The sequence below is a fragment of the Gastrolobium bilobum genome, unplaced genomic scaffold, assembly GCF_033153095.1.
Source record: "Gastrolobium bilobum isolate Gb01-03AN ecotype WA unplaced genomic scaffold, APGP_CSIRO_Gbil_v1 utg966, whole genome shotgun sequence".
In the NCBI taxonomy this organism is placed as follows: domain Eukaryota; kingdom Viridiplantae; phylum Streptophyta; class Magnoliopsida; order Fabales; family Fabaceae; genus Gastrolobium; species Gastrolobium bilobum.
In genome coordinates this window covers 258,630-380,074 of record NW_026899514.1, presented here as the reverse complement: position 1 = coordinate 380,074, position 121,445 = coordinate 258,630, and the positions used below count along the sequence as shown (strand labels likewise).

The 121,445-nt window shown below is 31.9% G+C and overlaps 7 protein-coding genes and 1 pseudogene across 7 annotated transcripts; 5 read left to right on the top strand and 3 right to left on the bottom strand.

Annotated features, from left to right (window-relative positions):
• Positions 1-7,185: 7,185 nt before the first annotated feature.
• On the top strand, positions 7,186-9,593 carry LOC133290826 (uncharacterized). Its single transcript, XM_061488948.1, has 6 exons — positions 7,186-7,325; positions 7,411-7,766; positions 7,868-8,167; positions 8,247-8,675; positions 9,047-9,261; positions 9,345-9,593. Exons 1-6 carry the CDS (start codon positions 7,186-7,188, stop codon positions 9,591-9,593), a joined length of 1,689 nt encoding a protein of 562 aa, XP_061344932.1.
• A 13,004-nt stretch (positions 9,594-22,597) lies between these two features.
• On the top strand, positions 22,598-24,234 carry LOC133290879 (uncharacterized). The gene is made up of 4 exons (XM_061489022.1): positions 22,598-22,732; positions 23,150-23,352; positions 23,462-23,525; positions 23,799-24,234. The coding sequence occupies exons 2-4, from the start codon at positions 23,201-23,203 to the stop codon at positions 24,087-24,089; spliced, it is 507 nt and encodes a 168-aa protein (XP_061345006.1). The 5' UTR covers positions 22,598-22,732; positions 23,150-23,200; the 3' UTR covers positions 24,090-24,234.
• A 1,904-nt stretch (positions 24,235-26,138) lies between these two features.
• On the bottom strand, positions 26,139-31,786 carry LOC133290825 (kinesin-like protein KIN-14K; annotated as a pseudogene).
• A 17,637-nt stretch (positions 31,787-49,423) lies between these two features.
• On the bottom strand, positions 49,424-51,224 carry LOC133290861 (zinc finger protein CONSTANS-LIKE 6-like). Its single transcript, XM_061489003.1, has 2 exons — positions 50,194-51,224; positions 49,424-50,011 (listed from the first exon to the last, which is right to left on the bottom strand). The coding sequence occupies exons 1-2, from the start codon at positions 51,151-51,153 to the stop codon at positions 49,772-49,774; spliced, it is 1,200 nt and encodes a 399-aa protein (XP_061344987.1). The 5' UTR covers positions 51,154-51,224; the 3' UTR covers positions 49,424-49,771.
• A 4,901-nt stretch (positions 51,225-56,125) lies between these two features.
• On the bottom strand, positions 56,126-59,926 carry LOC133290824 (lysM domain-containing GPI-anchored protein 1-like). The gene is made up of 5 exons (XM_061488947.1): positions 59,312-59,926; positions 56,985-57,099; positions 56,695-56,856; positions 56,403-56,434; positions 56,126-56,304 (listed from the first exon to the last, which is right to left on the bottom strand). The coding sequence occupies exons 1-5, from the start codon at positions 59,910-59,912 to the stop codon at positions 56,126-56,128; spliced, it is 1,089 nt and encodes a 362-aa protein (XP_061344931.1). The 5' UTR covers positions 59,913-59,926.
• Positions 59,927-66,499: 6,573 nt separating this feature from the next.
• On the top strand, positions 66,500-67,062 carry LOC133290823 (nudix hydrolase 4-like). Its single transcript, XM_061488946.1, has 3 exons — positions 66,500-66,628; positions 66,726-66,854; positions 66,967-67,062. The coding sequence occupies exons 1-3, from the start codon at positions 66,500-66,502 to the stop codon at positions 67,060-67,062; spliced, it is 354 nt and encodes a 117-aa protein (XP_061344930.1).
• A 15,652-nt stretch (positions 67,063-82,714) lies between these two features.
• Positions 82,715-85,717, top strand: LOC133290870 (uncharacterized). The gene is made up of 2 exons (XM_061489013.1): positions 82,715-83,276; positions 85,560-85,717. Exon 1 carries the CDS (start codon positions 82,809-82,811, stop codon positions 83,232-83,234), a length of 426 nt encoding a protein of 141 aa, XP_061344997.1. The 5' UTR covers positions 82,715-82,808; the 3' UTR covers positions 83,235-83,276; positions 85,560-85,717.
• Positions 85,718-115,154: 29,437 nt separating this feature from the next.
• On the top strand, positions 115,155-116,019 carry LOC133290876 (uncharacterized). Its single transcript, XM_061489018.1, has one exon. The coding sequence runs from the start codon at positions 115,243-115,245 to the stop codon at positions 115,939-115,941; it is 699 nt and encodes a 232-aa protein (XP_061345002.1). The 5' UTR covers positions 115,155-115,242; the 3' UTR covers positions 115,942-116,019.
• The last annotated feature ends 5,426 nt before the right edge of the window (positions 116,020-121,445 follow it).

The following is a 121,445-nucleotide window of genomic DNA, read 5'->3' as shown; positions in this document are numbered from 1 at the left end:
TATACATGAAGAAGGTATCGTTCTTTTTTCTTTTGTTTTAGGAAATGAGAAAAAAAAACTTGTAACAACGACTTTGAGTGGTATCACTATCACCACTAGAATTCTCTGTGAGGACCACAAACATTGCGACAAAAATTACCTTTAGACTTTAGTTCTTTCCAATCAGTTGATTTTTAAATTTTTTTAATCTCAGTCTGACCCTACCGTGTCATTATGTAAACATTCCTACACTAGCACTCACCTTGGGTAAAAAATTAAATAGAGAAAATATTTTTAATATATATGTATATAGGGGTTTACATTTCTGCAGCTGCGATACCGCGTGCAGCAATCAAATACTTCTCATATATATACTTGAAAGGATTAAATGCAAGGAATTATAACCATACAAATGATGAAAGCATTAACGGTAGGGAATCATAACCATACATCTGTCATTGTGTACATAAAGCGGCTGCAGAAATGATTTTACCATATATATATATATAGAGGCTTTAATGTTTCTAAAGTGAATGTAGATAAGTTATCTACATTCACTCTCAAAGCGACGTCGTTTTGGATTGAAAAATTAAAAAATTATAATGAAAAATACTATTATAACCCTGAAATAAATTATAATACAAAAATACCTTGATTTCAGCCTCAAAACGATGTCGTTTTAGGCTCAATGTAGATAAGTTATCTACATTGACTGTAGAAAAAACGAACTTATATATATATATATATATATATATATATATATATATATATATATATATAGGGTTATATTTATAAATTTTTTGTTTATAAATTATACTATGTATACCCGGAAGTACATTAGGTTACACTTTGTACTTTCGCGAGTACATAGTTTAATTTACAAAAAATTGTAAAAAAAAGTTTGTAAATAAATCATTCTCCATATATATATATATATATATATATATATATATATATATATATATATATATATCGTATTATGTAAAAATAAAATTTATGACTGAAATAGTCAACAAATATTACTGATAACTTCACCAAATACTAAGCAAAATGCAACCTGACCGATCCTTAAATTAAGTCTTGAACCTACAACTATTGGAAAAGAAAAAATACACATTATATGAGATAGATACGGTGTATTGTATAATGGTCTTGTTGGGTCTATTTATAGAGATAATGGCAGACCTTAACATTATGTAACCAAGGGCCCAAGATAGACCTTAATTTTAGATGCTACACGTAATTTCCGCCGGAAGACCTAACTTCTGTCAAAATAATATGCCTCAGTTGTCCAGTATATACCCCTCGGCTAGAAGCTTGCCACGATCCTGTGCCCTTTCGCATCATGTCTTTTCGCATCGGTGATTACTTTTCGACCTCATCAGCCTTTAAGATGTTAGATGCCCACCAGCTTTCACCTGGTTCTCGAACCACAACGTACTGGAAGAGAGGCTCTACTCTGATACCATCTGTGACGCTCGACCGCTTCAAGAATCAATGATTATCCCCATATACTAACACGAAACTTTTCAGTGTGCTTTTTCCTCACTCGCACACTTCCTGAAAAAACTTCCCTAGAGGTCACTCATCCCAGAATTACTACTAAGTCAAGCACGCTTAAATATGGAGTTCTTCTTTTTTGGCTACCGAAAAGTAGATGCATCTTGTTATTATAGGTAGTACCAATTAATTCTCATAAGCTATCCTTTCTTATAAGCTATCCCCAAATTGTGCAATCTCATATCTGTACAGTCTTTGAAATTTCTTTTTTTTTCGGATATCGATTCAATTTATTTATGTAACCTTCCACTGAAAATTTGCAAGAGCCACTCCTTATCTATGTCCTTTCGCATCACTTCCCACCCTCATCAGCCTTTGGCATGTTATGTCCACTGTCCAGTACCGAACTCAGTAACTAAATTGTGGAGCTTTAAGCCTTTAATAATTTGGATTCAGTTGGCTTTGCTAGGATAATTCGAACAATTTAAAATTATTAAATTATTACATACTTGTAACCGTCAATTATCCATTTAAAGCACTAGCATTGGTTTAGTGACGAAGGATTTGGGTAGTTTGTGTTAATTATGTATTCAATTTTTACTATATAAAAAAAAAATCAATTATGCCAACAAAGGTGGACACAGTTGGCTAAGTGTTTGGTCCATATCCCTCAAGGACGTGGGTTCAAATCCCGCTGGCCGATGTGAGGACTTTGTTGGTGAATGATCCCTCCCAGAAATACCAGTGTCTAATCCCACTTTAACTTTCTTGTATTAAAAAAAAAAAAAAATCAATTATCGATTTAGATGATAAGGAATTTATTCTCTTGATTAGAGATAAGTGCTCAAATTCAGAATAGTTAAGTTTCCAATAAACTGTTAAAAAAAACTTATATCTTCTTCTTTTTTTAAATTATCAGTAGCCTTTGAAATATGCTAATAATTTTTTTTTTTTTGATAACAATATGCTAATAATTTAACTTCTAAAAATAATTACGAAAAAATTATGAATACAAAATATATTGAATTATAAAACGAAGAAGGTGTAATTTCCGAAAAAAAGAAAACGAAGAAGGTGTGTAGATAACAACGATCATAATCTAAACCCCCAATTCCTGATCAACTAGTTTAATGGTCCATTTTTAGAGAACTGAATTTATTCCTCCCTCGTGAGTGAGATTGATTGAATTTGAACACCATGGTGACCCTTGAGAGATTTGGTCAAATACCTAATTAATCCCTTTTTTTCATTTGAATGACATCAGGTAGTGCAGATCAACAAATAAGTTGGCTAAACTCTAAACTCTAGTAATAATAATAATAATAATATAAAATCACTTATTCTTTGTGACAACATCTGTGCTACAATCTGCAATCTTAGTAACCACGTTAAAGGCAAGGATCAATAAAGAGGATTGCCACAAGAATTCGCGATTGACAAAGCAACAATATCTTTTTAAAATGGCTCTTTATTCCATCAGTAGGTAAAGAATATACATTCAACTCAGAGCTGATCATCAGAAGCAAAACCTTATTTTGGATGCAAGCTGAGTGATTAAAATTATCTTTTTCAATTAAAAAAATTGTAAAAATTCAACTTCTTCTCGAAGAATGTCATGTGATTCTTTTATAAAAGTGAAGTTTATGTTTGTCTACCTATGCGTGTGGCTTGGTTTTGGTCTCTTCTTTTTTGCTTTTTGTTCACATAGAAAAAAAGGACCTGTTATCATATCCAATAATATAGAATAGAATATGACAAAGAATTTATTCTATATAATAATAAATAATAAATAGAATATATATATATATATATTCTATAATAAATAGAATTTATTCTATATTATATGTATATTATATATACATATAATATAGTAATGATAATAAAGAATAAAAAATTAAAAATTATATAGGTATACACATATATGAGTGTATTAAATAGAATTTAATATTAAATATAATCTAAATGTAAAAAAAAAAATTATAATTAATATTAAAAATAGAAAGTTGAATAACGAAAAAATATATATTAATAAAATTCACAATATAGTTAAATAGAATAATATTAATAATAATACAATTAAATGGTTAAATACAAATAGTACTCTATAAAAATAACAATAATTTTCTATTATAACTAGGATTTTATGCGTTAAATACACATTGCAAAGCAAGACTTAAGTACTTTATTCATGAAAAGTATAATAGAAATTATTCCTTTATTTTCTTCTCTTTTCAGATAAAAAAAATACGGTCCTGACCAATTGCATACACATTGTAAAAAATATAGCTTTCACCGGTAACTATATGTTATTTGAGAAGAGATATTTTTACTACTAAAATTTTTCACTTTTAATTTACTATTTATTTAATCACCATTGGATCAATATTTTCTCTCTCTTCAAATTTTTTTTAGCATTTCTCTCTTTGATCCAATGATGATTAGATTGGTAGTAAGTTGGTAGTTGAAAATTTTGGTAGTAAGAATATCCTCTCTCATATTATTTACAAATTATATTTACAAATTTTTTGTTTACAAATTCCTACAAACTATAATATGTATTATGGGTATCAAGTAGTATAGTACTATGGGTAGTACATATTACTTGATACCCATAGTACATATTACTTGATACCCATAGTACATATTATAGTTTGTAAATATAACATGGAATAGGATATTGTGACACCTAAGTTATGTTACACCCATGTGACACCCAGTCAATCTCACCGTTAGATCGTTTATGTTGATCCAACGGTTATATTTATTTCCATCTTTGTATGGTCATGATTTCCCAAATTTAATATTTTATATTTATTTCTACCTTTGTATGGTTATGATTTCCCATATTTAATGCTTTCACTTTAAATTTGGAAAATCATGACCATACAAAGATGGAAATAAATATAACCGTTGGATCAACATAAGCGATCTAACGGTGAGATTGACTTGGTGTCACATTGGTGTAACATAACTTGGGTGTCACAATATCTTATCCCATATAACATACCTCTTATATACACGGGGGCAAGATATACTTACCATTATAAAAGTTTACCACCCTTACAACTAGGGGTGCTAAACGAATAGGAACCTTTCAGGGACCTTAGGCTCGGCTCGTGAAAGCTTGAGCTTTCATGTCAAAATTTGGTTGTTGAAATCAGGTTTGAACTTGTATAAAGACTCGTTTAATAAAAAAGTATCAGGCTCTAATTCAAAAGCTCGATCTCAAAGCCTTTCAGGCTGGCCTAGTATACTAACTTTTTATTTTATTTTATATTTTTATACTATTCATAATAACTCTTTCTCTCTCCTCAACCCATTTCACCTTATCTTATTGGTTAAACAATTTTTTTTGAATGTTTTTGTTCTATATTATGCTTTTTGGATATACATTGAATTTTATGAATCTTTGTGAAGTTATTAGTGTTGTTGATCATATATTTTGTTTGAATAAATTTTTGTTGTCTTATTTTTTTTAAACAAGCTAAATCAGGCTTTTATTTTTTATAAATAAGACAGGCCACAGGCTGATAATTATATTCATAACAGGTAACATGCTAGGTCAGGCTGACACGTTTAAACATAGGCTTAGCCTTTTAAGACCAAAGCCCGGTTCGGCTCGGCCCGTTACACCCCTACTTACAACTAACCTAATTACCGTTGATTTTCGTCAATCTAATGGTTATAATTATTGAAATTAATAATTAATTAATAAAAGCGACCAATAAATTATAATCATTAGATTGATAGAAATCAATGGTGATTAGGTTGGTTGTAAGGGTGATAAACTTTTGTGATGGTAATTATATTCTTCCCTTATATGTATATATATATATATATATATATATATATATATATATATATATATGAAAAAATATTTATCCTTTTAAAGTATCTTGTATGTGTGTGTGGTTTTATTTAAGGGTTTTATAATTCTCATGTTGAAGGAGAATTGAAATCTCATGTTGTAGAGATAAAAAGCATGTGAGACCCATGTGTTAGAAAAAATTATATGTAGGACCCATGTCAGCACGGAAATCGAAGGGTGTGTAGGAAAATTGTAATTCTCATGTTAAATGAGAATTATAAAACCCTTTATTAAAAGGACGAAAATCAACGGTTAAGATCTAAAATGACACAAAGTTATATCATTTAAAAGGACAAACGTTTTTCCCATATATATATATATATATATATATATATATGTATGTGTGTGGCTTTATTAATCTTGTACCACATAAGATAATATTTTTCTCCTATTGACTTAAAAAAATTGTGGGCTCCATTTTATTTTATATTTATATTTACTTTTTTAGTGGGACCCACTACATGTTTGTCTCTGTGGCCGGAGATATCTTCTCTCCATAACATGAGAAAGGGAAAATTTTCTACAAACACTTCAATTTCCGTGTTGGTATGGGTCCCACACATAACTTTTTCTAACATATGTGTCTCACATACTTTTTGTTTCTATAGATAGCTCATCTCATGTAACATGAAAAGTATAAATCCCATATATACATATATGGATATGGATAGGTTATATTAAATTACACTATGTACTGTAGATAGTACATGCTTAAATAATATGTACTACTCAAAACATATATTGTAATTTGTAAAAATTTATAAACCTTGAATTTGTAATATAACCATTCTTATATATATATATATATATATATATATATATATATATATATATATATATATATATATATGGATCAAGATCATTTTATTCCAGTGTAAGCTACACTCTTAATCTTGATCATTGATTCACTTGTATCTAATGGCTCATATTACTAAAAAATTAGAGCCCGTAAATAAAAGTGGGATCAATGGTCAAGATTGAGTGTAAGACTTCCAACTCTTACACTGGTGTAAGAATATTCTGCCCCTATATATATATATATGGGTTAGGATCATTTTACACCAGTGTAAGTTACACTCTTAATCTTGTCCGTTAATCCCACTTATATCTAAGGGCTCAAATTTTTTAGTAATGTGAGCTATTGGATACAAGTGGATCAATGGTCAAGATTGAGTGTAAGACTTCTAACTCTTACACCGGTGTAAGAATATCCTGCCCCTATATATATATATATATATATATATATATATATATATATATATATGGACTTTAAGTTCTCATGTTACCGGAGACACATAGAGAAATCGTTGGGCCCATGAAATTTTTTTTTCATAAAAACTTACAAACTACATTAAGTCTGGCCAATTATACACTTTTGATTGAAGTCTGACTAGTCATACTTAGTGTAATTTGTAAGTTTGTTAATATAACCTCTCTCCCCGTATATATATAAAATGAAAATTCATTTTTTATATATGGAAATGCCATACAACTGGAAATTCATTTCTGAATCATAAAAAATGTTAAAGTAGTTATATATGGGAGTGTCCTTCGCGGATAAAAGTCATATTTGAGATTGCGGGCACCCAAATCGAAGGATCATAGATCTTATTGTAAAAGAGAAGCCACGGTTGTCCAATCTTCTAAAACTTTGGGGACTCCATGACAGTGTCCTTGGTGCTGAAGGCTTATACTTGGGGACATTAGAGATTTTGACATTTTAGACAATTGATGTTGACAGAAGAAAGATTGATATTACGAAAGCAACTGAACCCCACTTTTTTTTAGGAGTTGCTTTGCTTGGTGGTAGAGCTCACTTTGGAGCAACCACAAAGAAAATGCCATGTCCCAAAGTAGAAGCTCTTGTTAGACTCTTCTCCAATGTCTCAAGCTCTTCACAGCTTCTCTTCCTCTTCTCCTCTGTCATTTTTCTTGTCGCATTCTTAACCTTCATTGGCAGATTCCCCTTAATCCAAAGGTCTTGTGGTAGCTCTTCTGTGTTCTTTTGCCACATTTGATTGCCTCTGGCATCTAACTTACAAGTTTATCTTTGTATGTGACAGATATCAACAACATGAATATGTGTTTTCCGAGGATGAAGAAGAAGAAACTGAAGAAGGGTATTCTTGTGTTGAATCCACCGAGAGAGTGAGAGATCAAAGGACTCATTCTTATTCTGAAGAGTTCATAAGCCCTGAGGAGAGCTTGAGTGAAGAGTCAGAGGAAAACCATTCTTCTGAAACAACGTCTGATACTAACTCACCACAAGTTTCTGACTTCGAAAATGAAGAGGCAGAAGCAGTTGAAGAAGACTTTCCAACAAGAGATGCTGATTACGTTCCAAATTATATACAAGTTGAAAGCACGCACACCTCTCCCATCACCCTGAACCTTTACAAAGTTAACAAAAACCGTGACGGTATTTCACATAATAGCTGAACATATCATTCTATATAGTTAGTTAAATTATTCACATGCAACACTTATAGTAGTTCAACTGTCTTATACTAATTTCTGCAGAAGATCATGTTAGTCGTGAAATTATTAAAAGTAAGAAGGTGCAGGAGGCAAACCTCATAAGGGATGAAAGATTCTTTGTGTTTGCTTCTTCCCAGTTGCAGAATAAAAAGTTGATTGTTGAAGAGAAGGATGATGACTCTAATAGCTCCTCTGAATGGAGGGATTCTGAGAACGAAGACGCATTTTCTTCCTCATCTAGAAGGAGTTGCCCCAAGTGGGAATCATATACTTTGTTCCAAAAATATGATGAAGAAATGGAATTCTTAGACAGAATTGGTGCACAGAAACTTCATGAAAATGGTAACGACCATTTGCTAATTCCTTAGTGCATTATTATAAATATCAATTATTGTGACAGCATTTGCAATCCAATTTTCAGAGTCTTTAAGATCCATCCAAGTATCTCCGAGATCAATTTCAGAGCGTATTGTATACAGGTTTCCAACTATAAACAAAAAGCCAGCGGATTTTGGTCACAACCCATATCGTGAACTAGAGGCTGCATATGTTGCACAAATTTGCTTAACATGGGAAGCACTTAGTTGGAACTACAAAAATTTTCATTCCAAACATGCTTCACGCCAAGGTCTTGATACCGGTTGTCCTGCCACCGTTGCACAGCAATTCCAGCAATTTCGGGTTTTGTTAAAGAGATACATAGAGAATGAACCTTACGAGCATGGCAGAAGACCTGAGATCTATGCTAGAATGAGGCTTTTGGCACCAAAATTGCTCCTAGTGCCAGAATATCAAGGTATGGTTATTACTTTTGCTCCTTCTCTTGTAGCAGTAGATTTCATGTCAAAAGGTACAAAGATAATAAGGGAAAACTCAAACCCAAGTAATAATTCAACCATAAATCATGGACTTGGAGTGAATGGCATATAATTAGTATTGTTGGTAAAATAAAACAGAACAAGACATGTAAAAATAACCCTGTATTTGCACGCCATTATTTTAGTTCAAATCTTGCACTATTACAATTTCTATACTTGAGATTGATTCAATTATTGCATAGGGAACCTGGATGGTGTGCTAAAACTAGTAACATATGATGGAAAAAGATGTAACATTGAGGTGTAAAAGAATAAATTAATGTACAAATATTATTACTCACTCTAAGAATGAGTAAACAGCATTGTTTGTTATGAATAATTATTTTTCTTGTTTGTTTTAAAGAATCAGAGGAGGGTCAGAAGGATGGTGATTTTCACCGTAACATATCATCAGCTTCATTTCTTAAGATAATGGAGGATGGGATCAGAACATTCATGAATTTTCTGAAGACTGATAAAGAAAAACCATGTCAGATCCTAGCAGCCTACTTTAGGAGAAACCAAAGAGGCACGGTTGATCCAACATTACTCCAGCTAATGAAGAAAGTTAATCAAAAGGCAAGTTTCAAATTTTACATTAATTTTAATTTTAATTTAATTTCCTAACACATATTTGTGTATTCAACTCTAATTATATGCAGAAGGGAATGAAGGCTAAGGATCTCCGCTATTCAGGAAAATGCATGAGGAAGAGGAAGTTAAATGTGGAAGAAGAGATGGAGATTTTGATGGCTCTAATAGACCTGAAAGTGGTGTCAAGGGTATTAAGAATGAATGACTTAAGTGAACAACAGTTGCACTGGTGTGAAGAGAAGATGAGCAAAGTGAGTATCATGGGAGGGAAACTTCAAAGAGATTATTCCACTCCACTTTTCTTCCCCTCACATTGACCCACAAGACTCTATTATTTGGTGACTGGATGATGAATGGTAATACATGACCGCAGAAAAAGGAATGTGCACTCTTTTGTAATGTATGATTAAAGAAAATAGAGCGACCCCACAAATCAAAATAACAAACATGTGGAAGCATGGATTATATATGGAGCCTGAAATCCATGGAAAAGAGGGACAAAGATGAATGTTTTTGTTATTGATGCATTTTGAAATTGAAAGACCAGAGCCAAAGCAAGTAACATAACATGAAAAAAGAGACACGCATGAACAAGACTGCCACAGATTAAGTTGAATAAGTGGTGTTTCTTTCTCTCTCTATTATACTATCTAGTTTAATTTTTTTTTCTAATATATCATTAATATTCATTTAAAAAATATATAAAAACTATTAAGTTATAATTGCCTAAAAAGTACAAAACTCAATATTTATTTAGTTAAAAAAATAGATTTTATAAACATGTATGCCAACTACATGTATCTGTCAGGGTAAGTAATACAATAAATTGTGTTAATTTTACGTAACTTTTCTTCCAATAACGCATAATATTATCCTTTTTTTTCTTCCTTAAAATCAATGGTTTACATCTATTTCTGTGAGATTATTCGACCAAAAGTTATGTGAAAATATTATCATTCGAGGAGATTTCCTACGATTCATTATATTATTTGTAATTCTTGATTCAATTATATTTAGTAATTTATTAATTATGGTTAATAAATAATAAATATTTAATTACTCATGATAAATTTACGTGTCTTAAAAACAATAGGGTACACCAGAAGATTGTAGAGTGATAACTCTATTTTATTATATAGGAGCGAATGGGTGATGTGATTTCATTTTTTTTTTCTTTTTGAAATTTTAATTTTAAACAAAAGATGAAACATACATAATTGCATGCTACGAAGGACTAACACTTCAAAAATTCTGACGTGTCGTGTCCGACACTCCAACACGCGTTATAGAAATTCAAAAAAAGGTTCAAAAATTGCGTTGCGTTGAGTTTTTAGTTCCAACTATTAGATTCGTTGGATTACGATTACCATTTTATTGAGTTTAATATAAATATTTGGGATATCTTATGTTTCTTTACAAAATTGATGAATATTATAAGTGTAGTTTCATTGTTTTGTTAAATTATTGAATATTAAATATAATATACATTACATAAATTAAAAATATCATTTAATATCAAACGTGTCCTAACGTGTCGAAATCTAACATTTTTTAGAATTAACGTGTCGAAGTGTCATGTCGTATCGTGTCACGTGTCTCGTGTCAGTATCGGTGCTACATAGATTGCATGCAACATCTTTATTAGTCAATTATTTCAGAAAACCTATTCTTGAGGTAAAACATTATATTGCCCTTATATTCTATTTGATTTTGCTAAATTTTTATTTAAAAGATTTTCAGTATTAAAAAATATAATCATGACATTTGTCATTTGGATTATAAGGAAACCCCTTTATCGAAAATGAGACTAGTTTGAAAACCCTCAAGGCCCAAACATTCATAGGATCACAGCGTGCCCGTGGGTTGTTTTGATGGAATGAGAATCAGTCCTGTTCTTCTCCGACTTGTGAATAGCCGTTGGACCAAAAAGCATAGATTTTGGTTCTGGATTGGCTTCCAAAAAAAAATGCTTTGTATGTCTTATTTATTTTAGAAGTGTTTTTTTTATAAAAGTTATAGTTATTTAAATTTTTATGAAAATATTTGACTTTTCACTTCTAATTTTTTTAGAAGCTAAAAATTGTTAGCTTCCAAGAAAAGGAAGTTTTTTATTTTTTTTATGATTTCTGTTTTTTTTATTAAATATACTTTCTCTTAGAAGTGCTTTTTTTTTTTTATGAAAAAAAGTAACTTTTGAAGAGGAATAAAAAAAACTTATCCAAACAAGCCCTTATTATGGTTGTCTTTGGATAATGGACTCGTTGATCAATATGGTGTAGTTTTTTTAAGAAAAAAATTATTTAAATAATTTAATTTAAATATAGGTAAACAAAAAAGAGAGTATTTTTGATTTTTACATTTATTACCAGTAAATATAGTAACGTTTTAGGTATTAATATTGAAATGGAGAATAAACTAATGGCTGCTTAGAACTCAATACATACCACAACATGATACTTTAAAACGACACATATAGTATCACTACTTGTCCACTGACATTATATCAAAGGAATAGTAATAATAAATTTTGAATGATTGAGTTTTGTGTCACAATATGAATTTCCATTAATTATGTTGTCTATGGATCCGATCTGGACCTACTAAAAAATTTCCCAAACCATTAATTATGAGCAAAGTAAAATCCATGCTGATGATTTTACGAGAAAGATAATAGTTTTGATTTTGCGATGATACATTTAACTATGTGTTTGTTTTTTCTGCAGTCATTTTGGGGCGATAATTATGATATTTTTATAATTTTAATTTATTTCAGGATTATTATAGTCTTTATAATTATAATTTTTTAATATTTCAATCTCAAAACGACGTCGTTTTTGAAGTGAATGCAGATAACTTATCAGCATTAACTGCAGAAATATTTTTCTTGTTTAACTATATGCAAATTATAATAACCAATTTTTATATAAATAAAATGTGTCCAGATATCTTTGGGTATTATTATGCATGTATACTATACTTTTCTTTGTTGTCCTTGATCTTTTCTCTTTCGTGGGCATCTTTGGTTTTGTGTGGGGGTGGAGGAACATAATCACAGAGGCATCTTAAAATGAACCCACAGGAGATCCCGAAGCTGGTCCACGCTGCCCCTTGTTCCCCACGCCCATTGAATCACTGATCATGTACCTTTATTTTTAGAGGCATAAAGAAGATGCTTATAGCCTCGTCTCGACATATCAACATAGCATTGATATGGTTAAAAATTATTAAAAGAAAAAGAAAAAAATATGTTGAGATCCAACAGCATGATCCAACCAACATGTAATTATTTTTTTAAGCTGAAGAATTGTTTAAGAATTTAGATTCAATTTCCGTTGTCAATTAGTATATGTAATGTTTGTTTTATGATCGAGTGAATACAGTTATGCGGATCAGTTTTAAAATACTAGGATTGTAATTTGGCCAGTCTCTTCGTTCTCTAGAAAATAAAATTAAATAAATAATATTTCATTAATTTTAAATTATTAAACAACTGAGTCAAAACTCGAATTGCTATTATGATTGAATCACTATTTATGATAATTGCGCAAATTGAGTTGCAATGCTTTCCTCCGTGTTGCATAGTATGATTTGGTTTATAAACATGTTTCTCTGGATAAATTTACATTGTGCTCCATTGAATGGATTTCAGAACAAAAACCATATTGGCATGTCGTGGAAGATTATTCTTTGGATGAAAACCAATCAACCTTCTACGATTTTGAATTGTGTCCAATTAGAAGGTTTAATAAGGAGCGCCAATTGATGTTCTTGAAACGATGTAGGGAAAGCGGCAGCCCAATAATTTTGTACCGCGAAGGGATGATACAATATTTTCGAAAATATTCAAGTTCATTGATGGATGACATGGCTATGGAGAAACTTAAAATTTCTGCGAGGAACGGTCACAATGAAGCCAAGTATGTATATTTCGTCCTTTTGATGAATTCAACCGATCAGGAACGTCGTAATTGTGGATTTGATATGTTTTGTTCTTTGAAAGAGACCACCGAATTAAGTCTATGCAGACACTGGGTCAAGTGTTTCATCCGGTGTATGTGGCTGCGTAAGGAAAGGATACAAATCCAAGAGTTTTCTTGGTGCCGTTCTAAGAAATACACCGTTGAGAAGCTTTCACATCCACCGTCAGCAATGGACTGTAATGGAAACGAGGATGGTAGTAGGAAAACATGTGCAGGTTGTGATGCAGATGCTGAAATCAGACACTTTTCAAACATTTTAACAACAGATATTAGCCAAGAGTGTTCTGTAGTTTTTTGATATTATCCCACTGTTCATTTTCAATGCAGATTAATTTTATGAATATTTCTTTTTGTCTACTCGAACTATGTTTTGTACGTTGGCACACTAAGACACGAAACATGTTTAAAAAAAAATATTTCTGACTGTTTCAGATGATATGGATAATTACTGGTGCTATGATTAACCAACGACAGACAACAACACCTCCCGCCAACATTTTATTTTTTACAATCTAACAAAAACTTCTGGTGTTGCTGGTATTTGGATTTACTGTTGTGATAAATGAAAATAAACAAGCATATAAACTAATCTTATTAAGATTAAATATAATGTATTAAATATATGTATCATGCATATGTAGGCAATTAAACTAATAAACATTTGTTATCACATTAAATGTGGTATCTGAAATGTTTTTCAAATCGTCATCTAATATATGTCACACACACATCAAAAAAAGTGATCTGAAATGAAGTATAAGAACCCATTTTTTGTGTGTATAAATATGAAAATTTATTACACGTAAATAATTGGTTTTTGATTGTGAAAGGATTAATGGCTTGGGCGCCCTCTGATAAACATATTTTTTAGAGTATAATGCTATACAATCGATTCTCGATTTTATTTTATTTTCAACAAACTGGTCAATTTTTTTCTTCGTGCATCGCACGGGTCATATACTAGTTGTAATTTTAAATGAGGTTAGGATATATCCTAACTTTAAAATAAATAGAGTTTATATTAAATTGAACACTTAATTATGCTGCTTGCATATTGATTAATAGCTATAGTTTTTTGACCGAATAATAAATATTAATCTAACAACCTCTTCTCGCCCTAAATTTTATGTAAAATAAGTAAATAAATCTCGGTACTTGTCTTAAACTACTAAATTGGGTACGACCCTCTAAATTGAGTCAAAAGTAAAACTTGCATTTCATATTGTATTAGATTATATAATTATTTTTATATCTTCCTATTAGGGTAGATATTGTGTTTGAATTAAGGGTGAAAGTAAACTAAGATGAGTCAAATTAAGTCTAACTTAAAAACTCAACTTAATAAGATTGACTCATTAAAAATGTGTGTGGATGTGTGTGTTTGTGTTAATAGTATTTGCTAAACATGGGCTATGGGTATTGCTAATTGTATGCTAGCTGATCCATTATATGTTTCTGCATCTGGGACTGTGATAGTGTGCCATTTCTTCTTAGGCCCATCCCCATCTCCATTTTAATGTTTTAGCGACATAACTAAGAAACGACATCGTTTTATGAGCTGTGATGGTTATACCTGAAGTGTGGGGTATTCTCTTGACATATATAACATTATTCACTCGAAGTTTGCGGACTCTCATTCTCTTCTCTTTGATTTTCCAAAAACACCATGTTTAGGGTTTTTGCACCAAAATTTTGTAATACTGTGATACATTGAGAATCTCATCTCATTACTTCAGGGAAAATTATTGTCCTTCTCAAGGCACTTAATTTGATCTGTTTAGTTTCTCAAGATTTATTCAAACACTGGAGTGAAGATCTTGCATGGTGAAGCTCTATTTGAAGTAGAAGAGGTTGTGGGTCCGTGTGAAGAAATCCACTAACTGAGTGATGTCAAGTGCAAAATTGGTGATATCTTTCCTTTTCCTCTATTGTTTTTTTCTATATCTTGTTGCTGATAAGATGTGTATGCACTCTAACTTCAGTTTAGGTGTTGTTTCTATTTCTTCTTATTTCTTCCTTTTATTTTTTGATTTTCTAGGTGTATTTTTCAGTTGTGTCCTATTATAAGATTCTTAAACACTTTGTATATTTTCTTGATATTGAGTAAAATACATACAAAAGGGATATAAATCTCTTTAGGTATGAAATCTTGATTTTAAAACTAAATTCCAAACCAAATAAAAATATTGATTTCATCTATTCTAATGATTTGCTCTGTCTTAATTGATTTTTTTTACCTTTATTGTATAAGAAATTTATTTTTGGAATTATAACAATTTGATTTTAAGATGGAATTCTAATCAAATAATATTATCTTGTTAATGTTGGAAATCGACATACACACACAATTGAAATAGAAAAGATAAAAGGAAAAGAAAAAGAAAAATGACACAGTGATTTACCTTGGTTCACCCAATGTAGGCTACGTCTAGCTTGTCTATACTATATTCGTCTCACCGACACTCGTTACAAGTCATTCAGTTTACAAGAAAATCAAATAGGATTTAGAAAACCCTAACAACAGTTGTTCATGAGCTCAAGCCCAAACTACTAAGAAAAAGAAAATACAATGAGCGAGACCCCAGTTGGCTTTTTGCTGACCCCACCCAACAACAGTTATCATCTAAATGTGAAATATGAGTCATACCTAATATTCTCCTACTTCAGTTCCAATGCAGCTATACATTATTCAAATTTCTTTGAATTCACTGTCTTGATCAGAAAGTCAGCACTGTTCATCTTTGTGTCAACTTTTTCCAGCAACACAACCTTGTGTTCTATCTTCTCTTTGATGAAGTGATATTGTATGCCAATGTACTTGGTCCTTACATGAAAGCCTAGGTTCTTAGCCAAGAAAATGGCATTCTAACTATCACACTTAACGGTCACTTCTCCTTGTGCAAAGCCAAGTTCTTTGAACAAACTACGCAGTCAAATAGCCTCCTTGACAGCATGAGTCAAGGCCATGTACTCTGCCTCTGTAGTAAATAAAATAATTGTTCTCTGCCTCTTACTCATCAAGCTGAAAGCTCCGCCGAATGAGAAAATAACATATCCACTTGTAGACCTTCTATTATCAATGTCGTTTCCCCAATAAGCATCAACCAAGCACCGTAGTTCTAATAGTGTTTGTCCCCTTGAGCTTTTCACGCCGTCGTAGCATAACCCAAGGTTAGATGTACCATAAAGATAACGGAGCACAAGCTTCATCGTCGTCCCAATGCTCCTTTCCTGGCTTGGACATATACCTGCTCAATATTCCCACTGCTTGAGAAATATCAGGATGAGTACAAATCATGGCATACATCAGACTCTCAACTACACTAGCTTAAGGAACAAATATCTTCTCTTCTTTTTCTTCTTTAGTATTGGGACACCAGTCAACCGATAACTTGGAACTGGTAGACATGAGAGTCAACAATAGTTTACAGTCAATCATTTTGAAATTCTTCAGAATATCCTCTATGTACTTCCGTTGATTAAGCTATAACCTTCCTTTGTCACGCTCCTTATTGATTTGTATCCCCAAGATCACGTTTGCAGCGCCTAGATCTTTCATTTCAAACTGTTTCACTAGCAGTCCTTTAACAGTGCTGATCATCTTCAAACTGTTTTCAACAAGTAGCATGTTGTCAACATACAAAGTTAGAATAACAAATTCACGTTATATTTTTTCCACATAGACACAATGATCAACATCACAATGATTAAAGTCAAGCTTCACTACATAGGTGTCAAACTTCAAGTACCACCTCCTGAGGGACTGTTTCAGGCCACACTAAGATTTATTCAGCTTGCAGACTCTGTCCTTTTTGCCTCTTGCTACGAACCCCTCTGGTTACTTCATGAAAATAACCTCATCCAAATCACTATGAAGGAAACCCGTCTTCACATCCAGTTGCTCCACCTCTAAGTCATATGCAGCTACTACAGACAAAACAAGCCTTATGGAGTTTAACTTTGCAACAGGTGAAAACATCTCACCCTAATCAACCCCTTCTGTATGTGAATATCCCTTTGCAACCAACCGGGCCTTGTATTGCTCTACTTCCCTATTAGCACCAACAATTTTCTTGAATACCCACTTGCAACCAATTGCCTTTTGGTCTGCTAGTAGCTTCACCAAACTTCAAGTTTGTTTTTTCATCAGAGACTTCATCTCATCTTTTATGGCTTCCTTCAACTATTTTGCATCCTCTGAGTTCCTAGCTTGTTTTACAGTGCTTGGATTATCACCTGTAATACTCAGGGCACAATTATCATCAATAGCAAAGAGAATATAATTATTAGGTGTATTCCTCTCATATTATCTTCTTTCCTCTATAGATCTCCTTAACACTAGTGCTTCAACTTCAGCCTTGATTTCAGAATCTTCATCTTCTATCCCGTTATATTCAACAACTTCAGAATCTAAATTTTTCACTCCAACCTGTGGGTTTACTGTATCATTTTTCAAACCCACATCTAACTCTACTGTCTATGGCTCTTCAGGAGCTTTCAAAAAAATCTGATTCGGCTTAGATTCCCTGAACACAACTCTATTCTGTAAGTTACACTTTCAGTATCTGGATTCCACAACTTGTAAACTTTGACGCCATCCTTGTACCCAATAAAGATGCACTTTTTTGATTTATAGTCAAGCTTGCTTCTTTTCTCCTTGGGTACATGCACATATGTTTCACAGCCTAACACTCTGACATGTGTTATGTCTGGCCTCTTCCCGACAATGCTTCATATGGAGTCTTCTCTTTCAAGGCCGATGTAGGAGATCTGTTCTTCAAATAGCAAGTAGTAGCCACTGCCTTCACTCAAAACTCAGTTGCCAAGTCTGCACCGCTCAACATACTTTGTGCTTTTTCCATGAAAGACATATCCAATCTCTCTGCTACCCCATTATGTTAAGGTGAGTAAGGCGTAGTCTTCTGCCTTGCAATCTCACTGCTCGCACATAACTGCTCAAATTTTGCTGAACATAACTCTCCTCCTTTGTTAGGTGCTAGCACCTTGATTTTTTTCGTCAAACTGATTTTCCACCAAGGCCTTGAACTCGCAAAATTTCTCAAACACTTCATCCTTGCTGCACAATAAATATAACCATACATATATTGAAAAATCATCAGCAAAACAAACATAATACCTTGACTTTCCATGTGATGCTACTGGTGTGGGGCTAAACACGTCCTTGTGTATCAGGTTTAGGATCCTTTCCTCTTATGGTTTCAAAAAACACCCAATTTTGCTTCTTGTGCAGGCAATGTTTGCAAAATCCAAAACCTATAGAGTAATTCAGAATTCCATCCACCAGCTTCTTTGATGTCAGAGTCTCCAGACATTTTCCACCAATATGCCCCAACCTCATATGTCATAACATTGCAATGTCCTCATCTGCCTGTTCAGATATGTAGCTTTCACCATTAAACACTGTGCTACCCAGCAATTTCCATAATTTGCCATGACATTCTCCTTTTGTAACAACCATAGCTCCCCAAGTCAACTTGCATGAATACTTGTCATTGTTGAAATTGATACCCACATTTACTATACTTCCAATGGAGATCATATTTTTGGTAAGCCCCAGAATATGCATCATGTCTGGCAAATTATTGACTGTTTCGTCATTCATCTTCAGCTTTACCTTTCCACTCCCCATAATAGCATGAGTCGTGTCATCTCCCATACTGATTGTACCGCCAGAATATGGTTTATAAGTGCATAACCACTCCATATGAGGTGTCATATGAAAGGATGCTCTAGTATCAATAATCCATTCATTGTAATCGCTATGAATGTCAAATGCCATGTATAGATCCCATGCGCTATCTCTATCATCCTTCTTTGTACCAGAACCAGAAAATGGTGGATCATCCTGCTTCCCGGTCTCGCTTTTATTTCTTCAATTCCTTTTTAAGTGTCCAACCAATTTGCACCTCCAGCACCTTACTTCATATTTATCACGGGACTTAGACCTTCCCCTCTATTTTCCTTTGTAACCAGATTTAGATCTGTCACCACTCCTCCCTATAACAAACAGAGCCTTATTACTGGTACCTTAAGAACCTACCCTCTCATCTCCTTAGATAATAAGGCAGCAACAACTGTCTCGAACGACAGTTTATTAACACCAATAGCGATTGAAACAATGATGTGCTCCCAAGAGTTAGGTAGTGAACACAACAACGTGCAAGCTTTATCTTCCTCGTCCATGTCGACATCTATTGACGAAAGTTGCGCACAATTAGTATTAAAGTCATTTAAATGAGAAAAGAAAGAATCACATTTGCTCATCCTCAAATTATATAGCTTCCTTGGCAGGAACAACTTGTTCAAGAGTAACTTGCTTTGATAGAGACCTTTCAGTTTCGTTCTAAGATGCTTCACGGTCTTGTCAGAAGTCACGTTCACCAGAACATTATCTGCCAAGTATAACCAGATCAAGCTTCGCGTCTTTTGATCATCTCTGATCCATGCCTTCAACTCCTTTGACTCGCCTACCTCTGATGTTCCGTCACCGACTATTTTCGTTGGTACATATGGCTTCTCATCTTCGATCATGTATCACACCTCCCTATCGGCGAGCAAAGCCTCCATCTTCGGTTCCATAACTCGAACCCCTTTCCTCTGAACTTTTCAACTTTGATCCCTGATTGTGCAGTTGATATCTTTTCAGATCAACTTCGCAGTCTTCTCTACGCCAAGAAAAAATCTCAATCTGTTGTCACAGGAACCCCGATCGGAACCTGACTCTGATACCAAGTGTTGGAAATCGACACACACAACTGAAATAGAAAACAGAAAAGGAAGAGAAAAATGACACAGTGATTTACCTTGGTTCACCCAATGTAGGCTACGTTCAGCTTGCCTATACTATATTCGTCTCACCGACACTCGTTATAAGTAACTCAATTTACAAGAGAATATAAATACGATTTAGAAAATTCTAACAACAACTATTTATGAGCTCAAGCAACAAATTACTAAGAAAAAGGAAATATAATGAGTCAGAGGCCCACAATAGTAATAGATCTCTGCGGACCTAGGGGCGCTGCTGACCTTGCCAATAACAATTATCATTTGAATGCAAAGTATAAATCATACCCATCAGTTACTAAGTAAAAATGTCCCCACCAATTTAATCCGCTATAATGAAGGGACAAAATATCTAGTGTAAGATGATACAAGGAATTCGGACAACACAACGAAAATAGAATAAATTTTTAAATATTTTTTGGATTGATATATGGAAATTAGATTTAAGAAAGAAAATTGGGGTAAAAAAATTAATTTATTACTTTTTTAATAAAAAATTACGAATAAGTTGTCGTTTTGCAGAAAATTACGAATCTATAGCACCCAAACACGCCCACATGGGGCGTGTTCTGATGGAGAGAGACACGCCCATATGGGGCGTGAGCTTTAGAAGGAAACACGCCCTACGTAGGGCGTGTGTGGTCACGCCTAAGATAAGGCGTGTTCAGTGGGTTGACACGCCCAAATATGGGCGTGAGTGACTAAACTGACTGCTATTTAAACACCCACCCCCTACACACTCTTCACAATTCTGTCATTGTTATGCTAAACTCTCTGATAGTTTGCACTTGTTTACTCATATTTTGTTTTATCTTTTAAAGTTGTTTGTTTTTAAAAATGAGTGCGAATTCTGATACTATTCGTGCCGTTCTATATTTTAACGGTAGGAAAGAAGAAGGTCGTCGTGGTGTTATTTTTGTAGGGGAGAAAAGGACATCACGTATTAAACGAAACTCAACGGTTGCTGAGCTGCATCAGAAAATACGTCAAAAATTATGTCTTCAAGACAACCAATTGATCACTCTTGTCACGGCAAGGTTATGGCAACGTGAACAATACATTAGCTTGCAAGTGGTCGATGACGAAGACATCGATATGGTAATGGAAGAGTTCTTGAACCAGTGTAGAAAGGATTTCTTAGAGTTGTATGTGGATACTACAACCGCGGAGGAAGTTGTCATACCAATGAGGTCAGTTAGGTCTACTTCTCCTCTTAATGCATCATCATCTGTTGTTCCTGTTGTTCCTGCTGTTAACATGTCTGAGGAAGATGAACATGACCCTACTTGGGTTATGGATGAGGAGTATGACGAAGATGATGAGGAAAATATTGCAATAGAGGATCGTCTTCTTTTAGAGGATGCGAGTGCATCGGACAATGACGAAGAATGTGGCAGGTCTGGTACTGAACTTCAACCAGTGCATGATTTGGGGGAGTCTCGTATCGTTGTACATCATGGCACAACATCGAGTCAAGTACCAGAACATCCTGAAGGTATGCTATCAATTAATATACTGACAGTTTGGTTGTTGCAATTTTTGATTAAGAAAATAATTCAATTCTATTATTATTATTACGTAGTACATGTAGGCGATGCACCTGTTGATCCTTTTTGGTCAGAAATTCCACATCACACATATATTGATTGGGATTATCCGAGTGAGGCACAATCATGGACGCAGAGTTCGGGTTCAATCCAGGGTCCTTGGCAATTGGGAGAAAAGTTGTTTGTTAACCAACAATTTACATCCAAAAAAGAGGCTCAGATGGCAATCAAGCGCTACCTCATGAAGGAGCATCAAGAAGCAATTGTGGTTGAGAGCACTCCCACAAAATTAAGCATGAAATGTTGTGCACACGTCCAAGGTTGCCCGTGGAGGGTCAGGTAATTAAACCAACGGATTTATATACACCGCGGATAACACGCCCTATCGTGGGCGTGTCTCTCTCCTGGAACACGCCCTTCCTTTGTCGTGTTTGCTTCATAGCTCACGCCCTATCCTAGGCGTGTCTCTCTTGCCACACACGCCCTACCTTGGGCGTGTTTCTTTCACAAGCTCACGCCCCACATGGGCGTGTCTCTCTCCATCAGAACACGCCCCATGTGGGCGTGTTTGGGTGCTATAGATTCGTAATTTTTTGCAAAACGACAACTTATTCGTAATTTTTTATTAAAAAAATAATAAATTAATTTTTTTGCCAGAAAATTGGTGTTTTAAGGCACGATAAATAAATACACACATGCACCTTATGAAGAGTGCAATCAGAAACAGAGGACAGCACAATGTGTTTGACAGAGCTCCATGTTTCTCTCGGCGGAACCAAAGGGCAAAAAAGAGAAAACAATTTTAAGAGGCAGACAGGCACCACGTGTGGATCAGATCACTTCTCTTTCTCCGTGTCACCGAACAAAAAGTCAAAGTCAACACATAACAGAATCAGAGATCTCAATCATCAATCCAACGCTCCACAAGTGCGTTCTTACATCACTGACTGTGCACTTGCCTGTACTGTATCACATTCTTGTTCTTCAGTTCTCTGTCTATGAATACCCAGCCAACACCCCTCTCTATCCTCTCTCCCATCCTCTCTTTCTCTGCTTTGCCCAAATTTTGTGTCTTCTTCGTCTTCTCCTCTTAGGGGAGCCTCTGACTCTGTGGCAGCTCAGGTACCCTCTATCTCTCAATACCTGTTTTGTGTTTTTGGCCCATGAAGATGAAGGTTCCATCTTTGTCTTGTTAGACACTTGAAAACTTAGCTTAGGTGTTTAAATTCACTTTTGTTCTTTTGCGCGTGTGTGTGTGTGTGTAAAGTCTCAAACTTTAAAGCCTCTGTGGATTTGTTCAGCTGCTGAACAAGCTTTCAGACGGTTGGTTTCTAGCATGTTTGATTTCAACTCTCAGTTTTTTTTAAGCCTATGTGGATTTCTTAAAGTGCTAGGAAAATTGTTAAAATGGGTTTCTTTTATTCTTTGTGTAGGTCTATGATTTCATTGGATTTCGTTCAAATTTTTCTCTTACTTTTCAACGACCAAAGGATTTGTATGATTAATTTTTTTATTTTTGTTTTTCATTTGTGGTTGCAGGTGTTCCTTGTCAAGATCTGTGGTTTTAACGAGGTATCAAAGAGAGGAAAGATGAATTGCTACGGGTACCAAAAGAAGAACACCTTGACAAGCTGTGAGGAGATGAGGATGGAATCAGTGGTGTGTCCTAAACCTCGTCGATTGGGTCTGTTAAACCACTCTTCCATTAACAACCACATCAGACCCTTGAGGCGTCCCATCAGGTAGTTCTCTAATTTTTTTATTTTTATTTTTAAGTCAATCTTTTTGATTTTTCAATCAAATCGTTTTATAAAAATTAACACTTTCTCTTTGTTCCCACAAAAAAATCAGCTACCAATCTGAGATCGAAGATTCAGGAATTGGGGCGGAGCTTTTGGATATCATCCTTCCTAAGGTTATTCCCTATGTCAATCTTCATATATATAGAAAAATGTTTTCTTTCTTGCACAATCTTCATATTTTTCATAGTACTAGTATTTTCCTGAGAAACAAACTAACTTTATATGATTAAAAAAAATGTTAATTTCTTGTGATACCTCAAATTGGTGATGGTTTGTGATCAAAGCTTATGTATTAATTTTGATGATAGCATTTTTATCATCATTTTTTGTCATGGGGTTCAAATAATCTAACCAAAGATTTCTTTTTCAATTTGATTTATTTGTAGGAAAGCTGTTATCCAGAAAGATCCGGGGTCCAAGTGGTGGCATCGTCGCCACCATTTTTCTGTGGATCTCCACCTAGCAGGGCTTCAAATCCTGTAATCCAAGATGAGCAATTTGGGGATGGGAATAGGAATTTTAATCCATTTACCGTGACACCCTCTTCGCCATCATCCTCTTCAGCTCGAGGTTGTGCTCCTATGAAATTTGGTCACACACCAGCTGCTGTGAGGATCGAAGGTTTTGACTGCCTTAGAAGAGATAGGAGCAACTGCAGCATCTCTGCGGTAGCATAATCCATTTTTGAAGAATAAAGGAAATAAATAGAAGAAAAAGAGAGAACCCAATACCAGGAAGCAGAGAAAAAAAAGGTAGAGGACTAAAAGTCAGTCAAGTTCAAATAGCAGAGAAGTTGTTTTTTTTTTTTTTTTTCTTATGAAAGCTAATCTTAATTTCATGTTGTTAAGAGCACTATGTGTATATAAATGGTCTGTGCAAGTTGTTCTCATGAGTATGGTGTCATGTACATTTGAGATGGGGAGGTTTTTTTATTTATTTATCAATAAAAGAGGACAAGGCAGGGAAAGAAAAAGGCAAGAAAAGCCTTTTTCTTGTGTCTTTAGGTTATAATCATTCAGTGTGTCACTCAGATCCTCTCTTCAGTAATTGTAATTTGGAGGAAATTGAGTATTAATCTTTGGAATTTTGTATATTATTATTTTTTGTGGGTGTCTCTCTGTTTAAAGTTGTTGCCTATTTGATAATCTCAAAGAGAGTTGTGTATAGATAGCACTGTACCACTAAAAAAAGGTGAGGAGTTTATTTATTAGTGCTACCATGATTGCGCGCTTTATAGAGAAAGACATGGGAAGAAAACTAATGCTTTTTTAGGAAGGGTCTTAGGGAGCAACGGAGCGCGTTTCATGGTCACAGATTTGAGGGGATTTTGTCTTGTATTTTAATCATTGTCTGGTTGAATGATTTGTTGGAAAATGGAGGATTAGTATTTGCTGATGTGAAAGGGTGTCGTTGAGTGGTGTAAAAGGTGACCGAGAGATGAGATGAGATGAGTCAGCTATGTCCGATATGCATGTTAGTGGGAATGTGGCAAACACAAAAAGTGCTTTTTTTTTTTAATTTTTCTAAAATGATTAGTTGTTGATGTTGGGACAGCACAATTCATAAATAAGGCCCATATGAGCTGAATTGTGAAGTCGGATAGGGCTTTCTCCTTCATCCAGAACTCAGGAGGGGGCAAGTTGGAAGGCGAAAATCTTAGGAAAAGGACCTAACAATAAGGATTATTCTAAACGTAAATGATTATCGTGACTTACTGTTCTACGCACATGAACTTGTTGAACGTATATCATTATCTTTTACCATTTAAACTGATGCAATTTAGCTCCTAAAGTATTTATAGTATCCACAAATGAATACAAAATTGGTTACAATATCCACATAAAAATGTCACCAATGTGACCAAAAGTCAAGTATTAGAACTTACTAATGAAATAATTATATTTACATAATGCGCGTCAAACTCTCGAGATTATAAATGAATTATAACTACTGCCTCCTACTTTACTGCCACCGTTTCGGAGCTTTAAGCTGGTGGCCAATACTGGCGCTTTTTTTTATACCTGAAAGTAATTTTGTGAAGAAAGTTGAAAATTCAAAGATAAGAGATTTTAAAAAGGAAATGGTTAATATAGTATTCATACCCTCTCTATTGTTACATTACATACCTGGCGACTTCTTCACGGGACTATCCTTTACTGTACTCGTGGTAGATGATGAGATTCGACCTAATTTCCGTATCGCTTGAACATTTTTGGGTATTGCTTTAGATCTGCATCAAAAAAAAAAATTAAATGCCATGCATATTAATTTTAAGCATTACTACTAAATGATACAGATGTTGATCTTCTCTGACTGTTCCCTGTCCAAGATTTATGAATAAGTGCACACATGCATCTACTCACATAAATGTATATGCAACATTTAACATGCATCAAACTGATTTGCTATATAGTACTGAATGGGTCTATGTGCAATAGCCTGAACAATGTATTAGGAACGAATTTAAAAAAGAAATAAGACTGGTATTAGGAAAGCAATCACAAAGTTGTCATCAGATGGCTCATGGAAAATACATCTATTTAGATAACAAGTGTGTGTGTGTATCTATATATATAACTTGAGATTATGCTTTCAATTAATATCTGTGTTAAAGTTCCTACCTAGTCAATGAAGAATTCCCTTTCTAATAGGAAGCTTTAGTAAAATTGTTTAGCAGGAATTTAAAGGGCAGTAGCCAAAACTGTGTAATTGTATATAAGAACTACTTACTTCTCCATCTTATCTGATGATTTTGAGCCTTCATTGTGAATGGAATTTTCAGAAGAAGCATCAGTTTCTGTGCCCGGAGCAAGATCATTGTCAGAATTATCACTCAATCTTTCTTCAAATTCTGCATCTGAAAGTCCCAGAGTTTCTGCGTTTGAAGCAATATTACCTATATCTCCCCCAGAAGTTTCGGATTGATGGAGAAATTCATCGTGGTGTATATGGTTATCCATTGATTGCTTGGTATCAGCTTCAAGGTACTTATGATCTCCACTTAATGGTTTTTGGTTTCCCTTAAGAGCACCTTTAAGTAATTGTAGCCGCTCAAGCTCCTCATCTTTTTTCAAAATAGTGTTCTTCATTTGAGCCACCTGCAAGGTCAGACAAGGAAGAAGATAATTAGCTCTTTGGTAAACTTCTAATCTCAAAGTGTAAAATGAATATTAGATCGACTGAAAAGCATTTTGATGCATTCACAAAAAGCTGAAAAGTAAGTAACACAAAAAGTTAAGTACCTGTTCCATTAATTCTCTGATATCTCTGCCCTCTTTGCTACTTCGTGCAGCTCCTAGTTCAACTCCAGAAACCCTCTCAGCAAACTTTAAAGTACTGAGTGTTTCAGAGAATGAACTTACATCTGAATTAATTTGGACAAACATGAGTGTCTTTGCTTGACCACCTGTGCAGTAAAATCAAAGACAAGATTCAAATGTAGTCTAGTAGAAGCTTAAAAGAAAACCTAAACCGAAATAGCAAAGCAAGGCATGTTTGCATAAATAAATGATGAACAAAAGATTTTACTAAGAGAAGTTTGCAGAAGTTGAGTAAGCTTGCTGTTTCTGTAGGGTACATGGGAGCTCTTTAGAGAAAGTGCAAAAATAACATCTCCAAGAGCAGATAGTGATTTGTTTATATGTTGTGCTTCCTTAAGCCTATCCCCAGTTACTTCAGAGCGATCTACCCTTTCACTTCCTGCCAAATCTACCAAATGAAGATTACCAAGTAGAATAGAACCAGACTTCAATTCCTTCCCACGAACATGAATTGAGACCACACTGTACACATAAGTTTATGTGATTTCATCATATAACAGAAAGCTTTCATTTCAACGTTTAATGTTTAGGAAAGAAAGAAAGGGTCTAACCTGTGAGAACGGCTACTTCTTTCATTCATAGCAGTTGCTCCCATGGCTCTATTTTTAAGTCCAATATCCATTAGCTTAATGACATCTGAAGGTGATTTGACAGGGTACATGCTAGCATCAGGTACTGCTATACCCTTGGATTGAGTCTGAGTCAATATCCCAAGTGTGTGCAAATCAAGGAAATCAAAGAAGAAGAAACTAGAAGAAGAAAGTTCATGCAAAGTAGAAACTGATCAAAGTTTTTGGAAAAAGGATATCTTTTTGCAGAACCCTCAGTTGATAACAAGTCACGCACTTGTTCATTATATATCTCAACCATTTGAACCCCAACCTCATAGATTATGGTGCTTGCTCTACTTGTGGAAATTTTGAAAAGGTCATTCAGAGCTCGATAATTAACACCAAGATTCTCACTTGTAGCTCCATTTGGACCAGTCTGAGAAAAGTTGGCATCTTATATAATGAGGAATTCCTTTACATGCATGATGTATGAGATGAAATCAATAAGTCCAGAGGTTTCATACCATTGTGTAAGTTTTTCCTGAACCAGTTTGGCCATAAGCAAATATACATACATTATATCCATCGAGTACTGATCTTATAAGGGAGTGGATGTCAGAGTAAACCTCCACTGCATCATTCAGATCAGTATAATGAGTACAACATCAGAATGTAAACTGTAATCTAAACACACAGGAATCATGATGCAAAATTTTTCATCTACAGATATTGGATACCCATCCATAGCCTAATCTTAAAAATGATGAGTATATAGAAATAAACCTTGAGTTGAGGCAGGGCCGAAAACCTTATTAAACTTGAATGATCTAAGAGCATCTTTCCCTTCTTTGGTGGGATTTGCCACGACCAAATCATTTTCACCAATGTGTTCTACAATAGACTGTTTTTCATTTTTCCCTGAAAGAAATGGTCTAATTCGACAATATACTCTGATATTTCCTGTATATAAAAAAAAACTTTATGTGAATTCACAGTACACCTACATCAATAACGTAATAGACAGACACAGATAATGCCACCTTTTAACTCTTGAACTTCATTAAACAATTTTTGATTTTCAGCAAGAACTTCTTGGTAGTTCTCAGCTGCTTGTACCACTGACTTAAGATTTACTCCTGAACAATTTACAATCAAATAATCAGAGACTTTCCCAAAAATAAAGGAAGGTGGAACACTGAAATGACATTCTAATAACAAGGCCTACCTAATCGATTATACTCCTCTGCATAAACCGTTTGCTCTTTCATAACATCATGCTTAATGGATTCCCAAGATAATTTCAATTTCTGGATGTTTGCAAATTCAATACAAAATTGTAATGTTTGACATCACGACGATAACATTGACATTAACACATTTGTAAGTATACCTGTAGGGAACTAAATTGAAAATTTATAGTAGTCTTCAATTGGTTCTTTTCCATGCTCCACTTTTGATATATTGAAGCAGAAGAAGCCTCAAGCTCTTTAACCTTATTTCTTAGTTCTTCCAATCGATGCTCATATTCTTGAGACTTCTGTCTCAATTCTGCTTCAGCATCCTTAGCTTCTGCTTCCAACAGTGAGCATTGTGCTTCATACGCTTTTTTGGTTGTTTCCAGTTCTTGCTTCAATCTTGAAATTTCCATATTTTTGTCGTCCTGCAATTGGTTCTTTTCCATGTTCAGTTTTTGATTTTTTGAATCAGAAGAAGCCTCAAGCTCTTTAAACTTATTTCTTAATTCTTCCAATCGATGCTCATATTCTTGAGACTTCTGTCTCAATTCAGCCTCAGCATCCTTAGCTTCTGATTCCAATTGCGAGCATTGTGCTTCATATGCTTTTTTGGTTGCTTCCAGTTCTTGCTTCAATGTTGAAATTTCCATATTTTTGTCCTCCTGCAATTGGTTCTTTTCCATGTTCAATTTCTGATTTTTTGAATCAGAAGAAGCCTCAAGCTCTTTAACCTTATTTCTTAATTCTTCCAATCGATGCTCATATTCTTGAGACTTTTGTCTCAATTTTGCCTCAGCACCCTTAGCTTCTGATTCCAATTGCAAACATTGTACTTCATATGTTTTCTTGGTTGTTTCCAGTTCTTGCTTCAATGCTGAAATTTCCATATTCTTGTCCTCCTGCAATTGGTTCTCTTCCATGTTCAACTTCTGATATTTTGAATCAGAAGAAGCCTCAAGCTCTTTAACCTTATTTCTTATTTCTTCCAATTGATGCTCATATTCTTGAGACTTCTGTTTCAATTCTGCTTCAGCACTTTTAGCTTCTGCTTTCAACTGCATGCATTCTATTTCGTATGTTTTTTTGGTTGTTTCCAATGCTGAAATTTCCATAATTTTGTCCTCCTGCTCTTTCATCAACCTAGTAACATCTTTTTCATCTGCCATCTTTTCTTCCTCTTTGATCTTCTCAACCTGTATTGAAGGGCCAAAGATCCCATATCAGGAAAACAATTTAATCAAAACCTCTTGTCTTGTACTGTCTCTACAAGTGTATCAATATGTTGCATATTGTGCAAAGGAAACATTTACCTTCCACTGCTGAAGCTGGCTAGCAATAATCTGTTACAAAAGTTCCCTTTGATCAATAGAAAACTCATACCAAAGAGCAAAATATGAAGGAATATAAAATGGATTGGTGTTACCTCGCTCTCTTCTTTAGTTCCAGATGCAATCGCCTCGAGCACTCTTATTCTCGATTGATATTTTTCTTCTCGAGCCTTAAAGAGATTGTTTTGCTGAAGGCAGAGAGAGGGTAAGATAGTTATATGATGAAAACTACTAAGAAAACAAAGTAACTAGCTTTTGAAAATAATGTAATGGACATACAGTTCTTAAATGTTCTGCTTGAGATGACATGCGCCGCTCAATCTCCTGAGTAACCTTTCTCAACAAGCAAGCCACACGCTGGAACAACAAAGATAATAGACAATACTTATGAAACTGTGTGTGTTAGATGTGTATGTGGTGCAAGTCATTTGCATGGATTTATACATGTAGTTTCATGAATGAGTTAATGAACATATGTAACACCAAACCGAAGTCTCCAAAGCCATACATGAGGTATTTCTCCGTTTCTTCTTTCTACACTTTCTTCAAGAATACCATTCACAACACTCAGAAGCGACTGAGTGGGAGCATTCTGCAATAAATCAGTGATGTATCATATATATTTATATCTATATACATAAATAAACTATAAATCTCTCTCTATGTTTTGTGTGTGTGTGGATTGACTTTGAGAACTTACATCTAAACTGTTTGACTTCATCATTTCTGATATTTTTGCAGGAGGAAGATCAGCATAGCTTCCAGGTTTCAGTTGAAACACCTCATGGAACTTATGACCAACCTGGTGTATTAATGAAGCTGATGACACTGCAGAAGATACAAATAAGTAGAATCAATCACTTAAAGACAAAACCATATAACCATGTAAAACACGTTTAGGAAATTGTATCTCATTATCTCCATATGCATACACACATGCACACAGAGAGAGAGAGAGAGAAGGTAGAGGCTGAGTTGAATAGAATTCACCGGACCCTGCATAACTGGGCTACTCAAAACACGTTGAAACTTGGACTGGTCATCGCCAGATCGTGGAGAAAAAAGAAAATTGGAAGGTGCATTCCCACGAGGGCTTGCTGTGTTGGATTTAATTCCAGAAATATTATCTCCAAAAGCATTCTGCAAACTTTTCGCTCTAAGTGTTAGAAGGCAATCCACAACAGCCTTCATAGATCCCTACACAAAGAAAGATACAATGCTCATGAAAAAAAACTCATACATCAACAAAACTAATGCTATGCATAAAACTATGATCCCAAAAATAGATATAAATGCCCCATTACAATTTTGTAACTGTCTCCAAAGAAAATTTTGTTCTGGAACTATAATTTGAATCCATGACACAAAGTCAGGTCTTTTATACCTTCTCTAGGTCTGATATTTCAAACCGGGGCAATCCCAATCCATCCAAAGCTTCCAGAAATGTTTTAAGATTCTCTGATTGTGATGGCAGAGTATGACCATCTTCACTAACCTAACAAAGAGAATCAAGACTGAAAGGTATATCTAAAATAAAGTTGTCAATTAATAGTTTTGGGTTAATTAAAAGGTTAAAAAGTGTTACCACATTCACGAAATCAGGTCGTAGCTTGTTCAGTATCTGGCACAAAACTGTGCCATTGCTCAAGCACGTTCTTAAGTCATCATCCGTGATATTTATTGGAAAGTACAATGAAGGAAGAAGAGTAGTTAACCACTGAACCAAAAGTACTCGATGTTTGGCTGAAAATATTCAAATAGAAAGATATCATTATCACATGAATGAACACATATAACATGCAAAGTACTAAGAGGTCCATACCTTCCACCTCACCTGGAATGGAAACTAAATACCCATTTTTATTAATTCCATTGGAAATGGTATTTGGGCTACCCAATTCTCTGGGTTCTGTATTGTGGTTATTAGATGGGGAATTCATGACTAGGTTCCTGGAGGGACACGTAACTTCAGGTTTTCATGAATACACGTGTCAAATAAATTCCCATTGTATCATATCACCCTAGAAACTCTTGAAAGCTGAAAGCCTGAAATTAATATCCAATCCATACACATGCACCCCAAGAAAAGTAAAAGTTAGATTCATGGGACTCTGAATTAAATTACACAACACAATGCAGTGCAGCCACCACAAACAAAACATTATGATTCCAATTCCATTTACTAGTTAAAGCCATAGGCACGTAAGACCTCGCTATTCAAGAGGTAAGAAGACTAGTAGAAGAAACTAAGAGGGAAATAACAAGGGACCATAGCATGCGTATTCTATAGCACTACACAAAATCAAACAACCCTTCAGAATAGAAAAGGCAAAATCTTTTTACACTTTAAATATGTCGCTGTCTTTCTCACCATCACAAAAAAACAATCCTAAAGAAGAAAACGTCCGAGAAGGTTGGAGTTAAAAAAGACAACTTTTTTTTGTATGCAATGTTTCTCAATTCAACATTGTATTCCAAATTTCAAGATTTTCAAATTAATATTCAAAGAATGTGAAAATTACCTAACATATGCTTATTGGTTTTCAGAATGCATAAATCCAAGCCAAACCTTCCCTTTTGAGTTTAGCTTGTTGACACTTCAAGAATGTGAAAATTATAAAAACAGCAACATGAAGGAGGACAAATAAAAAGAAGGAGAAAGAAGAAGAATTGAAAAGAGAAAAAAAAAAAACACAGATGAGAATGCAGGGAGACTTTCACGTTGAATCAAAGATGGTTGTTGTTGGGTTAGTTAAGATTGAGGAGATATCCATTGGATTCTTTATTTTATTTTATTTTATTTTACGTATATAATGTATTTTTAATTATTTGATTTTTATATGTTATAGTATTGCTACTGGGTCATGGGTGTAACATTGGTGAGATAACTGAAAAAAATGAGAAAGATGAAAGACTGGTCCGAGAAAATAGGAGAGCAACACTCTCTACGTCACGATCCATTAGGCCAGCACCATGAGATAACAGTGGTGCCACGCGTTGAAGAATCAAGTGTGACGGTTTGTGTTCTTTGTGTTGTGAATTGTGATTACTAATTAAGTGAAATCTTTCCCAATCAATCTAGGATTTGCACCGTGTGCTGAAACTATTATTATTTAGTTTCTTTTTTTTGGATATTTTTATTATTTAGTTTCTATAAATTAACAAGACTTTCTCTTTGTTCCAAGAAAAATTAAAATTGAAATAAAAAATCAAAGCATGCACTTGTGAAAAAAAGAAGAAGGTTAATTTCTTGTGATACCTCAAATATCCACTAAACCAATTCGCGGTGATGATATGTGATCAAGGCATGCATATGTGTATTCGCTTTGATGATTGCATGCGTCTTTATCATCATTTTTGTCTTGGGGCTCAAATGATCTAACCAAATACTTCTTCTTCGACTTGATTTGTTTGCAGGAAAGCTAATATCTAGAAAATCCCGGGGTATACAGGACATTGTGTGTGCATGCAGCAAGATGAAGAAGGTCGACAAATTAAAAGAAGGAAAAAAAAAGACGTAAAAAGTGACAAAAAGGGAAAATTCATTAATGTGAAAGGTGACAAAACAGGAAAATTCACACGAACTTGAGACAAAGATTGTAAGCAGACGTTCACGATGAATCAAAGATGGTTGTTGAGAAAGAGGAGATTAATAAAAACATTCATCCATTAAATTTTCTACGTACGGATACCTTTTAATTATTTAATTTTTATATTAATTTTTATATTAATTTTGGTAATGTTTGTTCAGGTCATGGTGTTAGGTCCAAATGAATTTAATTCATGACGGGTGAATTGAGTTATATTTTTTAAAATATGTATTGTTGTTAATTTTTAGAATAGAAGACAATAAACTAAAAAACAATTAATTCAATGTGGGAAAGTTGCAAGGAAAAAAAAATCCACATTCTCAACCTGGATAATTTTATATCTAACTAGTTATTGTATTTAATCTCACTTAGGATTTTAAAGGATTTTAATGAATTATTTTTGGATAAAATAATCCACTGGTATTCAATTAGGATTGAAAAAAAAGTCAAATGTATTCATTAGGATTTTAAAAGATTATTTTAGAGTCCGACCAAAAATCAGTTAGTATTCAATCAGAAATTTTTTTTAGTAGATTTCAATCAATCAGAAATTTTTTAGTAGATTTCAATCAATCAGAATTTTAAAAAAAGGAAACACAATTTTATGGTATTCAAAAATCAGACGATTTTAATGAATTTTCTATTGGTGCGGATTTCGTGAGATTTTTCAGTGAGAAATATAAATAGGATCTCATGATCTAACCTTAACCTCTAAAATTTCTTAAGATTTCTCTATTGCAGTATCTTTTTCCTTTGCTATGGGGCCTTAGTCAAAACTAAAAAATAACATATTTTTGAACGATTTTCATCACAAAATAACCAAGAAACAACAAACCAATAAGATTCTAATATAATCCATCTAAAAAATAACAGATTTTTGAGAGTTTTTAGAAGTTTAAAAAATAATTTTTCAAGCTATTGGTCGCGCTTTTTATTGGCATAAAAATGTATGATTTTTGAATTTAAAATAGGGAAAAGTGTTTGTCATTTTAAATGACATAAGTTAAGAGAGAGACAGTGTAAGAACCTGCACCGTTAATTAAAGAATTTAATTAATAAATTATGATAAATTAGAAAATGATTCCATAATTGACCATAATAATTATTATGAGGCTTTAATAATTATAGTAAGTGAGTAATAATGCTGAAAGTCGCTTTTCGGAAGAAAAGTGCAGATACCGGTTCTGCTAGTCGGTATAAATGCGTACCGAAAAATTATCCTAGAAAATTATTATAAGTGCATGATAATTACTAGAATGATATGTAGGACTTATAAAACGAGTTTCAAGTCCAAATAATGAGAACTGATGCTAGAAATCAGTACTGGCTTTGAAAAGCGCGTACCGGAAAAGTGCTCAGAAAATTATAAGAAAAATATGATAATTCTTGTAAAATTGAGTAGGTTAAGAATCCAGAGTTTGGTATTAAAATGCTAAGCGTAGCAATTAAAGTTAATACTGGATGTTTAATTGTTAAACCGTTATATATAGTCTTATGATTGGCACATAACCCTAGGACCTCAGTTTCTGTGCGTGAGTGGCTGCTGAGTGTGGGTCTCCTTGCTGACTTGGTGTCTCCTTCATTTTCCTTCACCATTTCTTGAGCTTTGAGGTCATTTCCTTCACTTATTCTTCGCCTAAACACTTGTGGTGAGTGAGAGTGATCTTTGGGAGTGTGTTGGTGGCATTTTTCTGAGTTGAGGGTGCTGACCTTGGTGGGTGGAGCTGCTGTTTTGGGTTGTTTGGGTGGTTGGAGTCTTGTTCTTGGCTTGTGAAGCTTCAAGAAGCTTCTTTGTGAAGAAAGGACCAACCTTTGTGTTGCATTTTCGTACACCTTATTTCCAAAACCTGTAGAGGCAGTGTGGTGAGCTCCAAGAGCCATTGATCCTCTGTTTTGAGCTTTGGTGAGTTGTACCTACCTTAAGCTTGTGTTTTAATGGGTTAAAGGTGTGATCTTTGCATGTTTAATGGGTTAATCAAGCAACCAACTAGGGTGTGGACCTTAATCAGTATAAAGATGCATGCTTTAACGTAATTAAAGTGTTAAAAATGAAACCTTGGAAGGATATCTTCACGAAATGCATTTTCTGCATTCTGTCGTGAAATATCCGGATATCTGCCCGAGAAATATCTGGATATGTGATATCCGGATATGGGATTTGAACATCCGGATATTAGATATCCGGGTATGGGATTTGGACATCCGGATATTAGATATCCGGATATGGGATTCTGGATATCCGGATATAGTCCCGAGGAATATCCGGATATTCTGGGATTTCGTGGAACAGTAGCTGTGTTGTGTGTACAATAGGCTATTGGGGGTTTGTGGACCTTAGATTGATGAAGTTGAACTTCTGTAATTAATGAGCTAAGTCAGAATCGTTGTGATTAAGGGCTTATGGCTTGGTATGGAGCCTTAAGACGTAAAACGTAAGGAAAGGCGTTGTCTTTAAGTTATATGCTTGTGTTGCATTTTTATTGATATAGTATTGGTCCATAACAGATTGTGAATCTGCTGTGTTTGGACTTTGAGCTGTGGACTCTTGTCCTTGGGTGTTAGCTTGCAAGGTAAGCTTTCGTGTCTTCGGTTTAGCCATGTTGTGGTTCCACCATGTCCCATGGCGGTGTGGTTGTATGCATGCTGTGTTACATGCTTTGAATATTGGAAATGTTGTTTGAGCTTTATATGTAATGGCTTTTAATATGCATGTGTTGTTCCATCTTGACGGTAAACCTGAGTATGTAGCGTCATACAAGACGGTGATCCGGGGTGGATGCAAGTAGCGTCTTGCAGTAGTGTGGGTATTTGGCGTATGTAAATCCTGCATTTCTCTGGCCAGTAGAATAGAATTGACACACATGACATGATTATCTGCAGCATTGCACTATTTTAGAACCGATGATGATATCTGCTTTTAAACTTATATTGCACATGTAAGTGAGCTTGGGGTGGAAGATCCTTGAGGACCCCTTGTCTTACTGAGATTTCTTGTTTAGAGATCTCACCCCACGTTTGGGGAATGCTTATTTCGGGTTCCGGTAGTTTGGTGACTGATGCCTCTGGCGGCAGGAGGCTAGAGCTTAGTTGATGATATTATGTTGTTTTGCTGCCATGACTGAGTACAGATGCTGTTTATGTTTTCCGTTATTTATGTTTATGTTGTTGTTGAGACTGATGTTGTGCGTGTTGCCTTATTTGAGTGAGCATGGAGATTGTCCATGACACTTTATGTTAGTGCTTTAGTTTGGAGTTGTATAAACTGCTAGATGGTCCGGTCTACGTTGTTGTAGTTCCGTGACTAGAGCCACACTTTTATTATCTATGATTATGAGGTATTTCAGTTAGCTGTTTTATTGCAATTACATACATGCGATGTTTTATTAATTGATTAATAAGTAAGTTGGTAATGATAACGACATCATAATTGAAAAGAAAAAGATATTCCGCATTTTTTTATTAAGCGCTGCTTAATACGATAGTATGATAACATTACCGGATATATACGGAGTGTTACAGACAGAAACATAAAAAAAATTGATTTAAATTTTAAATTAAAAAAATTCACTCATTTTCTCTTTCTCATGATTTCCATTTTTCTGTGTCTATCTCTCTCCTAAAATGACATAACTTATGTCATTTAAAATGATAAACATCAAACCCATAAAAATAACATAAAACAATGGAGAAACAACATGTGAATTAAAACCCTCAAACCAATTTTGTTTTTACATCAATGAAACAAGATCAATTTAAAGAAAGATTAAAAATTTCATAATACAAACCCTATATTTCATTTAATAATTTTGAATATTTGTTAAAAGTTATATTATGTTTTACTGATTGAGAAAATTATATTAGATTTTAGTTTAGGGTTGGCAAAACGGGCCAACCTGGCTCAACCCGACCCAACCCGCGTTCAACCCGAAAAAACAAGCCGAGTTAGGGTTGGCTCGAAAAATAAACGAGCCAGAAAACTCAACCTAACCCGACCCGAGTCGAGTTAGGGTTGGCTCGCGGGTTGACTCAAAAAAATAAAAAATAAAATAAAATTCCATTGATGCTATAACTTCTAATTTTTTTCCCTAAATTATTAATTCATTCAATACAAAGACGTTATACAGATAAACCATGGAAAATTCCTTTTGCTTTTGGACTTGAACTTATTGGCAGTTAGCATCACATTCACACTGTCACACATACTATAAGAAAATGTCATTAATGCTCGATTTTGGACTTATTGGCAGTTGCAGGGTATTTTCGTTTAGGTTTTTGGAATTGGGATTTTAGGTTTTAGCTTTCCACTTTACCTTCATTAATTTTTATACTTTTATATTAAAAAAAATCATAACCCGCGAGCTAACCCGTTTAACCCGTGGGTTGGCTTGGATTTTTTCAAGTTGAAACGAGTCGAGTTGACTCGAGTTACTAACTCATTTTTCCTAACCCAACCCGGCTAATTTTAGATGGGTTGGCTCATTTTTGCCAAGCCTATTTTACTTATTAATATCATGGGAAAAGATATTGTAACAACCAATTAGTGTTACTACCAATCAATTTCAACGTTAGATCGATTATATGGATCCAACGGTTATATTTATTTTCATCTTTGTATGGTTATGATTCCCCAGATTTGATACTTTATATTTATTTTCACCTTTGTATTGTTATAATTTCCGAAAGCATTAAATATGGGGAATCATAATCATACAAAGATGGAAATAAATATAACTGTTGGATCAACATATTCGATCTAACGGTGAAATTGATTGGTAGTAACATTGTTAGTAACACTAATTGGTTGTTACAATATCCTATCCCTTACATTTCTTTTTTATTTTTTTATTGACTCTTGTAATTTTGAATATTTATTAAAAATTCATATGATCTTTTAAAATCTTATAAATCCATATTGTCCATTCAAATCTTATAAATTCTATTAAAATCCTTTAAAATCCAATTTTATAAAATCTTGATTGTAAAAAAAATCTTTTAACAAAATCTTTAAAGTCCTTCGAATTCTAAATAGTCTTTTAAAATTTATATGATTTTTTTTATCTCAAAGATGTCTTTTAAAATCCTAATTCAATACACCTCCCTTAATTCTGAGTTTCAAAATACAAATTTTCAAAGTCTCTAGGATTGGTCTAATGGCGGAGGATTTAAGTAGTTTGTATTAGGTTGTATGTTCAATTCATTGTATAAAAATATATATATTTATATATATATATATATATATATATATATATATATATAATAATACAAGTTTTCAATTATTACGTGAGAATTGCTCCCCTATCAATAATTCTATTCAAGTCTTGTTGTCAAATTATTTTTAATGTTCAGGAAAGAAAGATCCATGATATGGTTTGTATAAGTGTTTTTTTTTCTTCAAAACTTGTTACCAAAAAATCTCTAGATTTTAGCATTAAATATATTTTTAACAATTATCATGATTTAAAATTTTTCAAAATTTAATGCGATAGAATCAAATATGTCAAATCAAAAAGAATCAAACCTTTCAAAAAATCTGTACTAAAAAATTGCAAGATTCTGTGATATTTTATCAAATTACCTTTTTTTTTTTTCAATTTTTGTTTAATACATGGGGAGAGCAACGCCCACAAAGAGAAAAAAAAGTTTAAAATACAATTAACCTATCTCAAGATAAGATAAGTTCAGATCTTGAGGAACATTATTAAAAATTTCAAACTACAGCCTTCTAGAGAAGGTTAAAGATGCCAATCGATCAGCAAAGTGATTACCCTCACGTAGGGTATGTTGAAATTGGAGTTGCCAAATTTTTGCTTTCCACTCCCTAACGTTATAAACCAGATTATAGAAAGGGCGTGAAGAACATTCTTCATTGATCATGTTTATGGCAATGATTGAGTAGCTTTCTACAACTACCTTTGTAGCTTTCTTCATCCAAGAAAATTCTAATCCCTTAAAGATATGCCAAAGCTCCGCTGTTAAAGGACTACAACTTCCAATTTTATAAGTACAGCGTGTAATCTAGTTGTCATCTGCATATCTATAATAAGTTCACCACAAGCAGCAATTCATGGAGAATATTTAACTGTCTAACCAGAAAAAGATGTCCCTAAAGCCATTAGGGTTAGTGAGGGGTGTGGGTAGTTGTGGTAGGTGGTATGTGTTCTAATCCTTCATCATGTATCCAAAAAAAAATGTCTCTACCATCCCCTACATGGCTACATCCCACCACAATGTTCTAAGAAAATCTTGCCAAATATGACATAACCCTTTCCCCAAAATCTTTTTTCAATTTTAAAGTTGTATGTTAATAAACTGCTTAGATTAAACAAATTTCCTAACTGTCTTCCCTAGTTTTTAAAATTTAAAATATTATAACCTAAGACTTAATCAGGATTCACTTTATATAAAATCAAAGATTTAACCTTAGGGCCTGTTTGGTGTGATGTATAAGGCCTGATAGTACAAGCTTATACTGTACGTTATAACATTTTCAGTTGTTTGGTGTGACCATCGTATAGTATAAGCTTATACAGCAGGACCCCTTTATACATCAAAATGATGTATAACTTAATCCGACCTAGGAGTGGTGATTAGACCTGATAAGGGGTTGATGTATTAATATTGCTTACAAGTACAATTCCCAAGAACTAATATATCATTTTAATATTTATATGATGTGTGGAAAAAAAGGTCATCATTTATTACAATATAAAATTACACTACTTTCTTCCTTGAAAAGCGAGTCTATTAATTTCGCTACATTCAAGAAAAACTATAATAACAATGAAAGTATGAAACCACTCTAAAATGTTTCCTATTTAATAAGTTTCTAAATTAGAAATTTTATTCAAATTTTTAATTCTATCACTTCTTGATGCATTGAAATTGATTAAGTCTATTAATTATATTTATATTATGCCTAAAAAAATTTGCATGAGTAATTGTTAACCCTATTAATATCCCACTATTTAGCTTAATTAGTAAAAAAATAAAATTATTTTGTGTATAAATAGTGGCTGGTGACTCAAAACCCAAAATGTAAATCAAAAGCCTCATAAAACAAATTAGCTAATTACAAAGTCAAACTAAAGGAATTATAGATTAAACAAACAAATATTTAAAATTATATATAATGTATAGTTGATTAAAATATAATTTAAATTCAAAATTTAAATAAGAAATAAGAAATGACATATCTTCTATATCTATACTAAAGGAAAATTATTCTTTGGCACGTTGCTGCCTGTCGCTCTCTCCTCTCTCTCCTCCAATATCCACATTCATATTTTCACAAAAACACTATTCTTATTTATTATTATTTTGTAAATCTAATTATAATAATTGAAAGTTCATGTCTGAGATAAAATACAAAAATCTAGACACAACTATAAGAGCCTTTTTTGTGGATAAATATAAAAATCTATTCCATGCTAATAGTTAGAGGTGACAAACTGGGCTCAGCCCGGAGGGCCGGCCCACCAACACATTTTATAATTAAATTAAAATTTCACCCTTCTTCTTTTATAATTGAATTCCTAAATCTGATTTTGATTTTTGTAAATACAAATTTGTAAAATTTCAAATACAAACGACACAAATCCATGCAAAAAAAAAATTATTTGTTACTATTTTTTAAATCTGATTGTAATAAATGAAAGTTCATCTCTGAGATAAAATATAAAAACCTAAATGTGACTGTAAGAACCTTTTTTGTTGATAAATATATAAATCTATTTTATGCTGATAGTTAGAGGTGGCAACTTGGGTCGGCCCTCCAACATATTTTTATAATTAAATTAAAATTTTATCCTTCTTCTTTTATAATTAAATTTCTAAATCTGATTTTAATTTTTGTAAATACAAATTTGTAATATTCAAAATACTAATGACACAAATCCTTGCAAAAAAATAATTATTTACATAAAATGCTGATAGTTAAAGGTTTCAAACTGAGCTTGGCCCAGAGGGCCTGCCCGCTCTGCCTGCCAACACGTTTTAATAATTAAATTAAAATTTCGCTATTCTTCTTTTATAATTAAATTCCTAATTTAGATTTCAATTTTTATAAATACAAATTTATAAAATTTCAAATACTAACGACACAAATTCTTACAAAAAAATAATTATTTATTATTATTTTATAAATCTAATTGTAATAAATGAAAGTTCTTCTTTGAGATAAAATATAAAATTCTAAGAGCAAATATAAGAGTTTTTTTATGAATAAATATGAAAACCTATTACATGCTAATAGTTAGAGGTGGCAAACTAGGCTCGGCCCGGAGGACCGGCACACCAACACATTTTTATAATTAAATTAAAATTTTATCCTTCTTCTTTTATAATTAAATTCCTAAACCTGATTTTAATTTTTGTAAATAAAAATTTGTAAAATTTCAAATACAAACGACGCAAATCCTTGCAAAAAATAATTATTTATTATTATTTTTTAAATCTAATTGTAATAAACGAAATTCCATCTCTGAAATAAAATATAAAAACGTAAATGTGACTATAAGAATTTTTTTGTGGATAAATATAAAAATCTATTGCATGCTGATAGTTAGATAGGGCAAACTGGGCTCGGCACGGAGGGCCAGCCCACCAACACATTTTTGTAGTTAAATTAAAATTTCATCCTTCTTCTTTTATAATTAAAATCCTAAATCTGATTTTAATTTTTGTAGATACAAATTTATAAAATTCCAAATACTAACGACACAAATCCTTGCAAAAAAATAATAATAATAATTATTTTATAAATCTAATTGTAATAAATAAATGTCCATCTCTGAGATAAAATATAAAAACTTAGATGCAATGAAGATATCAAGTTTCAAGTGTTTGAAGCAGCGAAGCTATTGTCACTTCATTTTTTAAGTCTTTGGTGGACCCGAATATATGTTGTTATTTTTTTTAAATTTCATCATTGTGGGTTCTTTATATTGTTACAATTTTTTAGCATGTGTATTGATTTGATGCTGTTTAGACACATTTGTTCCAATGTAAGCAAAAAATATGACTCATACATGACTATTTGGTTAATTTGCTTTCAAATCCCTTTCAAACAACATTTTTTGGGTTCTAAAAAAAATAACCCATTTTTTTTTTACTTAGACTATTACTTCTGGGTGTTAACATATTAACGTAATTTATTTAACGAGCATTTGCATTTTGTATCGTAGGCATAAATATGATAGTAGAAGAGGATGTCCCTGGTAATGCATAAACATAAGAAATCACATGTTTGGTATGTGTTGAACTCATCCCTCTAATGATTGCTACAGAATGACACTGAATTAATAGCGTTTTCTTATTATAGGTACAAGCTGATCTTTTAATTTCATATTTGCTTGGTCTGTTTGTTACCTTGATTTTATTGGTGGCTGTTATAGTTAGCAATAAGTTGTATGCATTTTTTTTAGCCATCCTCATTTTAACATAGTCTACTATGTCATATTTATTTTTTACATAACTCATCGAGTAGATAAATATATTTGATTTGCATAATATTGATCACTCTGGATAGCATATTTTTGTTTATGGTTGATATTTGTAAAGTTCTATGTTATTGCTGTAATTTTTTCCACCTAAAATATAGAACAAGATTGCAACACAGTTTTTTGTAAGTATAAGGGTTTGTAGTGTGATTAACCAACCACGACGGACAAAATTTTTGATCTTTTTTCTCCGTGCATCGTACGGGTAATATACTAGTGTGTTCTAATCCTTCATCATGTATCCAAAAAAAAATGTCTCTACCATCCCCTACATGGCTACATCCCACCACAATGTTCTAAGAAAATCTTGCCAAATATGACATAACCCTTTCCCCAAAATCTTTTTTCAATTTTAAAGTTGTATGTTAATAAACTGCTTAGATTAAACAAATTTCCTAACTGTCTTCCCTAGTTTTTAAAATTTAAAATATTATAACCTAAGACTTAATCAGGATTCACTTTATATAAAATCAAAGATTTAACCTTAGGGCTTGTTTGGTGTGATGTATAAGGCCTGATAGTATAAGCTTATACTGTACGTTATAACATTTTCAGTTGTTTGGTGTGACCATCGTATAGTATAAGCTTATACAGCAGGACCCCTTTATACATCAAAATGATGTATAACTTAATCCGACCTAGGAGTGGTGATTAGACCTGATAAGGGGTTGATGTATTAATATTGCTTACAAGTACAATTTCCAAGAACTAATATATCATTTTAATATTTATATATTAAAATAATTTTTTTTAATATATTAATTTTTAAAATATTAGAGGATATTATCTTTATACAATATCATACCAAACGCGGGATAATATTAAAATTTAATCAGGTCTTATACTATCAGGTCTTATACCTTATCTTATGCTATGCGCCAAACATGTTCCCAGTTCACATCTTTGTTGAAATTTTTTTTTTTGTAATTCCTTACATAAAGATTGAGAATATATTGGATCTTCGCCTACACAAGCAAATTGTCGATAAAACTCCAAAATAGCATTTTCTTTTGAACCTATTTTTTTTTTCTCCTCCTTAAATCTTCAATATTTGCAATTCCATGATATTTATCATCAAATATAGCCTCACTTCCAATGGCGCCCACAATCTTTTCCACAGCATTCCCAAAAATACAGGAGTATATAAACCGCCCTCATCCATCCCGCGACATAATGCGTGTTGATCCCCAGGTGGCCAGTGTGATTTCTTAGTTTCTTTTTCTGGTAACCACAACATAAATAAAGTTAATATCCTCTCATGCCTTGTCAGTGTGGGGAATCGTAAGCACCTTTGCTTGGAGAATGCAGACAATAAATGTATCGTTTCGCTACACCTTTTCCCTATATTTCTCTCCTTCACCTACATTCTAATATATAATTAATCAGATATTGAATTAGGTTACGAAGTGCAGTGCCGTAAGAAAATATTATAAGGGCAGAAAGCCCAGACGAGAAGGTTGGATAGCCCACTAATTGAAGGGTCCAAACTCCAATAATGATTAGAGACAATATCTGCTATTTTTTTCTTTAATATTTTTACGTATTTACTCTCAAAACGATATTATTTTAAGTTAAAATATTAAAAAATTATAATAGCAAACGCTATTATAATCAAAAATAAATTATAATTATAAAAATATCATGATTTTCACTTCAAAACATTGTCTTTTTGGAGTTTAATGTAGATAAATAGATAATTTATCTATATTGACTGCAGAAAAAATGAACCTATTTTTTTATATCAATCTTAATTATTTTTTGAGGCAAGTAGGCTTCCTTAGATATCCTCATAAACTTTAATTTTTTGAGCCGGCTATAAAACTTATTCCAAATGTGGAGTAAGTTAAGGATTAAGATTTTATGTCACTCCTCGAGATGACATTGGAGAGATCAAACCAAAATCTTTTCTTACTCACTCAAACTCCCGTGTTGTGATTCTATTTTTCTTTAACTTTCCTCCTTATAAGCACCGAAACTAACAAGTGTGAGTGAGTTAAAGGCAAGATAAGAATGAGATTTTTTCTTCTTTTTCTTTATTCTACACTCAATTCACACTGCAGGTCATGTTGGTAGCCCTATCACAAAGCCAAGGGTCAGCAGGAATTGAAAAAGGGTTTTCGTATTAAACTTTCTAGCTGTTGTTTGCGTCTGTTCTTCTCACATTGTATGTATTATTGAGCGATGCATGCTACAAATTCAACCAACCAACAAATGCTAGAAATTGTATGCTAACCTAGAAATTTGATAGGTTATGTCAAATCATTAACATTAATCCTGTTACCTGGGTAATGGTGACATATTGCTAGATACTACTTCATTGTTTGTATTACTAAGTAGGGGTTTTAGTTATAACGTATTGAAAAATTACAGGGTTACACATTCAGAATGGATCAAATTTAAATTTAAATTCATAAGATGAATTTCATTGAGAATCCAACTACGTTTTACAATTATCTCAATAGCGAAATCCAAATCTATCTTGGTGGTAGGAAAAAAGGTAATTAAGAAGAGAATGGGTGGGTTGACAGCAATAGCGGACTCAGGAAAAAGTTTTTATGTCCGCACATTTAGTAGCGGAGGTTCGGGGCAGCATCTTCGAATTTTTTTTGTAAAGAAAGTTTAAATCAACGCTTGAGCCCGCTCATAATCTAGTTGCTTCCATAACAAGCTGCAGACAATAGTTTGACCATTATTTTTTCCCCTAAATCTTACCAATCTTCCAAAACAAATATGAGAATATACTCATATTTTATTGTGGTGAATAAAAAAGTCAACACTACCTGTACAGAAGACAAGCAAAACACAGTGAAGGCCTCGTCTCTAGATATTAACTTATTTGAGAATGTCAGACCTGCAATCAATCTTCTCTTTTTATAAAAATGAAAAAGGAAACAAAGGATGGAGAAAGTATGGGAACGGGTACGTGACAGGGGAGGAAGAATAAGTTTTCTCTCAAATCAATTTGCGTTCCTACGTTGTTTTAATCATCTCCATAAGTTGCTACGTTGCTACTAATATAAGAATAAATATCATTTTTTGTTCCTAACAAAAAATTCGGTCCCCACTTTAGTCCATTATAAAAAAAAACTAGTCATCCCTATGAAATTCAAAGTGGACCCATTTTGGTCTTTTTGAGGGACTAATCTAGGTCTTTTTTGAATTTGTGAGGGACTACAATTTTAACTAAATTGATCAACTTTAAATTTTTTAGGGACCTCGAGACTAATTATTTTTTGTAAGGGACTAAAATGTGGACCATATTTTTTGTTAAGGACTTAAAAGGGTATTTATTCCTAATATATATATCGAATCAAGAGACAAATAAGGATCTACAACCAAAAAAAAAAAATTTGAAATCAAAAACTTTATGACTGCATGCCCGCAAGTGAGTCCGCCAATGTTTGAGAGCGATTCTTTCATGGACCGAGAGTATGGTGCTCCGGCCAAAAATGGAAAATAAAAAAGATTGAAAAGAAAATATAAAAAATGAGAGGGGTTTAAGAGTATTTTTTTTATAAAAAAAAGAAAAAGGAGCGCAAAATATTTGGTAGACCCAGTGAATATTAAAAATTTCCGTGGTTTGAATGTCAGGAAAGCCAAACAACTGAACTAGATATTATGAAAGAAAAATAACTTTGAGTCAAAACCATCTATGGTGTTTATGACAAAATTTATCGGAGCGGAAAAAAAATAAAAAATAAAATCCTAGGCATACCTCTCAAATCAGGAAAGACCATGATAAAAGCTTCAACTTGAAGTTGTAAAAAGGAAAACAAGTAGAATACTCCTGTGAATGGAAAGCCAATTGCAGAGAGGGACCCAGAAAAAGAAAGTGATTCATAAAAAAGAATCTTAAAGGACTAGGAGAGATTGGGAGGGACCAGGGACCATACACTCTCTCGTCGTTAACTAGTGCTACTTCCATTCACAATATGTCTTAATTTTATTAAATCATTAATAAATAATTTATTTTAATAATAGTAAAGAGAGTGACTTAACAAAATTAAAACACATTTCATATTTAAACAGAAATAGCACTGAAAACCGAAGAAATTCTCCACGTTATCTTATAAAATGTGTCATGATGATGATTATATGTCGTGGGATGGCCCATCTATGTCACAAAATTTGGCCCATTAATCCCAAATTTTTGGACCACCAATTTGCTCATATATAGAGAGAACAAAACATGCATTTCAGGATCTGTCTTCTTCCGCTCTTAAGTGGCTCTTGGGATATCAGAAAGACAAATTTCAAGTTGTACGTACTGGCCTTGGACCCAAACATACACATCATGTTGAGTTGGTGTCCTAATATTAAATATAATAGAATTTTTTGAAAAGTGATGTAGATAAAATATATTTATCATGTTTGGTTTGTGTTGGATTTAACAAATACTGGTATATTATTTTGCCCATGAAATACGTTTTGCACTGGACTCTGAAATAAAAAATGCACTTTGAACCATGGTATTATTTTAATCTTCAAAATGGACTGACCCGTTTTTCAATCATAAGACCAAAATGCCCTAAAAAGTATAAGTTGTCCGAAAGAGAACATATTTAAAGTTCAAAAGAATGGGTAATTTCATAATTTTGTTTAAGATTTTCATCAATATTTTATCACAAACCAAACATAACATCAGTAAAATTAACCCAATTTTTTTTATAAGTTTTTTGCCTACCAAACAGTTTTTCTTAACTTACTCAGATACAAATATTTCACATCATATTGCGGGTAATATTTTTTTTCTGGTAAAAAAAGTATCTCATATACCAAATGCTTCCTAAAAGAGGTCATGGTCTTGTGGTAGCAGAAATGTTTTTGTTTTCCATTCGATGTTATGAGCTGGCATGCATTACTAGTTCCATGATCCAAACATGTTAACAACAGTCCAGTGACAGGAGACAAAAATGAATTTTGCAATTAAAATCAATGGATCCATTTTCATGCACTAATCGGAAGAGATCCAGACTACATTATGACATTGCTAGTTTTGAGATATATAATCTCACATTGGATGTATGTGCAATTAATGTGAAATTTATAAGGCCTTGGGCACTCCCACCCTTAGAGCTAGCTGTTGGGGTGGTGTATCCCAAGATTCTTTGACATGGTATCAGAGTTTGAGTGACTACAAAGCCACAAGTTCGATCCTCACCGTCCCCCTCTTTAAAGTGGAATTAAAAGAAAAAGCACAAAGAGGTAAAACCAAAGAATGGGCCTGTGCAATTTTCACCCTTATAGCCTAAAGGCTCTTGCGTGAGGGGGCGTGTTGAGATATATAGTCTCACATTGATTGGATGGGCAATTAATATGGCCTTTATAAGGCTTTGGACACTCCCACCCTTTGAGCTAGCTTTTGGGGTGGTGTATCACAAGGTTCTTTACATGGTATCAGAGCTTCGCCGCCCCCCACTTTATCTTGTGGAGTTTCTTAGTACAGATAGGCTGAACATGTTGCATTGTCCACTCTTCAAGCCCAATGGCTCTTGTGTGAGGGGGCGTGCGTGTAGTCCCACATTGGATGTATGTGCAACTAATGTGGAGTTCATAAGGCCTTGAGCACTCCCACCATTAGAGCTAGCTTTTGGGGTGGTGTATCCCAAGGTTCTTTACATGGTATCAGAGCCTCGCCACCCCCACTTTCTCATGTGGCGTTTCTTAGCACAGGTAGGCAGGGCCTGTTGCATTGTCCACTCTTCAAGCCCAATGGGCTCTTGTGTGAGGGGGCGTGTTGAGATATATAGTCTCACATTGGTTGTATGAGCAACTAATCTCTCATTCTTTGAGCTAGCTTTTGGGGTGATGTATCCCAAGATTCTTAACAGCTAGCATATTTGGTACTCTTCTAATTGAGACATCTATGTTGTTCAACCATTTCATCAATTCCATGGTTTGATTATAGATACGATGAAGTCAACGCATAGTAGGGGCACCAAATATATGCATGAAATATGAAAGATCTTATTATATAATACGTATATATAGGGAATTCTGGTTTTCCATGACCTTATAGTGACTGACAAGATTAATTGTATCTTAACTTCAACTAAGAATTCATAGAAAATAAAATCCACTAAAATAAGAACTTTAGTCCTAGCCCTCATTTTATATCTCCTAGCGGTTAGAGTTGTGCTGGAGTTGGATTGAATTGATTTGAAATGTAGGGTCAAAACAAATAAGGCATTGCCCTAATAATATTGTAATAGGGTAGCTTCGCCTCCCCTTAACCATGCTTCCGTATACTTTTTAAAAGAATTAATTGCATTGATTATTCCAACCCAGCCCTTACCATCGAGATGAATTTCAAATTCCACTCTGTCTCTGTGCATAACTTTAGAAGATTAATGGTTATTTTGTTCAAATTTGTGTGAATCATTCATCTTTCTAACGCCGATCCTCCAGTTGTTTTATTCTTCGTGTAACTTACTAAATAATAACGAGCAGATACTTACTAAAAAAGGAAATCGCGAGCAGATGTGTAACTTGGAGATAATCATAATTAATAGTCATCTCGACCTGATATTAAACATTTTAATCAGTATCCTAAAAAATCTACTAGGTATTCATAGCATCAGCATGGAATGATTGAATTTTCTAATAAGGAACAATAAAAGGCGCCTTCCAAAACTAGATTACCCAAGTCTTCAACCTGCTGCTGAGAAGGATCACCATTAGCACTAGTCCTGCTAGAGATACATAGAAATATCCCCAAGCAACAATTCTAGTGAAACCTGACCCAGTAATTAATATTATTAATTAATTATATAGCCAAACTAGACAATATTCCAAATTTGCAGAAGAGCAAACAGGGAAAGTTAACTGCTGATTGATGTCAGTGGTAAGCTGGAAAGTCAGTGGCTCCAACAAAGCATGTCCTCTTGACAAAACGACCTTTCATTCTAGGTCTCTTCTCAGCGTTCAACTTCCTTACTTCGTACCTAATCTTCTTTGCAAATAAACGAGTCCTTCTCTTCTCTCTGTACCTCGATACTCTTGCTTCTCTACCTCCATCTCCATTCCCTACTAGGTGCCCCCTTAAGCTTCTTACTTCCCCATCTGCATCACTCGAACCCTGAAATTCACAAACACTCGCATGTTAGTCATAGATACATATATATAGTCATAAAGTGAGTGTGGGAAAAAAAAGAACATCCCCCACTTGTGCAATTGTGAAGATTAGATTTGTGTAGCTAGGTAGCTATACTCAAATTAAGATGAATAAGAGAGATCATCGAGAGAAGAAATAATCAGTACCAAGCAGTTTGACCAGAAGTCATCAGAGTTGAACTTAGGTGGTTTTCCTGTTGTCCATGGAGAACCTTGGCTGGCCCAAGCAGTAATAACCTCCTCATAGTTTAGTCTCAAAAATATGTCTCTCTTTGTTCCCTCTTTACTCACACTAGTATTACTTGCCATCACAGGCACCACCACCACCTTTTCCTCCTCTTCCTTTGCAGTTGATGCCGGTGACAGCACAGAGTCAATGTTCCAATGAAAGGCATCCTTGCTTGTCATGTCAAGAACTGACTCCAAATCAAAACCCGTATCAGCATCAAGTTCTTCATCCTTAACCTTAACCATTGAACTTTTGGCATATTTATCTGTTTCATCTTCTTCTTTATAATCAAACCCACCCCTAAGTAGGCTTTCAACATCAGCAGCAAACTCAGCAAGATCCATGTCTGATGGGAGAAACTCAGAGAAATTGTCCAAGTCACAGTCTTCTTCTTCTTCATAACCAGCATCTTTTTTCCTTTGGTTATATATATTGCAAGGTTCAACATCGAATGGATCGAACACAGGCACACGAAGAAGGAGCTGATCCTCAGTCTCATCATCAACCGGTGATTCTTCACCTCCGAGCTCTGGCACAACGGGAAGAAAACTAGAGTTGTTGAAGAACACATGGTCTTTGAGACGTTGTTGCAGAGCCAAGTGCTTGTTGTGACGTGGGGTTCTTGCCTTGCGTGTGAATCCACTGTGCCATGCGTGTGTAGTGGTTACCTTTTCAGAGGACGCAGTTTGAAGACGAACCCTTTCATGTCTGCTGGCTAACTGATTTGCAGAGTGAACCAAAGTGTCGCAGCCATGGCAGAGGAAAGCATCATCAGCTCCACAAAACCACCGCGCTCTCCTGCGCAGGCAGCTATCACACGCTCGTGCTGTCTTGGCACCCAAGGCACCTGCACCTGCAGCTTTCACGTCTGTGATCATAGATAGAACCTGATGAGTTTTGTTTATTTATTTATTATTTTCAAAATGAAAATGCTAGTAACAATGGAATATTGAGTTGTGTTTCATTTATCTATTTAGATCGATTCCCAAATGATTCAATTATTGTTAGTGTGTGTGTTGAGACTTGACAGTGTGGTGAGGGAGACACTCAGTGGGGACAGGGTTTCTCTCTGCACATGCACTTTTGGTAATTTACTACAATAAGATTAATGGAGGTTTTTTGGGGACCCACGAATTGACCTCATCTAAAGTGTTCATTGGCTGGAGATTTCATGTTCATCTTATTCTCTGAATTCTCATTGGTTATCTTTTTAATTTTGGGATTTCTCATGGACCCATCTGGTTTAGTGTCTCTACTAGAGTCACTTGTGTATTAAATTTTGAGTAAGACCCTTTTGTTGAGTTCCCTCTATATTTCAATAATTCCTAGTAGAATTTTATAAATTCCTATTTGCGGTCCCCCTTTTAGGTTGCTTTCACTTCTCTCTGTCCTCTCTTCTCTTTGTCATAGTGCATTTTCAACCATTAGATGCTTGGCAGTGCAGTGCCTGAATAACATATGATTCTGGTTAACTACTTTTTTTTTAACAGAGTTTCAGCTTTACAGTTCGTTACTTCTGTTTTATGAGGAATCTAAACAATAAATGAAAGCATGGTTTGTGTTTGCTATGGCCTTGCTTTCTCCCTTTTGTCGTACATTGGCGGTTCAGCTTTTTATACCATCAAACCCATCAATTTTTGTCATTTGCTAATCATTAATTTTATTTCTGTGCTATATAGAGATTTATAAAGTTTTAGTAAATTTGTCATTAAAATAAAAATGTGATTATACTAGTAATGTTTGTGAAGAGAAAAATGTTTTTGCGGTTAAAGCAGATAAGTTATCTGCATTTATTCTCAAAACGACGTCATTTTAGTATTGAAATCTTAAAAAAATTATAAATATAAAAACTATTATAACCTTGAAATAAATTAAAATTACAAAAGTACCATAATTTTCGCCCCTAAAAACGACGTCGTATTGAACTTACTACAGATAACTTATCTGCAGTGACCGCAGAAAAAGCGAACCTTAAAAGAAATGTATTCTATGCTTTTAAAACAATTCAAATTATACATAAAATTTGATTGTTATTGTAAAATATATTTAAATGAGTTTTAAACTTTGCCCATGTTGTTATTTTTCTGAATTCTGAACATTACATTTCTGGTTTATTTGCAGTTAGGAACTTGACAATCAGCTTGATGACGTAGCATTCAAAATAAATTAGTTTTTAATAATCTCCTTATTAATTTAAGATTTAATTGGCTGTTGTCAAAATAATTTTTTTATAATCCTATTTGATTAAAATAGTTTCACGTGATATGAATCTTTAATAATAATAGATTCCCAAACATCAAAAGTAACTCAGTTGGAAACTAAGATTCCAAAGATTTACTTGGATTAGAGATTCAAGCCCCGCCAATATCTTCAGTTATACCAAAAATAAATAAATAATAGATTTTTTTTTATTTAGTAAGCCGCTTATGCATGTTTGTCTTTTAACCAATTATGTTAGCCACTTATATATATTATGAATGCCACAATAAATATAGTAATATTAAAAGGTTTCTCAAAAGTTATGGTTTTAGATATATGCGTTTCGTTTCATCCTATTATATGCCACAATAAACCTGTTTTGATGGTTTCGGATGAGGGAAGATGAATAATTTGTTATTTAGATGGATTATCAGGATAAAAGATAAAATTTATAAATACAAATTTAAAATAAGGGTAAAACTATAAAATAATTATAAGGACTCAAAAAAGCTAGCTATACATCCTAAAGGAAAGCCCATCCTGGAAGCATTTAACTTTTAATTATTTTCTTCATTATAAAAAAAGCTTTTTTTATAATGAGAGCTTTTATAAAATTATGTTTGGTCAAAATTTAATTTTAAAGAGAATAGAAGTTAAAAATAACACATGGGGCACTTTAGATTCGTTTTTTCTTGCAGTAAGCTCAATACGATTTCGTTTTGGGGCAAAAATATGGTATTTTTGTAATTTTAATTTATTTCAGGATTATTATAGTCTTTATAATTATAATTTTTTAATCTTTCAATCACAAAACGACATTGTTTTGAAAGTAAATGTAAATAACTTATCTGCATTAATTACAGAAATATTTTTCTGATAAAAGTATTAATTTGATTGTTATTTGTTTTATTGTTTTATTGCTTGTAATTAATTATGTTCGTGTGTAATCCAAAAAAAAAAACAATTATGTTCGTGTTTTGATTAATGATGAAAGGATTTGAGTCTCCTTCAACTAATATGGAGTAAGGATCCATTTGATTTAGGATTTTGAGAGAATTGATATTGAAATTGGTGTATATAACATGATCCCTACCACGAGAGAAACGGATATATTGGCTTCCAATGGGTTCAAATTTAAGAGGTGAATAGTTAAAGTCATATTGTCATTTTTGCAAAGTAGTATATGCTCAACTTAGGCAATTTTGATGTAACAGATAGACTTAAAAGAAATCAGATAGCTATAGGCTATACAAAACAACCTCGAGTGTTGAAATTCGAGGAATCAGCCAAAGAATAGTTAACCATAGAATTTTATATATTTTTTGGGCCAATAAATTTTCTATAGGTTTTATTACTCTCTTTTCACGTAAGATAATTATCTTATGTTGTAGAGAAAAAATAGGTGAATCACACCATTACAAGAAAAAAAAAAGATAGAATGTGAAAATCGAAGTAAAAAAACATGATAAAAATTATTTTATGTGAAATGAGAGTACTTTTTTCATTTTCTATATATCAAAATCATAATTTGCGCTAGTTTTTGCATAGACAAGATAATTGATGCAACCGAGAAGGTTGCTATTTTTGTTTTTGTTGGGTTTGGAAAATCTTGCACAGTGATTAGTCTCTTCCCTCCGCACCATTCCACAACTTACCTATCACTAAATTCTATATCACCGATAGTCTATCCTATCATGTAAATCAACAACAGGGGGCAGGGGACAGAGGCATAGAGAGAACAAACATTATGTTCTACCATACAAAAACTCTCTGACATGGGGCTAAAAGCTTAAAATATTGAGGAATCTTAGTACAATGTTAATATCAATCTCATTATGGTATTTTAAAATCTTATGACACCTGTTTTGCGTCCAACAATACATGAATGTAACTGATCGATCAGATATTTTTGCTAGAATTGGAGGAAGATATTCATGCCAAAATCTGTTGCTGGTAGAGCCTATGATCCATAGCTATCACTTACATCAAAGAGTTTGCTTGTAGTTGCTTCTCACTGTCGGATTTGTATATGTTTTATCAATATCAGTATTGTTAGGCTTAGAAGACTAGTACCCTATTCTCCAGTATTTGACTTGTCACTTACACTTAATTTGACAAGGAAACCTAAAATCGAAATGCAGACTAATCCTTAAATAAAAAATATGGAGTATTGCTTCGCATCTAGTAAATAAAGTTACTTGTGAAGGTGTTACCTTCGGCTAGTTTCAGAAATAATGGTGAGAAACTAAGAAATACATGCTTTGGATACTTAAAATTGTCAATAATTTTAAGCTTCTTGCCTCCTAAATTTTGATAGCAAGCACATAATTGTAAAACTTGCCTAACTTTAGAATTTTTACATTTAATTCCCCCTCAAAATTTTGAAGAACATTTCAACAATTAATGGGGAAAAGTTCATAAATTCTTCTTGATTTACTCTTTTATCACTTATACCACTATGCTTTTATTTTATCAATTACCTCCCTATGAATTTTTTCCATACAAGTCCACCTTTAACAGCGTTTGCAATTGAGCTAATTTGTCTATTTTACTCTTATTTTTTGTTTAGAGTTTTGTTTATCAAAAATAAAATCTGACCCTAAATATAAAAATGATGGCAAAGTCTCAACATTCATGTAACAGATGGGAAAACAATAATTGTTGGAGGGGCCTGGAAAAATTTCACAATGGGCAATGATAATTTTTATACTTTGAGAAATGACTCCTATACAACATAATTTTTATATGATTTCTTATACTTTTTTATATTCTAAAATAGAAAAAAATGTTGAAATATATATATATATATATATATATATATATATATATATTACTTAAAAATATAATATAAAATTATATGAAAATAATATAAGTGACGTTAAATAATACTTATGATAATATAAAAAGAATAAAATGGTTGCTGCTTGCGAAACAATGAGGGAATGATTCAGGAATAATAAAAGAAAGATCCATTTTGTTTAAAATTGATTACATTTAAAATTTTGAATGTTAACATTTTTTGTGTGTTTTTTTTTTTTTTTTTTTTTTGTAAGGAATGTTATGTCCGTTCTATGGAATCTTAGCAAGGGGCAGGATACATGATTGTTAAATGTCTTTGTAATGAAGCTAAATAGTTGTTGTTGCCCCAAATCTTTATATCAGACAATTTTTTATACAAGTCGGGCAAAATGAGTAAATTGGTTCAATTATTAACAGTGTTAAAAACGGATTTGGATTGAAAAAAATCACAGGGATAATTCATAAAAGAAAAAAGGCATAGAGTTATAAGTGAAAAGTAAACCACACGATGGTTTAAGAACTAAAGAATTAAAAAATGTGTCAAAGGGAGGTTGTCAACTTCTTCTATTTTTTCTGAAACGCTACTTAGTTATACATATCAGGACCATGGTAAATATTGAGAAACATAAGTGAAAATGACTTACGTTATATAGAGGAATTGATCGGTTAGATAACGATGATAATATCTGTTTTCATGGCCCTAGGTGAATAACAATATATGCAATTTGACGATAGCCTTCAAAGCTAGTACTAGTACCATTGCATGGTGAAATCTTTCTTTTCTTATATGGAGGAAAGGTTGAGGTTGAATTGAATACAAGATATGACTTATTCTCAATTACGTACACTTAATCAAATGAGAAAATAAAGGATAAGTTTTGGCAAGAACAACTGCAATACAATGGTTAAAAATTGACCAAGCCTTCCACCAGGGCCATGAGTTCTCGGAGCAGCCACAGAAACTGGCAAGGGCTCTGCAGGATATGGTGATGGGGAAGGCCAACATGATGCTCCACTATTACTTAGATTAGCTGCAACAAAGAAACAAAATTAAGAAAGAAAATCATATTAGTAATCTGAAACTTCTTCAGCTCTTGCTATTGAGATGTTTTTGTTTACTAGAAATTACCCGGGCACTGGAGGTAAGAAAAGTTCATCATACTGCAAAAATTAAACATAAAATTTGTGTTAAAAAGATCTCATCAAAGCAAGGTAAACAAAAATTGAAATCCCAATTAAAAAATTTAAGATATTTTATTCTTTGGGGAAAATCAAATTATAGTATAGTTGAAATATTATGAATTTTAGCATATGCTGATGGTTTAAATAGTCAAAGTGTTAAACTCTATTTTTGTTTCGAATTCCATTTCTCTTTGGAGTATGTCCCTGATTCTGTTATTCTGAGCATTCAAATTGCTTACCTACTCAGAATTTTGCCACCCCTATGGCCACGGTAAACACACTGGCTCACATTGCAACCAGTCTTGGAATGTTCCACATATTCATCCCCAATAACAAGATTGGATCCTTTGCAACGTAAATTATAGCAAGGGATATCCAGTGCAGAAGGAAGACATTGCATCCTGGTTAAATTAAGATAGTAATCAACCATAGCTTATCAAGCCACTTGCATATTTAGAACAAATTTAAGTAATTAAAAGTCAAATCTAAATTTGTAAACAGATGTAACTAGAATCAAAGGGTAGCTTACTTGAGATCTATTGGTGCACAAGTGCATTTGATGCAGTTGCTGGCAGTTAAAGTATATGATCCATTTGGTACAATCAGACTTTCATTATACCAATTTAGAGTTGCTGATGAACATGCTGCAAAGGACGGTACAAGTCTACAGAAGATTATGTCAATGTGGCTGATTAATCACTATATCATATATAAAAATTGCCTAAGTTGGAAAACAAACCATGTGTCCCTCTCCTTCCTATGACCCCCTCCGCATCCCCAAAAGGAAAAGGAAATAGTACTTTATCTAAAACAACCGAAAAATGGGTTTGTGTCTTTCTTGCCTTTAGTTGCACTCAACTAACTTCATGTCCCATATGATAGAATCCTAATTTTTATGAAAGAATTTAGCAGAAACATTACACGAATAGTTTAAAAGCATTGGGGTGTGGTTTGTAACTTCTGTTTTTTGTTTAATTTTTTAAATGACTAACTTTAGCAATACGAATAATTTTTCTTAACTTTTTTCTCAATAGATAGAAAGGTTTTATTCATTCCAAAAACATCACAGAGGACTACATACAGGGAAAACCATGTGGAACTTTCTTCGAAATGAAAAACAAACTAATATAAATAGAAGCCATGGACTAAAAGATTCTTCTAAGGCCTTCAAAGTATCAAAGAATTGCAATTACCTGTCTGCCCTTACTTTCTTTGTGGTCCTCTTCCTTCATAGGAGTTATTATTATGTTATTTTTGTTTTACACGATTATCCACATTTACTACTTAGATCAGAAGTGTGAAACTCTAGGGAACCCAATCTCATCCAATTTCTAATAGAAAAGGGTTATTGACACACACCAAAATTTTTTCTGAGATTTCAAAGTTGAATTGTCTACCATCTCTCTCTCTCTCTCTGAAGTAGCAAAATAGAATTTAGTCAGTGAAAAGTTTGTACTTGCCTTTATTTTGGTGTGTGAATAGCCTTTTTCATCTAACGTAAGCAGTAAATATGTTTCGGTGCATCATTTTATCAGGAATAATTTTCTTTTATCGTAAGAAAAAATTATCTCATGTAGCAGAAATAAAATTAAATGAGACTTATAAGTAAGAATAAGATAGGAGAGAAAAAATAAATGTGAGACTCACCCCTAACGATCAGTGTTAGGTTTGAAGGATTCAAACATTCTAACGTTGATTCACACCACCCACGTCAAAATGCAAGAACTCTTCTTGTCAAGCCACCAATTGACCATCACAAAGAGGCTTGCTATGCGCTCAATAGGTGAAGAATAAGGTTAGGTAAATGTGTTTAGAAGAGTGAAGTCTTCAGCATTAAAACTTCACAAGAGTGGGAATGGATTAGAGTAGAATTGGCTAAGTCTTTTTCTGAAAAACTTAAGAAGAACTTACCCCTAGTATGTGTAGGAAATTTGCTCTTCTCTTGTACAACACGAGATAAATATAACTCTAATTTTATTGAGGCTTAGCATTAACTAGCAATTTTTTATGTTCTTTCTATTTGTAATAATGACATCAAGTAGCTGGCTTTTTTGTGGTGGGGTGGGGGGGGGGTAATTTTCAATCGTTTTGCTCCTCGTTAGTTGGGCTCGGGCCCCCTTGTAAATTAAAAAGCAGAATAATTAATTAAGAGTAAAAAGAATTTTAAAGGGGGTTAAGATCTTTCACTTAGGGGATATTTGGTTGAAGAGAAAATTTTTGAATACTAGGGAAATGTAATTACTAGAGAAATGGTTGGAAATAGAGTTTGGTAGGAAAATGTAAAAAAAGTTGTTTGGTTGACCGAAATATTACCAGGAAAAATTATTTAAATTTGCAAAATCTATGTTCGGGAGAAACTTTGCACCTATTTTTTCACTTCTCCAGGTATCTCAAAATACCACATCTCAAGTGGTATTCTGTAACAGTGAATTTCATCCAAAAATCAACACAAAAGTCATTTCCCCATCTATCCCATTTGCCTAGTATTTTTTTGAAAAAACATGAACCAAACGTAATATTCTCCAATATCCACTTACATTTTCCCATCAATCCCAAAATAATCCTTCAACCAAACACCTCAGTTCATCTTAAATTGAAAATTATAGTTATTAAGATGTCTCAATTTCTTCAATACTACTCGGTACTCTCTTTTAATTAAAAAGAAAAAAAAAATCATTTTAACCCATATTTTTTATATAATTTCTTTTAAATCCCAAAAATTTTCTTATTTTAATATGAATGTACCTATAACTATAGCACCAAAAGTTTTCTCTTCTAAGTGTAACTCTACAATCAAAATGATAGTAAGTACATGTGTACTTACTGGCTAGTGCAGTGATTTTGATATGTACCAACCTGCAATAGGAACAGATAGTATGTCTCCTGGATCTACTGCAGCTTGGCCAAGACCATTTACAGTTTCCAAGTCTGAAATAGTAGTACCAAAAACTGTTGCTATGCTTCCTAAGCTCTCCTCCTTCTGCACCACATATGAAATATAAATTGCTGTTCCCCCATTGTTGACATTGTTGAAACATGTGCATGGCAATGGTATAATAAGGCTGCCTCCATTTGTCAACGGGTTTGTAGCATTGATGCCATTCACAATCTGAATTTGTTCAGCACCAACTAGCCCACCATAACCATCTGATATGGATGCAAGGGTATCAGCTGCCTCAACAGTGTAAATGGTTGACATAGACCTTCGGATACCATTCAGACAAGGACATGAAATTGGTATTTTTACTATCGATTTGGCACCAAGGATTCTATGTGCACATGATGGTGTTATGGGGTAGACAGAGTTTGCAGCCAAGATATCAGAAATATTTACATGGAAGCGAGTTGCAATTTCAGAGAGCTTGGAGTCCCAAGGCAAAAGATAAGAGAGAAGAGAGGGGCAGGAGTCTGAGGAGTTACATGGTTCAATAGTGGATTTTGTTTGAACTAGATACATGACACTGAAAAATATAAAACACAAGATCTGAGGCGAAAGAAATTGCAAATAGTTTCTCATTTTGTGAGCTTTCGAGGTTTGGATTAATGGACTGGAATATAGAAATAAGAGATCTTAACTTTATATTTATCCTTCCATCCTCTCAATAAATTGCACCTCAGTGGTTAGGTGAATACACGTGATCGTCTAAAGATGGAGTTGGTATATATATATATATATATATATATATATATATGCAAAATGATTTCTGCAGACGCTGCATCTACAGCTAGCCAGTGCGGATCCTTGGATACAGCACCGGATCCTTGTTTTTTTTTTTTTTTAAACGTCATGGGGCCCACTTTTCTGTGTCAGCTGTAGAGAGTGTTATCTACGGCAGCTGCAGAAATGATAAGCTCATATATATATATATAAGAAAAGATTATATTTACAAATTTTTTGTTTACAAACTATACTAAGTATAACCGGTCATACTTCAATCAAGAGTGTATGACTTGTCATACTTAGTGTAATTTGTAAAAAAAAATTGTAAACAAATCCTTTCACTATATATAGGTTAACAATTTTCCAGACACTTAAGATAAGCTTAAATTAAGCTATCTCTTTTAGTTATTTACTATAGGTAGTACATAGTTATAAGATTAAAGTTGCTTTTTTCTTCTATTTGCTCGTCACTTTTCAAAACTTATATGCTAATGTGGAGAGAGGAAAAAAAATAACTTTAATGTTATAACTATGTATTACACGTAATACATAGTTAAAAGGGATAACTTGAAATAAACTTATCTCAAGTTATTGAAAAAATATTTTTCTCAAATATATATATATATATATATATATGGGTTTAGTGAGTATCAAGTGACTTGATGTAAATTAGGTCCATTGCACTATATTCTCCCGCGAGAATATAGTGCACAAAAAATTTTGCCTATGTTCTCCCAGGAGAACACCTGCAGAACACCATTGTAATGTTTTTGCACTATATTCTCGCGGGAGAATATTGTCAAAATGCACTATAAAGGATCAGGATTATTTTACACCACATCCCAACCGTTGATTTTCGTGCATCCACCCGTTATAATTTAAGAAGTCATATGAATTAGTTAATATTAATTAATTATTAATTACACTACAAATGACAACAGATAATTTTCGTCCATCAACAATTAAAATACAGTATAAGACTTATTAATCTTATACGGAAATAGATCCTCTCATGTGTAATTTAACATTATCATGTCATGTGGGAGGATCTTAACCATTAATAATTAAATCAACGGTGATGATTGTGTAACTTCCTATCCTTATATTTTTTCTCTCTCCTCCCTTATCACCATTAACTCACCCATATATGGTTATGATTATCTCACATGACATGGTCATGTTAATTAGCACATGAGAGGATCCACTCTCATTTTATACCAATATAAAAACATGTTGCCCATATATAAAATGTGGTGATGCTATTATGTAACAACAAAACCTGCCACTAGCGGTGTTAACGAGTCGAGCCGAGCTTTGGTCTTAACGGGCCAAGCCTGTATTCAAATGTGTCAGACTGGCCTTAGCCTGTTACCTGTTACGAATATAATATCAGCCTGTGGCCTGACTCATTCACAAAAAATAAAAGTCTGGTTTAGCCTGTTAGCCTGTTTAAAAAAATTAAGACAACAAAAATTTACCCAAACAAAATCTACAATCAACAGCACTAGTAATTCCATAAATATTCATAAATTTAATGTATATCGAAATAGCATAATATAACATAAAATCATTCAAAAAGTCTGTTTAATTAATAAAATGGGATGAAATGAATTGAGAAGAGAGAGAGTGCTATCACAAGTAGTATAAAAAATATAAAAAAAAATAAAAAAAAAATATATTAGGCAAGTCTGAGAGGCTCTAAGGCCGAGCTTTTGAATTGGAGCCTGAGACTTTTTTATTAAACGAGCTTTTATACAAGTCCAAGCCTGGGTCCAACAATCAATTTTAGACATATAAGCTCAGGTCTTCACGAGCCGAGCCAAAGACTCTTGTAAGACCCATAGCTCGTTTAACACTCCTACCTACCACCACTCATTAATTTGGGCTATAACTGCCCGACAGGCATGCCGTGCATCAGGCCATTCAGGATAAGGAATTAAATAAAAATTGGCCCGAGATTCAGTTTTCCGCTATTACTATATATAATTGGATAAGCGAAAAGGAAACTAAGCCTACTAAGTACTAACCAATTGATCGATTTAATTAAGATCGGTGCAAAATGGAAAGTGTAACAGGCAAATTTTCCTAGTCAATTTTAGCTATATTATAAATTTAGAACTATCACTCTCGTTGACATCTAAACGGCTACACAGGATCATTATGTAACTTGAATAGTGAAATTGACTTTATGTGTCATTAAATTCCAAGAATCTTTTACTAATTGTTTTTTGGTTAATATTTCTCTCATTTAATAAGAGAGAAGTTTTTTTTTCTACATTAACAAAAAATGTGAAGCCCATAAGTTAAAAAAAAAAAATTACAGACATATCTTTTTATGTCTCTATAACATGATATAGTTATCTCCTACACGAGAAAACAATTTCCCTTGTTTTTAAACTATTATGGTGTCAAATTGTTAACTTGTCTTTTAGATTAAGAGTCACTTAGTAATAATGTAACTCTCATTGGTGTTTATATATATATATATATATATATATATATGGAAAAAATATTTCTGCAGTTAATGCAGATAAATTATCTGCATTTATTCCCAAAACGACGTCGTTTTGGTATTGAAATCTTAAAAAATTATAAATATAAAGACTATTATAACCCTGAAATAAATTAAAATTACAAAAACACCAAGATTTTCGTCCCAAAACGACGTCGTATTGGCTTACTGCAGATAACTTATCTGCAGTAACTGCAGAAAAAACGAACCCTATATATATATATATATATATATATATATATATATATATATATATATATATATATATATATATAACATGATATGGTTATTTCCTACACGAGAAAACAATTTCCCTTGTTTTTAAACTATTATGGTGTCAAATTGCTGACTTGTCTTTTAGATTAAGAGTCACTTAGTAATAATGTAACCGTCATTGGTGTTTATATATATATATATATATATATATATATATATATATATATATATATGAAAAAATATTTCTCCGACAACATGAGATAAGTTCATCTTCGGCTACCCCAAAATTAAGTCATTTTGTTTATTTATTTTCTTATATTAATTGATTCACTTTTGAATGGTTATGATTTCCTTTTTCTCTCTCTTCCTTTATCACCATTGATCCATCTTTGTACGGTTATATTTTAGTAGCCGAAGATAAAATTATCTCAAGCAGCTTGAGAAACGATAAGCTCATATATATATATAGGAAATGTTATATTTTCAAAAAATTTGTTTACAAACTCTTAAAAATTATATTATGTCTGACCGGTAATACACTTTTGAGTAAAGTATTAACAGTAAAACATAGTGTAATATGTAAGTTTGTAAAAAAAAAAGTTTGTCAATATAACCCTATTCTCTATCTCAATATAACCCGATTATTTGATACTGGTATCAAACAAAATGTTTGACACCTTATACGAGGACTGTTAGATTAAGGCAGATCAACGGCGCACATGCTTACAAATCAGAGTCGTTAGATCAAGGCAAAATCAATGACTCTTAGAAGAGGTGTCAATTTTTTTGTTTGACATCGGTGTCAAAATGTTTGACCCCTTATACAAGGACTGTTAGATTAAGGCAGATCAACGACGAACATGCTTACAAATCAGAGTCGTTAAATCAAGGAAAAATAAATGACTCTTAGAAGAGGTGTCAAACTTTTTGTTTGACACCGGTGTCAAATGATCCTATTCCTATATAAATATATATATACACACACATATGGGGAGAGATCATTTTACACTAGTGTAAGAGTTTTAATCTTACACTCCATTTGAGCCGTCTATTTCACTTCAACCTAACAGTCAGGATTAACAAAAACCAGTGGGCATGTGACATAGAAATATATTTTTTGAGTAAAGTATCTTCTGCGTTCTCTACAAATATCATATTACCCAATTTAATCTCTTAGGGAAAAAAAGTCAACTCATTTTTTTGAATTTCAGAGGAATTAAATGTTAACTTTTTTCTAGTGGGTTAAAATGGGTCCCGTAATTTTTGTCGAGGACCCAAAAGGTATTTTACTTTTCTTCTTTTTTTCTTTTTTTTTGGCAAAAACATCTATCCTTTTAAAGGATATAACCATATGTCGTTTTAGAGCCTAACTGTTGATTTCTGTCAATCAACAGTTATAATTTATTGGATCAAAATTAATAATTAATTAATAATAAGTTTGGCCTATTAAGTTTGACCCAATAAATTATGACTGTTGATGGACAAAAATCAACCATTACTATCTAAAATAATATATGGTTATACCCTTTAAGCATTTGTTTAGGAGTTGGTTTTATGAGGGGAATGAAAGGAAATAGAGGGTTTTAGTAAGCCCTTCCCTTGTTTGGGAGTTTAAAAAAAGAAGAGGAAGAAATTGGGGATTTTTACTAAATCCTCCAAAACCTTCCTTCTTCTTAAAATTAAAGTTCCCCTAATTTGGGAAAGAAATATAAAAAATTACTTATATACCATTAGCATTAAAATGTGAAAACTACATAATTGTGAATCATTTTTAAATATGACATTATTATAAAAGTCTCAAATACAGACAAAATTTAGCGACGAAAAATATTTCGACAAAAAACAGTGATACATTTTTTCATGAAAATCATATACGTCAAAAAATTTCCTCAAAACTAAAGATGACATTAGAGACGAAATCAGATTTTGCCAGTCACTAACATAAATTTTTTATGGAAAAAAAATTCAGTCAAAATTATTTTATTATTTCGACAAAACTTTCAACGAAAATATTTCCGTCCAAAATTTTGACGAAACACATTTTCATCGAAAACATTCGGCGTAAAAATTTACGTCAAAATTTTTTACGGAAAACATTTCATCAAAATTTTCCGCAAAAAATTTTGATGAAAAATATTTCTATCAAAATTAGTGACTAAAATCATTTTTGTAAAAAAAATTTACCGAAAATTTTTTTTGTCAAATTTTTTGACAGAATCTAAATTTCGTCAAAACATTTCACAAAAAAACATATTCATCGAAATATTTCACGAAAATTATTTTCATCAAAATTTTGAACGAAACACATTTCCATCGAAAAAAATTTACGGAAAAAAATTTCATCAAAATTCTTTACAGAATTCAAATTCCGTCGAAAACTCATTTTCGTTAAACTTTTTGACAAAACAATTTCTGTCGAAATTTTTAACAAAACACATTTCCATCAAAAAAATTCGACGAAAATATCTGTGTCAATTTTTTTGATAAAAAAATATTTCCATCAAAATTTTCAACGGAATATATTTCTGTCAAAAAATTTAGACAAAAAATATTTTCGTAAAAAATTTTGTCGAAAAATATTTCGATCAAAAATTTTGACGGAAAAAATATTGTGTCAAAATTCTTTACAGAATCTAAATTTCGTCGAAAGTTTCGAATGAAACATTTCTCTCAAAATTTTTGACAAAATAATTTTCGTCGAAAATTTCGTCATAACACATTTCCATTGAAATTCTGAACGGAGAACATTCCGTCAAAATTTTGACAGAATTCTTTTTTCGTTTAATATATTTGATGGAGGAAATCATTTTCATCAAAATTTTTGATAGAATTTAGTCGAAAATTATGATAGAAAATTAATTTTTGTAAAAATTTTCATCAAAGAAAAAATTCTGTCGCTTTTCGACGAAAAGTATTTTGACAAAAAAAATAATTTTGTGATGAAATATTCATCGTTTCCAACGTAGAAATTTCATCGAAAATTCTTTTTTGGTGTTGTGAAAAGTACATACATAATTTTGTTAGATATTTTAAATTTGATTTAATTTGTAAAATATAATAATTATATTAATTTAAAAAGGGATAAAATAGTAAAATATCTCATTAACCATCAATTTTCCTCCTTTATCACTTTTTCAACTCAACTTCCTTCCCCTCCCTCCCCCTTGGATCCCCTTCCTTCCCCTCCCCTCCCCTCCAAACTCTCAAACAAAGCCTAAGTGGATAGATGTCCCCCCTTCTTCTTCTTTTTTACTTCCACGACCCTCCAACTTCTGTGCAGAAACACGTACCCAATGTCCACACCCACTTTCCATTTTTTTAGTTTTCTTCACATGATGCAAGCTCTCTACTTGAACACGCATAGACACCAGAGTACGCTTTGAAATTTAGAAGGTTTCTTCAATTAGGTTTTTCTTAAATGGGTTAAGGTAGTGTTTGGTTGAAGTTTTTGGTAGAGATGCCCATCCATCTGAGTTTGGGAATTGATGTTGTCTTTGTTTGGTAGAGGGTTTATAAAAACTTTCCCACCAATCTCTTTTGCCTAGCAATTGAGAATCAAGTGCAAAAATGCACAAAATGCACTGTTGAGGTTTACCAACTTGAACGTGGTATTTGCATATATAACTGGGTAAGTGGGAAAAAGTTGACAAAAATTATGACAAAAGTTGACATCTATCCTGTCTATGTTGTTTGGCCTCAGGGTGGTTGGCAAAGTGATGAATCCATGGAACTGGCTGCTTTAAGAGAGACAATAGAAGAAGCTGGGGTTGTTGGCTATGTTGAAGTTAGTATCTATAAGCACTTTCTAGATTTGAGTTTTTTTCCAAATAGTTAGGCCTTTGATTCTTATCTTATTTTTCTTGGTTGCTTTCTTGCAAAGTAAAATGGATAATAAATGGTGTTATAAGAGCAAATGCCAACCTACAATTCATGAGGCATATATGTTCCCTTTGCTTGTTAGTAAGGAGTTGGATAATTGGACAAAGATAAACACAAGAAAGCGAAGATGGGTAATTGTATATAGTATATTTATCTTTAAATTCATATTCCAATTGCAATATATTAATTAGGTAACACTTATTTTGTTGTTGTACTTAATTTTCATTGATTTGCATCATGCAGATGACTGTGGCTGAAGCAAAAGAAATATGGCCATATGCTTGGATGAAGGAAGCTTTAGATGAATTGGTTAATAGGCAAACTGAACTTGCAGCCTAAAAGGACGAGGATATAATTAGGTTGTAGATTTTAGACATTCACTTGCTTTTTGGAATCTACAAAGTCGTAGAACTGAAGCACTCAAAAGATATTAGGATAGAGAAATTGAGATTCACTGAAAATCAAGTCTTGAACTGGAAATTTCTGCTCATGGTGTTTGCAATTTGTCCCTTGCTTGAAAAATTACTAAAATGTATCTGCATAGTATTCCCATAAATTCAAAAAGTTGACAGCCACATGTAACACTCTTTGACTCTAAATTTATTTTAACAATGGAACTATCTTGAACATTAAAACAATTAGAAACTCGATACTCAATCTTCTCCTTTGTAATATTGTTGACATTTTCAAGCCATTATGAAACTTTCCAAACACATTTCTAGTGTAGATTGATGCAATATGCTCTTCAATTTTCGATCCAATACTCAAAATATGTGACTTATGTCAAGACTTAAAGTTCTCTCTGTTTTTAGCTTCATAGCGATTGTTAATGGCCTACTCTAATTTTACCACAAAGTCTCGTAATGTTATGGTTGATTAACAAAAGAGTCGAAAAAAGAATTGATGCTCTCACTTCTCTGTGTAGTATTCATAACAGCAAAAAAAGTGCTTCGATTATAAACTGGTATCCATGACTCTCTAATTTCAAATAATCTTTAAAGCCATTCATTTTTTTGCAAGTTATACACACCTATTATACGCTGCCAATCATCTTCAAAATCCTTGATAGTTGATGATTCTCGAATGCACTCTTCAACGCACGCTTGAATATAGAATTTTTGTGATATAGGTGTACAAGTTTTTTAAAAAACTTCTTTCTAATGTGCCACGAGCATAGACGATGACGAGATTCTAGAAATACCTTGGCCACAACAGCTCCAATAGCTAAATCTTGATCAATTATTATAGAAATAGGCTTCTTTACCTTTATTGCTTCAAACCAAGTTTCAAATAACCATATAAAAGTTTTTTTAGACTCATCTTGCAATAATGCACAACCAAATAAAATTGATTGAAACTGATGACTCAACCCAGTAAATGGGGCAAATGGAATGTTGTAATTGTTTATTCTATATGTTGTATCAAAAGTAATACCTCTCCAAATTGTTGATAAGCAAACCTTGATCTAGCATCCACCCAAAAAAAGTTTATCATTCTATGATCATCATCGCATTGTATTGCATAGAAAAATTTAGAATTTTGAGCTTGCTTTTGTTTACAATAATTAAAAACAGCTTATGCATCTCCAATATCCAAATTCTTCCTCCGAACATTCCTCAAATGGTTCCAACAATCTCTATTGTAAAAAGCTGAATCACTTCCATTAAACATTGCAGCAACCTCTCCGGTTGGTAAACCTTCTTCATTGAACTTCTCAACAAGATTTTTTGCTGCATCATTCATTTTTTTATGACACCTCAAATAAGACACACTCTTAAGACTAGCCATAATATGACTATGATTGTTGTCAAAAGATTTTATAACTCATACGTCTCGATCCTTTGACACACTAAGAGAGTCTTGACATCTTGAGCATATCGTTGAAGACTTTGTCTTAACTTCTCACATGTTACCACTTTTTATCTTGTTTTCACCTTCCTTAACACACACACAAAAATGCAATAATTCTTCTTACTAGAGCGGGCACGAATCCCAAAACCTTTTTCCTTAGCAAATAATGTATATAATTGTTGAACTTTTTTCAAAGAATCAAATTCCATTCCAAATTGAGACTCGACAATGACTTCTTTAACAATAGAAGATTGTGACATACCAAGAAAGTTAGAACCGGTTACCAAACTGTTGTCCAAAATGAGATTAGTTTCCAAATTCATAAGAGAAATATTGATACGATCTACATCCATTAGTTGTTAACCTAAAACCATAAATTGAATAAAATATATTTACACATAATTAAACCATAAAATATAAGGGTAGAAAAAGATATGAGTATGGTAAGCTCATATTTTATCTTGTATTTGATATGCATTAGATAAGTAGTCTAATGGGATAATGTTATCTTATTTAGTGCTTAAGATGCATCATATAGTGTCGATATAAATAAATAAAAATATCCTTTTTAAAAGAACTTAATATAATTTTTTCAAAATTGATTTTTAAATTGCTTTCTTGACTAATTTAATCATTTATTCTTATTATAAATTATTAGAAAAATTTAAAAACCACAATTTTTAAAAAAAAATATTCAACTACATAAATAACTTAAAAATATTTTCAAAATAAAAGAATTGATGCCGAAAGCGCATAGAAAAAGTGGAGAGTAAACCTCCGATTCTCAATTTCTATTAACAAAATAACAAAATTCAACTCCTAGAATAAGGGTCATAAGCACCCTTTTATAGACTAATTACAAATTGATTCAAAATTATAAATCTAAAATTCTAAAAATAGTAAAACTTCCTAAAATAAATATAACAGTAATTAACATCTAAAAATAAATAAAAAATTACAAATAAATAATTCAGAATACATCCCAAATCTTTAATCTCAAATCTTGTCAAATTTGTTGCTTTCCTTTTCTTCCCAAACAAATCACAATCACATCTGCTGCTTTATTGGCAATGTTGTTAAAATCGAGATTTTAAGTAAAATCGAAAGGGGACTAAAAAATTGTAAAATGTAAAATCGTAACTCAAAAAAATCGTAAAAAATCATAAAAACGTAAAAGCGTTTGGAATATTGGTAAAATCGTTTTGATGAAAAAAATCGTAAAAATGTAAGATCGTAGTGATAAATCAAGATTCTAAAAACTATGTTTATTGGGACTTGGATTCGATTGTAATTTAAAATATTTCAAATCATTGCCTCTTTCAACAATTGGGCCATAGTTATTAGGCCACAATTCTAGTTGACTACGAGTTTCTTGAATCAATGGTTGGGCCATGTACAATAGGCCAACTGTAAGTGCATCATTCTCCCCTGCTAGGAAAAGATTCGTCCTCGAATCTTGTTTATCTTCACTGATCTCAATTTTTTTAGACAAAAACTCAAATGATAAATCTTCTTTATAATCTGATTCTCCATCAGATTTATTATAGAATGGATTATCATCATAAACTGATTCTTCATTATAAGATGGATAATCATCATAAATGGGATAATTATCAACAATCGGATACTCATCATAAATTGGATTATCATCATAGATCGGATAATCATCATAAGCTGGATTATGATCATAGACTTCAAAGTCAGGAATCCTGAATTGCATCTCGATATCTTGAAAAGTGGACTGATTTCCATATTGTACTTCCCAATTCTGTCCCTGGTTTAGAATCTCCAAGGGATTGATGTCATCTTCTTCGTCATCAGATGCATCATCTAACTCCATTCTTTCTTCGGATTGAATGCCTAACTTTGTCCACGCAAGTCGCCGCTCCAAATATTGAATTTCCATGCTCTGCACCTCCACAAGAGTTTGCTTCAAAATTTAAATAAATTTTCATGCATATCCGCACGAGTCGACGCTCAAAATCTTGAATTCTCTTTCTCTGTGCCCGCACACATAGTCGTTTCAAAACTTAGATTTTCTTGTCCAACGCTTGCTCAAGTTGTTGCTTCAAATCCTAGATCCGCCTTCCAAGCTCTTCATTTTTTATGTCTCGTGGGTCAATTTGACGCAGTTGTCTATATTCTTCAGGAACGAATCCATGTTCCCTACCCTCGTGACTCCGTAGTCGTCGACCTCCACGATTCTGTTCAGCCATTGGTTGAAGGCAACCTATTGCTCTGATACCATTTGATGTCGAAAGCGCATAGAAAAAGTGGCTAAACAGAAAGTTATGATTTTTATAAAAGAGTAACCCTCTGGTTCTCAATTTCTATTAACAAAATAACAAAATTCAACTCCTAGAATAAGGGTCATAAGCACCCATTTATAGACTAATTACAAATTGATTCAAAATTCTAAATCTAAAATTTTAAAAATAATAAAACTTCCTAAAATAAATATACCAATAATTAACATCTAAAAATAAATAAAAAATTACAAATAAATAATTCAAAAAACATCCCAAATCTTTAATCTCAAATCACGCCAAATATGTTACTTTTCTTTTATTTCCAAACAAATCACAATCACATCTTCTGCTTTATTGAGACTTGGATTCAATTGTAATTTGTTGTATTTCAAATCATTTCCTCTTTCAACAATTGAGCCATACTTATTAGGCCACAATTCTAGTTGACTACAAGTTTCTTGAATCAATGGTTGGGTCATGTAGAATGGGCCAACTGTAAATGCAACAAGAATGATATTCTTGCCAAATAAATTTTTTGAAATTAAGTTTTGAATTTATTATTAATATTGTTGGCATGTGGCTAGTGGCAGTGACGAGTACAGTAGTGGCACGTAGAGGTGTTGGTGGCGGTTATGAAGTTTGGTGGCAATTGGTGGTGGTGACATGACAACGATGACAGGTGACAAATATGGTGGCTAACTGATGGCAGTGGGGGTAGTGGTGGTTGGTGCCAAGTGGATGGAGGTGGTGGTGGGTATTAGCAGTGGACAATGGCGACAGCGAAGATGACAATGGTGGTGACTGGCTGGTGCGGGTGACGTGTGTAGGTAGTGGTGGTGACAATGATGACAGTAACCAGAGTCAATTATGGGTTGTGATGGATGGCGATAGTGGTTGGGATGACAGTAGCCGATAATGGTAGCGGCAGCTCAAGCTGGTAGCTCATGGTATGATCGTGGTAGTTGATTGATGGCTGGTGGTGGCGACACTAGGTGGTAGAGATGTCTAATTGCCGATGTCGATATCTACACGTGCTTAGGGATTGAGAGAGATGTGATATTTGATACCATATCCTATTCATTCCTAAATTGAGTCCCCGTAAAATAACATGCAGAAAGGATAAAATGAATAAATAGGATAAACTTATAATATCTTATTGGCTCACCAAACAAAGGATAAAAATAGGATATGATACCATATTTATGATATCTTCTCTATCCTAACCACCAAACAAGCCCTAAAAGTTTAAAATATTGATTTGTTTGTAATCAACTATCTTATTATTCTTCACATTTTTTGAAAACTTTACTTATTTTTAGATAATTTTTCTTATCTTTATATTTATCTTTAGAATGTTTTCCTTATTTTCAAGGAGTAACTATATATTTTTATCTTTATCTTTATCTAGAAGAAAATCAGATTTGGTTTCTTTTATTCATTCAGAGATTTTTGTTTGATTCTTGTTCTTGGTTGGATTAGATTTGCGTTGGCTAGGCAGTAAACTTAGGTTTTATTAATCAAATTGTGATCTTTATTATGAAAATGCAATTTAGGGCATCGGGTCTTGTTTTATGATTGAAAGTTCTTGTTTCATCAAAGGCTAATATACGAGGATTTTGTGCCAAACCTGACTTGAAAAATTCGATTTGGGAGAGGTTCCATGCGGGTTTTGTGCGGAGATTCACAACTTGTTCACACCCTCGTACAAGCTGGATGAGCCGCATGATTTCCGGTTTCTTCTTCTAGTCGATAAAGGTTGTGATCTATTTTGAAATTTTCACCACTGATATCTTATTGTGAAAACTTATTTGCACGTAACTTTGGTGGCATACTTGAATTGAAAATCGCTCTGATAAATTGCTTTGAACTATTTTATTGATAGCCCTTATTCAGCATTTTTTCATCTTCTTCACTTGAATAATTCTGTAGCATATATGATGGGACACTACACATAATTCGGATTTTCTTGAAAGAAATCAATTTTATTTTTTTTCGGAACCTTTTCTTTTCCTTTCTTGCAATTGGTTCTTGTTTCAGAGGCTGCCTTGGAAACCCAAGATCTTATTAAGGTAAAATTAAGAAAGTCTTGTCATGTAAAAATATATATATCTATATAGAAAGTTTGATCTAGGTTGAGGAAATAGAAAATCAAGTTTTTTGAGTATCAAGAGAGAAAACCAAGAGGTGAAAACATTCAGGTTTTTTTAACTAAATATCTCAAAGTTAGGGAAAAGAAAGAAACATACAACTGCTTCAGAGCTGAACTACCGCAATTACAGTGATCAGATTCAGAACCAAACATATATATATAAGATTGGTTCCGAATTTGGTCACTGTACGAAGCAGATATATATCCCTTTCTTGTTTCTCTCTGGTGCATACTTTCTTGAATCTGCTCATTCTTCATCTTTTGCACGCTGCAATTTTCTCTCATCAAAAAGGTATGTGCTTGCACATTGATATCTTTCAATGTATATTTTGAAATTTATCACTGTATTTTAGAGGATTTAAAACATGTATATTACTTTTTATTAAAGAGCTTTTTTTATATAGTATTTTAAGCAGTGACTTCTATTTATTCAAATTGAAAATTTTGGAAGGCTTCTCTCTTGATACTAAAAGATCTTAGATTTTTTATGTCCTCCTCGTTGATTTTTTTTCTATAGAACAAGGGAATCTCCTTGATCAAATCCTTTTTCATATTCTTTTTTCCCCTCTTCTTGTCAAGACTTTCTTGGTTTTTCCTTCATCAAATTTTGGGTTAGTCCTAAAAAATGCCAAGCTTTCTACAGAAACCTATGAAGCAGGTAACAAATTTCAAGAAAGCAAGAGAAAAGTTTACAGGAAAAATGGAAAACTTGAATTCTTTCATGAAAATAAGAATTATATACAGTGATCCAGGCGCTACAGATTCTTCAAGTGAAGAAGATGAAAAAGTTTTGAACGGCTTCATATCAAATTGTTCAAAGCAATTTATCACACAGATTTTCGTGCCAAATATGCCACCACAGTCATGTGCTGATAAGTTTTTACTACAAGATTTCCGTGGTGAAAAGTTCATAATAAATTCCAACCTCTATCCAAGAAGCGGAGACAGAAAATCATGCAGCTTCTCCAGCTTCAATAAAGGTGTTCGACGCAGTAAATGGAGGAAATATGAATCAGAGACTCAGGACCCATTTCGAGGTGTTCAAATGGAGCTTGGTACTTTTGATTCAGAAGAAGAGGCTCTGAAAAGAAGGGATGCATTACATTTGGAGGATACCAACGAAGGTTTGGTGTTTTCATCTCACTCACCTTTTCTTGATGTTACTGATGATAGAGCTTCGGTAGATAATGGTGTCCAAGAATTGACCGCATGTCCAAGAATTCACCACGTGTCGGACGCGTGTTCGAGCGTGTCGGAACGTATCCGTGTCGGACACGTGTCCGACACGTAAATTTTCAAAATACGTGTCGGTGCTTGCTTGGCCACAACATTAGCATGAGGAAGAAATGTTGGACACAGAATAATAAATGTCTGTTTGGATCTCTCTCTTTTTAAACTATAAACTACTTATAAGTTATAAGCATAAACTAGTCCAAACAGTTTTTGAGAAAAGCTCTTATATAATGAGAAGCTTACTTTTTATAATAAAGAAAAAAGCTAAAAGCTCCTAGGAGAAGCTTTTTTTTAAATTTTTATCTGTTTTTCTCGAATTGTGTATTTTTTTAAATCAAGAGTTATAAAGATAAAGAGATAATTTTCTTGAAATATATGTTTTAAAGTAATTTTTAAGTTAAAATTTTCTTGAAATATATGCTTTTAACTTTAGCTTATAAGTAGTTTCTAATTAAAAAAAAATATATATGATCCAAACAGGATCCGAAAACAATTCGTCCGTTAGAGGAAAAATTGTTGGAAATGAAAATACGAGGGACAAAAAGTTACATACTGAATAGAAACTAACTAGAGAGGAGCAGGTCCATGAATTGAAGCTTGGTATATAGCCCATTTATTATGTCGTTTAACTTATTGATTGAGGTCTCCCCATAGGTCTAGCCTCATGACATTGCGTCTGGCCAATGCCCAGTAAGGGGAATTTTATATAGTGATTCGGGGCCATGATACTTAGGTGATCCATTTTCTAATTTTGAAAAAATTTGTTTCTCTCCCAATCCCTCACTTTATAAAAAAAATTCTCTCCCAATCCCTTATTTTTTATCATTTTTGGAATGAGACCATGTGTATCGACTCCACTAAAATAAACCTTGCGTTATGCGTTCTGTGAGATTAGAGGAAGAAAAAAATAAACTAACTTGTAAATTAGACTTTTTAAGAATTTGTTTTAGGGTCAGGTTAAGTTTACTATTTTTTTTTATAATTCTTGTAACTTCAATTATGTACTTTAGAAAATATATATATTTAAAAGTGTATTTCTTCGGAGTATATAATACGTAGTGTAGCTTGTAAGAATATGTAAACAAAAAATTTATGAATATAACATTTCTCGTATTATAATGTGTCAAGTTAAATCACGTGTCCAAAATTTTCATTTGTATAGTTAAAATAGTCGTTGGCACAGTTGGTCCGAAGGCTGTGTTCCCTTAACCAGTAGTCTCGAGTTCGAGCCCTGGGTATGGAAAAAAAGGATTGGGTAGAGCCGCCCCCGCAAGGGTCCTACGGTGCTCGGTTTGGGATTAGTCTCACCCCCGAATGGGGGTGGGGATACCTTTCAGTTTACTGGAAAAAAAAAATAGTTAAAATAGTCGTTGTTGATAGAAATTTTGTAATATATCTTTTATTATTTTTACTTGATAATAATATCAAATTTATGTATTTTGTTTAATTTATAAATGATAAAAATGGTTAGAATTTATGTTTGATTTTATGAATTATATATTTGAATTTAATCGTTATGCCATTTATGTTTAATTGCTTCCTTGGCAATTGATGTAAATGGATTGATTGAATGATTGCTTAATTATTTTAGAGTTTATTTTTTCTAAAGTTACTTTAGATAACTTTATCTAATGTTCACTGAAACGACGTCGTTTTGAGACGGAAATCATGGAGTTTTTGTAATTTTAATTTATTTCAGGGTTATAATAGTCTTTATCATTCTAATTTTTTTATTTTTAACCCCAAAACGACGTCGTTTCAATGATCATTAGACAAAGTTATCTAAAGTAACATTAGATGTTTTTTTCCTAATATTTTAATTATATTTATTTTATGTGTTTAAATTTATACAATATTTTAGGGGGGGTTTTCTTGATTAGGGGTATTTTTTATGATTTATATTAATGGGAGTATTTTCATTGAAAATAAAATGGGTTTAATAATAAGTGTAAGGGTGATAATGAAATTTTCCCTTAAAAATATTATTGACACTATACATCCTTTACAAAATAAATAAACATTTTTATATATTAAATCAGAGTCGTTTTTAGAGTGACTTAATTTATTAGTTTATTTTTTAAAATATCGCATATTATTCATAATTTTATTTTTTATATTTATATTAATTATGATTATATACTTTTTACAAATTTTATAAAAAAAAAAAACATATATGTTTAATTCTAGGGGTAAGGTATTGTAACAATCAATTAGGGTTACTACCAGTCAATTTCACCGTTAGATCGATTATGTTAATCCAACAATTATATTTATTTCTATTTTTGTATGATTATGATTCCTCATATTTAACACTTTCATATTAAATATGAGAAATCATAATCATACAAAGGTGAAAATAAATATAAAGTATTAAATATGTGGATTCATGACTATAGAAAGATAGATATAAATGTTACATAAAAAAAAGGTATATATAAATGTTACTTCAAAAAAAAAAGATATTGGATTAATATAATCGATGTAAAATTAATTGATAGTAACATTGGGGTGTTACAATATCATATCCCTTAATTCTACATTTGTTTTTTTGGTAAACTTAATTCTATATTTTTAAATGTTATCTAAACTAATTATCCAGATATATTTATAATATTAAATATTTGTTTGTTTTAATTAAATTTTAAAATACTCATATAATATATGAAATACTTGTCTTTTAGTAATGTCCAAAAGCAACAATAATTAGGAGTGTTCTATTTACCAAAATAGTAATAATAATTAAGACTGTTCATCAATCTATCCAAATCGAGAAACATTAAAAATTAAAAATAAAAAAAAACCCTGCATATTTTAATTAGATTGAATCAGTATCGGTTTGGTTAGTGAAAATCGATCTGGTCCAAACTGATCACATGTACTATATTTTTATTATTTTCGAAAGATAATGACTTAGAATCTTTTTGTTTTCTAAATTTGAAATATTTGATGTTATTCATAGCAACTATCTTGTTTTAATTTTTTATTATTTATCAATCTATTTTAACTCTTCACGAGTTTCAAGACTTGTATAATTTAAAGACTTGAAATTTTCAGTGATTTATAATTTTAAATGACTTTATTTTGATATAACTAGCAATTTATATGACTGCAATTTTAGATTTTTCAAAAAACCAAAAAATCGATCCAATACAAATCAAATAAGATTGGATTATATCGAATTTTAACAAAAAAAACTCAAACAGAGTGAATGATTGAATGATCAAACCAAAATTATTGGATCAGATAAATTTTATTTCAAAATCGATTCAATTCAAACAAAAAAATATCCTAATAATAACGATGAGTCGATGACCATCAAAGACATTAACAGTACATTTATACCAAATTACTAAAGAATGATAATAATGATAGCTCTAAATCTTTTCACACTTATTTATTTTTTAGTTTTTTAAATTTTCATAATATCATTTTTCAAATAAGAGACTAAGCCCAAGGTATAACTAGGTCCCTAAAGTTGGAACCTTATGTAAAATTTTGTCTAGACAGAATCGAATCCGAACTACATGTTTCATTAAAGTTGGAATGATGTACTATAAACCATATTCCTAAATATATTTATAATTCATATTATTATAAGAATCTTTAATTTTAAATGAAAAAATCTTAAACCTCTACTACTGTGCCCAGGGGTGAAAAATTAGGTAATTTATAAAATTATGGATTCAAAAATTAAAAAATTTATACAAAATAAAAGAAATTAAGTATGTGGATTAAAAATTTACAATCATTTTTGTAATTGCCAATTAATTCTGCTCCCCGTATTAAAATTGGAAGAAAAAAATAGCTGTCACACGGTCCTAAGAATATTTTCAAGAATTAAAAATATCTTTCTGATATCCTCCTCGTCCGAACGATGGAAAATTTAAAATAGACATCTTTTTAGTCAAATCAAGCTTTACTTAGGCCAATGTAATTGGACATTAAAGCCCACTATTCCTTTGTGCGATGTTGGCCCTGTGGATTAGACTCGCTGTGGAATTTTGAAACCCAGCCAGAAAGCAATGTTACTGTCCCTTAAAATATCTATTACTTTAGTCTTTAGCCAACAGGATCAGATTTCTGTTGACATTTGGTACGCAGAATTCTTCAAGAATCTCGGTAAATTGAATTTTTCTAAATTTTAAATATACGGATAATATCATAAAGTGAATGTAAAAATCATATTTTTGAAAATTGAGATTCCCGGCAAAAAAAAAATTTCTCCTGTACCAAACGCCCCCATATAAGAATGAGTTAAGATTCGTTGGCGACATTATAAAGCAAAATTATTTGTAAATTATTTATAAAATTTTACTAAAATTTTTATTTTTTAAAAGAAGCTTTATATATGCTTTTAAAATCTTAAATTGATTCAAGATTCTTTTTCTTTATTAATTTCATTTTAAAATTAAAGTGAGATAGTTTTTAAAATATAAATGAAAATATATACCACTTGATCATATATTTTATTCATGGGTAATATTTAATGTGAAATGAAAGAAATAATATAATGTGAAAGTGAGATAAATAAATTTTAATAATTAAATTATCCTGACCAGCTTTGGGTGCCAGTGCTGCATGCCAAATACAAGGTTGGTACAAGGTCAAATTCTCTCTTTGTTACAAAAAATAATGACTCGAGTTTGTGCAAAATGTTTGCAGATTGTGGCATGTTATGGAGCATAATATGGAATGGGAGCTTGGCAATGACAAGGAGGTTAGGTTCTGGAAGGATGTTTAGCTTCCAGGTTCCTACAAATTGGAAGAGTTTGCTAAAGATGAGGATATTATGAGGCTGGAAAATGTAAAGGTTGCTGATGTTGTAAGCCTTTCAGGTGAGTGCGATTTTTCTAAGCTGAACAGTTGGTTACCTTTAAATATTGTTGATATTATCCAGAGTGTTTTACCTCCTAAGGCCTATGATGGTCCTGATAGAAAGATTTGAGGGATTCATAAATCCCAATCTGTTTATGTGAGTGTCTTATATGATTACATGTTCAATTATGAAGTCATTGATGATGCTGTTAAAAAGATTTGGAATAGGCTTTGGACTTAGAAGGCTCCTCAAAGAATAAAAAAATTCATATAGAATGGTTATATGTCCATTTGGAATGGTAGTGATGGTATGTGTTCTTGTGGAATTGGGGTACCTGAAACCATCATTCATGCTTTGAGGGATTGTCACAAGGCTAAAGTAATTTGGGATTGTCACAAGGCTAAAGTAATTTGGGATTGTCTTCTTTAACTTTTCGTTTGAGCAGTGGATTACTATTAATTTTAGCGGTAGTTTCGAGGATAATAGTCAGGATAATTGGCTGTCCAGTTTTTTGGTTACTTGTTGGAAGATTTGGAGCTGGAGGATTATGATGAATCATGGAGAAGAGGTGCCCATGGTTGGGAGTAAAGTATAAATAATTAAAAAATTTATTTCAGAGACAGATAATGTTGTGTTACAAACCAAAAGTCTTCTAATCAGAGTCCTCTTATTAGCAATGTCCTTGTGTCTTGGAGCTTTCCTGAAGATGGGTTTGTGAAGGTAAATAAGGATGGAGCTTCCCATGGTAATCCTGGTGTGACAGCTTGTGGGGATGAAATTAGGAATTCCCAAGGTATTTGGTTGGATGAATTTGCATATAAGTTGGGTTTCTGCTCTTTTTTTAAAGCTGAATTATGGGGTATTCTGAGGGGTTTGGAAAGGGCTTGGAGCAAGGGTTACAGGAAAATTATTTTAGAAAGTGATTCGTTGTTGGCAATTACTGTGCTCACCAAGAGTGGTGTAGAAGTCCGTGAGGTGCAGTTGGTTTTTCGTATACGGACGTGGCTTGGAAAAGAGTGGAAGGTTTATCTCCATCACAATTTCAAGGAAGGAAACTCGTGTGCAGATTGGCTAGCTAACTTTATTTTAGATTCTGCTGAGCTAGCTGATCAATGTTTTTTCAGTCATCCTCCGCTTGGTGTGCAACATTTATATCTTGGTGATCTGGCTTCAATAGGAAGGGAGCATGCTGTGGCACTCCCTGGGTAGCTTCATCTTTTGTTTTCTTTTGTTTTGGGCTCTTAGTCCTTTTTATTTATAAAAATAAATAAATTAAATCATCCTTACATGATGATGATTAAAGTAAAAAGTCATGTGTCTAAAAAAAGGAAAATATTTTTATCAATTTGTATCGGTTCATTCCATAAAATATAAAAAAAAATCAATTTTATCAAATATTATTTTAACTATTTATGTTTCACTTATTAAAAAAGTATTTTAAAAATACTGTCATGTCCATAATATTATATTACAATAACTAATGTAACATCCCGAGCGCTAACGAGGGTGGGGAGTGATCGTCTGTGCGAAAGAACATGGACAAAGAGCGGCTCCTGGCAGGCTTCCAGCGACTGGTATATGAATGAATCGAATCAACATCCGAAAGAGAGGGATTCCAGAGACTGTACTGCTATAGGACGGTACAGTTAGAAATAGCTTATAAGAATTAATTGGTACTACCTATACTAACAAGATCACTTTTCGATAGCCCGCAACGAAAGAACTTCATAGTTAAGTGTACTTGACTTGAAGCAATTATGTGATGGGTGACCTCCTGAGAAGTTTTCCCGAAAAGTGTGCGGGTAAGGATAAAACACGTTGAAAAGTCTCGTGTTAGTGTGTAGGGATAGTCGTTGATCCTTGTAAATTGTCAGACGTTACAAGTAACTTAATAAAAAAAATTGAAAATTGAAAATTGAAATGATATTTCAAATATAACGTCAATTAAGTTTGGTGTTTAAAATTTAAATGAAATAAATTATTACCAAACATGTTAGCATGTTACCCCTCTGAATTCTCTAGACTCTGATATTAACGTGTGGTGTTTGCCTTTCCAATGATCAATTTCAACGACGAACCAAACAAGATGCATTAAATACGCGTGAAGCTGCTCAATTCCAACCACTCGTCACTCGTCACTCGTCAGTCCATAGAGAATCGCATAATTGCATTTGTACACACACGCAATCACCCTGACGCCACCTCACCCATCTATCTGACGCCATCCTCCGTCTCTTCCTTGAGTCAAAAGTACCTAATCAGTGGAAAAAGTTTTATGTAAATTGAAATAAATAAGATTTTATAATATAATAAAAAAAAGTAAGTTTTATTTATGATAATAACATCTGTCATTATTTTAAACCTAATTAATGTAGGATAAAAAAAATTATTTTGATATAATTGGTACTATTTTTTTTTAATAAGTTATAAAATTATACTAAAATAATACAATATTTTTTATTTAGTACTTGTTCATGTGATAAGTTGTTTTATTTTATATTAAAAATATATTTTGTTAATTTTATTTATATTTATAAATGTTTTTTTTTTTTGCACGTCGTTACAAATTTATATATTGACTTTAATGTTTCTAAAGTGAATGTAAATAAGTTATCTACATTTGCTTTCAAAATGACGTTATTTTGAGTTGAAAAATTAAAAAAAAAAAAACTATTATAACCCAGATATAAATTATAATTACAAGAATACATTAATTTTCGTCTCAAAACGATATCGTTTTGAACTCAATGTAAATAAATTATCTACATTAATTGTAGAAAAAACGAACCTTATATATTATACATGTATATATAAAACCTTGATTGATTCAATCTAACTTTTTATTATTGAACTTGAAAACTTTAACCCGTCTTTGTGTGATAGGATCAAATTTAACTATCCTAGGGGAGGAAGGTTAGGATGAGTGATGGAATTACAAAAATTGAAAAGCTAGTATTAAAATTTAGCTAACCATGGAAGAAGTTATGCAAAATCAGCAGGAAGAAGTAAATCATTTACAATCATCGAAGATCAATTTTTTTTTCTAATTTTGAAAATTAACTAGTGCCACGGCATTTGCTGGTCCAATACAACTACGCCACTGATTAGGATCATTTGACTATAGTCTTAATTTTAAGATAGTGAAAAAAAAAAAATCGTACTTACGAGAAAAGTTTCTTCTGATCCCTAACATTCTTATTTTTATCTTTTACAAAAAAAAAGTTAATTTTTTTATTCTTTTATAGTTCTAATTTTTTAAAAATATAATGGGTCAAAAATTCAATGAAAATTTAATTTAGCCTCTAAAAAAATTAAAAAACAAAAACAAAAGTAAAATCGATATTTTTTATTAGGGATAGAAAAAAAAGCTTTACTCTATTCTTTATAATCTCTTAGAATTATTTTTATAATTACTATATCAAATATAAGAGAAGGATATTGTAACAATCAAATTGTGTTATTACCAATCAATCTCACCGTTAAATCAATTATGTTGATCCAGTGATTATAATTATTTCAAGGATATTTTTTTTCAAATATGGAGAATCATAACCAATACAAAGATGGAAATAAATATAATCCTTAGATCAACATAATCGATCTAACGATGAGATTAATAGTAACATGTACTGATACAACTTGGTTGTTATAATATCATTTCCCGTTATTATGTCAAATATAACAATACTAATTTCTTAACAAGGAGAGTGAGGTCATCACTCAACACCACATTCCACATATAATATTAAATGTTCCTTCTGGTAGATCTGATTCACCTCACTTTGTCATGGAAGTGGACAAGAGGAAGAAAAGGGTCACAAGAGGCGACGTGAAGGCGAACGAAGGAGAGAGGGACAGATTGAAGAAGTTGAGGGTGGAAGACGGTGGTGCCAGTGGCTGTGGAGGCGGCGCTTCCGGTGACCCGGTGGCGGTTCCCACGGAGGAGGAGGTGGAGGAGTTTTTCGCCATCCTGAGGAGGATGAAGGTGGCCGTGAAGTACTTCGACGACAAAGGTAGAGGTGGCAAGGAATGGAGGGAGGTGCTCGAGCAAGCGGATGTCAGGGTGGAAGACGGTGAAAACGTCGACGATCACCACCGTGAAACTGGCGGTGCTGCCGTTAATAAAAACAAGGGCGAGGAGGTCATAATTAATGAGGGTTTCGATTTGAACACCGTCGCTCCTGAGGCCGCAGACGGCGGCGACGACGAGTAGATACGGTTTTCGGCGGCGGGTGGTAACGACCACAAACGAAAGGTTTGTTTTTGAGTCCTCCTCCATTTCCTTTGTTTTATTCTATGAAGAAAAGAATTTCAATTTCTGCATTCGTTTTTCGTTCTTTTTCGGAGTTAATTAATTGTAAAAAATTAGGCTGTCAAGTATAGTGGTGGTAACAGATTATTAGTGAAGGCATCTATTATCACCTATGGAGCTTTTTTTATATTTCCTTTTTCCTTTGAAATAGAATATGCTAATTACTGATTACCTGTCTGTCTGTCTGATGCCCATGAAGTAGAGGGAGAGACGATTCAATAGTTGATTTACATTCACATCTTGCTTACAAGAGTTAGTCTAAAATTATATAAAATTTTGGATGGAAAATTAAATTAAAGAATAAGTAATAAAGAAATTTTAAGTAAAAGAGTAAATGATTAAAAATTTCGAGAGGCGATAAGTGATTTTAAGAAAACTTATAAGGTTTTTTTAAAGTTTTCCTTTCATTTTATTATAGGGTCTAAAGTTTCTAAATTATTATAGATAACTTTATTTAATATTTATCAAAATACACATAAAACAAATGTGTGAGTTCTATCTGAACACGTGCGAAGAGAACAGAGAAAAATTATGGACGTCACAAATTTTTATGTATTTATTTTTATGAATATTAAATAAAATTATCTAAAATAACTTTGAAAATTTTAAACCTTTTATTGTATCTAGAAATAAGTTATTTTATCTATCACTTTAAAATATTGTTACATCAGAATTTCAATTAATTTTAATTTTTTTTTTCCTCTTGAGATTCCGATACAACGAGTGTAGAAGAATGATAAATCAAGATGGTCAGAAAGAAAAAATAGGTATAACCACTTATCTCTTATATCTATTCCTATTCTTGTGCTACAAGTTTTTTTTTTTTTTCGACCATATGACACAAGGTTGGACAGTGAAGAAAAATAAAATGAAAATCTCTTTGGATGAAAAAGTTATAGCATGGTTTTTGCATATCTATTTTTAAATTTAAATGAATTAAGAGGATGTTATATTTAAATAAACATATTTTTATTTATTTTCCTTAAAGATAAATTTACGTTCCTTTTTATTTTTATTAAAAGGGGCAGGTGTGAATTTGTAATTGATGTCAGTATTCCGTTGATTTAGGTTGAAAATTATCAATCATCATAAATATATCAACGGCACATACTAAAGTCATATGTATGTTGCGTCACATTTGGAATCAAATTTACTTTTGCGGTGATGCCCTTTCTGGAATGGGTGGGGAATTTATGTCTTTCATTATAGATTTATAGTAGTATAAACATAAAGTGTGAGATTCTTTTTATGTATTTATTTCAACAAATAAATAATTTAGTATATAAGCTATCCTATTGTTTAAGAAGTAATTATGTAATATCGATTAAGACATAAGGAATTTGTTTCCTTGAATGGAGGTCTAATAATTAGAGATGGTAATTTTTTATGTAACTGTTTTACCTTTTTCTTTTTCCGTTAATGGATGACATATCATTGCAATGGGTTTGGTGAAAGGTCTTTCTTACAAAAATAATAGTGCCAATATAATTATTTAAGTATAGAATGGAAAACTAGGAAATAGTGATCAAAGTGTCACAAATCCCAATTTTTTTCTTTTAAATGCCATACGAATAGTAAAAAAGTTTAAAATGCTACCTGTGTAAATTCGTTACAATAGGGAGCCATTTTTGTTTGTAAACGTCGCACGTTTTTTTTATTGTTACCTAATTTGTTATTTGTAATGAATTTGAGATCAAAATATCAGTTTGTTTAAAGTAAAAGCAGGACTTTGAGCGCCCTCCAAATCACGGGAGAGTGACTATTTTGTCACGTTTGTACAAAAAAATTATCAGATTGTCACGCCAATAGTAAATTGTATGCAAGTAATTCGCTACACAGTGTAGCGAAATATGCCACGTCAGAACAAAAAATGTCACATGTCAAATTTTGCCAAATTCGCTACCCTATGTAGCGAATTTTGCAAAATTTGACACGTGGAATTTTTTGTTTTGTGTGTTCTGACGTGACATATTTCGCTACACTGTGTAGCGAATTACTTGCATACATAATTCGCTACACTGTGTAGCGAATTATGCTGCGTGTCATTTTAGCAAAATTTACTGTTGGCGTGGCAGTCTGATAATTTTTTTATCCAAACATGTCATTTTGATCACTGTTCCCCAAATTACCAAGGTTATACGAATCATCTTTCAATATTTTTACTTGCGAAATACTCTATGTGTATGCTTCGTGCCCTTCACCTCACTCCTTTTATTTTCTGAACAGATGACCCCCTTCTCTGACATGTACACATGACGAGGTTCTGATTGTTTCCCCTTCAAAAATATGCTCTCTCTTGCAATTGCCCTTTTAGCACAACACTGCAAAGATTAAAAAATGATTATTTTTGCTCTCCGGAAGTTTGCAAATTATGGATGTATTGGATTAAGATTTTAAAAGATTTTTTGAAATAAATTTTTTTTATAGATTTTAAAAAACTATTCAGAATTAAAGAGACTTTAAAGACTTTTTTTTAAAAAAAAAAAATTACAATCAAGATTTCATAATATTGAATTTTAAAGAATTTTAATAGAATTTATAAGATTTGAAATGACAATATAGATTTATAAAAATTTTAAAAATCGTATGAACTTTTAACAAACATTCAAAATTACAATAGTTGATTAAAAACGATAACAACGAAATGCAATGATATTAATAAAAAAAGTAAAATGTAATATAATTTTCTCAATTAATAAAATTCATGATAAATTTTCGTTTGTAAATTTTTGCAATTGATTTTGTAAACCTTAGGTTTTTGTTTTACGTGCTGAGAGTTTTCCAACCATATATCATATGTATGTTTTTATTGAGTATTCCAAGAAAATTTTGAATCTGAATTTTCTGGGTTTTATTACATGAAAGTTTAGAAAATTTCTCAAACTGTTTTCAATCAATACATTGAAATCTTAAATTGTTTTGGGGGTTTTGAAAAACAAGTTTTTAATGATCTATTGACACAAAATTTGTTTGAAATCGTTTCTTATAGCGAAAGAATTTCGTTCATGAATGTATTATTATGAAACATGGTATAGGTTATTCTACCTACTATTTTTTCTGCCTATCTTTGCCTACCACTCTAAAACATCATTAGATCAGAATCTTAACTAACATTTATTTTTCTCTCTCTTCTTAAGATTCTGATCTAACGGTGTTGGAGGATGGTAGACAAAGGTAGGCATAAAAGTGGTAGGTAAAATAACATATCCCATGAAACATAGGGTTCATATTATGAAAGTTTCAATATTTCTTTAAATCGATCTTGTTTCATTTATGTAAAATGAAAATTGGTTTAAGGATTTTTGTTCCCCTGCTGTTTTTCCACTATTTTTATGTTGTTTTTAATACAAAAATCACATATTTTCGTACCAAGAGAAATCATGACCAATAGCTTGAAAAATCATTTTTAAACTTTAAAAATTTCTCAAAAATAGCTTCAAAATCTGCTATTTTTTAGATGAATTAGATTAAAATCTTGTGGGGTTGTTGTTTATGGGTTATTTTGTGATGAAAATAGCTTAAAAATCTATTATTTTTTATGAAGCTCCCGGGGTGGAACTCGGTTTCGAGCGGATCGACCCACCAAAAGAAGAAGAAGACACTGCAATAGAAAAATCTCAAAAAATCCTAGGAGTTAGGGTGAGATTATGAAAGAGACATCCTATTTATATTTATCACTAAAAAGTCTCACGAAATTCACACCAATAGAAAATTCATTAAAATCGTAAGATTTTTGAATACTACAAGATTGTTTTTTCTTTATTTAAAATCTCGATTGAATATCAACGGATTTGGATGGACTCTAAAATAATATTTTAAAATTCTAATTGAATACTAATAGATTTTTTTATCAAAAAATAATCCATTAAAATCCTTTGAAATTCCAATCCAATACACCCTCCTAATAAGAACCAGTGTTCAGATTTGGATCCAATCCAATACACCCTCCTCTCAAATGTGGTCATATTATTTGAACACAATTACTCGTTTAAAAGTCATACATTTTTTTCTCTTATCTCATTATCAATGAATGGTTGTGATCAAATAATATAACCATATGATCACTTTTTCACATAAGAGGATTCAAATCCTATACTGGCCCGGCATTCCTTCAAATTCTTTCATCTCTATTTAGAATGACTCAATTTCCGTATGTGTCTGAATTTAATAACTGGAATTTCAAAAGCTTCTACCACATTTCTAACACAGAAATTTTATTTTTATATTTTTACTGGAATTTAAAGTTTTTACCCAGCTCTTTACTAAATACATAAATATGTTAAATGAAATGGAAAACATATTTGTATCAAGTATTTTAATAATAAGAATAATAATGCAATTGTTAAAATTATCTTAAATAGCAAATGGTTTTTTCAAATAAACATTTCACACAATATACTATACACTGAATTAAAAGTTTCTACTATATATATGAGATAGGATTGTTATTATTAATTAGTGTTACTATTAATGTCACTATCAATTTGACTCATCGTTAGATTGATTATGTTATCCAACGGTTATATTTATTTTCACCTTTATATGATTATGATTTAAATATTAAATATGAGAAATCATAACTATACAAAGGTGAAAATAATTATATAGTATTAAATATAGGGAGAAGAAAAAAAGTTTTTAGAAAATTAAATCAGAACCGTTGGATTAATATAATTGATCTAACGGTGAAACAAACAGATAATGATATTGGTAATAACACTAAATGATAGTAACAATATTCTATCTCTATATACATTATTTTTAAAATTTATATTCATTAGTATTTTTAAAGTTGTGAGACCCCCAATTTAAAAAAAAATGTAAAAGAAAAAGAAAATTTGCGTACAAAATTCCATGAATGCATAACATAAGATAGTTGTCTTATGTGATATGAGGCAATTATTTTTCTTTTACTTTTTAAGAAGTTGATAAGTACGAAACTTGCTTTCGAGAGTATATATATATATATATATATATATATATATATATATATATCTTGAGTGCTTGTTTCTATACTCCTATTTTAAATTAGAAGTTACTTATAAGCAAAAGTTAAGCCAAATAAATTTTGAAAAAAGCTCTTATAATGAAAAAAAAATTACTTAACGAAGAAAAAAGTTAAAAACCAAAAACTTTTAAGAGAAGTTTTTTTTTTAAGCTCACATCATCCACATGTGATGTGTGAACAATGAAAGTTGTGTACCATAGTCAGTAGCTAGTTAGATATGGATAAAGGGGAATGGAATATATAAGGTGAATGGTTAAAGAGCCTAATAATTTAGGGTAAAGAGAGAATGGAGCATACCATGGATCTCATATAGGCTTTCTGGCCCTGGCCCGTAAATGGACCTTTATGAGCTTCTATAAGATAAGATTTTAGACCATGACCAATGCCCAGTTGGTCTCCTATACATGTGACCGTTTCTTTAGTTGTGTAAAATATTTTTAAAATGAAGCACTATAAAGATATAGAGACAATTTTTTTAAATATGTGCTTTTAAGTAACTTTTAAACTAAATAATTTATGTAATTACCAAACAATTTTTTGTTTCTTTTTTAACTTTATCTTATAATGGTCCCCTAATTCGCTAACGTATATAGCAAATTCGTATCAAATTATCCTGTATCTTACTTTTGCTTAGAACATATTGATATTTTGACAACCTAATTCATTATTATCAATGATGTAATGAATCAGGTGGGCACCAGAAACATGCCACGTTTACAAAGTTCGTAACGTGATATAGTGATTTTGCAAAAGTGGCATTTAGGCAAAAAAAAAAAAAAAAAAATTGAATTTGTGACACTTTGGTTACAGTTCCAAAAACTAGTGTCAATGTGATTTTTTTTTATTTTTTGTAGTACATAATGGGCCTAAGCCCAGAAAAGAAAAACATAACAAAAGTTAATCAACTAATGCTCTTGCATCAATAGCCAGCAACTCCACTGATGAATGACAAATCCACCATCAGAATCAAACCTGAATTTTGCCAACCAGTCGGCATACCTGTTCTTTTCCTTTCTGACATGAATGAAATGAGTTTCCCACTCCTAAGAACACCAATCCTTGATACACTTATTAACAGCAAACATCAGAAACCAGTCTTCTGTTAATAGCCTCCATTGCTAAAGATGAATCACTTCCCACCTCCGAGAAGGTCGTACCACAATCCCAAGCTATCTCAAGACACTTGAGGATCACCCAAAGCTTGTAGGTATATTTATCAATTAATTGCCATATCAAACATAATTTTTTTGAATTAGGTGTGCCTTTCAAATTATACTCAAGCACTTGTAACAATGCCAATGGTACCTTAATTTTCTTTCCCACTCAATTTTTGTTTGGAAATTAACTGCTCTTTAATATATTTTACTGTCTCACTCACGTGAGAAATATTAACTCTCCAATTTCACGCTTAAAAAATGGAATTGTATTGATTTTTTTAATTATAAAATTAAATTTTAATTTAATTTAAAATAATATACCCACATTTATATGTATATATAAAATACGTTTTATTCATAATATCTATATTTATTTAAGTTTTTTATTATACTTTAACACTTAAAGAAAAAATATATTAAAAAAGATGAAGTCGTATGACTTGAGAAATAAAATAGCTCAGTTTATCAACAAAAAAAAATAGCTCAAAATTTATAGTGAAACATATAAAAATTTAATGATATTTTAATAAGAAAACAAAAAAGAAGAGTTAAACATTTTTTGCTTTTCATGATAAAAGATGTGAGCTAAAATGTGTGTAAAAATATCATAACTTAAATTCAACTACATAAACTAAATGTGATTAAAATAAGAGTAAAGCTCATTTTGGGTCTTTAACAAAAAATTTGTTTGAAATCGTTTCTTATAGCGAAAGAATTTCGTTCATGAATGTATTATTATGAAACATGGTATAGGTTATTCTACCTACTATTTTTTCTGCCTATCTTTGCCTACCACTCTAAAACATCATTAGATCAGAATCTTAACTAACATTTATTTTTCTCTCTCTTCTTAAGATTCTGATCTAACGGTGTTGGAGGATGGTAGACAAAGGTAGGCATAAAAAGTGGTAGGTAAAATAACATATCCCATGAAACATAGGGTTCATATTATGAAAGTTTCAATATTTCTTTAAATCGATCTTGTTTCATTTATGTAAAATGAAAATTGGTTTAAGGATTTTTGTTCCCCTGCTGTTTTTCCACTATTTTTATGTTGTTTTTAATACAAAAATCACATATTTTCGTACCAAGAGAAATCATGACCAATAGCTTGAAAAATCATTTTTAAACTTTAAAAATTTCTCAAAAATAGCTTCAAAATCTGCTATTTTTTAGATGAATTAGATTAAAATCTTGTGGGGTTGTTGTTTATGGGTTATTTTGTGATGAAAATAGCTTAAAAATCTATTATTTTTTATGAAGCTCCCGGGGTGGAACTCGGTTTCGAGCGGATCGACCCACCAAAAGAAGAAGAAGACACTGCAATAGAAAAATCTCAAAAAATCCTAGGAGTTAGGGTGAGATTATGAAAGAGACATCCTATTTATATTTATCACTAAAAAGTCTCACGAAATTCACACCAATAGAAAATTCATTAAAATCGTAAGATTTTTGAATACTACAAGATTGTTTTTTCTTTATTTAAAATCTCGATTGAATATCAACGGATTTGGATGGACTCTAAAATAATATTTTAAAATTCTAATTGAATACTAATAGATTTTTTTATCAAAAAATAATCCATTAAAATCCTTTGAAATTCCAATCCAATACACCCTCCTAATAAGAACCAGTGTTCAGATTTGGATCCAATCCAATACACCCTCCTCTCAAATGTGGTCATATTATTTGAACACAATTACTCGTTTAAAAGTCATACATTTTTTTCTCTTATCTCATTATCAATGAATGGTTGTGATCAAATAATATAACCATATGATCACTTTTTCACATAAGAGGATTCAAATCCTATACTGGCCCGGCATTCCTTCAAATTCTTTCATCTCTATTTAGAATGACTCAATTTCCGTATGTGTCTGAATTTAATAACTGGAATTTCAAAAGCTTCTACCACATTTCTAACACAGAAATTTTATTTTTATATTTTTACTGGAATTTAAAGTTTTTACCCAGCTCTTTACTAAATACATAAATATGTTAAATGAAATGGAAAACATATTTGTATCAAGTATTTTAATAATAAGAATAATAATGCAATTGTTAAAATTATCTTAAATAGCAAATGGTTTTTTCAAATAAACATTTCACACAATATACTATACACTGAATTAAAAGTTTCTACTATATATATGAGATAGGATTGTTATTATTAATTAGTGTTACTATTAATGTCACTATCAATTTGACTCATCGTTAGATTGATTATGTTATCCAACGGTTATATTTATTTTCACCTTTATATGATTATGATTTAAATATTAAATATGAGAAATCATAACTATACAAAGGTGAAAATAATTATATAGTATTAAATATAGGGAGAAGAAAAAAAGTTTTTAGAAAATTAAATCAGAACCGTTGGATTAATATAATTGATCTAACGGTGAAACAAACAGATAATGATATTGGTAATAACAGTAAATGATAGTAACAATATTCTATCTCTATATACATTATTTTTAAAATTTATATTCATTAGTATTTTTAAAGTTGTGAGACCCCCAATTTAAAAAAAAATGTAAAAGAAAAAGAAAATTTGCGTACAAAATTCCATGAATGCATAACATAAGATAGTTGTCTTATGTGATATGAGGCAATTATTTTTCTTTTACTTTTTAAGAAGTTGATAAGTACGAAACTTGCTTTCGAGAGTATATATATATATATATATATATATATATATATATATATATATATATATATATATATATATATATATATATATATATATATATATATATATATATATATATCTTGAGTGCTTGTTTCTATACTCCTATTTTAAATTAGAAGTTACTTATAAGCAAAAGTTAAGCCAAATAAATTTTGAAAAAAGCTCTTATAATGAAAAAAAAATTACTTAACGAAGAAAAAAGTTAAAAACCAAAAACTTTTAAGAGAAGTTTTTTTTTTAAGCTCACATCATCCACATGTGATGTGTGAACAATGAAAGTTGTGTACCATAGTCAGTAGCTAGTTAGATATGGATAAAGGGGAATGGAATATATAAGGTGAATGGTTAAAGAGCCTAATAATTTAGGGTAAAGAGAGAATGAAGCATACCATGGATCTCATATAGGCTTTCTGGCCCTGGCCCGTAAATGGACCTTTATGAGCTTCTATAAGATAAGATTTTAGACCATGACCAATGCCCAGTTGGTCTCCTATACATGTGACCGTTTCTTTAGTTGTGTAAAAATTTTTTAAAATGAAGCACTATAAAGATATAGAGACAATTTTTTTAAATATGTGCTTTTAAGTAACTTTTAAACTAAATAATTTATGTAATTACCAAACAATTTTTTGTTTCTTTTTTAACTTTATCTTATAATGGTCCCCTAATTCGCTAACGTATATAGCAAATTCGTATCAAATTATCCTGTATCTTGCTTTTGCTTAGAACATATTGATATTTTGACAACCTAATTCATTATTATCAATGATGTAATGAATCAGGTGGGCACCAGAAACATGCCACGTTTACAAAGTTCGTAACGTGATATAGTGATTTTGCAAAAGTGGCATTTAGGCAAAAAAAAAAAAAAATTTGAATTTGTGACACTTTGGTTACAGTTCCAAAAACTAGTGTCAATGTGATTTTTTTTATTTTTTGTAGTACATAATGGGCCTAAGCCCAGAAAAGAAAAACATAACAAAAGTTAATCAACTAATGCTCTTGCATCAATAGCCAGCAACTCCACTGATGAATGACAAATCCACCATCAGAATCAAACCTGAATTTTGCCAACCAGTCGGCATACCTGTTCTTTTCCTTTCTGACATGAATGAAATGAGTTTCCCACTCCTAAGAACACCAATCCTTGATACACTTATTAACAGCAAACATCAGAAACCAGTCTTCTGTTAATAGCCTCCATTGCTAAAGATGAATCACTTCCCACCTCCGAGAAGGTCGTACCACAATCCCAAGCTATCTCAAGACACTTGAGGATCACCCAAAGCTTGTAGGTATATTTATCAATTAATTGCCATATCAAACATAATTTTTTTGAATTAGGTGTGCCTTTCAAATTATACTCAAGCACTTGTAACAATGCCAATGGTACCTTAATTTTCTTTCCCACTCAATTTTTGTTTGGAAATTAACTGCTCTTTAATATATTTTACTGTCTCACTCACGTGAGAAATATTAACTCTCCAATTTCACGCTTAAAAAATGGAATTGTATTGATTTTTTTAATTATAAAATTAAATTTTAATTTAATTTAAAATAATATACCCACATTTATATGTATATATATAAAATACGTTTTATTCATAATATCTATATTTATTTAAGTTTTTTATTATACTTTAACACTTAAAGAAAAAAATATATTAAAAAAGATGAAGTCGTATGACTTGAGAAATAAAATAGCTCAGTTTATCAACAAAAAAAAATAGCTCAAAATTTATAGTGAAACATATAAAAATTTAATGATATTTTAATAAGAAAACAAAAAAGAAGAGTTAAACATTTTTTGCTTTTCATGATAAAAGATGTGAGCTAAAATGTGTGTAAAAATATCATAACTTAAATTCAACTACATAAACTAAATGTGATTAAAATAAGAGTAAAGCTCATTTTGGGTCTTTAACAAAAAATATGATCCTCTCTTTAATCCCTTACAAAAAAAATTAGTCTTGAGGTCTCTTAAAAAATTGAAGGAGATCTATTTAGTTGAAATTGTGGTGCCTCACAAATTTAAAAAATACCCACATTAATCCCTCAAAATGACCAAAATGGATAAGGGACCCAAAAAAATGGGTGAGGACCCACATTATTTGTTACGGACCCAAAAAATACTCTACACTTAAAATAATTATAATATTCCCTTAAAGTATTAGATGAAGAAAGACGTAAGTTTAATAAATTTGACAAATGATGAATATTTAATACTTTTTCTTGGTATTTAGAATAAATGGTTAGAAGATTTAGTTTTAACCTTTAGTGTTTCTTTCATTAAAGAAAATAAAATTATTTTCTAAAAATTCAAAATGATATAATAGTAGATATTTTAAGCAAATTTATATTACAATAAAGAAATAAAATTTTAAAACATTCTTTTTTCACAAACGAAAATAAAAAAAAAATGTTTTGTTACAAAAAAATTATATAAATAAATTATGAAAAAATATTTTTCTTGTAACAGGAGAATTTTGACAATTTTTTTGTAACAATTTTAAATGACATTGTTGTTGTAATTTAAGAAAAAAAAATATAGTGTATATTAATAATTTTACTACTCTTTTTTATCATGTATTTTATTAGTATCGATCTAACAGAAAATTTATTAGTTTATTAAAAAAATTGAAAACATAAAAGTTCAATTTTGTTTAAATTATATGAATATGTTTAAAATTTTATAAAACTAAAAAAGTGAAAAATAAATTTAAATAAGGGAAAACTTCAATTACCCCCCTGTTAAGTTTGCTCATAATCACTTACCCCCTTCTCCAAAAATTTTAATCATTTACACCCTCATCTAAATTTTTTTATCACTTACCCCCTTATTTTCATTTTCCATCCAAAACTAAAGTTAACTCTGTTAACTTTTTAAAAAAATACCACAAGTACCCTTATAATAAAAAAAACACTCAATGTGAGTGTTTTCTGCGTGCACAAAGTCGCTGGTTTTGCATTTTCTGTTGCTATTGAAACACTTAATAGTGAATACAAAAAAAAAAGAAAAACAAGACAGTTGACATGATATTTAAGGTGAAATTGTTGTAGTCTATAATCTATCAACAACTCACGTATAGTGCTTGTAAGAGTAAATTTGGATAATAAAATGGCACCACAAGACAGAAGGTAGAGCATGTTGACATGATTTCTAATGGCCAAAACCACAAAAGGATAACATTTTTAATAACAATTGAATCTCCAGAGCATGAAAATATAGATTCTGAAATGGTAGAGCATGTTCTGCATCAAGTCTCTTCAAAAAATCTCCATATAGATGTAATACACATTCACATTCTGTTAAACTACTATACTGCTTGGAAATATCCACAATACAATACTGCAGCTTCAAAAAATATGGACAGCAAGCAGCATCAAAAAATCTCCTTTCGAGCATATTAACCTCAAAAAAAAAAAATCTAGACAACAACCACAATCTTCAAATCAATGAATCTTCATTAGGTGCTAAGGGGACTGATATGTTTTCCTCCTCTTGTAGCCATCTATCAATCCAAGAGACCATTCAATTAAGAACACATAAATAACAAATTATAATTAAATAGGAAAAAGTCATTACCTTTTGCCTATTCGTAGAAGGTTGAGATATTGATTGTGATTGCTCATTTTGACATCGAGCCATCCTTTGACTTGGTGTTTCTCCAATGACAGATGCCTTACAATTTCGTGCATTATGTCCCTCAGCACGACAATTTCCACATCTGATAGGTTTGTTTATTCTTGTATTCTTGTATGGGTTTCTAGGCTCATCAGTATGTAGCTTAACGAAACTTCCCGGATTTGTACTTAGAATAATTTCAGAATATGCACGACTAACTTCAAATTGCCGAGCATGATCCCCAAATATGGTCTTCTTTGCTTTCTTCCTTGCTCGGTACAGTCGTTGAATCCCTACATCATATCCAACATTTTTACTTACTCTATTTCTCAATCCACTCATTTCTTCCTTCGGGTTTGATCTGAAATCCTCCAATAATTTTTTTGATAAGTACTTGGAAGTAATGAGGCTATTTGTAGCTTGTCTAGGACATGTGTGGATGGGGTTCCATGTTTTAATTTGAAAAGTGCTCTCTCCACCAACCACCGAAGCATGTACTAAGAATGGACACTTTTTGGAAACCTTACAAATTGCTCTTACTCTGCTTCTTTCATTTTTCACACATGTATATTCATATCCACGAGAAATAGACCACTCCTTCAATGTATCTCGAAATTTGTAAACATCACTAAACTGCATTCCATGTGTCAATTCAATTTTACCCTCATCGGTGTCTTCATTTATAATTTCATTCATTTTGTCCTCAACCAATGCCTCACCGTCGAATATATCATCTCCAAAGTCAGCCCCATCATCAACTGCACTCCAATCCTTTCCACCATCTTCAAACTCAGCTCCATCATAGCCATCTATTGCAAACTCAGCTCCATCATAGTCATCCCCATCATCTTCAAGCACTGCTACGTCATAGTTAGCCCCATCATCTTCAAACATAGCTCCATCATAGTCAGCCCCATTATCTTCAAATACAGCTTCATCATCAAATATAGAAGGTAATGATGGAAGACCTACATCATAATCATCCATTGTAACCTGCATACCAAGAAATAGGTTCTATAGGGCTCCAAAATTAAATTCGTATTGTGTCTTTGCACCTAAATAAACAACTTTAAAAATAAATTTTCTTTTTGCCAGGTATGGCATGAATTTTCTTTTTGTCTACAAGTAAGCATTGATTAGGTTGTAGAGTGGCATGTCCTAACAGTTAGGATCTTGTGGACAGACATTGGCCTAAAATTAAATTCATATTGTGCTAATGATGGCCTACTAAATTTGTTCTCAGATTTGGAAATTTACAACAAAAATAATCAACTTTAACATTCACTACATAAAGTAAAAAAATTATCTATCCCAGTCAAAATCATCAACATCAAATTTGAGAAAGATAACGTAGGAAACAAGTCCTTTTAAATAGAACTACTATATTGGACAAAGATGGAACTTTTAAAGGTAACCAAACGCAAAAAAAAAAAAAAAAACAAAAACAAAAAAAAAAAACAAAAATCATGAAATGGGAACTTGGAACTCACGGGGCGTTGGTGTTCGTAGTTGGCAGAGAAGAAAATTGGGAACTTACATGAAATGGGAACTTGCAAGGAGCTTCGATTTAGGGTAAGTGTGTTAAAGAAGAAAATTGGAAAAAGAAAGTTTTGGAGCGAGCGAAAAATTTTGGAACCCAGACTCTGGTCTATTAGTTGTTTTCTGATTTTAAGGGTAGATGTGATATTTTTTTTAAAGTTAACAGAGTTAAGTTTACTTTTGGATGGAAAATGAAAATAGGGGGTAAGTGATAAAAAAAATTTAGATGAGGGTGTAAATGATTAAATTTTTTGGAGAGGGGGGTAAATGATTCTGAGCAAACTTATAGGGGGTAATTGAAGTTTTCCCTTTAAATAATTATAAAATTTAAGAACAATGCTCAATAATTTTCTATTTATCATTTCGTTTAATAGAAAAATAAAAATATTTAAAATTCTAAATGTATAGGACTTAATTAACCGTGCTAGCAATAATTTATTAATAGAAAGTAGGAATATAATAAATTATTGAAAACATTTTTAAATATTCTAAAATGATAAATTTAAATTTGGATAAATCATTGAAGAATTCTGATATAAGTTTATCGTCTTTGAATTATTTAAACTTTGACATAAATATTTTTTAATTATTTAATTTATATTTTGTTAATATATATATTTTTAATATTATGTAGTTATTTTTTTTGCATATCATAAATTTTGGCACGTTAATAAATCTTAATCCAATTCACTAAATCATACAACTTTCAGGGTTAGGGTTAAAAAAATTCTCCTCACAAAAGTTAACTTTGTTAGTTATGGCTAAATATAAAAAAAATAAAAATAAAAATTGGTGACCCATTGATCTATCCCCATTTTAATAGCTGTACGTTTGTGCATCATTTTTAGCCCAAATAAATCTTTCATTTTTTATTTTCTTATAAATTATCGAATGAACTTTAAACATTTAGTGATTCATTATTTCTATCAACCATCCTTTATTATTTTAACATCAAACATGTGTCCTAATGTTTGTTTTCTTTCCCCCAACTAAACACTTTGCAGCATTAAGTGAAGTGGATGAAATTTGGGTTACATCATGATCAAATTAAATAAATGTTTAAAGTCCAAGTGGACAGATTATTAAAAATTGCGGATAATTTATCATTTAATCAAAAGTTTTACACATTCTTACGTCAGATAAACAGTTGACATAAATACAATTCGTCCCACGTAGTTTACCGCCCTTTGAATGCACTGCCTATTACTTATCTTCGGGCACAAAACTGTGTATCTATTTAAAAAGGTAAACCAATTTTCACAAAAAACAACAAAGCAGATTAGTATATTGTTCTCTGAATCTCTCAGTTTTAAAACTTATTTTTGAAAACAAAATTCAAACATATCCGTAGGTTTCAGGTTTGAAAGCATTCAAGAATTAGCTGATTAATGATTAAAACAAGTTTGATATTTTAAACTTTTTTTAACTGGTCAACTTGAAAATTATTTTAATATTAGATTTTTAACAAGTCACATATCCAATTCAAGGGGACAAATTAAAAAGTACACAATCTCGTAATTAATGAGGTGCACATCATGTTGGTATGAAACAGCAATTCAAAATGATAGAAGAGAACACACAGAGCGGGCAAATTCTTGTCGTAAATCATGGAAAAAGTGTGTTATATTAAAATATATAAAATTATGTTATTTTAATTGAAAGAGAAAAATAAATTATGAGACAAAAAGAGAGGACGAAAAAAATAAAGATATAGATCTCACTCTTTTATAAGAGTGAAATGACATAAATTATATCATTTAAAAAGATATACAATTTTCTCCTCGACTAAATAAGAGTGGATGATTGGGAAGCATCACGTCCCTTCAACTGCAATATATCAAAGCGAAAGGGGTCATATGAGAGAAATCAAGATGATGTGTGATTGTGTGGTGCCTGAGTGGTAGATGGGGGCATGTGCCAATGAATAATGACCACAATGCGAAATACAAAATGCAAAACTGTCTATCAAATCTCAAATATAAAGCAAAGGCACAAGCTGGATCGAGTCCCACCTTCGCCATGACTGGTAACTCCAACCTTCCAAACAAATATGTATGGCGCTGAGAATAATATCTGTCGTTGGATTTTATTAGTCTCATTTTACATAATATAGTTATCTTATGTTGTAGAGATAAAATGAGTAGGTTTCACTATTACAAAAGAAAAAGAAAAAAAAAAGGTGCGAAAATTAAAATAAGAGAAGTTATATTATGTAAAAGGACTATAATATTTCCCTAAAAGTTTATAATGTCTATGCCACTGGTAGGTGATATATAGTCCTTAGAGAGAAATGGTGATAATCCAATTTTGCTAGACTTGTTTTGATCGGTCTTAGAGCTCATTTGGATGGACTTTTTTTTTCTTCAAAAGTTATTTTTTTTTAAGAAACATAGCACTTCTCGAAAAAAATCTGTTTGGATGCCTGTTTTTAAAAAAATATAAGTCATAAAAAAAGTCAAAAACTTACTTTTTTCGGAAGCTAAAAATATTAGCTTTTACAAAAAACAGAAGTCAAAAGTCAAATATTTTTTTTTAAATCTAAATAGCTGTAACTTTTGTAAATAATACTTTTAAAATAAGAAAGTCATAAAAAGCACTTTATTGAAAAGTCAATACAAACGCAACCTTAGACTTGCTTTGGTCATCAGACTGTGTTATATAGTTTAAACAAAGGGAAAATTATTTATCCTTTTAAATGACACAACTTATATCATTTCACTCTCACAAAGAGGTGGGGCTCACACTTTTATTTTTATTTTTCAACTCTCTCTCATCCTTTATCTATCTCTTTCTCTCTCTCTTAAAATGACACAACTTTATATCCTTTAAAATGACACACATTTTACCCGTAAACAAAATTAGCTATAACACTCGTATTTTAACATATATGACAAAATGAGATGATGACAAAAAAAGGAGAAATGTAAAAAAATAATAATAATAATAATTTGGAGTAGAATATTATAACAACCAATTAGAGTTACTGTCAATGTTACTACCAATCAATTTCACCATTAGATTGATTATGTTGGTCCAACGGTTATATTTTTTTGCATATTTGTATGTTATGATTCCACATATTTAATACTTTATATTTATTTTTACGTTTGCAGGATTATGTTTTTCCATATTTAATACTTTCACGTTAAATATGGGGAATCATAATCATACACAGATGAAAATAAATATAACCGCTGGATAAATATATTTATTCTAATAATAAAATTGATTTCTAATTGGTTGTTCCAATATCATATGATTCATATCCCTTATAATTTAGTTAAAAAAACATAGTATAATATATGTCTGTCCCATTGGTGTATTATGTTTAGTGTAAATTTTGAATTTATCGTATCCTTTCATAAAATTTACTAGTTTATTGGGAGAGAGGAAGAGATATTTCAATGCAGTGGAATTACATAGGCTTGATATTGGACCATTAAAATGAATTCCTTCCATCTAAGACCAAGAGGTTGTTTTGAATGCCATTAGTGATTAAAAATATGGGTTTTCGCAAGTGTGAGCTAACTTCATAAACTCATTTTAAGTTCGAATTATAGGTTGTAACTCGCTTGTTTGATGTCGAAATAGCTAGTAATTGCCAATTGGCCATCCAACAATAAATTCATTTTTGGGCCTTGTACAAATCACCAACCATATTATGGGCTCGTTATTACCTTAATCGCGAATAAGTCTTTAGTGCAATTCAGTGCATCTGCAATCTTATAACACATGGACAAAAAATATCATATCAAAAGGGGAAATTAAATGACAGCTGACCAGATGATGTAATTTTTTTGTCCATGTGTCATAAAATAGATGGCAGATGCAGTTGCATTAAAAATTTATTTCTTAATCGCAAGATTTATGTAATCTTGATGATTATTTATTTTTATTTCCGTTAGAAGAATTTAAATATTTTATGTAATTTTTTAACAATTCAAAATCCTTTTGTAATCATCATAACGAATCACGAATGACTATAACATTCAAAAATTGTATAGCATATCACCCACCCAACTTAAATGATATCAAATATTTAGTATTTTTTGAAAAAGAAAAAGAAAAAATAAAATAACAGTAAAAGATTGAGTGAAACTTATATTGGATGGCCAAGATATTGTCATATATGTTGATCTTGCTAGTGTAGTAATGAGAACAACTAAATTAATTCGATGGATAGTTTTCAAACTAGTAAATATTGGTAAATTATTTTTTAAAATGTAATAATTTGGATAAAACCTAATTTTTATCTGTCTAGTAAGAAATTATTTGTTTGGTGCAATCTTTTAGAATTGTGATATTGGGCTCCATAATTGCTTGAATGTTAGAGTTATTTATAAAATTTGGGAGAATAAAAGAGCCGAATTAAGCTAGATTTTTGTTTAAATAGATTATATTTGTATAAAATATTTTAAGTCTAACTTGGGTATTAACCTGATATAGGAGAATTATAGGTTTGGTCTTGTTTGTCATTATTATCCTGATATATAGTAAATTATAAGTCTGGATTAAATTTGTTAGTTTGTTTAAGCTTTTTAGGTCTTTAAAATTATTCAAATAATAATAATTTTTTATTTAAAATAATAATAAATATAAGTCGACCTATAAGCTTATAAGTCGAGTTATGTAAAACAAAATCTATAACTTGTTTTTGAAATAGACTTTTTTAAAAACTTACATCTGTTATATTTTAGCTAAATATACTAAGTTAGGTCTAACTTGATACGGATTGAGTTTTAGGTCCTTGATAAACTACTTGATCTATTTATATATTTACATGAAATATTAATTTTTTTAAAAATAAAAAATGTTACGAATCATAGATGATAAATTTAACATTTTTAATTATATGAATTTTAATATTAATTTCCAAAATTACAATAATTATATTATTTATGAGCTTTTATATTATAAATAAAAATTTAAAAGATAGTAAAAAAAAAATTGGACAGCGTGGATCTAGCCGGTGCTACTAGGGCTGGCAATATGGGCCAGCCCGCCCCCGCCCGCCCCCGCCCGCCACTAGCCCGCCCAAAATGGGCTGGCCCGCCCCGGCCCGTTTTGACAAAATGGGTTGAATTGAGTAACCCGGCCCGTTTTATGAGTGGGCTGACGGGCTACGGGCCAGCCCGCCTAAAATAAAAAAAATATAAAAATAAAATACAAAAAATTAAATTCTGCATAAAATCACATAAAAAAATCTGCATAAAAGCATACAAAAATCTGTATAAAATCCTAATGTGCTTATGAAACCAAGAAGATCAGTGTTTAATAATCTGCATATAAATATGCATCTTTCAATCCAAAAATAATAATAAAAAAATAAAATCATATCAGGATAAAATAGAATAACAAAACAAGTAACAAAGTGTTGTATGAGCAGTCCACAACAATTCAAAAAAGCCACTTGCAAGCAGAGAAATCTAAGATACGGAGCTACATAACAATTGGGTAACCTAAAAAAAAAAAAAAAAATGACTTGGCGGGCTGACCCATATGGGCTGGCGGGTTGGACGGGCTGGTGGGTTGAAAGACTCAACCCAGCCCACCCCATTTGGCAGGCGGGGCGGGCCAGCCCGGCAGGCTCAGCCCATTTTACCGGCCCTAGTTGCTACGTTTATAATTGAAGTACAACAAGTCAACAACCTATAGTGCGAAATTACCTGCATGTATTGAATTTCAAGAATTGCATTGAACCTGAAGATTTCTTTTTTAAAAAAATCGTTTTGCCCGGTTTATAATTGAAGTACAAGTGTACAACAACTAGTTTTTTTATTTTATTTCTAATAATTTCAATGAAATGTATTAGACGGGGAGATCCGGCAAAGCTGTCAGACTCTCAGAAGATTCTGATTCAACACAGTAGCATGAAATTATAAGTCCAATCAAGGGGCAACTGCGTAAATTCATCCAAGAGCCATCTGCAAAATATTAAAGCAAGTGCCCCCTGTGGGGTTGAACGTGAAAGTCTACAACATAATGATGTTTTTGCTTTACCCAACTGACAATGTCAATTATGCCACCCACATGTGACCGGTCGTCTTCTGCCACCTCATTACACGTGTCATCTCATCAGGTCTCCCTCCAGTCACCGGAACAGCCGGTTATTTAATTGGTGGGGACGCGTTTGCTTTGTTGTACTTGTCCACCCGTTAGAACTGGTAAGTGGTAACCACACAGCAAATGTGGTCCTTACTCCACGTGTCTGGGACTACCAATAGTCCAAGACCAGCTAGCGTCCTGCATGCGTATTCAAGCCCCACTGCCTGACTCGTGTACCGAATGAACGTTTCGGGTTCCAAATTAACTTGCTAACAATGGCAATTGCTTCGAGTACTACAATTTTTTATTGATAAATATTAATTTTAGAATTAAGCCGAAGAAGGCGGGAAGTGATTATATGAGATACAGATAAGAAACGGCTTTTTGATAGAAGGTATACGAATGAATTGAATCAAACAATATAAAATTATACAGTTAAGAATGACATAAATGATTTAATACTTATTACCCATATTAATAAGATACATATACTTTTTGTAACTCGTAACTTAAGTAATTTCATAGTTAATTGTACTTGAATGAGAGTAATTTTGGGATGGGTGACATTATAAAAAATGTATGAGTGAATACAAAACAAGCTCAAATATCTCGTGTTAGTTCGTGGGGATAATCACTCAACATGCAAGTGGCCAAGCATTACAAGTGATATCAAAGTAGGACCCTTCTCCTAGTACTGTATTATTCGAGGACGAATCAAGCGGAAGCTAGTGGGCATCTAACATCCAGGGTGCTAACGAGGACGAAGAGTGATTCCAGTGCAAAATAAGAGAGCCATAGACAATGAGCGTTTCATGGCAGATTTTCAGTCGGGAGGGATACATAAATTAATAGATTCAAATACTCGAAAGGGAGGGATAGACACTGTGCAAAGGATGACTTAAAATATTTAATACGTACTATCTGTGTTAACAAGATCCATCTACTTTTTCGATAACTCATAACTAAAAAACTTCATAGTTAAATGTACTTGATTAAAAACAATTTTGAGACGAGTGACCTCACGTGAAGTTTCCCAGAATGTGTATAAGTGAGATCAAAGTATACCGAAAAGTCTTATGTTGATTTGTTGGGACAATCATTAATCCTGCAAGTGATAAGTTACAGATATCCTATAATAAACAATCAATTTCCAATATTTTAATAATAGCCTAAGTAAATATTTTGGGATTTAGATATTTTAAAGTGAGAGATACAGTACTTTTGAAATTTCTTTAGATAATAATTGCTAATAGAAAAATGAAAAGAGTAACTTCATATTTTTTAAATATTTTATGATTTATATTTGGGATTATTTATCTCATGCTGCATGAAATAATTATCTTATGCAACATAAATAAGATAGTGAAATCTATTATCTTATGCAAGATGAGACAATTTTTTTCTTTTATATTGTATTTTATAAAAAAAAATTAGTCGGCTATGTAAATGTTTTTTTCTCTATTTATCTGACATTCCAATAATGTGAGCATAATAAATTTAAAGTTAAAAGAATGAAGTTGTTTGATAATTCCGATAAAGTGCACATACTTTTAAGCTAAAGTAAAAAAAAAAATAAAGTTAAAAGCTATTAATAATCATATAAAGTTATTCATAAGATTTTGAAGTAAGGAATAAAAAATAATATATTATTAGAGTAAATAAAAAAAATTATAATTAAGAGTTTAGTATAATGATATAATTAGAAAATAAATGAGATAAATCTAAAAAACTGAAATACATCTTAAAAGGGCTCTTCTTAAAAGCTTAGAGCTTATAGAGCTGATAGTTTTTTAACTTTTATTATAATAAAAGTTTTATTATGATAAGAATTTTTGAAAAGTTGTGTTTGATTATGCTCTAATATATTCCAAGGTATGAGATTTGAAGATCCACATAAAAAATGTAAGATTTTGATGTGGAGTTTATATGAACTTTGGACTCTCTTACTTTATGGGCTAACTCTGGGGTGAGAGTGAGACTCTCCGAAGATTCGTATCAAATTAAACTTCTTCTTTTAAAGAAAGATAAGATAAAAGTAAAAGCTCTAAACACATAGTGATAGTGTTATCGAACCCGGCTAGAATCAGCTGGGTCGACATGAAACTCAGCGAATCAGACATCAGATTGGCCACGTATCAGATCAGGTTAAAATTGGTGACCCGATTGGGTCATGAAAACTGTTATGTCAAGCATTTTTTGTTAAAAAATAAAATCAAAGTTGTCTCATTTTGTCTGAAAAAAGTGTGAAACTCATTTAAAAAACTTTAGTAATTTTGTTTTTGCTAGTAATATACTCTGTCACACAGTGACATCAAATTCCAGCTTCTAAAACTATTAAGAGAATATGACATAATAATTTCTTACGAATTTATTTTTACAGAAAGAGTTGTTTGTAAATGCTTTATAATTAATAAATATGATTGGTTGATGATACTTGGTACCTGGTAGAAGAATCATATATAGTTACCTGATACTTGAATTTTGTTCTTTGTTTATTTCTTTTATAATGTATTGTGTGTGGTTACCATATATGACTTTTTTTCTTCAAAAAATATATATGCTTATAGCCCAGTATAATAATTTTGTATATGTATTTAAATATTTTATGAATTTGTAAGTACAAAATATAGATTTTTATATATTAACCCAAATAATATGGTTTAATCGGTGATTCAGGGATTGAATCAACAACTCAATAATTCAGTACCTCATTCAGATTAATTATCAGGTCGGTTCTGATAACATTGGTTGATGAGTCAATAGAGGATAAATAACTTTTCATTAAAATTAAAAGAGAAAAATGTGTGTCATTTTAAAAGATGTAAAATTACGCCATTTTAAGTGAAATAAAGAAATAGATAAAGAAGGAGAGAAAGTAGACAAAAAAATAAAGGTATGGATCTCATCTTTTTGTAAAAGTGAAGTGACATAAATTATATTATTTAAGGGAAAAAATATCTAATGTTATTTTAGTCAACTTTGTCTAATGTTCATAGAAACGACGTCATTTTGAAGTTGAAAAATTAAAAAATTAGAATGATAAAAATTATTATAACTCTGAAATTAATTAAAATTACAAAATTACAATAATTTTTCCTTAAAACAATCTCGTTTCGTTAAACATTAAATAAAATAATCTAAAAGTAATTTTGAAATAAATAAACTCATCGTTTAAAATGAGAAACCGTCTTTCCAAATTAAAAACACGAGTAGGACGTGAAAAGAGGAAAAGTAGTTGGAATTGCAAAGGTTAAAAGAGTCATAATGGTATGATTTACTTAAATAAAAAATGATGATGTTATAGTACTTTGTGGAGCCCGGGTTCCAAGACATATCTAAGTAGGACCCAAGAGGGTCAGAGCAAGAAGACAAATAGACAAGGCACAGGGTCGTCGGTAACAAACAAGGGCCCACCTCGTAAACAGCTATTTTGGATTTTGGGGTGGCCAGTGATCTGATTTTTCTCGTTTATTAAAAGCTGATATGTTTGGTGAATGCAACAGAGTACAGAGTAGACTGCACCTAAAATGGCTGAACATTGTAAAGCAGTTACAATTGAGATTTTTCAAATATAATATGTATAAAATTGTTAAGAAAAACATAAATAAAATAATATAAAGGCTCGATTGACGGGACGATGCACACGGGGTGTTTGGTTGAGGAGAAATTTTTTAAATACTAGGGAAATGTAATTACTAAGGAAATGGTTGGAAAATGAGTTTGGTAGGAAAATGTAAAAAAAGTTGTTTGGTTGACCGAAATATTACCAGGGAAATTTATTTAAATTTGCAAAATCTATGTTCGGGAGAAACTTCGCACCTGTTTTTTCACTTCCCCAGTTATCTTAAAATACCACATCTCAAGTGGTATTCTGTAACAGTGAATTTCATCCAAAAATTAACACAAAAGTCATTTCCCCATCTATCTCATTTGCCTAGTATTTTTTTGAAAAAACCTGAACCAAACGTGGTATTCTCCAATATCCACTTACACTTTCTCATCAATCCCAAAATAATCCATCAACCAAACACTACCTTAAGTGCTAAACTGTTAACTGTATTCTCAAATAATGTAAGATCGAGCATGCAATCAAGGCTAATTTTGTTGAATATATCCTTTAAAATTTAAAAGAATGAAAACTAAGAATAACACGAGTATTTTTTTTAAAAAAAAAAGGTAAATAAAAAAATTCTTAATAAAGTGTATATCAACATAATATAACACAAGGTATATTATTTGAAGATGTTTGATGATTGATATGAGTGTTAAATGTACAAATTTGCCGGTAAACATTGATATATAATTGGGTAAACAATTAAGTAATAAGTAGATAAATAAAAAATTGATATGGAATCAATCAAAAAAATTAAAAAAGTTACGTGTGTAAAAATTATTTATATTTGACCAGAATATATAGAAAAAATAGGGGGAAGTCAATAATGGATTAATACTATTAAAAAGGTAAATTAAGATATTAGATCGATACTTAATTAAAAATATGTAAAAACAATTTTAAAAGTGAATACTCTGATTTATTTATTTTTAAATGAATTGCTGTAAGCATATTAATGTTGATACGCATGATAAAAAAAAAACAAAAAAATTGTACCTAATGGGTGCAGCTCAGTTGGTTCCTTGGCGCTGAGTTAGTGGAGTTGGACATGTGTTCGATTCTCGCTGGATGCATTCTTGGGGAGGGGGCTGAACCTTTAGCCATTACTGACCCCCGCACTCCGGATTAGTTCCATAGCCGGCTCAAAGAGTCGAAGCTTGTGGGAATACTGGAGGGAGCCAACTCGCCTCAAAGAAGTAATTAGGGTTGGATTCCTAAAAAAAAAATTGGTGCACGGAGCACCAAACTCGATGTTTATTTTTATTAAATAGGAAAACTTTAGGATTTAAAGAAAAATATAAAAAAAAGGTAAAAAAAGAAATTTATTTTTCAATTTCTTAAAAATAAGCACCTAGTTCGGTACTGTCAGTGGATTGAAGTTTTTCTGCATGTTTAAAAGATATGGCAAAACTGACGTCAAAGCCAGCTGTATGTTTGCACGGTGACGATGGAAATGTCAATGGCTTTAGTATACGATTTGGGTAAATAAGGAGATGTTTAGTTGAAGGTTTATTTTAAGGATGTGTGTGATTATCACTATATTCTATGATACTGTTTCTGAAAAGAAATAATTTTTTTTTATTTCTGTGCCTTGAAACAGTTTTTGAGGGGGGAAAAATTGTGTTTGATAATATGTTCTATTTTTATTTCGAAAATGAAAATTGCATTTGATAACATAACAAATAATATAATAAAAAATTATACTTTTTGAGCATAAAAATTTGTCACTTTTCTTTTCATACAGTGTGATGGTGGCGGCGATTCTGGTGGTGGTGGTGGTGGTGATGGCAGTAGCTGCGGCGATGGTAGTGGTGGTGGTAGTGGTGACGATAGTGGCTGCGATGATGATGGCAGTGGTTGGTGGCGGTGGTGGTGATGACAGTGGCGGTAGCGATGGTGGTGGTGGTGGTGACGATAACTAGTGATGATAACTGGTGATGATAGTGGTGGTGGCATGGTGATGGTGGTGACGGTAGTGGCTACGACGATGGTACTAGTGGTTGGTGACGGTGGTGGTGGTGATGGTGGCGGTGGTGTGGTGATGGTAATGGTGGTGGTGACGACTGTTACTGCAATGGTGGTTGGTGACGGTGGCATGGTGGTAATGATGGTGACGATAGTGGTGATGACGACAGTGGTTGTACGACAAAGGCGACATTGGTCTTGTCGGGGATGATGGTGATGGTAGTGGTGGAGAGTGATTGAGAGAGACAAGTGTTTCACATTTTGTGCTCGAAAACAAAAAAGCAAAAGAGATTATTCTTTTTTCTGTTTCCCAGTAGAGAAATTAAACTGGTTCTCCTGAGAACAAAAAAATCAATCCATTTATGTTCCCGGTAATAGAAATAAAAAATAAATTCCGGTAAGGTTGTCAACTTGTCATGCACACCTAAAGAATCCTGGGAAACAAAGAGTGGTAGTCCTATTTACTCATTTTGGTATAAAATTTCAGAAAAATTTCGCAAGATATAATTTTCCTGAGATTTTGTTTTGTGAGCAAAGTGTAACCCAAAATTTCATTCAAGAATACCGCCAGGAGTGCGGTATTTTTGGAATCGCAAGTGGTGGGAAAATGTCACACAATTTTTCTAACAAAATTAACCTTCCCGAGACATTTCAATTTCCATGGATAGGGTCAGACCCTTCCTTGCCCACAAAATTTCAGCAAGGAATGGTGGCCCAGTTCCTTGTATCACCGTCTTTTACTAAGATTTTGAGTCCTCATAAGATGAAGTAAATTTTTTATCTCAAAGTCCTACAAACCAGGTCTCAATTTTTTTTTTGTAACTTCTTGTCATACACAAGACCAACATGTTAAATATCTTGCAACTATACATAAAAATAAACCATAATTCAATTCGTTGTGTTGGTTTCGCTTCTTGTCATGCCGGGAATCGCTTGTTGCTGGTTTTGATTCGATTTCGTTGTGTTGGTTTTGTTGTTATGGTGGTGGATATGCGGCTATGTCGGGGATTGCTTTGGGGTCGTATTCTGAATCGTCGTTGAATATTCTTGTTGGGTTGTGGATTTGTTGTTGTGGGTTGGTGAAGATTGAAGAAACGTCTTTGATCAATCACAGAAGAATAAAGAGAATTAAAATTCACAATAAACATATTGAGATTTTAATCTAGATAGGGGTGGAACACCAGTTCTTGAATGTTATAGACATAGGCTTGTAGGAATTGCAAATCTATGTAATTCATTGCGCTCAAGGCTTAATCTAAAAGGGGTTTAAAAGACATTAGGATTCCTATAAGGTTAAAGATTAAATAACTAAGACATTATAATTTAACAAATTAATTTGTAGATGGTGAATTATTTGAAATAATGGGGATAAAAAGTTATTGAATTGTGTTAAACCAATTAAGGGCGATAAAAGGTGAAGTAAACCTAATTGTATTTTTATTGATAATTTCAAGTTCATGTTTTATTCTTTAGTCTACATCTTTTATTTAATTTTTAATTAATTTTTGGTTACTGGTTGAATTCACTTTTGAATTGTCTAACATAGATAAAAGCGATGAATGATTGTTTGAATTTAATCTTCGTGAAAACGATATTCTTATTTAATCACTTTATTACTTGGAACGATCGAAATATTTACTGTGTTCGCAACAGGCTCCAAGCTTTAGAAGACTCTTGGTGACCAAAGGAAAGAAAATAGGGAAGTAAGGGGGAAGAAGAAGAAATTAAGGTTATTGTGGGGAAGAAAGAGGGAAGAAGAAAATGGGCAGAAGAGTTATAATGGGGAAGAAGAAGATTAGAATGGATTAACCTAATACATTAATTCGGTATCAGGCCTAATCTCGCCTCTTAAGGCTATTAAATTTTTCATCATTTTATTGCATCAATAGATTTTGTCATATAAGTTTGTACTAAACGTTAGTCAAATCAAACAACTAAAAAAGTATAATATAAACTTATATTATTAGGCTTTATACATCACATTAAACATGTCTTAAATTAAAGAAACCGCCAAAATTAGTATAGTTTGCAAATTGAATTGATTTTGAATGAAAAAGTTATTCTATTTAAATTTAACCTTTATTTAGTTTTATTTTAAATTTAAATTCGAATAAATTAAATCTAACCCATTTTAATACGAATTAGATTAATTTTGATTAAAAGAACAATTGAAAAATAAAGGAAACATCAAATATATTTTACAAAATCAGTCAAAAGTTTAATATATTTCCAATATTTTTTTTATTATTTTATAAATAAAATCTTATATAATTCTTATTTTTAGATTTATTCACTCCTTTATATGAACATTCAATTTTACAATATCCAAAGAATAATTAAATTATAACAAATAAAAAGTAAAACATAATGTTTATTTTGTTTCATTAGTATTCTGGGCAAAGTTTCAGATTATAAGCAAAAGTTACTTATGACAAGCTCTTTGAATCCTCTCCTTTTTTAAGTCAGAGATTACGCATAAGTTAAAGCTAAAAAAAAACTAAAAGCTGTTTGTTAATTATATAATTTTTTTAACTTAAAAGTACATATTTCAAGAAAACTATCTCTCTCTATCTTTTTTTTTATTGCTCCATTGGTTTCTGGGGCTTCGCCCCGACTATGTCTAGTCTGACCCGGGTAAGTTACCTAGCATTGGCAGGTGAGTCTCTCAGCGAGAATTTTCTGCATACACAAGGTCTCGAACTCGAGTCCTTGCTTAAACGAACCCAATTGCCTTAACATTTGAGCTAACCCCCGTTGGCACTCTCTCTATATTTATAGCTCATTTTTTTTTATAAAAAATACACAATTCAAGAAAAACAGATAAGAACTTTAAAAAAAGCTCTTAAGATGAGTTTTTAATTTTTTCTTCATTATAATTTTTTTTCTCAAAGCCTATTTAGCCTTGTTTATGCTTATAAATAACTTCTAGCTTAAAAAAAAAAAAACCAAGCAGACACCAGAGAACTAGGACCTAAAAACTGGGCATTATGTCAAGAAGAAGGCTGCTATGTATTTATTGACAAATTACTCGTGATGCAGAATTTCAACTTTAGATCACTCAACACTTTTCCAACAATCACAAAGCTTCTATAAAAAAAAATTAGAGTAAATATATTTTTGGGTCTTCAATAAAAAACATGGAACTTATTTTAATTCTTTAGAAAAATAAATCTATATTAAATCTTTTTTAGGGACTGATGTGAATCATTTTTCAATTTTTGAAGAATTATAATTTCAAAGAACTCAAAATTTCAGAGTAATCACAAATTAATTTTTTTCTCTCTAAAGAATTAAAATGAATTCTGTATTTTTGGGTTGAGGACAACCTAAAATGATATCACTCAAAAAATTATAGTATATGGGGATACTTACACACAACGTAAGCACAAATTCTCTCGTGCATTCTTTGACACTCTTTTTCCAATTCGATATATATATGTAATGGGTCGATTTTTCTCTTGTCGTAGGAATTTAAAATTTTACTACAAATTATGTACTTCACATAGTACATAGTTATAATATAAGAAAAAAAAATAACTTTTAGTATTATAACTATGTACTCCTTGGAGTACACAACTTATAAGAGAATTTCAAATTCGTGCAATATAAGATCCTATTATCCCATACGATATATATATATATAGGGCTTATCGTTTCTCAAGCTGCTTGAGATAATTCTTTCTCCGGCTACTAAATCATAACCATACAAAGATGAATCAATGGTAATGAAGGGAGAGAAAGAAAAAGGGAATCATAACTATTCAAAGGTGAATCAATTAATATAAGGAAATAAATGAACAAAACGACGTAATTTTGGGGTGGCCGGAGATAAACTTATCTCAAGTTGCCGGAGAAATATTTTTCCAGATATATATGTATAGGCTTATCGTTTCTCAAGCTGCTCGAGACAATCATATCTCCGGCTACTAAATCATAACCGTACAAAGATGGATCAATGGTGATAAAGGAAGAGAGAGAGAAATGGAATCATAACCATTCAAAGGTGAATCAATTAATATAAGGAAATAAATAAACAAAACGACGTAGTTTTGGGGTGACCGGAGATTAGCTTATCTCAAACAGCTTGAGAAATGTTTTTTTTTCTCTCTCACCAGATATATATATATAGAGAGAGCTTATCGTTTCTCAAGCTGCTTAGATAATTTTATCTCCGGCTACTAAATCATAACCGTACAAAGATGGATCAATGGTGAAAAATGAAGGGAGAAAAAAAGAGAATCATAACCATTCAAAGATGAAACAATTAATATACGGAAATAAATAAATAAACGATGTAGTTTTGGGATAGCCGGAGATAAATTTATCTCAAACTGCTTGAGAAATGTTTTTCTCATATATATATGGGAAAAACATTTCTCAAGTTGCTTGAGACAAATTTATCTCCGGCCACTTCAAAACTACGTCATTTTATTTATTTATTTCTTTATATTAATTAATTCATCTTTGAATGGTTATGATTCTATTTCTCTCTCTCTTTTTTTATCACCATTGATCCATCTTTGTACGGTTATGATTTAGTAGCCGGAGATAACATTGTCTCAAGCAGCTTGAGAAATGATAAGCCTATATATATATATATATATATATATATATATATATATATATATATATATATATATATAAAAGCTCGATTTGTTTTAATTTGAATAAGTTTTTAATTATACAAATTTTAAATTACTTTTGAAATAAAAAATAAAGAGATTTAGTTTAGTTGTTTTTTTTTTTCTACTGTGAATTTATGTAATTGTATTGTATTTCTTATTTTCATTCAATGAGAGAAAATTTTGAATACTTTTTTCCCCCTAAACCACCTATAATATTTTATTAAAGGGAAAAATGTTTCTGGAGTTACTGCAGATAAATTATCTGCATTTATTTCCATTTATTTCCAAAATGGCGTCACTTTGGTATTAAAATATTAAAAAATTATAAATATAAAGACCATTACATTCCTGAAATAAATTAAAATTACATAAACACCATAATTTCTGCCCCAAAACGACGTCGTATTGGGCTTACTGCAGATAATTTATCTGCGGAGTAACTGCAGAAAAAACAAAATATTTTAAAAGAGTGTGGCAGCATTTTTTCTCTGAATAAAAATAGAAATATTTTATCCTTTTATTTATCATTCCTTAACAATTACCCCTGTTTAGCTACCCATTAACAAAATTCTTAAAAATTTATTTTCGCCGTCAATCTACTTTGCCATTTAATAATGAAAAAACTATTCTCATGTTGTGAGATAATTTTTTTTTTACACACTTTTCGATAACTGGATCATTTTTTCAGGTGATAAAACTTACAAATTTATTTCTGTGACAGGAAATAACTTATCTCCTTTAACGTGAGATTAATAGAACCATTTAATAATTGTTGTGAACAAAGAATGAAAGGCTTGAGAATATGGTTTAGACGAAAATCAATATAGTATACCAGATATTAGTCAAAGAAAGACAGAATCATAAACGATAAACCGCCAATGAGGTTCGACAGGAAAGCCAGACAATTGGCGGCAATATACAGGTGGTTCTATAACAATCCACAGCAACGATCTTTGAAAACTTTGAAACTTGCTCGATTGAAAAATCACCGAGAATTTGTCAAATAAAAAAAAATGTAAAAATCTTGGTCCATTCTTTCTAAAAATTATAATAAAAAATAAAAAGGACAGCAAAGCAAAAACGAGAATCCAACAATAGCGCTCCTCCACTGGTGGGGCAGACCAAGACCACTGACCACTCCAAAATTCCAGACCCCCAAAAATAAAAATAAAATCACATGATTCCCCCAATGTCGGTGGGCCAGCACCCACGGACTTCACACCACATTCAAATTTAGTTAAATTGCCTTAAATGAAACAAATAAAATATCCTCCATCCTTGTCCATCAACAATGACCAACGGATCCCACACGCAAATTACCCACGAAGTTTTTTATTTTTATTTTATTTCAATTATTATTTTATTATTTACACAGATATCGAAAAAAATAAAAAAAATAGAGAGCAGAATGCGGCTTTTTCTGCTACGCACGCGCCTGTCTCTATCTGCCGTTAATGAATTAAATTAAAGTAAACCTATCTATCCCACTTTTCCCACCACTATATATACCTTGCACCCTTTCTTTCTCCCTCCACTCAAACCCTTTCATTTTCTCTCTCTACACTCTTTCTATATCTCAAACTACTACACTACTGTGTACCCCAAAGAAAAAACCCAACATCCTTTACTTTTTCAAAATGGAGGAATGCAACAACAATGATAAGAGAAAGCGAGTTCGGGATGACTCGGAGGTGGACTCGTCCGAGTCCAAGCATCTCCGAGTCGACTCCGATTCTGATGCTAACTCGTCCGAGTCTCAGCTTACCCGGCTTAACTCGAGCGAGTCATGCATGGACTCGAACGGGTATGAACTCGTACGAGTTGAACCGGAAGACTCGCTCCTTGACTCGTCTGAGGTTAAAGATATTCCAGATGACCTTCTGAACATGTTCGACGACGCAGATAATGTGACGGAGCGTGACCCCATCGTGCAGATGCAGGGTCTCGACTCAGTTATCAAAAGCTTCGAAGAGGAAATACTTGCCCCGGTTTCGTACCCGGATCCGGATGTTGAATCCGTTTCCGGGGAGTTCAAGCTGAACCTCGGGTATCTATTGGAAGCGTCCGATGATGAACTCGGTTTGCCGCCGACGGTGGCGTCGACCGAGAAGGAAGGGAGGCGGGAAAGCGATGATTCGGGTCGGGTCGGCCCGGAAGGGTTGGATTTGACCGGATTCTTAGGGTTTGAAGATGAGTTTCGGAACTACGAAGCCTTTGGGTTGGTGGGGTATGACGCCGACGATAACGGCGGCGGTTATGTTACAATAGATGGGTTGTTTGATTATTCCGAACCGGTTGATATTTTGTGGCGGTCGGAGTCGTTACAAGCTATGTAGGACGTTTCCGGCGTGGCGAGGTTTTATGGTTGTCTTGCCGGAACGTTTGATTAATGGCATATTATTGGAACATGTAAATCTTAACAAGATTTTAGGCACCTCAGATAACGTAGGCGGCAGATGTGAAAATTTAGAATTATAAAATTTGTTGTTCTTGTTTGTTAAATTCAACTCAAACAAACAAATAGTCTCTGACTTAAATGTGAATCTAGATTATTATTGTACCCAGATTCAGTCTTTTTTTTTTTGCTATTTTTTGTTCATTTGGGTTTTCGGGTCTAGTTGCGAATTCAATTTTATTTACAAATATTTTTTTGTATTGATGACCGTTGAGCTTAGTATATAGGTCAAGCCTCTCTGTCCTAAAATAAGGGGAATTGAAGTAATTTCATTGTAAGGTTCCGTCCTAAAAGAATTAGGGATGTTGGTAGTATGGATTAGATTAGTTTTGGAAGTAAAAATTATTTGATTTAAGAGTAAACACCATTTTTAGTCCTTGTCAATATCTAACTCTTTTTTAGTCCCTGGCAATAAAAAAAGACCAAATTGGTTCCTGAAATTACAAAAAAAGGACCATGTTAGTCCTTATGTCAACTCCCAAATATGTAGAGTGGCCCTTTTCTTATACTTTCAGGGACCAATTTGGTCCTTTTTTATTGCCAGGGACTGAAAAAGACTTCGTAGATATTGCCAGGGACTAAAAAGGGTGTTTACTCTTGATTTAATTTCTTTGGTTTAATCGTATAATCATTCGTTCGGTTTGAAATTTTTTTCAAATTCGATCCGATCCGATTCAATTCAATTTTATTCGATTTTGATTGGATCGGTTTTTAATTTCTTGAAAAGTGTAAGATTTGAATAATGATTATTGTGCAAATAATATATATATATATATATATATATATATATATATATATATATTTTTGACAACAAAATAATATATTTTTTGTATGTATCGGTTTTGTAAAATTTGTATGAAGATTATTGTGCAATCTAGAAGTATTGTACAATAAGAAGTTAATTATTATCTTTTATCTCTAACAAAAAATTTATAATATGATTGCTTGAAATACGAACTAATCCAAATTTCAATTCTACGAGGAGCTGTTATATAATAATAAATTATGTAATAAAAATATATTATGTATCTTACAAAAATGAGAGCATAACATAGATCAAGCAAAATCGACTTTCTCCAACACGATGGGTTAATGAATTTTGAATTTAAAATTTTATATGATTTTTGCGCTATGATTAGAGAAAGGCCAAGTAGGTAGAGAGTCAGGTTGCGAAATTATGGATCGGTTTGCATTGGATATGTTTTTACTAACTTATCCAAAAATAAATCAATTTTCGATTAATTTAGTTTTTGATTTTTCGATTCGGTCACCGTAATTTGAATCCGTTTGAATACGTTGATGAACACGCCTATGTCACGCTAATAAGATAGATGCACATGTATGACCGTATGGGATTTTGTCAAAGATCTTGCTTTAAATGTTTATATTTATCAACTTTTGCACATGACAGTTGTGAAAACTTAGTTGAGACAAAAATCCTTTTCTAGTTAGTTGTTAGGCAGTAGCTGAATTAAGCTCATATATTTTATTTTTGGTAAATAATGAAGCTCATATTTTACCAAATGAAGTTAGGTGATTATGGTGTTATATTTTTTGGGTTTTATGATTCATATGAAATAGGAGATAAAAATTATTTTTTACATGTATATAAAGTCTCTGGGATCACGTGAAAAGAAAAGAGATAAAAAAGAAATATGAGTTTTTCATATTTCTGTGTGTATAAAAAATTATTTGTTTAAGAAAAAAATGCCCCATATCGTTATTTGTTTTCCTTGGTTTCAATTATTAATATTATCACAATATTATAAGCATTTTAATCGATACATTTGATTTGTTTTATTAAACTCTTCAGTACCGCTAAAATAATTATTTTAGGATAAATGCACATAATCCATTAAAAAGAAGGGGACATACATAGATGTGGGATCAAGAGTGTAATTGATTTTATTTACTTTTTAATTTTATAAAAGATATGTAATATGTATGACTCAAAAGAGATAGACATATCAAATATGGCTGATTATACTAAAATGGTAGGTAATATAATCAGTGTTTTTACTAAAATAAATCATATTTGAAAATAAATCTGTCTATCTGTTTTTTATTATAAAACTATTTATATTTTATTATGTTATACAACAAAATAATTTTCATCATAAGCTTATTTCTTTTTTATTTCTTAGGCTGCAGTGAAAGTTTTAATTTTTTTTTAACTCAGGTCATTCATATTTTTATTTTAATATATATATATATATATATATATATATATATAGGGGCATATTATATTTACAAACATTTTTATTTACAAACTCTTACAAACTACACTATGTAGGACCGGTCCTACATTAATCACGCAGTGTAGGACCGGTCCGGTCCTACATTAATCACGCAGTGTACGACCGGTTCTACGTTAGTGTAATTGCAAAAAAAGTTTGTAAACAAATTTGTCCTATATATATATATATATATATATATATATATATATATATATATATATAATTTAATATTTAGACGGTCAATTTTCATTCGGCGTAGTGGCGTACCTCCCTTTACGTTCAAGAAAGAATGGGCTGACCCGTTCTATTAATGGGCTAGTAGATTTGTGATTGGTTATGGGTTATATTGTTATGTTTCTAAATTTTTTTCCATTCACATATAAATTATTTTTTACTAATTTATTCTACGAAGCTGAGGTTTTACATATTTTATTTTTACTACGGGCCAAGCCATTTTGGAGAGAAGGATTAATAGAAAACACTCGGTTTTCCCGAACGACATTAATATCAACCATAATGGGTATGAATATTTGTAGTATACCCTTATTGTCGGGGCCAAACAAATAAAGCTGGTATAAATCAAGTAAATAATTCAGAAATCAAATAAAGACAGTAACAAAAAATAAATGACACAAAAACTTTTTATGTGAAAAACTCAAGGTGAAAAGAAAAATCACGAAACTTTTATCAAAGTCAACCCAAATCTCCGCTACAAAATTTTATATGTGTACACATCATAAAAGGGTGGTCACGGACCCAACACTTACTACATATAAAGACTTAACGTAAATAAATCAAGTATCTATTCGAAGAGTTAAATATATTCATAAAATTGGATCTATTTTCTTCTAGACATTAAAGTCCGTATAAAATTATTAAATTTAAAGCAAAACAAAATCTATCCTAATAAAGTAAAAGAAGAAAGAAGTTTATAGTCAAATTTACTCATGAGGCTCGTTGTTTTTCTTTGTGCAATTCCCCTCCGAACCCATACTTTTTAATCAAAAGTCTCACGTAGGCTACGTAGCTCTCTCTCTCTCTCTCTATCACTGGCTTCTTCTTATATGAGAAGTCTTTTTTCCTTTAATTTTCTCTCAATTTATAATAGATACACTCTGTCTGATTGGATTGGATTCACAGTCTCACTCCCTAATTTTACTTAGTCTTCATGTTTATTTTTTCTTCAACTTTTTAATTGTTGATTGGGATTCCAATCCGAATCATGTCCAAAGTCACAAGTATTACGGAAAGAGATGCTTTATCCGTAAATAAAGTAAGCTATTTGTCTCGTGGCATATTACATAATAATGGACAATAAGAAGCCAAGAATAATGTGAGTAATTAGGCTACATTGCTTTTCCCTGCAAAAGTTATTACAGATAGAATCCAATTATTCAACTTATAGGAGAACCGATGTTTGAAAAAAGCGATGCTCTACTCACTATAAATCCTCTTTGGTTCTCGACGTTCCGTTGTTGCTTTTTAAAATTCACTTTTCGTTTCTCATTCATACTATTTAGGAACTTTACAAAACACCTACATCTCATTATTGGGAGTTCCTCCTTCATTAACAAGGGTTGTCATGTAGTTTCCAAAAAAAAAAAAAAAAAAGGAACAAGTGTTGTCATGTAATAATCATCATCGTATTATAATAAGGCGAATAACATCCTACATACAATGATACAATAAGTGGAAATCCATTTAATTAGTTGGTACGTCAAGTGTTAGCTTTGCCATGTTAAATTTGCTTCTCGGATGTTAAAAGTACTTAATTTAACTTCGGATGACTTTACGTGCTTACAAATAACTCTTATCCTAATAATGGAACAGCCTATTTTCTTCAACCCATAATTCCATTAGTGTTCAAAATGTGATCACAACAAATCATATGCATGAACTCTTCATTCAATAAAATACTACTGTTCCAATCATTCATACTCCGAGCCAAATATGAAATAGTCAAACTGTTAGCACTTGCATTATTAGAAGTAACACAATAAATCTTTATATTGGGCTGCGACAAATCATACCTCTATTAACAGATTAACTTAAAACATTGAGAAATTAAGTCTATAAATCTTTTCTCTTATATGTCCTTTACTTATTCTATTCTCAACTAATTTGAAACTTTCCCACTTATATTTGAATTTCCAATATTCTTCCTTTTAAGTATAAATCTTAACATGAGTATGCTCCCACTCAACATATTATATGTTCTTTACTAATTAATCTACTTCTAATTAATATGAGATTTTATTTTTTACATTTGAATTCTAAACTGTTTGAGTAAAAATTAGTATAAAACTGTTAACTCAATATAAAAATATAAAGTGTCAATTCAACTCAAAAACTTAAGTTGAGAAATGAAAGCCCTTTAATGATTTTTATATTATCTCTCTTTAATACACCTCATGCAAGAGCCAGTTGAACTTGAAGCATAGATATTGCACTATTTCAACCTAAAAAGTTAAATTTAAAAGTGAACGCTCATTAATAATTTTCATATTATATATCTCTTAAAAAAAACTCTCTTTTTTTGTGGCGATATTTCAATCGGTTCATTGCCTTGTGACTAATCTGATTCGGGACAGGTTCCAAAATTAAGTCTTTAAACTCCTCCTAAATCTCTCTATCTGCTTAGTTCTCTAATACCAACTAAGCTACTATCATTTAGTAAAATTATTTTATTTTATTTTTGGTTAACTTCCCTCAAATGTGCTTTTGAGATCAAACTAATATTGATTTCAAAAACAAAGATAACTTTTTCTGGCAAAATCACGTTAGACACTACCAACATATTATGTCTTTTGTTGTCGCCCCATAACACAGTCACTACTTGGGTGTTGGGCGGGTTTGAGACTTTGTGATAAGGGGGTCTTCCTCTGAATGTGCGTGAGAAGGTCACCGAGTGACCTACGTTAGTGGGCCACAAAACACACAATATATGGAGTTACACTTAATGGGTTTCTTGGGTTTAAGGTTTGTCAAGTTATTTTCAGGTAGGTGAAATAAAAAATGGGGTTTATATGTCTTCTGCACCAAATTTTTTTTTGCCACAGAGACAATAAACAAGAGAGAGAAAATGAGATGAGGATAGAAAAAATAAAATTGGTGATCGCCACATGTTTGTTGTCTTTGCTGCAAATTT

What these genes read in the sequence shown, in the direction of transcription:
- LOC133290823 (XM_061488946.1), top strand. Translation starts at nt 66,500, where the DNA reads ATGACAAAAGTTGACATCTATCCTGTCTATGTTGTTTGGCCTCAGGGT. An exon ending in GGGTTGTTGGCTATGTTGAA is followed by an intron (nt 66,629 to 66,725) that starts GTTAGTATCTAT and finishes TTCTTGCAAAGT; the next exon opens with AAAATGGATAATAAATGGTG. An exon ending in ACACAAGAAAGCGAAGATGG is followed by an intron (nt 66,855 to 66,966) that starts GTAATTGTATAT and finishes TGCATCATGCAG; the next exon opens with ATGACTGTGGCTGAAGCAAA.
- LOC133290826 (XM_061488948.1), top strand. Translation starts at nt 7,186, where the DNA reads ATGCCATGTCCCAAAGTAGAAGCTCTTGTTAGACTCTTCTCCAATGTC. An exon ending in AGATTCCCCTTAATCCAAAG is followed by an intron (nt 7,326 to 7,410) that starts GTCTTGTGGTAG and finishes TGTATGTGACAG; the next exon opens with ATATCAACAACATGAATATG. An exon ending in AGTAGATTTCATGTCAAAAG is followed by an intron (nt 8,676 to 9,046) that starts GTACAAAGATAA and finishes TTTGTTTTAAAG; the next exon opens with AATCAGAGGAGGGTCAGAAG.
- LOC133290879 (XM_061489022.1), top strand. Translation starts at nt 23,201, where the DNA reads ATGAATTGCTACGGGTACCAAAAGAAGAACACCTTGACAAGCTGTGAG. An exon ending in CCCTTGAGGCGTCCCATCAG is followed by an intron (nt 23,353 to 23,461) that starts GTAGTTCTCTAA and finishes CAAAAAAATCAG; the next exon opens with CTACCAATCTGAGATCGAAG. An exon ending in TGGATATCATCCTTCCTAAG is followed by an intron (nt 23,526 to 23,798) that starts GTTATTCCCTAT and finishes ATTTATTTGTAG; the next exon opens with GAAAGCTGTTATCCAGAAAG.
- LOC133290876 (XM_061489018.1), top strand. Translation starts at nt 115,243, where the DNA reads ATGGAGGAATGCAACAACAATGATAAGAGAAAGCGAGTTCGGGATGAC.
- LOC133290870 (XM_061489013.1), top strand. Translation starts at nt 82,809, where the DNA reads ATGGAAGTGGACAAGAGGAAGAAAAGGGTCACAAGAGGCGACGTGAAG.
- LOC133290824 (XM_061488947.1), bottom strand. Translation starts at nt 59,912, where the DNA reads ATGTATCTAGTTCAAACAAAATCCACTATTGAACCATGTAACTCCTCA. An exon ending in ACTATCTGTTCCTATTGCAG is followed by an intron (nt 57,100 to 59,311) that starts GTTGGTACATAT and finishes CGTCCTTTGCAG; the next exon opens with CATGTTCATCAGCAACTCTA. An exon ending in GGTGGCAAAATTCTGAGTAG is followed by an intron (nt 56,435 to 56,694) that starts GTAAGCAATTTG and finishes TAATTTTTGCAG; the next exon opens with TATGATGAACTTTTCTTACC.
- LOC133290861 (XM_061489003.1), bottom strand. Translation starts at nt 51,153, where the DNA reads ATGATCACAGACGTGAAAGCTGCAGGTGCAGGTGCCTTGGGTGCCAAG. An exon ending in ACTTCTGGTCAAACTGCTTG is followed by an intron (nt 50,012 to 50,193) that starts GTACTGATTATT and finishes TGTGAATTTCAG; the next exon opens with GGTTCGAGTGATGCAGATGG.